The 144,179-nt window shown below is 43.8% G+C and overlaps 1 long non-coding RNA gene across 1 annotated transcript; it reads right to left on the bottom strand.

The window, feature by feature from the left end:
* Positions 1–63,239: 63,239 nt before the first annotated feature.
* Positions 63,240–121,970, bottom strand: LOC134911174 (uncharacterized). The gene is made up of 3 exons (XR_010176383.1): positions 121,613–121,970; positions 117,939–118,017; positions 63,240–63,591 (listed from the first exon to the last, which is right to left on the bottom strand). It is a non-coding gene; the product is annotated as an uncharacterized LOC134911174 (long non-coding RNA).
* Between the last annotated feature and the right edge of the window lie 22,209 nt (positions 121,971–144,179).

The raw sequence follows: 144,179 nt of genomic DNA, 5'->3' as shown, positions 1-144,179 counted from the left end.
GAGACTTATAGTTTATTTAACTGCCACCCTGTCTGCCACTGCTGTGCCACAATGTTGCATAGATGCAGAGCCGCAGCTAAACTGTTTGGTGCTCTGTGCCAGAGAGACAATTGTTGCCCCCCCCCCCCCCCCCCCCTTCATTTTTCTAATAGGGACATAACAACACACATTTATAGAACACTGCAAGAAAATGGATTTGGACACAGATCCTCTTTATACATCATTCATGCACTTAACTCGAGAGCTTGTTCTTATTCAGTTACATTACCCTTTATTAAATACCACATTTCAATATACTGCCATACTCTGGATTCAAACCTATAACCTGTTGCATTCCAGTCAAACATTCATTGAGCAATTTGATCGTGCATAAAAACTATGAGAATTCTATGAAGCTATTTGTTTTTTGTAAAAGAATAAAAATAATCAGCATTGCAATTTAGCATATCTATGTAGTGTGCAGCCCCACATCCAATCCCTTCCCTTGCAGCCACACTCTACATATATCTGCTCAGCTGTAATGCTGATAATGTTTTCACAAAGTACAAGGTAAGCTTCAAATATTTAGAATTCTCTAGCTTTCTATGCAAGGCAGATAGCTCAGTGAATAGAGTGTCTGACTGCAATGCCATAAGCAATGAGTTTAAATCTTTGCTAGGTCAGCACCTTGAAATGTAATAAAGGACAGTGTGACTAAATAACAAATAGCTATCAAGTTAAGTTCATGAATGTTGTATTAGTGACAGAAACGGTGGGGGTAGGAGACAGAGGCAGTCAAGAGATTCTGGGCTTTAAAAAGGGGGGAAGCTGCAAGTGAACATAATTAAAACATATAATTGACAAGTGCTGCCAACAGCGCCCCCTACCCTGCAGCGCTATATGCGGTGTCACACTCCGCACACACCTAGTTACTGCCCTGCATAGATGTGCTTTATTCTTTCAAACTGCTGTGTATTTGTGCTGCTGCTCTGTAGCTTAGGTTAGCCAGCCAGCCTTCGGCCAGTTATGGTGACCAATATTGTGAGATGTGAGGTGAATAAAAAAAAACTGGAAATGATTGGATAGGAATTTTATTGGTGTTAATAATACTGTATAAACAAACATAGGGAAACATAAGATGATTTTAGCTGTTTTTGTAAATGTTCTTGAAATCCAAAACAAATCCAAATCTGTATCCAAAACCAAAAATACTTGAGGGAGGTTTTGGTAAGACCAAAACATGATGGTCCACGCACATCTGTAGAAATAATACTGATCCTATCCAGGATATTCTGTAGAACACTATTTAAATGCACTATTCAGCCTACTAGAAAATTACACATATGATAGTGATTAAGTGTCTTTAGTTCTCTGTAGTATATCTAATCCCAAGAGGATATGTTCTGCCTATTCCAATAGTTTTGACATATCAGGCTTGTTATACTGTATGTAAGTGCTTTAAACCCTTTTACATACTGGGTAAGAGTCATCTTCATCCAACACTAGAGATTTTACAAATGTGACTATTTTCAAAAGAGCTGGTATGTCTGAGAGTATTAGAGGTCTGGTTTGTGCTCCTAAACCTTTGTTCAGTCTCCGTCAACCAACCAGCCCTGCCAATAATAATACTGTCTTGCATTGCAGCTACTGTGTTCTCTGTCCCAATTACAGTGCTGATTCAGTGAATGATGATCCCCTATGACATGATTCCGCTGAGCAATTATTTTTTGAGAGCTTTGAGTTGATTTGATACCAAAACCAGAGCTAGTTTTAAGACTCCGCTCTGTCTAAAAACCCCCACACACCAGAGAGACCATCAGGCCGATGCGCACGATATACTGTAGATATATCGGACTGATATATTGTTAGTGAAAGTGCAAATCGTTTGCATTTCACTAACGAAGACTATCCAATGTGTGGTCCCGCTGGTCATATGCTGGATCCTCTGATCTTATGTGCTGCACATTAGATTAGGCGATCTGGGTAGCAGGGATTCGCAGGTTGTACGATAGATAATTGGATACTGATGAAGAAAAAATCAAATACTGTATACATCTGTATTGCCTCAGAAATTGTGCTTTTAAACTCATAGTTAAATATCTGTAACTAGTATTTTAATTCTCATAATAGTCAGTTCTCCTACAGTGAGGTTTTCTGTCAACCTTTGTCCTAGCTTATGACTAAGAGCATATGTGTCTAAATAGAGACCCTTGTATTTAGATAACCAGGACTTAATGATATTTTATGAGGTTTTTATGTCAGGAGAAAAGGACATGATAATGAATATCTGATGGACCTTTGTTTTGGAAAGAACAACATGACCTGATAAACAAGAATGACCTCTTTGCTGACAAAGCCTATTGAGAAGCCCTATTGATGTGAATGAGAGATCCAAGACTCATGGAGCCAGTCTGCCATCTTCAGGAGAAGATTAGCCATTACATCTAGTCCAGCTGACCATATTTGGGACTTCCGGTTATTGCCCATCAACCAATCCATGTCCCCCATGATATCTAGATGTACACCCCATTGATCAATCAGTTATGAATTATTGTATAATTATGTACTATATATGTAAGCCTGACATGCCCTGAAGGCACAGGTATCATTGATGAAGTCTGTCTTGGGTCACGCTCCTCTGCACAGAAAAATGGGCGTGGACTCTTATTTGATAATAAATTCTATATGCTGAATATCATCGCTACTCTCAGAGGTAACTATACCTTTTTTATATATATAAATACCGGGACAGCTGCGGGGAAATCAAGGCGGCAGAGTCTAGACACACTAAGAGTGTCTTCCACTGTTAAACGGTGACCGTGTCAGTGACTGGGCAAGTGATGTATACAGAAGAGCAAGCACCGGGGGTGAGGTGGGTTGGGCGGAATCGGCATAATGTGTAAGGGGCACTACTACAGTGGGCATAATGTGTAAGGGCACTACTACTGTGTGGGTATAAAGTGTAAAGGACACACTACTACTGTGGGCATAATGTGTAAATAACATTATTATTGTGTGGGTATAATGTGTAAGGGGTAATACTGTGTGGCAGAATGTGTATAAAGGGTGCTGCTGTCTGGCATAATGTGAATAAGGGTTACTACTGTGTGGTGCAACCTAAATTAAGGACACTACTATGTGGGGTAATGTAAATAAGGGGCACTACTGTGTGGCCTACTGTGTATAAAGGGTGCTGCTTTCTGGCATAATGTGAATAAGGGGCTCTACTGTGTGGCAAAACCTGAATAAAGGACACTACTGTGTGTTGTAAAGTAAATAAGGAGCACTCCTGTGTGGTGTAATGTGAATAAGTTACACTACTATGGTGCACGCTGTCCCTCCTTACAGTAAAATATTAGGGGGATGGGGGCAACATTTCTCTTTCTGGCACAAGGCACACCCTGCACCCATTACAGAAACACCCATGGACATGGGCCTTTTGATGAGAAATGCATTTCTACCATATCATTTTACTTTCCTGGCAGAGGCAGGACCCTGGAAAAGTGGATGGCTCTTCCACATCCCACCCACTTCATAGTGAAGTGGGCAGGATGGGGAGATAATACCAGAAATTGGGGTCTGTAGGGAAGGGGTGGGGCTAAAATGATACAAATCTCATTGCTTTAGCCCTGCCCTTTCACAACTGAACCATGATTAAGGGCATTTTGTTGTGACAGGTTGGGGCCTAATGATGTGAGGTCCTGGTCCTGCCCCCAAAGTGGATAGCTGCATTTCCTCTCCAGGCTTCTCCTGGAGGGTAGGAATATGTGTCCCTAAGTATGATTTCTAGGTGTTCCCCAAGCAATGTGATGTAAAGCTTCACATGTGTTGTGCAAGAATGTACTGTAAGACAGTCCTGATGTCCCCGCATTCTCATGATTTATTAAACTAAAGACTAAAGCAAAAAATATTTTATAAGAAAGAAAACTTTTCTTTTCAGTTCTAGGTGTGGTACTAGTTATTTCTAGGCCAGACTATAGTCTGTTCTCACTGTGTATTAGTGGGGGTATAGTGATTTGTTCACACCTTGAAGCAGCCTTTTGTTGTGGGTGGAGTTTTCAGAGGGTGGGGGCTGCTATCAATTAACCCTGTACCCATGTCTGCATGGTTATTTAACTAGTATAGATCAATGCTGCAAGCATCTTAGGCTGCAAGCATTTTAGTTGCTAAGTATGTTAGTGTAAAGTATGATATAATATTTGGAGATATACGGAGATAAACAGGAGAGAAACAGAGGGACAGCAGACTATCTCCTCCACCTCCACAAAAGAACTGCAACCAACAGACTACAGTGAGTTACCTATGCCACTACCAACAACGACCGCAGCCTGCACAGCCTGGATACTGAACAACCTGTCTGATTAAGTAGCTGCCCTACTGCTTTCACACATTGGCCTTCATTCCGAGTCGTTCGCTCGGTAATTTTCTTCGCATCGCAGTGAAATTCCGCTTAGTACGCATGCGCAATATTCGCACTGCGACTGCGCCAAGTAATTTTACAATGAAGATAGTATTTTTACTCACGGCTTTTTCTTCGCTCTGGCGAACGTAGTGTGATTGACAGGAAATGGGTGTTACTGGGCGGAAACAGGCCGTTTTATGGGCGTGTGGATAAAAACGCTACCGTTTCCGGAAAAAACGCAGGAGTGGCCGGAGAAACGGAGGAGTGTCTGGGCGAACGCTGGGTGTGTTTATGACGTCAAACCAGGAACGACAAGCACTGAACTGAACGCAGATGCCGAGTAAGTCTGAAGCTACTCTGAAACTGCTAAGTAGTTTGTAATCGCAATATTGCGAATACATCGGTCGCAATTTTAAGAAGCTAAGATACACTCCCAGTAGGCGTAGGCTTAGCGTGAGCAACTCTGCTAAATTCGCCTTGCGAGCGATCAACTCGGAATGAGGGCCATTGCTCACACTCTCATTTACACAATCTACAACCACTGTATATCCATCTCAGCCTTTCCATTCCAAACATTATTTCTTAAAATACAGTTTGCACTGTCTTTTGCTTACATTACACCCCACATTCTCCTTGTTCATTCTATATTACACCTACACCATTCTATTCCCCTGAACACTACTGTGCCAAATTATGGCTCCTCGATCCTGTCACATACCAATCCTCACTGCCAGGTCTCATCCCCCAAATTCAAAATCACCCACAAACACTCAGAACCCAGCCAACCTTATCCCTATCTCCCCTGTCCCCTCCCTTCCTTTCTCCTGTGCACTCTGGAATGCTAGATCAATCTGCAACAAGCTGCCAACTATCCACAACCTCTTCATCTCCCACTCTTTTCACCTTCTCGCCATCACTGAAACCTGGCTCTCCTCCTCTGACACCACCTCCCCTGCTGCCCTCTCTTACGGAGGCCTCTCCTTCACCCACACAGTCAGAACTGATGGTCGCCAGGGTGGAGGCGTGGGCGTCCTTCTCTCCCCTAACTGCACCTTTCGTGTCATCCCACCTGAGCCCTCTCTCACCTTCTCCACCTTCGAGGTCCACACTATCCGCCTCTTCTACCCCATTCACCTTCTTGTGGCAGTGATCTACCGCCCCCCTGGCCACTGTTCACCTTTCCTTGACAACTTTGCTGCCTGGCTTCCCCACTTTCTCTCCTCCGACCTCCCCTCTGTCATCCTAGGAGACTTTAACATCCCTATTGACATCACTAATGCCGCTTCCACTTATCTTCTCGCCCTTTCCACCTCCTTTGGACTTTCTCAATGGACCTCCACCGCTACTCACAATCTCGGCCACTCCCTCGACCTTGTCTTCACCCACCGATGTGATCTCTCTGATTTCTCAAACTCTCCCTTCCCTCTCTCTGACCACCATCTGCTTTCTTTCACCCTCTCATCCTCCCTCCTCCTCTCCACACCCAGACCCACCACCACCAGACGCAATCTCGGGTCTCTCAACCCCACTTTCATGTCCTCCCTCGAGACTTTCCTCTCTCCTCTTTCCACTATGACTTGTCCCAACCAGGCAGCCACCTTCTATAACTCTTCCCTAACCGCTGCTCTCGACTCTGTGGCCCCCCTCTCCTCTGTCCCCCTCCGCCGCTCCAAACCCCAACCCTGGCACACCAAACTAACACGTTTCTTACAAAAATGCTCACGATCTGCTGAACGCTACTGGAGGAAATCTCACTCTCTGGCGGACTTCCTCCATTTCAAGTTTATTCTCTCCTCCTACAGCTCTGCTCTTTCCCTCGCCAAGCAATCCTTTTTCCAAGCACTCATCTCTTCTCAGTCCTCCTGTCCACGCCGTCTCTTTGAAACTTTCAACACTCTCCTTCGCCCCCCTCCTCCTCCCCTCCCATCCTCCCTCACTGCCACTGACTTTGCCTCCTTCTTCATCTCCAAAATTGAGGATATCCGACACGACATCTCCCGCCGTCACCCCTCTGCTACCCCCCTGCCCCCTTTATCCCTCCCCTCCATCTATCCCACCCTGTCCTCCTTCCATCCCACTTCAGAAAAGGAAGTCCACTCCCTCATCTTATTCTCCCCCCCACCACCTGCCCTTTGGACCCCCTTCCCTCCCGTCTTCTCCGCTCCATCTCCCCCACTGCCTGCTCCCACCTTGCTCACCTCTTTAACCTGTCCCTCTCCACCGGCATCTTCCCCTCACCATTCAAACATGCTCTGGTCTCACCTATTCTCAAAAAACCCAACCTCGACCCCTCATCACCCACTAACTACCGCCCCATCTCTCTTCTCCCTTTCACCTCCAAATTACTTGAACGACTAGTCTACAGCCGTCTCACAAGCTACCTCTCTGACAACTCCATCCTCGATCCACTACAATCTGGCTTTCGCCCACTCCACTCAACTGAGACTGCCCTGGTGAAAGTCACCAATGACCTGCTTTCGGCCAAATCCAGGGGCCACTTCTCTTTGCTCATCCTTCTGGACCTCTCTGCTGCCTTTGACACCTTAGATCATCCTCTCCTCCTCGGCACACTCCAAAACGCTGGCCTCTCTAGCACTGTCCTTGACTGGTTTTCTTCTTACCTCACTAACCGCTCCTTCTCTGTGTCTGCCTCAAGCACCACCTCACACCCTTCCATCCTTCCTGTTGGTGTCCCTCAGGGTTCTGTCCTTGGACCCCTTCTGTTCTCCCTGTATACCTCTTCCCTGGGTGCGCTCATTAACTTATTTGGCCTTCAATACCACCTCTATGCTGATGACACACAACTCTACCTCTCATCTCCTGATCTGTCCCCCTCTGTCCTCTCTCAGGTTTCCAGCTGCCTCTCTGCAATCTCCTCCTGGATGTCTGAACGCTCTCTAAAGCTCAACATAGACAAAACGGAACTCATCATCTTCCCCCCATCCAGAGCAACACCCCCGACCAATATCTCCATCATTGTTGACAACACCACCATCTCCCCCGTTCCCCAACTCCACTGCCTGGGCGTCACTCTTGACTCCTCCCTCTCCTTTGCACCCCACATCCAAGCTCTGGCACAATCCTGTCGTTTCCAGCTACGCAACATTGCTCGTATCAGGCCATATCTCTCCCAGAGTGCAACTAAACTCATCATCCACTCACTGGTCATCTCACGACTTGACTACTGCAATGTCCTCCTCACTGGCCTTGCTTGCTCCCATCTTGCTCCCCTCCAATCTGTCCTGAACTCCGCAGCTAGGCTTATCTTCCTCTCCCGCCGCACCACATCTGCCACTCCCCTTCAACAAAATCTACACTGGCTCCCATTCCCCTACAGAATCCTCTTCAAACTCCTCACCCTCACATACAAGGCCATCTCTAATTCCACTGCTCCCTACATCTCCAACCTCCTTTCCCTTCATACTCCCTCCCGCCCCCTGCGGTCGACTAATGACCGTCGCCTCTCCACCGCCCTGGTCACTGCTTCCCATGCACGAGTTCAGGATTTTGCCCGTGCTGCACCCCTTCAGTGGAACGCACTCCCCCGCTCCATTAGACTATCCCCAACCTTGCAAAGCTTCAAACGGGCACTAAAAACCCACCTATTCATCAAAGCATACCCTCCCGATGCATAACCCAGTGCTTTAGCCGTGCCTCCACCCCCCTGCCTCATGCCATGAACATCTCAGCTTTGCTTGCATACTGCCATCAGGCTACCTCCCACTTGCCTGCACCTCTTGTCATCTGTCTGTCGCCCCTCCCCAATAGATTGTTAGCTCTTCAGAGCAGGGCCCTCTTTCCTCTTGTTATCTAAGCCCTCGTCTCAACACATTTCACTCACAGCTCTCCCCTACTCAATGACCATCTTTATCCTGCTAGTAAAGGCTCATCTCCATCTATGGCCACCAGCCTCTAGTAGTACGATGATCACTCCCTCAATACTAACATCTTAGCTGTATTATGTCTTGAGAATGTGTGGTGCTCTGTTACCTGTACTCTATTTGTTATTTATTTACTGTAATGCAATGTTTTGTCCCCTGTACTGTCCTTTGTACGGCGCTGCGAAACACATGTGGCGCCTTATAAATAAAATGTAATAATAAATAATAATAATACTAAAAGAATAGGAGGTTAGACTTTCACAGTGCACCAATATATTTTCCCATTGCTTTGGACATCATAGCTCAGAAAATGCTGCCGAGAGGATACCATCAGTGCTCTCAGCATACCATCAGTGTGTACTAAAGCAAGGAAATATTGCACTTCATATACTGATTGAGGACCAGAGGGAGGAAGGTGCTACTACAAATCAGTGAACCAGAATGTACGAGCACAATATATTGTTGTAAGATTCCTGTAGCACGTTATGTTACACTATCACCAGCTACAGTATGTTTAGTTGATTTCTGTTTTATAGAAAAATCGTTATACTTTTATGTTGTCCGCAAAATGGGAAATCTTATACACTCTTTAATTCCCTTCATGCTGGTACTTGTGGTTCACCAAGTACCAGCATGTGGGGGGAGGCTTGCTGGGACATGTAGTACCACAACAAAAGACAATATTTATTTTTACACATTTATGGCTATCAGCCCGCCATTCACAGCCCACGGATGGCGGGGACAGCCTCGGGCTTCATCCCTGGCTCTTGGGTGCCTGGAGGGGAGGGCCCCCTACTCAATTTTTTTTCTGTATTTTTGCAACCAGGAACCAGGGCTGGTTATGCTTTTAGGGGGGACCTGCACATCGATTTTTTAAAACTCTCTCTTTACTGTTACAGACAGAAGCTTGCACTGATCTCATTGATCTGTGCATGCTTCTGTCAATATCGCCAGCCAGAAGTTTGTCTATTTATTGACGATATTTTGGTAATGTTCAAGGTACAAGTTGGAAACTCGCATCCTATTACATTGCCCGAGTTGTATGTTTGCAATGGCAAAATATCTGGATGCGAGTTTTGCTATTGCAATTTTTTATACTGCAGGAAACATGCGATTTTGCATTGGTCGACTTTGCAAAATGTGCTAGTTTAGCCCTAAACTCGCACATTCATGCAAAATCGCACCACATTACATTTTACCCTAGGTCTAACTATCAGTATGCTTATGCAGATAAATAACAGTAAATAATTTTACTGACTAATGTCACTCAAATTAAGGGACTAATTAGATCAGCAGGACCCTAGGCCCCTTTATTGTCCAGTAGTTAATAAGTGTTGTCTTGAAAACTATAACTTTTGATCTTTATGTGTAGTTGTAGTTTACAGTTGTGTACGCAGCCTCTCCAAAGTTTTCGCATAGTGCAACCCACACAAGTAAAAAATATGAAAACAATTCTTACATTTATTCTGTACCTTCCATTATTATTTCTTCACCTTAATACTCATAATTCACATCCCTACAATTAGTCGATTTGTGTTCCAATCCAAATTTGATATATTGTCATGATACCCATAATGCATATGGGGGTTGTACTTTTAGCCCAACACCGTGCAGGAAGTTTCGCATTTGCCAGAGAACTCCAAGATTGGCAAATTCGCCACTGGTGCCCTGTGCTCTTCACAAATGAAAGCAGGTTCTCACTGAGCACATGTGACAGGCATGACCGGTTTGGCAGTGGGTCAGTAATGGTGTGGGGTGGCATTTCTTTGGGGGACCGCACAGCCCTCCATGTGCTCGCCAGAGGTAGCCTGACTGCCATTAGGTACCGAGATGAGATCCTCAGACCCCTTGTGAGACCATATGCTGGTGCGGTTGGCCCTGGGTTCCTCCTAATGCAAGACAATGCTAGACCTCATGTGGCTGGAATGTGTCAGCAGTTCCTGCATGACGAAGGCATTGATGCTATGGACTGGCCCGCCCATTCCCCAGACCTGAATCCAATTGAGCACATCTTGGACATCAAGTCTCGCTCCATCCACCAATGCCACGTTGCACCACAGACTGTCCAGGAATTGGCGGATGCTTTAGTCCAGGTCTGGGAGGAGATCCCTCAGGAGACCATTGGCCACCTCATCAGGAGCATGCCCAGGCATTGTAGGGAGGTCATACAGGCACGTGGGGGCCACACACACTACTGAGCCTCAATTTGACTTGTTTTAAGGACATTACATCAACGTTGGACCAGCCTGTAGTGTGTTTTTCCACTTTAATTTTGAGGGTGACTCCAAATCCAGACCTCCATGGGTTAATAAATTTGATTTCCATTGACAATTTTTGTGTGATTTTGTTGTCAGCACATTCAACTATGTAAAGAACAAAGTATTTAATAAGAATATTTCATTCATTCAGATCTAGGATGTGTTATTTTAGAGTTTCCTTTATTTTTTTGAGCAGTATATATATATATATATATATATATATATATAGTAAAGTATAGCAGATCCAAACTGGAGATGTTACCCATAGCTACCAAAGAGATTTTATGTGTCATTTTCAAAGTACCTGGTATAAAATTTTTGAAACAATCTTAGATATCAAAGGAAACTTTTTATAAAAATATACCCTACATTTAACTTATAATTCTTTATAAAAGGTTCAAGATGTGCTTTTGTACATTTACTGTACATATTGTAAAAATGAAATGTTATGTTTTACAGTAATACTGTATGTAAATATTGTATCCTCTATCTACAAGCAGTTATTTTTTTTTGTCATTTGTACTTTGTATTGTAGACATGCCCATATAATGTGTTTTTTTTGGGGGGGGACAACTGGTATGGCACACTTTTTAGTTTTATATTAATTGCAACGATAATTGTATGGTAGTAACAATTCCAAATTTACATTACACCATCCATAATACTTATCCACTTTTCTAACATAGATGATAAGTTGCTGGCCCATATGCTCAATTTTCCATGTCAGCAGAACAACCTATTGGGGGATAATTAATTTTCCCTGACACCAACTATGACCAACCCCACCACCTCCCAATCCAGAAGCTGACCCAACTCCTCCCACTCATACTGCACCAATCACTGTGATTATGGACCCTATGTCCTCCTTAAAAACGTAACAGGTGGCTCTACTAGTGTGACACTCAGGTAAGATGACTGAGATCACGTGTTAAGTATGGTGAATGTACAAGGTAGAGATATCTTATTTACATTTCTAATAACTTACACAATGTTAAATTAGGGGTTTATTTGCAATGTCAATTAATAACAAAAGAAACAATTGTAGCTGATACACAGTGGAAGCAAGTTCAAATGATATTCTATAACTACTTATTATAGGCTACAATACAATTTTACATAATAAAATTACACTTGGAGCTACAAACAGTGTTGGACTGGGGCATGTAGGGCCCACCCGGGGGAATACAGTGGTAGGGGCCCATATTTAGGGGTGTGGCCAGTCTCTAGAGGGGGTGTGCCCAGACACCACATTGGTTTGCCTAACCCTTTTGCAAGTGTTGGTCCCCTATATAAATATATACAGTAAATACTGTAGTGCATGCATGATGATGTACTAGATTAGTAACAGCACAGTCTGGAACCTGATCCCTAGAGGAGGGTGTGGGCCCCCAGGCAGTAGGTTCACTAGTGTTGGGGCACTCTCTAAAGCTGATGAAATTCCTTAGTTTAATGTCTGAATTCTCAGTCCAAAGTCATATATTAAACATTAAAGGCTTGTAACTTAATGTAAGAACAGATTTTCCCTGTTTGAAGAAAAATTTCTGTCATTAAATGGTAACAATTAGCAGCTCCAGGTGATTAGTGTTACAAAAGTGTCTTTTACTGAGCTGCAAAAGGTGTCTATCCTCATCTGTACACTTTACCCTTTATCTTACTGGACATTGAAAGTTGATGCTGCAGTTCTCTGTAGTGCTGAGTCCTGAATCATTATTGCTTACTACTGGAGCTGTATTATCCCTTACTGTGCTATGGATCTGCTGCTGGCCTGGGCTGCTGTCACTTACAGGAGCAATCCCCGGTTGGTAGTGCTGCTGCTGCTGCTGCTGTCGTCAACTCTCTGAGGACTATGAGGCAGATTTATTAAGCCTGGTAAAGTGTTAAAGTGGAAGGTGATAAGGCACCAGCCAGTCAGCTCCTAACGGTAGTTTTTCAAACCCAGCCTGTGACATGGCAGTTAGGAGCTGATTGGCTGGTGCATTATCACCTTCCACTTAATCACTTCACCAATGCTTAATAAATCTGCCCCTCTGGGGCCGGCTCAAGAGCTGAACTGCAGTGCTCCTCTCCACCTCCACACTGCTCCAGGTCACAGTAGTCACGGTTCTCACAGCCATTGGAACCAGCTGCTTTTACAAGAGACTCCAGCAGCGCAGCTCTGCATGCCACCACTGCCCAGCACCAACTGCCGCTCACCCCCAACTGTCATTGGCCTTAGCACCTGACTGCTCATGTGACCTGCTCCTAAGCAATTGAGCAGTTGCTGAGGCTGCTGGGAAATATTTGCCTGCGCGATTACATACATGCACTGTAGCGCTCTGCACAGCATCAGGTGTAATACCTAGCATAGCAGGTTATCACATTAGCAACCAATTCTGACTGCTGGGTAATATTTAAAAAAATGTATACCGCCGCAATCGCAACTTGGCCCTCATTCCGAGTTGATCGCTCACTGCTGTTTTTCGCAACGATCAGATGAAAAAATGGCATTTATGTGCATGCGCATGGTATGCAGTGCGCATGCGCTAAGTACTTACACATAAAAGTTTGCAGTTTTACAGAAGCTCGAGCGACGTTTTTCAGTCACTCGAGTGTTCGTAGTAGAGATAAGCGGGTTCGGTTCTCCAAGATCCAAACCCCCCGAACTTCACCTATTTTACACGGGTCCGAGGCAGCCTCGGATCTTCCCGCCTTGCTCAGTTAACCCGAACGAGGCCGAACGTCATCATCCCGCTGTCGGATTCTCCGGAGATTCATATTCTATATAAAAAGCCGCGCGTCGCCGCCATTTTCACTAGTGCATTGGAGATTGAATGGAGAGGACGTGGCTGCGTTCGCTCCCTGAAAAGCTCCGTAATCTGTGCTCAGTGTGCTGCAAATATCTGTGCTCAGTGTGCTGAAAATATCTGTGCTCAGTGTGCTGAAAATATCTACGTTCTCAGCCTGAAAATGCTCCATATCTGTGCTCAGTGTGCTGCAAATATCTGTGCTCAGTGTGCTTTATTGTGGGGACTAGGGACCACCAGTATATAATTATATTAGTACAGTAAAGTAGGCCATTGCTGTATCTTGCAGCTCTGTGTCACTGCAAGTATCCATTCCATATCTGTGCTGCATTTTTGTGAGCAGTATATATAGTATTACAGTGCAGCATTTTGGTGACCAACAGTATATAGTTGTACAGTAAGCCATTGCTGTATCTTGCAGCTCTGTGTCACTGCAAGTATCCATTCCATATCTGTGCTGCTTTTTTGTGAGCAGTATATATAGTATTACAGTGCAGCATTTTGGTGACAACAGTATATAGTTGTACAGTAGGCCATTGCTGTATCTTGCAGCTCTGTGTCACTGCAAGTATCCATTCCATATCTGTGCTGCTTTTTTGTGAGCAGTATATATAGTATTACAGTGCAGCATTTTGGTGACCAACAGTATATAGTTGTACAGTAGGCCATTGCTGTATCTTGCAGCTCTGTGTCACTGCAAGTATCCATTCCATATCTGTGCTGCATTTTTGTGAGCAGTATATAAAGTATTACAGTGCAGCATTTTGGTGACCAACAGTATACATATATAGTACAGTACAGTAGGCCATTGCTATTGATATATTACTGGCATATAATTCCACACATTAAAAAATGGAGAACAAAAATTTGGAGGGTAAAATAGGGAAAGATCAAGATCCACTTCCACCTCATGCTGAAGCTGCTGCCACTAGTCATGGCCGAGACAATGAAATGCCATCAACGTAGTCTGCCAATGCCGATGCCCAATGTCATAGTAGAGAGCATGTAAAATCCAAAAAACTAAGGTCCAGTAAAATTACCCAAAAATCTAAATTAAAAGCATCTGAGGAGAAGCGCAAACTTGCCAATATGCCATTTACGACACGGAGTGGCAAGGAACGGCTGAGGCCCTGACCTATGTTCATGGCTAGTGGTTCAGCTTCACATGAGGATGGAAACACTCATCCTCCCGCTAGAAAACTGAAAAGAGTTAAGATGGCAAATGCACAGCAAAGAACTGTGCGTTCTTCTAAATCACAAATTGCCAAGGAGAGTCCAATTGTGTCGGTTGCGATGCGTGACCTTCCCAACACTGGACAGGAAGAGGTGGCGCCTTCCACCATTTGCACGCCCCCTGCAAGTGTTGGAAGGAGCACCCACAGTCCAGTTCCTGATAGTCAAATTGATGATGTCACTGTTGAAGTACACCAGGATGAGGATACGGGTGTTGCTTGCGCTGAGGAGGAAATTGACAAGGAGGATTCTGATAGTGAGGTGATTCGTTTAAGTCAGGCACCTGGGGAGACACCTGTTGTCCGTGTGATGAATATGGCCTTTGACATGCCTGGTCAAATTACAAAAAAAAATCACCTCTTCGGTGTCTAATTATTTTAACAGAAAATGTGGGCAACAGGTGTCAAGCCGTGTGTTGCCTTTGTCAAGCTGTAATAAGTAGGGGTAAGGACGTTAACCACCTAGGAACATCCTCCCTTTTACGTCACCTGGAGCGCATTCATTAGAAGTCCTTGACAAGTTCAAAAACTTTGGGTGACAGCGGAAGCAGTCCACTGACAACTAAATCCCTTCCTCTTGTACCCAAGCTCCTGCAAACCACACCACCAACTCCCTCGGTTTCAATTTCCTCCTTAGACAGGAACGCCAATAGTCCTGCAGGCCATGTCACTGGAAAGTCTGACAAGTCCTCTCCTAACTGGGATTCCTACGATGGATCCTTGAGTGTAACGCCTACTGCTGCTGGCGCTGCTGTTGTTGCTGCTGGGAGTCGATCGTCATCCCAGAGGGGAAGTCAGGAGACTGCTTGTACTACTTCCAGTAAGCAATTGACTGTCCAACAGTCCTTTGCGAGGAAGATGAAATATCACAGCAGTCATCCTGCTGCAAAGCGGATAACTCAGGCCTTGGCAGCTGTGTTGGTGTTAAACGTGTGTCCGGTATCCACCGTGAATACACAGGGAATTAAAGAATTGCCTGAGGTACTGTGTCCCCGGTACCAAATACCATCTAGGTTCCATTTCTCTAGGCAGGCGATACCGAGAATGTACACAGACGTCAGAAAAAGAGTCATCAGTGTCCTAAAAAATGCAGTTGTACCCAATGTCCACTTAACCGCGGACATGTGGACAAGTGGAGCAGGGCAGACTCAGGACTATATGACTGTAACAGCCCACTGGGTAGATGTATTGCTTCCCGCAGCAAGAACAGCAGCGGCGGCACCAGTAGCAGCATCTTGCAAACGCCAACTCGTTCCTAGGCAGGCTACACTTTGTGTCACCGCTTTCCATAAGAGGCACACAGCTCACAACCTCTTACGGAAACTGAGGAACATCATCGCAGAATGGCTTACCCCAATTGGACTCTCCTGGGGATTTGTGACATCGGACAACGCCACCAATATTGTGCGTGCATTACATGTGGGCAAATTCCAGCACGTCCCATGTTTTGCACATACATTGAATTTGGTGATGCAGAATTTTTTTTAAAAACGACAGGGGCATGCAAGAGATGCTGTCGGTGGCCCGAAGAATTGCGGGCCACTTTCGGCATTCAGCCACCGCGTGCCGAAGACTGGAGCACCAGCAAACACTCCTGAACCTGCCCCGCCATCATCTGAAGCAAGAGGTGGTAATGAGGTGGAATTCAACCCTCTATATGCTTCAGAGGATGGAGGAGCAGCAAAAGGCCATTCAAGCCTATACATCTGCCTACAATATAGGCAAAGGAGGGGGAATGCACCTGACTCAAGTGCAGTGGAGAATGATTTCAACGTTGTGCAAGGTTCTGCAACCCTTTGAACTTGCCACACGTGAAGTCAGTTCAGACACTGCCAGCCTGAGTCAGCTCATTCCCCTCATCAGGCTTTTGCAGAAGCAGGTGGAGAGATTGAAGGAGGAGCTAAAAGGGAGCGATTCCGCTAGGCATGTGGGACTTGTGGATGGAGCCCTTAATTCACTTAACCAGGATTCACGGGTGGTCAATCTGTTGAAATCAGAGCACTACATTTTTGCCACCATGCTCGATCCTAGGTTTAAAGACTACGTTGTATCTCTCTTTCCAGCATACACAAGTCTGCACATGTACAAAGACCTGCTGGTGAGACACTTGTCAAGTCAAGAGGAACGTGACCTGTCAACAGCTCCTCCTTCACATTCTCCTGCAACTGGAGCTGCGAGAAAAAGGCTAAGAATTCCGAGACCACCCGCTGGCGGTGATGCAGGGCAGTCTGGAGCGAGTGCTGACATCTGGTCCGGACTGAAGGACCTGCCAATAACTACTGACATGTCATCTACTGTCACTGCATATGATTCTGTCACCATTGAAAGAATGGTGGAGGATTATATGAGTGACAGCATCCAAGTAGGCACGTCAGACAGTCCGTACGTATACTGGCAGGAAAAAGAGGCAATTTGGAGGCCCTTGCACAAACTGGCTTTATTTTACCTAAGTTGCCCCCCCTCCAGTGTGTACTCCGAAAGAGTGTTTAGTGCAGCCGGTCACCTTGTCAGCAATCGGCATACGAGGTTAGTTCCAGAAAATGTGGAGAAGATGATGTTCATCAAAATTAATTATAATCAATTCCTCCGTGGAGACATTCACCAGCAATTGCCTCCAGAAAGTACACAGGGACCTGAGATGGTGGATTCCAGTAGGGACGAATTAATAATCTGTGAGGAGGGGGATGTACACAGTGAAAGGGGTGATGAATCAGACGATGAGGAGGAGGTGGACATCTTGCCTCTGTAGAGCCAGTTTGTGCAAGAAGAGATTGATTGCTTCTTTTTTGGTGGGGGCCAACACCAACCAGTCATTTCAGCAACAGTCATGTGGCAGACCCTGTGGCTGAAATGATGGGTTTGCTAAAGTGTGCATGTCCTGTTTATACAACATAAGGGTGGGTGGGAGGGCCCAAGGACAATTCCATCTTGCACCTCCTGCCATCCTGTCTGACACTGCAGTGCCACTCCTAGATGGGCCAGGTGTTTGTGCCGCCCACTTGGGTCGCTTAGCTTAGTCAGCCAGCGACCTCGGTGCAAATTTTAGGACTAAAAATAATATTGTGAGGTGGGGTGTAGTACGGTATGCCAGCGCTCGGGCTCCCGGCGACCAGCATACCGGCGCCAGGAGCCCGACCGCCGGCATACCGACAGCGGGGCGAGTGCAAAGGAGCCCCTTGCGGGCTCGCTGCGCTTGCCATGCAGTGGGCCTGGTGGCGCGCGTAGCGCACCACACTATTTTATTCTCCCTCCAGGGGGGTCGTGGACCCCCACGAGGGAGAATAGCTGTCGGTATACCGGGTGTCGGGATTCCGGCGTCGGTATACTGTGCGCCGGGATCCCGACATTCGGCATACTGAAGACCACCCGTGAGGTGTGAGGTGTTCAGAATAGACTGGAATGAGTGTAAAGTATGGTTATTGAGCTTAATAATACTATGGGATCAAAATGACCCCCAAATTCTATGATTTAAGCTGTTTTTGAGGGTTTTTTTAAAAAAAACACCCGAATCCAAAACACACCCGAATCCGACAAAAAAATTTCTGGGAGGTTTTGCCAAAATGCGTCCGCGTAACCGAATCCAAAACCAAAACACAAAACCCGAAAAATTTCCGGTGCACATTTCTAGTTCGTAGTATGATTGACAGGAAGTGGGTGTTTCTGGGCGGCAACTCAGCATTTTCAGGGAGTGTGCTAAAAAACGCAGGCGTGCCAGGCAAAAACGCAGGAGTGGCTGGAGAAACGGGGAAGTGGCTGGGCGAACGCAGGGCGTGTTTGTGACGTCAAACCAGGAACTAAATAGACTGCAGTGATCGCAAGATAGGAGTAGGTCTGGAGCTACTCAGAAACGGCATGAAATTTTTCCTGTGCAGTTCTGCTAATCTTTCGTTCGCACTTCTGCTAAGCTAAGATACACTCCCAGAGGGCAGCGGCTTAACGTTTGCATTGCTGCTAAAAGCAGCTAGTGAGCGATCAACTCGGAATGAGGGCCCTTATCTGCAATACAAAACTCAATAAACCGAGTAGCAAACACTATTGAAAATGGTAATTTGATAATCAATCGATTTCAGGAAACATTCTTATGACAGTGGTGGATTGAGGCACTTGCCTAGGGGCGGCACTTTCTAAGAGGCTGCACACAAGGCTGATGAGGCCAGGTGATTCTTTATTTTCTCATGACAACTTATTTATTTATATTTTATTTTGCAACTGATGGAAGTGGAACAATAGGCAGCAAACTGTTATCTGGGAGCTAGTATTGGGATGAGGTTAGGGCAGGCTTTGTTGGCCTCCAGGCATCCGTACTAGCCCTGAAAAGATGGAGGCAGTGACGTAATTTGGGGGGAGGTGGCTAGTTATGTGCCTAGATGCAGCCTGACCCCTAAATCTGCCCTTGTCTTAATAATAATAGAATTGTAGACCAATGCTGTGAGTAAACTAAACAGCTGCATATTAAGTCTGGGCAACCAACAACTGAGAAGGTGTCTATCCTCATCTGTACACTTTACCCTGTGCCTAATTATCATCCTGGCTTCGATATGGTGACCGGTGGGATCTCAAGCGCCGGTCACTCATATCCAACCCATTTATAACTAGGTGTACCCACTTCATTTAGGTCACACTGCCACCTCTTACCATGCCATGCTACCTTTGCAACACACTAGAATGGGCAGCACCATCAAGAACATTCTACTACTGTACTTCAAGATATATTATGTTGAACCACTGTACCAATATCTAATAGCAGAGCCCCTCTTCAGTGCATTCAGCGTGTGTACGAGTAATAAAATACTAAAATAATTAGATTGTTTGATTAAAATTCATAAAACTGTGTATGTGAAGCTTAAATGTTATCTTTTAAAGATTAATTGGATAACCTTGAAGAAGATTGTTTTCAAGGATACTCTGAGAAAACACAATTCAGCCTGAATATTACTTGTTGTAATGTTATACAGAGGTGTAAACAGTCTCGTAGCTTGTCAACGTCAGACATTCCTCTGCTTGCTTAAGTTACTGCTTCACTCATTATTTTCTGTTGTGCTGGAAAATAACCTTTTTTTCAATTGCATTTCTATGAAAGACAAAACAAATTTCAGTAAAACATTGGGGGTAATTCGAGCGAGTTGATCGCAGCAGGAACTTTGTTAGCAGTTGGGCAAAACCATGTGCACTACAGGGGAGGCAGATATAACATGTGCAGAGATAGATAGATTTGGGTGTGTTGTGTTCAATCTGCAATCTAAATTGCAGTGTAAAAATAAAGCAGCCAGCATTTACCCTGCACAGAAACAATATAACCCACCCAAATCTAACTCTCTGCAAATGTTATATCTGCCTCCCCTGCAGTGCACATGGTTTTGCCCAACTGCTAAAAAATTTCCTGCTGCGATCAACTTGGAATTACCGCCATTGTTCCCAAAAGAACCGATGCTGAAGTAATCGCCATTTTCTTTGCTAGCATAGTCCAGAAAGCTTCTTACATTTCAAATAGTGATGAGTGGGTTCGGTTCCTCGAAATCCAAACCCCCCCAAACTTCACCCATTTTACACGGGTCCGAGGCAGACTCGGATCTTCCCGCCTTGCTCGGTTAACCCAAGCGTGCCCGAACGTCATCATCCCGCTGTCGGATTCTCGCGAGATTCGTATTTGTTTGGGGGGGTTCGCATTTCGAGGAACCGAACCCGCTCATCACTACTCCTTATAGAGTGCAGAATTTTGCTGTCCACCAGTATATATATTGTCATATCTGGCAGGGTTTGAGGATCCGGCAGCTGAGATTTGCCCGAGGAGGTAGCAGGCTGTGAATGAACAAGATGAGGGGGCTGGATATAGTTCCTTCGCATGGGACACGGAGCAATGAAGAACGTAGGCGAGGTTTGAGAGTCAATGTAAAGTATTTATTATGTACAGGGCTGAGGTAGAGAACCGAGGCTGAAGCACAATGGTTAAAGACGTGGCTGGAGGTGAAGAACTGCGGACTGTGATTCGAAAGACGAGACTGTAGATGATGAACTGTGGAACTGTGGATGGTAGTTGAAAACGTGGCTGGAGACAAGGACTGTGGACTGTGGTTTGGAAAACGAGGCTTGAAGATAATAATCTGCAGGCTGTGGTCAGTGGTACAAAGGCGTGGCTGGTGAAGGAGATCTGTGGAGTGTGGCTTGAAAGACGAGGCAGAAGACCCGGGGCCGACTGTGCCCAAAGAGTCTTACTGGACCGGGTTTTCCAGGAGCGCTTCCACAGGCAGTAGCAGGCAAGAAACGGCAGGGCTGCAGCAGCAACAGAGAACCGACCAAGCAGGATCAGGAGGAACCAAGATACAGCAGGAATCCTGGGAGCACAGGCTAAAGCACCTACAACAGGGTTGTAACTTGAAGCACTGGCATCCCTGTCCTAAACCAGCCCTCTTTTATAGGGAGAGCTTCCCCTGGATTGGCTGGAAGAAACAGGAAACAGGAACTATGCTTAAAACTTGGTCTCCAACATGGCGGCGCCCAGTCATGCAGACCTTTTTGCAAAGCCACATTGCTCACTGCCCCTGGTCTCCAAGCAACGGTTCAGCAAGAGCGACCCATTGTACCGGCATCCCGCCGCCACGAGCGGACCCCCTCACCGCCGCTACTGCTGCCCACGGATCCGGCGCAGCAGCCCACCTCCGCCGCTGCCCGCACAATGCCAAGGAAGCCAGCCCCACGGCCCCAGCGTACCGGTAAGACTCCGGACGCTGACAGTACCCCCCCCTTTGAGGGTGGACTCCGGACACCTATGTGGTTTAGTTGGAAACTTGGCATGAAATGTCCGAAGAAGTCTTGGAGCATGGACATCCTCTGCATCTACCCATGATCTCTCCTCTGGTCCATACCCCTTCCAAATTAACAAGGTACTGGATGCGACCATAACGTCTGCGAGAATCAAGGATCTTGTGAATCTCAAATTCATCTCCATGTGCTGATTGGATCTTGGGTGATTTAGGCAGAGCGGCTCTGAACCGATTAAGTACCAGTGGTTTTAAGAGAGAAATATGAAATGCATTAGGAATTCTTAACTGCGGAGGTAATTTCACTTTGTAAGCCACAGGATTCAACACCCTTTCGATTGGGTAAGGCCCAATAAATCTGGGAGCAAACTTTTTTGTAGGAACCTTTAATCTTAGGTTACGTGTGGAAACCCAAACCCGATCTCCTACCTTAAGGCTTGGTACAGCTTTTCGTTTCAGATCTGCATAGGTCTTATATCTCTTGGATGTCTTGAGCAAAGTCTTGTGAACTTGTTTCCAGGCTTCAGTAAATTGACGAAGTGTTGTCTCTGCGGCCGGAACCTCGAGCGTAGGCAGAAGTTGGAAGTCAGGAACTCTTGGATGGTAACCATAATTTATGAAGAATGGAGAAGATTTTGTGGCAGAGTGATAAAGATTGTTATGGGCAAATTCTGCGAAAGGAAGGAAGTCCAGCCAGTCGTCCTGTGAGGAGGACATGAATGAACGCAGAAAAGTCTCCAGATCCTGGTTCATTCTCTCTGTTTGACCATCCGTTGAGGATGATATCCTGAGGAGAAGTTTAATTTCACGCCAAGAGCAGAACATAGGGATCTCCAAAACCTGGCCACAAATTGAGGACCTCTATCAGACATGATTTCCTGGGGTAGACCATGGAGTCGAAAGATCTCTGCTACAAACAATTTTTCCAACTGGGATGCAGATGGAAGATTAGCCAGAGGAACAAAGTGTGCCATTTTAGAGAATCGGTCAAGTATGACCCATACGGTGTTCCACCCACCAGACATAGGTAAATCTGTAATGAAGTCCATAGAAATATGCGTCCATGGTCTTAGTGGTACCGGCAAAAGATGGAGTAACCCGGCTGGTGGACCTTTGGGACTTTTATGCTGGGCACATTTTGGACAGGCAGCTACGAATTCCTGAACGTCAGTCCTGAGATTAGGCCACCAGTAGGAGCGCTGAATGAATTTAAGTGTCTTATGACCGCCCGCATGGCCCATAAAGGAGGAGGAGTGAGCCCATGTAAGAAGTTTTTTGCAAAGATTTGGTGCCACGAAGATCTTCCCTGGAGGAGGAAGTGGAGAGGTATTAGTTGCAGAAAAAGAGGTGGATTCCAGGATAAATTGCTCTTTTGAACGGTCAGAGGGTTCTTCTGAACTTAGGGAGCGAGATAATGCATCTGCCTTTTTGTTGAGGGAACCTGGTCAGTAACTGAGTTTAAAATTAAAACGGGTAAAGAAGAGTGCCCATCTTGCTTGGCATGGGTTCAGACATCGGGCTGACTGTAGATACAGGAGGTTCTTGTGATCCGTGGTCACCGAGATTGGATGCTGAGCTCCCTCCAACAAATACCTCCACTCCTCAAAGGCCAACTTAATTGCCAGTAATTCCTGTTCCCCAATAGCGTAATTCTGTTCAGCGGGGGAGAATCTTCGCGAGAAGAACGCACAAGGATGGACCTTCTTGTCCTCGAAAAGCTGGGATAATACTGCTCCTACTCCTACAGTAGAGGTATCAACCTCCACCAAGAACGGACAGCTGAGATCGGGTTGTCGAAGAACTGGAGCAGTCATGAAGGCCTCCATTATAGATGAAAAAGCCTCCAAAGCCTCCGGAGACCACTTGGAAGGATCAGCTCCCTTCCTAGTTAATGCGGTTATAGGAGCTATGACAGAAGAATAATTTTGAATGAATCTTCGGTAGAAGTTAGCAAACCCCAGGAAACGTTGAATTCCTTTAAGGGTAGCTTGAAGTGCCTAATCCTGAATCGCCTGGACTTTAGCGGGGTCCATCTGTAACCTCTGCCCTGAAAGAATGTAACCGAGGAATGGAATCGTGGGTACTTCAAAGGTGCACGTCTCTAAGTTACAGAATAACTGATTCCTTCGTAAATGAGTTAACACTTCTTTGACTTGTTCCCGGTGGGTCTTCAGATCCCTAGAAAAAATGAGGATGTCATCCAGATACACTACCAAGCAGTCATAGAGAAGATCTCTGAAGATTTCGTTAACGAACTCTTGAAAGACGGCTGTGGCGTTACATAGGCCAAAAGGCATTACCAGGTATTCGTAATGGCCGTCGCGGGTATTAAATGCCATCTTCCATTCATCCCCTGGGCGAATACGTATAAGATTGTAGGCCCCCCGTAAGTCCAACTTAGTAAAAACAGTAGCTCCTTTAACACGGTCGAACAGTTCTGGAATCAGAGGTAACGAATATCTGTTCTTAATTGTTATGTCATTGAGACCTCTATAGTCAATACAGGGCCGCAACCCCCCATCCTTCTTTTTGACGAAGAAAAACCCTGCTCCGGCCGGAGATGTAGAAGACCTGATGAATCCTTTCTCCAAGTTCTCCCGTATATACTCCGACATGGCCTGTGTCTCGGGAAGTGAGAGAGGGTAAATTCGACCTCGGGGAGGAGTCTTACCGGGTACTAGCTCAATGGGACAATCCCAAGTACGATGCGGAGGCAAGGTGTCCGCCCCATGCTTACTGAAAACATCTTGAAAAGATTGGTACTCCACAGGAAGGCTGGAAGGGTTGGAAGAACAGAGAGGTCTAACTGAAGGTAAACAGTTCTGAAAGCAGTCTTGTCCCCAAGAGAGAACATCCATAGTTTGCCAATCAATGTGGGGATTGTGTCTGATTAACCATGGAAACCCTAGGATTAGTTCATGAGAGGCTTTAGGAATTACAAGGAAAGAGATTTCTTCTGAATGGAGAACTCCGACCTTCATCTTGAGAGGAATAGTACGAAAGGATATAATACCCTCTGGGATATAACTTCCATCCACTGCGGTAAAAGAAATGGTACGATCCAAAGGAACCGTTTGTATTCCAGATCGTTTGACCAGAGCTGACGTAATGAAGCTTTTGGCGGCTCCGGAGTCGAGTAGTGCAGGGATGAGAAGAGAAGAAGAAGGGAGCTCCAATTGCGTTAACAGGACAGACTCTTTCTTGGTATGTAATTCTGAGAATTCTCCTAGCTTGACCTCTCCAGCACAAACTAGGAGCGGGCGTTTCCCGGAAGTAGACTGCAAGTTTTTACAAAGTGATCAGATGCACCACAATACAGGCAGAGGTTCCCTTGTCGCCGTCTCTGACGTTCTTCATTGGAGAGGTGGGAGCGATTAATCTGCATGGGTTCTTCCACAGTTGGTGATGATGGTATTGGTGGAAGAACAACTCTAGGCTTAGGGCGATCTGACTGCAACCTCTCCATACAGCGTTCTCTGTACCTCAGATCTAACTTATTGCATAAAGAAATTCGTTTATCCAACTTATCAGGTACGTCCTGAGTTGCGAGGTCATCTTTGATCTTTTCGTAGAGACCGCTCCAGAAAGCTGCAATGAGAGCCTCCTCGTTCCAGTTCAGTTCTGAGGAAAGGGTGCGAAACTAGATCACGTACTGACTGACCGTAAGTACGTACGTACGTACGTACGTACGTACGTACGTGTGCCCTGACGCAGGCGCAGGATCTCCAATGAGGCGGCAGAAGTCCTGCCCGGTTCGTTGAAGATTCTTCGAAAGGTGGCCATGAATTCTGGATAGTTAGATAAGATGGGATCCATCCTCTCCCACAAAGGTGAAGCCCATTCCAATGCTTGCCCGGTAAGTAAAGAAATTATATAGGCTACTTTGGTTCGTGCTGATGGGAAGTTGGCCGACTGTAGTTCGAACTAGATTTCACACTGGTTAAGAAACCCGCGGCATTGGTTTTGGATTCCCATCAAATTTACTGGGAGGTGGCAAATGCAAACGTGGAAGTGGTACTGGTACAGGAGGAAGCGGGACCGGAAGTGCCAATGTGGGAGCAGCTGTAGATACTTGAGGGGCCGTCATGGCAACACAGAGAGAATCGAGACGTTCGGACATACTCCTCATGAACTGCACGATTTGAGATTGTGTGGCCTCCTGCTTACTTACGCGAGACCAGATATCTGCAGTTGAATCCCCTCCTGAGGCCTGATCACCCGTAGAATCCATTGGGCCAGTGCTTACTGTCACGTCTGGCAGGGTTTGAGGATCCGGCAGCTGAGATTTGCCCGAGGAGGTAGCAGGCTGTGAATGAACCAGATGAGGGGGCTGGATATAGGGGGTCATTCCGAGTTGTTCGCTCGTTATTTTTTTCTCGCAACGGAGCGATTAGTCGCTAATGCGCATGCGCAATGTCCGCAGTGCGACTGCGCCAAGTAAATTTGCTATGCAGTTAGGTATTTTACTCACGGCATTACAAGGTTTTTTCTTCGTTCTGGTGATCGTAATGTGATTGACAGGAAGTGGGTGTTTCTGGGTGGAAACTGGCCGTTTTATGGGTGTGTGCGAAAAAACGCTACAGTTTATGGGAAAAACGCGGGAGTGGCTGGAGAAACGGAGGAGTGTCTGGAGTATGTGGAGTTTCTGGGCGAACGCTGGGTGTGTTTGTGACGTCAAACCAGGAACGAAACTGACTGAACTGATCGCAGATGCCGAGTAAGTCTGGAGCTACTCAGAAACTGCTAAGAAGTGTCTATTCGCAATTCTGCTAATCTTTCGTTCGCAATTTTGATAAGCTAAGATTCACTCCCAGTAGGTGGCGGCTTAGCGTGTGCAAAGCTGCTAAAAGCAGCTTGCGAGCGAACAACTCGGAATGACCCCCATAGTTCCTTCGCATGGGACACGGAGCAATGAAGAACGTAGGCGAGGTTTGAGAGTCAATGGAAAGTATTTATTATGTACAGGGCTTAGGTATAGAACCGAGGCTGAAGCACAATGGTTAAAGACGTGGCTGGAGGTGAAGAACTGCGGACTGTGATTCGAAAGACGAGACTGTAGATGATGAACTGTGGAACTGTGGATGGTAGTTGAAAACGTGGCTGGAGACAAGGACTGTGGACTGTGGTTTGGAAAACGAGGCTTGAAGATAATAATCTGCAGGTTGTGGTCAGTGGTACAAAGGCGTGGCTAGTGAAGGAGATCTGTGGAGTGTGGCTTGAAAGACGAGGCAGAAGACCCGGGGCCGACTGTGCCCAAAGAGTCTTACTGGACCGGGTTTTCCAGGAGCGCTTCCACAGGCAGTAGCAGGCAAGAAACGGCAGGGCTGCAGCAGCAACAGAGAACCGACCAAGCAGGATCAGGAGGAACCAAGATACAGCAGGAATCCTGGGAGCACAGGCTAAAGCACCTACAACAGGGTTGTAACTTGAAGCACTGGCATCCCTGTCCTAAACCAGCCCCCTTTTATAGGGAGAGCTTCCCCTGGCTTGGCAGGAAGAAACAGGAACTATGCTTAAAACTTGGTCTCCAACATGGCGGCGCCCGGTAATGCAGACCTTTTTGCAAAGCCACATTACTCACTGCCCCTGGTCTCCAAGCAACGGTTCAGCAAGAGCGACCCGCTGTAGCGGCGTCCCGCCGCCACGAGCGGACCCCCTCACCGCCGCTACTGCTGCCCACAGATCCGGCACAGCAGCCCACCTCCGCCGCTGCCCGCACAGCGCCAAGGAAGCCAGCCCCGCGGACCCAGTGTACCGGTAAGACTCCGGACGCTGACATATATAGCAGTACGGTACAGTAGTCCATTGCTCTACCTCTGTGTCGTCAAGTATAAAATGACCCAAAAATCAAAATTAAAAGCATCTGATGAGAAGCGTAAACTTGCCAATATGCCATTTACGACACGGAGTGGCAAGGAACGGCTGAGGCCCTGGCCTATGTTCATGGCTAGTGGTTCCGATTGACATGAGGATGGAAGCACTCATCCTCTCGCTAGAAAACTGCAGTGCCACTCCTAGGTGGGCCAGGTGTTTGTGTCGGCCACTTGGGTCACTTAGCTTAGCCATCCAGCGACCTTGGTGCACCTCTTTTTTTCTTTGCATCATGTGCTGTTTGGGGACTATTTTTTAAATCGGCCATCCTGTCTGACACTGCAGTGCCACTCCTAGATGGGCCAGGTGTTTGTGTCGGCCACTTGGGTCGCTTAGCTTAGTCATCCAGCGACCTCGGTGCAGATTTTAGGACTAAAAATAATATTGTGAGGTGTTCAGAATAGACTGGAAATGAGTGGAAATTATGGTTATTGAGGTTAATAATACTATGGGATCAAAATGACCCCCAAATTCTATGATTTAAGCTGTTTTTGAGGGTTTTTTGTAAAAAAAAACTGAATCCAAAACACACCCAAATCCGACAAATAATTTCAGGGAGGTTTTGCCAAAACGCGTCCGAATCCAAAACACGGCTGCGGAACCGAATCCAAAACCAAAACACAAAACCCGAAAAATTTCCGGTGCACATCACTAATTTCAAGTATCGTTAATTTAGCTTCTAATTATTGTGATTTTTAGCTACATAATGGTTAATTTCTAAGCAATATTAAGTGGAGATATTGCAATATTGCACTCTTCATTATAATTCAAATTAGGCTACTTCTGATTTAATTTAAAAACACAATACCAAAGCTCAAGCCCTTATATGATGCTGTTATGTCGGAAATCACAGGTAATCATTCTGACAAATAGTTAATCATTTCTGACGTTAATTAAGTTTCAGATTTTAAAGATTTAGCTTTTCTGTATCCCACAAATCATATGACAAGACTACAATGGCTTACAGAAAGCTTATAGGATTCTACGAGAACAGTAACGAGGACTCATTTTCTGCTTCATATAAATCCTTCTTGCATATGATGAACATGCAATGAGGGCTGGTTTTGTTTGTGACTTATTACACATATATGATTTGTGGGAAGTTAATGACATATATGCAGAGCAGCCGGCCTAACAAGGCAGTTCATGTAAATGTTTGTATTTACACGTCACTGTGGCAAAGGTGGTGTATGGCCAATAGAAAAAAATATAATAATGTATTGTTTTCTGAGGATAAGTCCGCTTATTTCCATGTTACAAGCCAAGAAAGTTCTAAACTTATATGGGGGAGATGTATAAAAGCTTGGAGAGAGATACAATGGAGACAAGTAAAGTACCAACCAATCAGCCTCTAACTGTCATTTTACAGTGTTTAAAAAATTGAGTTACAAGCTGATTGGTTGGTACTTTATCTCTCACTACTTTATCTCTCAAAAGGTTGTGATAAATCTCTTATGTTTGGAAACAACTAAAGTAGGTAGTTTTATACATGAACACATTAAAATAAACATTAATTACTTACATTTTGCAGGGGCATCTTCATTTAAGCACAGGTCCTTTTTGGAGAAAATACTAGAGATGAGCGCCTGAAATTTTTCGGGTTTTGTGTTTTGGTTTTGGGTTCGGTTCCGCGGCCGTGTTTTGGGTTCGAACGCGTTTTGGCAAAACCTCACCGAATTTTTTTTGTCGGATTCGGGTGTGTTTTGGATTCGGGTGTTTTTTTCAAAAAACACTAAAAAACAGCTTAAATCATAGAATTTGGGGGTCATTTTGATCCCAAAGTATTATTAACCTCAAAAACCATAATTTACACTCATTTTCAGTCTATTCTGAATACCTCACACCTCACAATATTATTTTTAGTCCTAAAATTTGCACCGAGGTCGCTGTGTGAGTAAGATAAGCGACCCTAGTGGCCGACACAAACACCGGGCCCATCTAGGAGTGGCACTGCAGTGTCACGCAGGATGTCCCTTCCAAAAAACCCTCCCCAAACAGCACATGACGCAAAGAAAAAAAGAGGCGCAATGAGGTAGCTGTGTGAGTAAGATTAGCGACCCTAGTGGCCGACACAAACACCGGGCCCATCTAGGAGTGGCACTGCAGTGTCACGCAGGATGTCCCTTCCAAAAAACCCTCCCCAAACAGCACATGACGCAAAGAAAAAAAGAGGCGCAATGAGGTAGCTGACTGTGTGAGTAAGATTAGCGACCCTAGTGGCCGACACAAACACCGGGCCCATCTAGGAGTGGCACTGCAGTGTCACGCAGGATGTCCCTTCCAAAAAACCCTCCCCAATCAGCACATGATGCAAAGAAAAAGAAAAGAAAAAAGAGGTGCAAGATGGAATTGTCCTTGGGCCCTCCCACCCACCCTTATGTTGTATAAACAAAACAGGACATGCACACTTTAACCAACCCATCATTTCAGTGACAGGGTCTGCCACACGACTGTGACTGATATGACGGGTTGGTTTGGACCCCCCCCAAAAAAGAAGCAATTAATCTCTCCTTGCACAAACTGGCTCTACAGAGGCAAGATGTCCACCTCATCTTCACCCTCCGATATATCACCGTGTACATCCCCCTCCTCACAGATTATCAATTCGTCCCCACTGGAATCCACCATCTCAGCTCCCTGTGTACTTTGTGGAGGCAATTGCTGCTGGTCAATGTCTCCGCGGAGGAATTGATTATAATTCATTTTAATGAACATCATCTTCTCCACATTTTCTGGAAGTAACCTCGTACGCCGATTGCTGACAAGGTGAGCGGCGGCACTAAACACTCTTTCGGAGTACACACTTGTGGGAGGGCAACTTAGGTAGAATAAAGCCAGTTTGTGCAAGGGCCTCCAAATTGCCTCTTTTTCCTGCCAGTATAAGTACGGACTGTGTGACGTGCCTACTTGGATGCGGTCACTCATATAATCCTCCACCATTCTATCAATGTTGAGAGAATCATATGCAGTGACAGTAGACGACATGTCCGTAATCGTTGTCAGGTCCTTCAGTCCGGACCAGATGTCAGTATCAGCAGTCGCTCCAGACTGCCCTGCATCACCGCCAGCGGGTGGGCTCGGAATTCTGAGCCTTTTCCTCGCACCCCCAGTTGCGGGAGAATGTGAAGGAGGAGATGTTGACAGGTCGCGTTCCGCTTGACTTGACAATTTTGTCACCAGCAGGTCTTTCAACCCCAGCAGACTTGTGTCTGCCGGAAAGAGAGATCCAAGGTAGGCTTTAAATCTAGGATCGAGCACGGTGGCCAAAATGTAGTGCTCTGATTTCAACAGATTGACCACCCGTGAATCCTTGTTAAGCGAATTAAGGGCTGCATCCACAAGTCCCACATGCCTAGCGGAATCGCTCCCTTTTAGCTCCTTCTTCAATGCCTCCAGCTTCTTCTGCAAAAGCCTGATGAGGGGAATGACCTGACTCAGGCTGGCAGTGTCTGAACTGACTTCACGTGTGGCAAGTTCAAAGGGCATCAGAACCTTGCACAACGTTGAAATCATTCTCCACTGCACTTGAGACAGGTGCATTCCACCTCCTATATCGTGCTCAATTGTATAGGCTTGAATGGCCTTTTGCTGCTCCTCCAACCTCTGAAGCATATAGAGGGTTGAATTCCACCTCGTTACCACTTCTTGCTTCAGATGATGGCAGGGCAGGTTCAGTAGTTTTTGGTGGTGCTCCAGTCTTCTGTACGTGGTGCCTATATGCCGAAAGTGTCCCGCAATTCTTCTGGCCACCGACAGCATCTCTTGCACGCCCCTGTCGTTTTTTAAAAAATTCTGCACCACCAAATTCAAGGTATGTGCAAAACATGGGACGTGCTGGAATTTGCCCATATTTAATGCACACACAATATTGCTGGCGTTGTCCGATGCCACAAATCCACAGGAGAGTCCAATTGGGGTAAGCCATTCCGCGATGATCTTCCTCAGTTGCCGTAAGAGGTTTTCAGCTGTGTGCGTATTCTGGAAAGCGGTGATACAAAGCGTAGCCTGCCTAGGAAAGAGTTGGCGTTTGCGAGATGCTGCTACTGGTGCCGCCGCCCCTGTTCTTGCGGCGGGAGTCCATACATCTACCCAGTGGGCTGTCACAGTCATATAGTCCTGACCCTGCCCTGCTCCACTTGTCCACATGTCCGTGGTTAAGTGGACATTGGGTACAACTGCATTTTTTAGGACACTGGTGAGTCTTTTTCTGACGTCCGTGTACATTCTCGGTATCGCCTGCCTAGAGAAGTGGAACCTAGATGGTATTTGGTAACGGGGGCACACTGCCTCAATAAATTGTCTAGTTCCCTGTGAACTAACGGCGGATACCGGACGCACGTCTAACACCAACATAGTTGTCAAGGCCTCAGTTATCCGCTTTGCAGTAGGATGACTGCTGTGATATTTCATCTTCCTCGCAAAGGACTGTTGAACAGTCAATTGCTTACTGGAAGTAGTACAAGTGGGCTTACGACTTCCCCTCTGGGATGACCATCGACTCCCAGCGGCAACAACAGCAGCGCCAGCAGCAGTAGGCGTTACACGCAAGGATGCATCGGAGGAATCCCAGGCAGGAGAGGACTCGTCAGAATTGCCAGTGACATGGCCTGCAGGACTATTGGCATTCCTGGGGAAGGAGGAAATTGACACTGAGGGAGTTGGTGGGGTGGTTTGCGTGAGCTTGGTTACAAGAGGAAGGGATTTACTGGTCAGTGGACTGCTTCCGCTGTCACCCAAAGTTTTTGAACTTGTCACTGACTTATTATGAATGCGCTGCAGGTGACGTATAAGGGAGGATGTTCCGAGGTGGTTAACGTCCTTACCCCTACTTATTACAGCTTGACAAAGGGAACACACGGCTTGACACCTGTTGTCCGCATTTCTGGTGAAATACCTCCACACCGAAGAGCTGATTTTTTTGGTATTTTCACCTGGCATGTCAACGGCCATATTCCTCCCACGGACAACAGGTGTCTCCCCGGGTGCCTGACTTAAACAAACCACCTCACCATCAGAATCCTCCTGGTCAATTTCCTCCCCAGCGCCAGCAACACCCATATCCTCCTCATCCTGGTGTACTTCAACACTGACATCTTCAATCTGACTATCAGGAACTGGACTGCGGGTGCTCCTTCCAGCACTTGCAGGGGGCGTGCAAATGGTGGAAGGCGCATGCTCTTCACGTCCAGTGTTGGGAAGGTCAGGCATCGCAACCGACACAATTGGACTCTCCTTGTGGATTTGGGATTTCGAAGAATGCACAGTTCTTTGCTGTGCTGCTTTTGCCAGCTTGAGTCTTTTCATTTTTCTAGCGAGAGGCTGAGTGCTTCCATCCTCATGTGAAGCTGAACCACTAGCCATGAACATAGGCCAGGGCCTCAGCCGTTCCTTGCCACTCCGTGTGGTAAATGGCATATTGGCAAGTTTACGCTTCTCCTCCGACAATTTTATTTTAGGTTTTGGAGTCCTTTTTTTTCTGATATTTGGTGTTTTGGATTTGACATGCTCTGTACTATGACATTGGGCATCGGCCTTGGCAGACGACGTTGCTGGCATTTCATCGTCTCGGCCATGACTAGTGGCAGCAGCTTCAGCACGAGGTGGAAGTGGATCTTGATCTTTCCCTAATTTTGGAACCTCAACATTTTTGTTCTCCATATTTTAATAGGCACAACTAAAAGGCACCTCAGGTAAACAATGGAGATGGATACTAGTATACAATTATGGACTGCCTGCCGACTGCAGACACAGAGGTAGCCACAGCCGTGAACTACCGTACTGTACTGTGTCTGCAGCTAATATAGACTGGTTGATAAAGAGAAGATGTCTATGTAACTATGTATGTATAAAGAAGACTGAAAAAAATCCACGGTTAGGTGGTATACAATTATGGACGGACTGCCTGCCGAGTGCAGACACAGAGGTAGCCACAGCCGTGAACTACCGTACTGTACTGTGTCTGCAGCTAATATAGACTGGTTGATAAAGAGAAGATGTCTATGTAACTATGTATGTATAAAGAAGACTGAAAAAAATCCACGGTTAGGTGGTATACAATTATGGACGGACTGCCTGCCGAGTGCAGACACAGAGGTAGCCACAGCCGTGAACTACCGTACTGTACTGTGTCTGCAGCTAATATAGACTGGTTGATAAAGAGAAGATGTCTATGTAACTATGTATGTATAAAGAAGAATGAAAAAAAACCACGGTTAGGTGGTATACAATTATGGACGGACTGCCTGCCGAGTGCAGACACAGAGGTAGCCACAGCCGTGAACTACCGTACTGTACTGTGTCTGCAGCTAATATAGACTGGTTGATAAAGAGAAGATGTCTATGTAACTATGTATGTATAAAGAAGAATGAAAAAAAACCACGGTTAGGTGGTATACAATTATGGACGGACTGCCTGCCGAGTGCAGACACAGAGGTAGCCACAGCCGTGAACTACCGTACTGTACTGTGTCTGCAGCTAATATAGACTGGTTGATAAAGAGAAGATGTCTATGTAACTATGTATGTATAAAGAAGAATGAAAAAAATCCACGGTTAGGTGGTATTACAATTATGGACGGACTGCCTGCCGAGTGCAGAGACACAGAGGTAGCCACAGCCGTGAACTACCGTACTGTGTCTGCTGCGACTGGATGATAAATGATATAAAAAAAATATATATATCACTACTGCAGCCGGACAGGTATATATTATATATTATATAATGACGGACCTGCTGGACACTGTCTGTCAGCAGAATGAGTTTTATTTTTATAGAATAAAAAAAAAAAAACACACAAGTGAAGTCACACGACGAGTGTTTAACTTTTTCAGGCAATCACAATATAAGTATACTACTAACTATACTGGTGGTCAGTGTGGTCAGGTCACTGGTCAGTCACACTGGCAGTGGCACTCCTGCAGCAAAAGTGTGCACTGTTTAATTTTAATATAATATGTACTCCTGGCTCCTGCTATAACCTATAACTGGCACTGCAGTAGTGCTCCCCAGTCTCCCCCACAATTATAAGCTGTGTGAGCTGAGCAGTCAGACAGATATATAATATATATAGATGATGCAGCACACTGGCCTGAGCCTGAGCAGTGCACACAGATATGGTATGTGACTGACTGAGTCACTGTGTGTATCGCTTTTTTCAGGCAGAGAACGGATATATTAAATAAACTGCACTGTGTGTCTGGTGGTCACTCACTATATAATATATTATGTACTCCTGGCTCCTGCTATAACCTATAACTGGCACTGCAGTAGTGCTCCCCAGTCTCCCCCACAATTATAAGCTGTGTGAGCTGAGCAGTCAGACAGATATATATAATATTATATATAGATAATAGATGATGCAGCACACTGGCCTGAGCCTGAGCAGTGCACACAGATATGGTATGTGACTGACTGAGTCACTGTGTGTATCGCTTTTTTCAGGCAGAGAACGGATATATTAAATAAACTGCACTGTGTGTCTGGTGGTCACTCACTATATAATATATTATGTACTCCTGGCTCCTGCTATAACCTATAACTGGCACTGCAGTAGTGCTCCCCAGTCTCCCCCACAATTATAAGCTGTGTGAGCTGAGCAGTCAGACAGATATATATAATATTATATATAGATAATAGATGATGCAGCACACTGGCCTGAGCCTGAGCAGTGCACACAGATATGGTATGTGACTGAGTCACTGTGTGCTGTGTATCGCTTTTTTCAGGCAGAGAACGGATTATAAAGTAAACTGCACTGTCCTCACTAGTAAACTCTCTCCACTCAGTCTCTACACTTCTACAGTAACAGTACTCCTCCTAGTCAGCTCCAGTAAGTCTCTCTCAGTCTCTTATAATCTAAATGGAGAGGACGCCAGCCACGTCCTCTCCCTATCAATCTCAATGCACGTGTGAAAATGGCGGCGACGCGCGGCTCCTTATATAGAATCCGAGTCTCGCGATAGAATCCGAGCCTCGCGAGAATCCGACAGCGTCATGATGACGTTCGGGCGCGCTCGGGTTAACCGAGCAAGGCGGGAAGATCCGAGTCGCTCGGACCCGTGAAAAAAAACATGAAGTTCTGGCGGGTTCGGATTCAGAGAAACCGAACCCGCTCATCTCTAGAAAATACCCCGCTTGTTTGTGCATATACTTCTGTATGGTACAAGCTCACGTTAGACTAGCATGAGAGGTTCCGGCAGAACCTTTCTGTGACCTGAATCTGCCCCTAAATACTGATAGTTTGCATCTTAAATAAGTCAGGGGCGATAAGGAATATTGTGTCTCCTTTTATTAGAAATGTCACATATTTCACATCTATGCGTGTATACTGATGCACTTACACCAGGACATTCTCTTGCAACTTTTGCAGATGGCAGTTAAGGTGTCTTATCGAAAGTGAGGATCAAGTCACTCCCGCCTACAAGGCAAAGTAAAAGTACAGCAATTTAAATGGGTGCTGCGCACGGTATCCAGATGATACATTGACAAGCAATAGGTTGACACCAAATTGTTGACATGGTCAAAAAGTTGACATGCTCAATTTGTCGACATGACAATGGTCAACACAGCATATGGTCGACGTCAGTTTTTGGGAATTTTTTGGACTTTTTTATAATTTACCATCCACGTAGACTACAGTTGAGAATGATCACCTGTACTGAGTGAAGTGAGGCAACTTGCCCAAAGCGTGGCAACCGAAGCGAGCCACGTGAGGGGATGCGGTTCACTAAATAGGGGTCCAGGTGCTAGAAGGGAAATTTTGACCCCAAACAAACATATAAAAACTCATGTCAACCTTTTTATGTGTTGACGATTTCTGTGTCGGCCTGTCGACCTTTTGCCAATGTCTACCTAGGTATCGCCAACCTTCTTACTGTTGACCCTTTCATCTATAACTGCTGTGCACACTAAGATGTGAATGAGAATATACTATACTGTGGGTAAAAGCAAACACACTACTGAATTCTCCTGCATTCTACTTGGAAAGTATGTGACGCCAACACAATCCTACCTACAGTAGGTGTGATTCATTACACTATTTGTTCTATGGGGCAAATACTATATTTTTGTTGTGCCGGTTGTTCTAGGGTGTTTGTACTGGTTAGAACCAAAAGTATAATTTAAATGGAGATTCAGAGCGGAAAAGAAAAAGAAAACATTTTAATATGTTGTAAATATGTTTAAATTGTACTTTTTTTAAATTATTTGTATAAGTAGCTTCTATTACAATATAAGTTTGAGAAAACTTAATTCACCTTTTATGCAGATTGTATAGTTAAATGACCACATATAGTGTATTTCCTTTAATGCAGGGCATGGTATTAGTGTATCTCGGAATTCTGCAAGATGGTAAACAAAATGCACTGAAATGGCCGCCTGGTCACTGAAATGTAAACTGCATTTGTAAATGGCCAGAAAATTACTCTGAAGCGCATACTGCTATTACCCAGTCAAACTCTTCCATTCCCATATCTCCATGTGTCATGTCAACTCTGCATTTGATTTCTTGAATATTCAGGTAGAGAAGAGTAAATGTTTCATAGAAATGATGTTCTTGTCAGTAGTGCACATATCATCTGGCTTCTGAGCTGTCAGTGAACAGATTGTAGCATTAGCATTAGGATACAGAAGTCCGTGCCTGCAGGCTGCAAATGGAGAGCTGGTGAGCATATGTCATCAGCGTGATATTTTAGATACATATAAATTTGTAATGTGGAAGCAGGCCAACAGTTTTCCAACAACAGTTCCCTGCTCTGTCTTCCAGTGCCGAGTTACAGTTAATTGGCAATAAAGCAAATTCAATGAAAAATCAGGGTAAATAATCTTCATTTAGATTCGTACTATTTAGCTTTGCCATTATTTTATAAGATGAAGCAAAGTACAAGCTAATACCTTGGGCCAGTGAGGCTCCATAAAGACCTCACACCATTGTATTGTCCATAAGGATGTTACTGGTTATGCATTTGTTCAGAAATTCCAGTTCTCATACATTTACCTCCATTCTTGTGTGACAGGGATATTTGTGTTTTGCATTTTATCTCTTCTTGAGCACTTTTAGGCTGTTTTCAGTATGTTCTATTATTTACATGAAGAAGCAGACCCACACCCATATTTATATATCTGCCACTCCCCTGGTCACATCTTCTTCAATTTTAACCCCAACAAGTATCTCCAAGGAAGCTACGGTCGATTTTGATTGATTTGTGGTTGATGTTTGGTTGATTTTTGAACGATTTTGTGCTTTAAAGTCTAAATCACGTTTACTAACAGATCATTTTTTACATCCTTTTTTAAAAATTAGAAAAAAATAATCTGTTAGTAAATGTGGAATTTAGGGGCATATTTACCAAAAGTCGATCTGGGTCAATGTTTGGTCTATTTTGTATTTCAGGGTCTAAATTCCACTTCTTTGACATTTTTTTTAAACAATGTCAAAAATCATCTGTTAGTAAATGTGTTATTTAGACCCTGAAACATAAAATTGATTAAATAATTGTCCAAACATTGGCCAAAAATCTATCAAAATTGACTTTTAGTAAATATACCCCTTAATGCCTGATCCATATAAATAAAATACATAGGGAAGACTGCCATAAAAGAACCATAGATTAAAGGGAAAAAAATTATGTACGAGGTAATCAGCAAATAATTTCTGCAACTTGCTGCCCTTGTGGCCTTTCCACCAACCGGGCTTGAAAAAAAGCCCTTGTCGAATGTGCTGAATATAAACTTTACAGAACAAATCACTGAATTTACAGTATAATTTTAAATGAATTCCCACCAAATTCAAAACTTCTATAGTAAATACCTACTGTACCTGATACCTATTGCAAAAATGTTGTACAGAAATCAGAGAACAGCTTTTCTGTCCTTGCCCCTCACTCACATGGCTTTTCCCATGATCAGGGCATGAGAAATACCCTTGTCCAACATCTTGAACATAGACTTTACATGAGACAATCACTGCACTGACTGCACAATTATCAAATTAGAAACTAGAGATGAGCGCCTGAAATTTTTCGGGTTTTGTGTTTTGGTTTTGGGTTCGGTTCCGCGGCCGTGTTTTGGGTTCGAACGCGTTTTGGCAAAACCTCACCGAATTTTTTTTGTCGGATTCGGGAGTGTTTTGGATTCGGGTGTTTTTTTCAAAAAACACTAAAAAACAGCTTAAATCATAGAATTTGGGGGTCATTTTGATCCCAAAGTATTATTAACCTCAAAAACCATAATTTACACTCATTTTCAGTCTATTCTGAATACCTCACACCTCACAATATTATTTTTAGTCCTAAAATTTGCACCGAGGTCGCTGTGTGAGTAAGATAAGCGACCCTAGTGGCCGACACAAACACCGGGCCCATCTAGGAGTGGCACTGCAGTGTCACGCAGGATGTCCCTTCCAAAAAACCCTCCCCAAACAGCACATGACGCAAAGAAAAAAAGAGGCGCAATGAGGTAGCTGTGTGAGTAAGATTAGCGACCCTAGTGGCCGACACAAACACCGGGTCCATCTAGGAGTGGCACTGCAGTGTCACGCAGGATGGCCCTTCCAAAAAACCCTCCCCAAACAGCACATGACGCAAAGAAAAAAAGAGGCGCAATGAGGTAGCTGTGTGAGTAAGATTAGCGACCCTAGTGGCCGACACAAACACCGGGCCCATCTAGGAGTGGCACTGCAGTGTCACGCAGGATGTCCCTTCCAAAAAACCCTCCCCAAACAGCACATGACGCAAAGAAAAAAAGAGGCGCAATGAGGTAGCTGTGTGAGTAAGATTAGCGACCCTAGTGGCCGACACAAACACCGGGCCCATCTAGGAGTGGCACTGCAGTGTCACGCAGGATGTCCCTTCCAAAAAACCCTCCCCAAACAGCACATGACGCAAAGAAAAAAAGAGGCGCAATGAGGTAGCTGACTGTGTGAGTAAGATTAGCGACCCTAGTGGCCGACACAAACACTGGGCCCATCTAGGAGTGGCACTGCAGTGTCACGCAGGATGTCCCTTCCAAAAAACCCTCCCCAATCAGCACATGATGCAAAGAAAAAGAAAAGAAAAAAGAGGTGCAAGATGGAATTGTCCTTGGGCCCTCCCACCCACCCTTATGTTGTATAAACAAAACAGGACATGCACACTTTAACCAACCCATCATTTCAGTGACAGGGTCTGCCACACGACTGTGACTGATATGACGGGTTGGTTTGGACCCCCCCAAAAAAGAAGCAATTAATCTCTCCTTGCACAAACTGGCTCTACAGAGGCAAGATGTCCACCTCATCTTCACCCTCCGATATATCACCGTGTACATCCCCCTCCTCACAGATTATCAATTCGTCCCCACTGGAATCCACCATCTCAGCTCCCTGTGTACTTTGTGGAGGCAATTGCTGCTGGTCAATGTCTCCGCGGAGGAATTGATTATAATTCATTTTAATGAACATCATCTTCTCCACATTTTCTGGATGTAACCTCGTACGCCGATTGCTGACAAGGTGAGCGGCGGCACTAAACACTCTTTCGGAGTACACACTTGTGGGAGGGCAACTTAGGTAGAATAAAGCCAGTTTGTGCAAGGGCCTCCAAATTGCCTCTTTTTCCTGCCAGTATAAGTACGGACTGTGTGACGTGCCTACTTGGATGCGGTCACTCATATAATCCTCCACCATTCTATCAATGTTGAGAGAATCATATGCAGTGACAGTAGACGACATGTCCGTAATCGTTGTCAGGTCCTTCAGTCCGGACCAGATGTCAGCATCAGCAGTCGCTCCAGACTGCCCTGCATCACCGCCAGCGGGTGGGCTCGGAATTCTGAGCCTTTTCCTCGCACCCCCAGTTGCGGGAGAATGTGAAGGAGGAGATGTTGACAGGTCGCGTTCCGCTTGACTTGACAATTTTGTCACCAGCAGGTCTTTCAACCCCAGCAGACCTGTGTCTGCCGGAAAGAGAGATCCAAGGTAGGCTTTAAATCTAGGATCGAGCACGGTGGCCAAAATGTAGTGCTCTGATTTCAACAGATTGACCACCCGTGAATCCTTGTTAAGCGAATTAAGGGCTGCATCCACAAGTCCCACATGCCTAGCGGAATCGCTCCCTTTTAGCTCCTTCTTCAATGCCTCCAGCTTCTTCTGCAAAAGCCTGATGAGGGGAATGACCTGACTCAGGCTGGCAGTGTCTGAACTGACTTCACGTGTGGCAAGTTCAAAGGGCATCAGAACCTTGCACAACGTTGAAATCATTCTCCACTGCACTTGAGACAGGTGCATTCCACCTACTATATCGTGCTCAATTGTATAGGCTTGAATGGCCTTTTGCTGCTCCTCCAACCTCTGAAGCATATAGAGGGTTGAATTCCACCTCGTTACCACTTCTTGCTTCAGATGATGGCAGGGCAGGTTCAGTAGTTTTTGGTGGTGCTCCAGTCTTCTGTACGTGGTGCCTGTACGCCGAAAGTGTCCCGCAATTTTTCTGGCCACCGACAGCATCTCTTGCACGCCCCTGTCGTTTTTTAAAAAATTCTGCACCACCAAATTCAAGGTATGTGCAAAACATGGGACGTGCTGGAATTTGCCCATATTTAATGCACACACAATATTGCTGGCGTTGTCCGATACCACAAATCCACAGGAGAGTCCAATTGGGGTAAGCCATTCCGCGATGATCTTCCTCAGTTGCCGTAAGAGGTTTTCAGCTGTGTGCGTATTCTGGAAAGCGGTGATACAAAGCGTAGCCTGCCTAGGAAAGAGTTGGCGTTTGCGAGATGCTGCTACTGGTGCCGCCGCTGCTGTTCTTGCGGCGGGAGTCCATACATCTACCCAGTGGGCTGTCACAGTCATATAGTCCTGACCCTGCCCTGCTCCACTTGTCCACATGTCCGTGGTTAAGTGGACATTGGGTACAACTGCATTTTTTAGGACACTGGTGAGTCTTTTTCTGACGTCCGTGTACATTCTCGGTATCGCCTGCCTAGAGAAGTGGAACCTAGATGGTATTTGGTAACGGGGGCACACTGCCTCAATAAATTGTCTAGTTCCCTGTGAACTAACGGCGGATACCGGACGCACGTCTAACACCAACATAGTTGTCAAGGACTCAGTTATCCGCTTTGCAGTAGGATGACTGCTGTGATATTTCATCTTCCTCGCAAAGGACTGTTGAACAGTCAATTGCTTACTGGAAGTAGTACAAGTGGGCTTACGACTTCCCCTCTGGGATGACCATCGACTCCCAGCGGCAACAACAGCAGCGCCAGCAGCAGTAGGCGTTACACGCAAGGATGCATCGGAGGAATCCCAGGCAGGAGAGGACTCGTCAGAATTGCCAGTGACATGGCCTGCAGGACTATTGGCATTCCTGGGGAAGGAGGAAATTGACACTGAGGGAGTTGGTGGGGTGGTTTGCGTGAGCTTGGTTACAAGAGGAAGGGATTTACTGGTCAGTGGACTGCTTCCGCTGTCACCCAAAGTTTTTGAACTTGTCACTGACTTATTATGAATGCGCTGCAGGTGACGTATAAGGGAGGATGTTCCGAGGTGGTTAACGTCCTTACCCCTACTTATTACAGCTTGACAAAGGGAACACACGGCTTGACACCTGTTGTCCGCATTTCTGGTGAAATACCTCCACACCGAAGAGCTGATTTTTTTGGTATTTTCACCTGGCATGTCAACGGCCATATTCCTCCCACGGACAACAGGTGTCTCCCCGGGTGCCTGACTTAAACAAACCACCTCACCATCAGAATCCTCCTGGTCAATTTCCTCCCCAGCGCCAGCAACACCCATATCCTCCTCATCCTGGTGTACTTCAACACTGACATCTTCAATCTGACTATCAGGAACTGGACTGCGGGTGCTCCTTCCAGCACTTGCAGGGGGCGTGCAAATGGTGGAAGGCGCATGCTCTTCACGTCCAGTGTTGGGAAGGTCAGGCATCGCAACCGACACAATTGGACTCTCCTTGTGGATTTGGGATTTCGAAGAATGCACAGTTCTTTGCTGTGCTGCTTTTGCCAGCTTGAGTCTTTTCATTTTTCTAGCGAGAGGCTGAGTGCTTCCATCCTCATGTGAAGCTGAACCACTAGCCATGAACATAGGCCAGGGCCTCAGCCGTTCCTTGCCACTCCGTGTGGTAAATGGCATATTGGCAAGTTTACGCTTCTCCTCCGACAATTTTATTTTAGGTTTTGGAGTCCTTTTTTTTCTGATATTTGGTGTTTTGGATTTGACATGCTCTGTACTATGACATTGGGCATCGGCCTTGGCAGACGACGTTGCTGGCATTTCATTGTCTCGGCCATGACTAGTGGCAGCAGCTTCAGCACGAGGTGGAAGTGGATCTTGATCTTTCCCTAATTTTGGAACCTCAACATTTTTGTTCTCCATATTTTAATAGGCACAACTAAAAGGCACCTCAGGTAAACAATGGAGATGGATGGATTGGATACTAGTATACAATTATGGACGGGCTGCCGAGTGCCGACACAGAGGTAGCCACAGCCGTGAACTACCGCACTGTACTGTGTCTGCTGCTAATATATAGACTGGTTGATAAAGAGATAGTATACTCGTAACTAGTATGTATGTATAAAGAAAGAAAAAAAAACCACGGTTAGGTGGTATATACAATTATGGACGGGCTGCCGAGTGCCGACACAGAGGTAGCCACAGCCGTGAACTACCGCACTGTACTGTGTCTGCTGCTAATATATAGACTGGTTGATAAAGAGATAGTATACTCGTAACTAGTATGTATGTATAAAGAAAGAAAAAAAAACCACGGTTAGGTGGTATATACAATTATGGACGGGCTGCCGAGTGCCGACACAGAGGTAGCCACAGCCGTGAACTACCGCACTGTACTGTGTCTGCTGCTAATATATAGACTGGTTGATAAAGAGATAGTATACTCGTAACTAGTATGTATGTATAAAGAAAGAAAAAAAAACCACGGTTAGGTGGTATATACAATTATGGACGGGCTGCCGAGTGCCGACACAGAGGTAGCCACAGCCGTGAACTACCGCACTGTACTGTGTCTGCTGCTAATATATAGACTGGTTGATAAAGAGATAGTATACTCGTAACTAGTATGTATGTATAAAGAAAGAAAAAAAAAACCACGGTTAGGTGGTATATACAATTATGGACGGGCTGCCGAGTGCCGACACAGAGGTAGCCACAGCCGTGAACTACCGCACTGTACTGTGTCTGCTGCTAATATATAGACTGGTTGATAAAGAGATAGTATACTCGTAACTAGTATGTATGTATAAAGAAAGAAAAAAAAACCACGGTTAGGTGGTATATACAATTATGGACGGGCTGCCGAGTGCCGACACAGAGGTAGCCCCAGCCGTGAACTACCGCACTGTACTGTGTCTGCTGCTAATATATAGACTGGTTGATAAAGAGATAGTATACTCGTAACTAGTATGTATGTATAAAGAAAGAAAAAAAAACCACGGTTAGGTGGTATATACAATTATGGACGGGCTGCCGAGTGCCGACACAGAGGTAGCCACAGCCGTGAACTACCGCACTGTACTGTGTCTGCTGCTAATATAGACTGGTTGATAAAGAGATAGTATACTCGTAACTAGTATGTATGTATAAAGAAAGAAAAAAAAACCACGGTTAGGTGGTATATACAATTATGGACGGGCTGCCGAGTGCCGACACAGAGGTAGCCACAGCCGTGAACTACCGCACTGTACTGTGTCTGCTGCTAATATATAGACTGGTTGATAAAGAGATAGTATACTCGTAACTAGTATGTATGTATAAAGAAAGAAAAAAAAACCACGGTTAGGTGGTATATACAATTATGGACGGGCTGCCGAGTGCCGACACAGAGGTAGCCACAGCCGTGAACTACCGCACTGTACTGTGTCTGCTGCTAATATATAGACTGGTTGATAAAGAGATAGTATACTCGTAACTAATATGTATGTATAAAGAAAGAAAAAAAAACCACGGTTAGGTGGTATATACAATTATGGACGGGCTGCCGAGTGCCGACACAGAGGTAGCCACAGCCGTGAACTACCGCACTGTACTGTGTCTGCTGCTAATATATAGACTGGTTGATAAAGAGATAGTATACTCGTAACTAGTATGTATGTATAAAGAAAGAAAAAAAAACCACGGTTAGGTGGTATATACAATTATGGACGGGCTGCCGAGTGCCGACACAGAGGTAGCCACAGCCGTGAACTACCGCACTGTACTGTGTCTGCTGCTAATATATAGACTGGTTGATAAAGAGATAGTATACTCGTAACTAGTATGTATGTATAAAGAAAGAAAAAAAAACCACGGTTAGGTGGTATATACAATTATGGACGGGCTGCCGAGTGCCGACACAGAGGTAGCCACAGCCGTGAACTACCGCACTGTACTGTGTCTGCTGCTAATATAGACTGGTTGATAAAGAGATAGTTTACTACTAATATTATATATACTGGTGGTCAGGTCACTGGTCACTAGTCACACTGGCAGTGGCACTCCTGCAGCAAAAGTGTGCACTGTTTAATTTTAATATAATATTATGTACTCCTGGCTCCTGCTATAACCTATAACTGGCACTGCAGTAGTGCTCCCCAGTCTCCCCCACAATTATAAGCTGTGTGAGCTGAGCAGTCAGACAGATATATAATATATATAGATGATGCAGCACACTGGCCTGAGCCTGAGCAGTGCACACAGATATGGTATGTGACTGACTGAGTCACTGTGTGTATCGCTTTTTTCAGGCAGAGAACGGATATATTAAATAAACTGCACTGTGTGTCTGGTGGTCACTCACTATATAATATATTATGTACTCCTGGCTCCTGCTATAACCTATAACTGGCACTGCAGTAGTGCTCCCCAGTCTCCCCCACAATTATAAGCTGTGTGAGCTGAGCAGTCAGACAGATATATATAATATTATATATAGATAATAGATGATGCAGCACACTGGCCTGAGCCTGAGCAGTGCACACAGATATGGTATGTGACTGAGTCACTGTGTGCTGTGTATCGCTTTTTTCAGGCAGAGAACGGATTATAAATAAAACTGGTGGTCACTGGTCACTATCAGCAAAACTCTGCACTGTACTGAGTACTCCTAATGCTCCCCAAAATTAGTAAATCAAGTGTCTCTCTAATCTATTCTAAACGGAGAGGACGCCAGCCACGTCCTCTCCCTATCAATCTCAATGCACGTGTGAAAATGGCGGCGCCGCGCGGCTCCTTATATAGAATCCGAGTCTCGCGATAGAATCCGAGCCTCGCGAGAATCCGACAGCGTCATGATGACGTTCGGGCGCGCTCGGGTTAACCGAGCAAGGCGGGAAGATCCGAGTCGCTCGGACCCGTGAAAAAAAACATGAAGTTCTGGCGGGTTCGGATTCAGAGAAACCGAACCCGCTCATCTCTATTAGAAACCAACTAAATGTAAAAACATTGTTAAATAGCGTCCTGCTACTTATTCTCATACAAATCCAAGCATCTTTGGAAAATCTCAACATTGGAAAGTTAAGCAGCTGTGGCCACAGAGTACAGACTTCCCTGGCCAGCCTGCAGAGCTCAGCTCCCCAACATCCTGGGTCCACATTAGCTGCTGTAGCCTACGGACTACATAACACAGGAATAACAGAGAGACTTGGCTTCTTTCATAGCCCCTCTCCTTGCATTTGTTTTTCCATATATTTTAGTGGTACATATATTTATATTGAAGCAAACAGCAATGATAAGAAATCTCCTATATAATAGCCCAGATCTGTCACTCTGTGACTGTGTGGATAACGTCGGGCGTGACTAGGAGCTCTCATTGGTTTAGCAGCAGGTCTATCACACCCAGTCCACAGCTGATTGGGCGAGAAATGCCATCCCTCACAGGTTATATCCAATGGGAAGCTCTGATCTTTGGCTGCTGTGTGTTCCCAGAGCAGGATTAACAATGGGGCTGATGGAGCTGCAGCTCGAGGTACACATCCCAAAATAGGCCCACTGCATCTGCAGCAACATACCCTCCAACAATTTACACATAAAAATCGGTACAAATTCAAAAAGGGGCGTGGTCACAGATAAAGTGGCATGGCCACACCCCTTTTCCTATACTTTCAATGGAAGTTTGGAGAGCCAAAAATCGGTACAGACCATAAAAAAAGGTACTGTACCTGCCAAAAAGGTACAGTAGGAGGATATGCCACTGCATCTGCAGCAAGTCTCTGCTCTGTAGATATAGAAAAAAAATAATCCTTTTACTACAGTGTCCTATGTCTTGCTGCCAGTCCACCTGCCCCCTCCAGCATCAACAATCCCCACTCCCTAGCCATGGCACAGGTGGAACAAAAGCTGCTGTGGCCACCGGCATAGATGTGTATGAAAGTGGCACAGCGGAAGGCTTTCATAGCCCTCCATGTGCTGCATACTCTCTGAGCCCCGGAGCCACCTCTGCCCGTGATGTCACAGAAGTGCCTCCCCACCACAGCCACACCCAGATCCCCAGAGGTTCAGACTCTGCAACACAGCACCTGGGCTGCCAGCCTGGAAGCCCCGAGATGGCTAATGTAACGAATAGAGTGGGTAATATCATGGAGGGTAATGTCTGGACGCTGAATCAATGTAAAAGGTGACAGTGCTGTGCAGTACAGTGGGTGTGCAGTGTCACTGACACTGCACAGCACTCTCACCTTTTACATTGATTCAGCGAGTCAGTCAGTTCAGCCAGCCAGTCACTGTTGTTAGCACCGGTGTCCCAACGTGCCGCATTACAGGGAAGTAGATGCACTAAATAAACTACAGCTCCCAGCAGCCCTAAGCGCTGAAGCATTCTGGCGCTAAGGCCTGCTGGGAGTTGTAGTTTATTAAGTGCATCTTCTTCCCAGTAATGCGATGCATTGGGACACCGGTGCTAACAATAGTAACTGGCTGCTTGGCTGCTGTGCGAGTCTCTGGGAGAGCCACTGCCAAAGGGAGGACAGCAGCGTAGCTGCTTCCAGGAGGAGAAGCAGGAGAAGCATTACCTGCCCCTCTCCCACTCGTAGTACCTCCGGGCCCCATCTGTGGCACCCCCCCTCCACCACCCACGGTGGCTCTGTACCCCCTCCCCCACCCGCAGCACCTGAGCACCCACACCTCCCCCACTTGCAGCACCGCTGCACCTGCCCCTCCCCCACCCGCGGCACACCTGCACTTGTGGTGGCTCTAGACCCCCACCCGTGGCACCCACGCACCTACCCCTCCCCAACCCATGGCACCACCACACCAGCCCCTCCTACACCTGATACACCCCCTCCCCGCCCCTCCCCCACCCAAGGCAGCCCTGGACCCCCTCCTCCATCCGCATCTCCCCCGCACCCACCACTCCCCCAACCACAGCACCTACTAGGTGATTCATCAGTTCCTGCGTGCACTGTTCATGCCATTACAAGGGTCTACAACCTCTTAACCATTGCACACCCTTTGTCTGTGCAATATTTAACCACTCACACAATTATGATTGGAGGTAATACTCCATATAATACAAATATTGCACGCCACAAGGTTGTGAAAGGGTTAAGAGGATGTAGCCCCATATGACTGTGTGAAGAGCGCCCATAGGGTGCAATGAATCACCTGGTTATAATTATAGGGTCTGAAACCCAGAAATTGCTAAATACTGTATGCCTCTAAACAATTACACACCTAGAAACACCAGTAACAGTCCTTGATTCATCCACTAAAAGTCTAATGGGTCTATTCATGATGCAGTGAAAAGAGTGGAGAAGTTGCCCATGGCAACCAATCAGCTGCTATGTATAATTTTATAGAATACACTTGTTCAATGTTACATTAATGCTGATTGGTTGCCATGAGCAACTTCTCCACTGGCTCACTTTTCCACTCTTTTCACTGCTTCATGAATAGACCCCTAAACACTCTGCTTCAAAACATACCATACAAGCAAAGAGAATTATAAGAATGGCCAATGAGAGACCAGCAATGACCGTTGTTCTGTAGCATATGTGATCACCTTTTAGAAATACTAATAGAGCTGTATGTCATTCAGCTGCCCATTTACTGATCATCCGGATCCGGACCATATTTGATATCCATAAATCACGATAGCACCTGGAACACAGATAATCCCCACTTGTCAACGAACACCTCATTGATGAAGCTGTCTCATTTCATGTAATCAATTTGTTTATCTAAGTTTAGGAAATATTGAATAACATTAATTATCCAGTAGCATATTTAGTAATTTACAATATGGAAAATATTGGTATTAAACTTTTCTACTCAGTCTTAAAGCACTAGAGTTCTAGAAAAATAATTAGAATTATTTTCTTTGAAAGTAGATTTCCTCTTTTAGATACATTCTTTACTATTGCTTCTACCGCCTCTGACAATTATAAATTGTGTTTCATTGACAACAGTGCAGTGCTGTCATCTTGATAATGATGAATTCAGATCATACATCATGAAAGTAATGCATATTGCTGATGTAGCCCTCTATAGATTTACAATTTGCTATTCTAGAAGGGATGATCTCAGAGTAGATTTACTTTAATTAATGGAAAAGAGTCAAAGAATAATGGGTCTCCAGGAGATCTTTGGAAAATTCAAAGTCTAGATAAATCATTTTATTACCTGAATATCTCTGACACAAACGTCCAAATCTACAAGCGTGTACATTTTATTTTATTGACTTTCACAGAAATAAATAACTTATTTTTACATACAGTAGTGACTGGCATCAGCGAATGTTTGTTTAAACAGTCCAAACTTATGTTTCCATTGCATCGAGTTACTTGAAGTTTTCTAATTACTCAAAAATACATTGCTATGATTCATTCTCACTTGAGTATATTTACAGAAGGGATGTATCCATGTAATGTTAAACTTATTCAAAGTTTGGGTTGTTATCCAAGAAATAGAAATCAAAATAAATGTATTATTTTAATAAATTCTGTTTGATTATTTTATTTATTAACAGTTTCTTATATAGCGCAGAAAATTCTGTTATGCTTTACAACTGGAAACAACAACGATAACACAAAACTGGGTAATAACAAACAGTTATAGAGGTAGGAAGGCCCTGCTCGCAAGCTTACAATCTATAGGGAAACAGGCATTGATACACAAGGATAGGTGCTATCTATTGCACAATTGTCCACCAGATTGCAAAGGTTGTTGGTGGGCTGCATAATATGGTCACACAGTGATGTTGGCTGATTGCCTGGAGGATGGGAAAGTGAAGAAAGACAAAATATGTGAGGCTATGTGTGGACTTCAGAGTGGGGATGTAACTGGAAAGCTTATGAAGATTGTGTGAGCGGTTCTAGAATTTGATACGCTAGCCTGAAGAAGTGAGTCTTCAGGAAACGTTTGAAGGTTTGGAGACTAGGAAAGAGTATTATTGTGCATAGTAGGGCATTCCACAGAGTGAGTGCAGCCCAAAGAAAGTCCTGCAATCATGAATGTGACCAAACAATGAGTGTGAATGAGATACGTAGATCTTCTGAAGAGCAGAGAGGTTGGGTCGGGAGACATTGTGAGATAAGCGAAGAGAAATACATTGGTGTAGTCAGGTTAATGGCCTTGTGTGTGAGTAAAAGTATTTTATATTGAATACGGTAAAATACAGGTAACCAATGGAGGTACTGCCAGAGTGGATCTGCAGTTGATGAATGTCTAGCAACGAAGATTCACCTCGCAGCTGCCTTCATAATGGATTGTAGGGGTGAGAGTTTGTTTTTGTTAAGATCAGTAAGAAGACTATTGCAATAGTCAATGCGGGAGATAATGAGAGCATGGATTCAAGTTATTGCAGTGTCTTGTGTAAGGTATGGTCGTATTTTGGATATGTTTTTTAGAAGCTTGAAACATTATTTTGAGACAGACTGAATGTCGGGAACAAAGGACAGTTCAGAGTCAAGATGACACTAAGGCAGCGAGCTTGTGGGGTAGGATAGATTGTTGAGTCCATAACAGTCAAAGAGATATCAGGTTGGTAACTACTATTGGCCGGTGGAAATATAATTACCTTTGTTTCGGAAATATTAAGTTTGAGGTGGCAAGATAACATCCAAGATGAAATGGAAGAAAGGCATTCAGTTTCACGGATCAATATAGATGGGGCCAAATCTGGGGAGGATAGTTAGATTTGAGTATCATCTATGAACAGGTGATACTTAAATCAAAAAAGCTGAGTAGATTGCAAGAGATGAGGTATAGATAGAGAAAAGCAGAGGACCTAAGACTGAGCCGTGCAGTACTCCAATTGATAGAGGAAGCAAAGAGGTGTTGGATTCAGAGAAGCAAACACTGAAAGAGCGATTAGATAAGTAGTATGAGAACCAAGAAAGGGCTGTGTCCTGAAAACATAGGGATTATAATGTTTGCATGAGAAGAGAGTGGTCAACAGAGTCAAGAGCAGCAGAGAAATCTAGAAGAATAAGTAGTGAGTAGTTGCCTTTGGACTTCGCAGTGACTAGATTATTCACTGCTTTAGTCAGTGCTGTCTCTGTGAAGAGATTGGAACAAAAGCCTGATTGAAGTGGGTCCAATGAGTTGTGTGAGTTAAGAACGTGTGTGAGACAAGTGTAGGCAAGTCATTAAAGTAGCTTGGAGGGGCATGGGAGCTGAGAGATGAGATGGTAGTTTGAGAGGGAGATAGGGTCAGATTTTGATTTTTCAGGATGGGAGTAATCACTGCATGCTTGAACAATGAAGGGGAGATACCAGTAGAGAGAGAGAGATTACAGATGTCAGTCAAGGTTGCAATGAGCACGGAAGACAGAGATTGATTTATTTGTGAGGGTATAGGATCTAGAGGAGAAATAGTAGAGTAGCAGGATGAGAAAAGTGTTGATACTTTATCTTCATTTGTGGGATCAAATGAAGAGCGGGTGCCAGAGGGTTCAGGTAGATAATTGATTATATGGACTTTAATATGTATTTTTGTTAACTGCAAACATATTTACTTATATAGAATTATTTCACAACAGAATATTATTTCTCCAGTGTGTGCTGTCAAGGAGCAGAATATGGGATCACCGGGCTCATAGCAAAATATGGGAAATGCACAGTAATCCCACTCCACCACCACCAGTCATCCCCACGCTATTCTGAGAATGTTTCGGGACCAATACAAGCACAATAATTCTTAGTATACGGTTTCAATGATCAGTATCTGTTCCATGTGCTCTCATCTCTAGATCCAACAGCAAATGCACCCGAATACAGTGATCCCACCATTGTGTATAGTGCAATAAAGTTTATACACAAAACTTTTATTGAGAATGTTGGTATATTTATAGAATAAGACAACAAAAATGTTAGTTGGTCCATTTGCTTGAAAAAAACTGTACATCTTTGTTGGTGCTATGCACCTTGATTTAAGTAGATGTTTCTACATTTCTAACAAGCCACAGAGATTTACTGCATGGGGCAAGAAAGCAGTGCTAGCATAAGATACTCTAGGACATCCCTACCAGCTTATGTTAGGAGTTGAGTAGAGTGGGGCATTCTGGTGCATTCTTTATTGATTATGCAGACCTGTGTATCTAACGTTGCAGGGCAGTCCAAAAACATGTTGTTCTACAGAACTTAATTATATACATGGGATAGGAGGCTGTGGAAAGTGAATTTTTAGATTATTATAGAGTATTCCTTGTTGGTTGGAAGGGCCATAGCCACTCTGCAATATGATTTCAACTTTTCACCAACTGTGTGTTAGTGTAGTGCATGTGCATACTTTTGATTTGGCACATTTTGCTCTGTCTCCAAGGTAGTTTAATTACAACTTTGCAATCTTTGTTGATATTGCTGTTTTGTGAGCCTTATCTATAACATAAAAGTCATTATAATAAAGAGATATTGAGGCTTCTAACTGAAAAACTTTAGCAATCCACAACTCACCACACCCAGGGTTTCTGTCCTGTGTAGGGACAGCACAGTGGTAGGGCTGCAGGTGGCTGCTGCAGTCTTTAAATGCTCCCTCTCTATCTGAGTCTGTCATATATTACTTTTGCCCAGTGGTGCAGGCGGGAGGCTGTGCACATGAACACCTGGTGTGCTGTCTGAAGAAGGCTCCTTGGTTGTGGTAGGAAGAGACAAAGGAGGGCTGGGGAGGCGTCATGACATTGACCGGGACCAGACAGACCAAGTGACAGTTTAAATGGTATTAATAGGTGCTGTGGTCCTGTATTTTCTGTATCTGACTTCCGAGGCCCCTCTGATGCTTGGGGCCCCACATGGGTGTCCCCTATTGCTGGGCCTGAGTACATGATAACAGAAGAGAGCAATGGTATAACATAATTCCTATTTAAGTCAATAATTTAAACATCTACGTGAAAAATATTATGCCTACAGTAGGGGTGATTACCACCCCACGTGTTCATATCCTCCAATTGCTTTACCCACTCCTAGTTATAATAGATCACCCAGCGGCATCTTCCCCACCTCCTAGGGTCTATCGGAATCCTGGGAATTCAGAAACAAGTGAATAGTGCTCAGAGGGGAACTTAATTTCCCTTCTTTGCACTTGTGCAGTATTCATTTCCTATTTAAAATGCTGTGTCACGCAGTGGGAAGGGCATGGTCGCATGGGATGAGACTGTCTGGCAGAAAAGCCATCTGGCAGCAGTTGCATCTCATGCGACTGTACCAGTCATTTGATTAATAATACTTAATTGTACTAATAATTAATGTACTTTGCCAGCCCCAGAACTACTAGGCAGCCTGCAATTTTTTACTAACAAAATTGTTAGTCCATGAACATTAGTTCATGCATCCTCAAATCGGAAGGGGCTTCCTGACACTGCATATAGATAAATGACTGTAAGTGTATAGCATATATGGCAGAATCTGGTTGGGAAAAAAGACTATTGTAACAGGTTTTCTTCTGTTTCCAAGCTGAAATAAGTCATCATTAGTGAAGCAAATCGAAATTTTGCATTAAACAATCTCATCTTCACAGGTATTCTTCTACTACTCTTAGCAGTTCAAATTTTATACTTCTAATAATTAATTTCTCATGTGATCCTAGAAAACCCAGCGCTCTTTCTGGCATGGTGTTCCATGCTGAAACAGTACCTACTACAGCAAATAGCAATTTATGTATTACACATTTTATGCTTCTACTTTCAGGAGCCATCAATTTCAGCAGCAGCTCCAGCCTCCGAGCTCAGCATGAAAACCTCATTGTGGTATATTAAATAAATCTGACGTAATGTCTAACACAAAAAATAAATAAATAAAAACACCTGACAATTGGGCGTTTTAAATATTTCTAGCTTCTGTGGCTGTGCTATGGACTATGATAATGAGAACCAAACACAGAATGCAAAATAAAGGAATATATTCATATATCAATAATTATAAACTGCAACTGTAGCCAAACTGGGAGAAATTATACTTTATAAACTCAAGACAAAGACTAACATTTTCTTTTATTTACATAGACAGTATATTAAAACAGCATGTGTTCAGAATGCTTGTTCATTTCTGTATTCCTAGTGGTAACACATGCTTTCCAATGCATTAAATCATGAGTGTTTATTAATATGCTAAGTAGGTTACAGTAAATTGGCTCAAGTAGTTACATCTCCCAAAGCCTCATGAATAATCAGTTGAGCATACAGTAACACAAAATTGTCATACAAAATTATCCTTGTGGTTAATTTTTTTTAGTATTTCATAAAGTTGTTTTAAGGAAAATGAGTCCATTCTGTTTGTTCTTTTCTTTTTTACATAAATAAACGTTAAAGCCGAATATATTAAATTCAGAAAATTACTTTATTTATTCATTATTATTGTAGTATATTCTAGTAATTTAAAAAGTACAATTTTAACTTAGTTATGCTTTTAAAGTTGTATTTACAAGTGGAAGCTTTGTACTCTGAGAATTTAGCAAGTATACTGCCAATGGGGGTAATTCAGAGTTGATCGCAGCAGCAAATTTGTTAGCAGTTGGGCAAAACCATGTGCACTGCAGGTGGGGCAGATGTAACATGTGCAGAGAGAGTTAGATTTGGGTGAGTTATTTTGTTTCTGTGCAGGGTAAATATTGGCTGCTTTATTTTTACACTGCAATTTAGATTTCAGTTTGAACACACCCCACCCAAATCTGCAGGACTGCATTAAGGGCCACATGGGCCTGGAGCTGAAAATATTCAAGGGCCTATTGTTAGAAATGGAAGAGGTGTGATCAGTGCCATGTGGGCGTGGCCAGAGACATGTGGGCGTGTACAACCCAACATTATCAGCTCCAATGTCTCTCTAAATATGTAAAAATATAAAATATTGTATAATTTTGTGAGAAAATAGAAAATGCAATCTTAATAGTTATGATTTACTGCTGACCTTGTGGCCAGCTGGTGGTTAGTGATCATCATGCTGCCATGACGGTGGGCCTATTTTTATGTGGAGGCCTGGAGCTGGATCTCCATCCACCCCATTGTTAATATGGCCCTGCAAATCTGACTCTCTCTGCACATGTTATATCTGCCCCCCCCCCCTGCAGTGCACATGGTTTTGCCCAACTGCTACCAAACTTGCTGCGGCAATCAACTCCGAATTAGGCCCAATGTCAAGTGCAGACATTTTTGAGAAGTGTCTGTCGTTCCATATTTATTACCATCTTTAATACTTTTTGTGATTATGGCTATACCTCCACTGTGTGAGGTTCACTTTTGAAAGCACATCCCCAATATTGATAAATTATAATGTGCCAATCACCAAACAGCCTCAGATATGGAATGGAGGAAGTGGGCTGTGATTGGTCAGTAAATGAGCAAATCACATATAATTTCCAATTATCAATGTATGAGAAGTACAATGGAGAGTGTGGGGAACTTCCTGGAGGGTCAGGAGAACTTGCTAAGTGGGATAGACATTAATGATTGGTGTCCTTATTTAAAGGAAACTCTCCTTCATATCTCCTTCATATAAATAATTTACAACTGAGAGCTGAGATATTAGCTCTTCAATCTCTTGTACCTCTTGAGATACCCAGTGCTCCAGTTCTTTTCTTTTTTGGACAGTACAACAATTATGTCCTGCATAAACAGAATGGGGAAAAACGTTCAATGTTCCTTTGCATGGAAGTTTTCCAGATTTGCAATTGGACCATATAAAGAAACATAAATCTAAAAGCAATATACCTGTCGGAAAATATTATTATTATTATTATTATTACATTTGATTTATAAGGCTCCACAAGTGTTTTGCAGCGCTGTACATACGGCAAACATTATAACAAATTCAATACAGGATAAACAGAACTTAACATTACAGTAACTGAAAAACTAAAATAGAGCACAGGTAATAATTCGCACCACAATTCTCAGTACACAATACAGCCGAGATGTAAAGAAGCAAAGGAGTAATCTACATACTGGGGGTCATTCCGAGTTGTTCGCTCGTTATTTTTTTTTTATAACGGAGCGATTAGTCGCTAATGCGCATGCGCAATGCCCGCAGTGCGACTGCGCTAAGTAAATTTGCTATGCAGTTTGGAATTTTACTCACAGCATTACGAGGTTTTTTCTTCGTTCTGGTGATCGTAATGTGATTGACAGGAAGTGGGTGTTTCTGGGCGGAAACAGGCCGTTTTATGGGTGTGTGTGAAAAAACGCTACCGTTTCTGGGAAAAACGCGGGAGTGGCTGGAGAAACGGAGGAGTGTCTGGGCGAACGCTGGGTGTGTTTGTGACGTCAAACCAGGAACGACAAGCACTGAACTGATCGCACTGGAAGAGTAAGCCTCGAGGTACTCAGAAACTGCACAGAGAAGTCTTTTCGCAATATTGCGAATCTTTCGTTCGCAATTTTGATAAGCTAAGATTCACTCCCAGTAGGCGGTGGCTTAGCGTGTGCAAAGCTGCTAAAAGCAGCTTGCGAGCGAACAACTCGGAATGAGGGCCACTATTAGGTGCAGGCAGCTGTCGGAAGACATAAATTAAAGAGTAACGAGCGAGAGGAGGTGTGGGCATAAACAGTCACTGAGTAGAAGAGAGCTGCAATAAGTGTGAGAGAGGAGGGTTGTGAGAACAGGAGGGATGATGGCCCTGCACCAAGGATCTCACAATCTAGTGAGAGGGGGGAGACAGGTGACATGAGGTGCGAACAAGCAGAAGGTGGGCTGGTGGCAGCTAATAACTGACAGATTGCCATTCTTTTTGACTACCTTAAATTCCTTATCATATATTGGGTGGAATGTAATGGAGTTTGATTTCACCAGACGTGCGGGATGCCGGCTAAACTAGTTTTTTTTTTTAAAGGGGCAGTCATTTACAAGGCATAACCATGCCTTGTAAATGATTGCCCTTTTAAAAAAGTCTGAGTTTTGCCAGCATCCCGAACTCCAATACATCCCGCCCAATATCTAATATTAAGAAAATGGCTGTCCTCTTACATTACAATATCTCAGATCCATGGTCATCTCAAACCCCAGAAGGGGACCTCACGGGTCATGCAAAAAGTCTCTCATCCATATTTCCGTAGTAAAATTCTGCACTTACTGTACCCCACTTGTTAGAATAAATAGCAAGTATTTAGTACCTGTAGAAAAGCTTACTGTCCAGACAGGCACTTTCTCCTTAGATAATGTATTGTTTATTGCATGATAGAGGCTGGTATAAATATTGATCAATTTAAGAATCCCCTTGCTGTGTGCCATTGTATCCAGAGCTGGATTAAGGCTTCACGTCCTGCTGCCGACATCAATGCATTTCAGCTTTATCCGTTTGTCAGACTTCCCACTGACGAAGGCTAAGGCTGAAACGCATCTGGAGAAGAGACACGGGAAAAGTGACCTCTATATTATAGCGCTGTGGGAGCTGGGGTACGAGCTGTGCATGTTAGGTTAAAAAGCATGTGTCACAGCCATAATTCATCAGGGTTAAATGTTATAATAACAATAATAATATAAAATATATTTGTATGTATATATATATATATATATATATATACACACACACTATGCACACACTATGCACACACATACCCAAACATAAAATAGAAATATAAAATTATTATCAGTGGAAATTGTGCTTACAGTACCTGCCATCCTTAAGATAATTTATGTGGTGCTGTACATGGTCTTATTCTGTTGGTCTTCGACACTTCTGATGTCAGCCGCCAGCCATAGGGAGGTGGGTGTGGCAGTTACACACATGAGGGGGTAGCAGAGCTACAAATGGGAAAAGGGGCAGAGGCACACGTGGAGGAGGGTAGGGGCAAATGGAGATGGTAGTAGAGGTACAGATGGCAAGGGAGGCATAGGCACAGAGGGGGGTCGTATCAGAAACACATGTAGAGGGGACAAACGCCCTAGTGAAAAATGTGTCAATGGTGTTGATGGGAGAGTGGGCAAAGCACTGATGGGAAAGGAGAATGAAGCATAGAAGGGGAAGAGTAAATGCTCACAATAGGGGCAGACTTAGATGTTATAGGTGTCAGAGGCACGCATGGGGTGAGAAGGGGGGGCAGAGCCACGCATGGGGTGGAAAGGGGGTAGGGACACACATGGGGTGAGAGGGGAGGGGCAGAGACACACATGGGGTGAAAGGGGGGGCAGGGACATGCATGGGGTGAGAGGGGAGGGGCAGAGACATGCATGGGGTGAGAGGGTGGGCAGGGACATGCATGGGGTGGGAGGGGGTGCAGCACTGCAGGGACATGCATGGGGTGGGAGGGGGTGCAGCACTGCAGGGACATGCATGGGGTGGGAGGGGGTGCAGGGGCACGCATGGGGTGGGAGGGGGGCAAGGATATGCATGGGGTGGAAGGGGGGCAGATACATGCATGTGATTGGAGGGGGGCAGAGAAACACATGGGGAGGCTTGGAGCAGAGGCACAGCTGAGGATCTTTTTTCATCAGAGTCCCTGTGTCTAGAACAGGCAGGGCAGCAGGGAAAGAAGGGAGGAGCAATAGACCTGGTGGAGGGACAACACGTGGAGGAGTCAGGACTCTGTACTGAAGTTCCCCTGTGTCCTTAAAGCATGAGAGGTGGCACACAACCCCTATATTAAACCTATATCTAATGAACAAAGACAGAGGGACCATCTGGTGCTGATGATCTCAGCTCCGATGTGCACAGGCAGCCATCTGCAACTGCCAGGGAGTGAGAAGCAGGAGGCAGCCTCGATTACCAGCACCAGCGGGCCCCTCTGTCAGTGGTAAGTCCCTGCATACTTCCCTCTTTCGGTACTTCATTCTGCCCCAGGAGTTCAGCATTGCAGATCAGATAGGTAAAAGAGATCCGATCTGCTGCGGGTGGAGGGGGGCCTTTTTAGAACATGGGGCCCAGGGTACTTTCGCCCAGCCCCCCCAGCCCCCCCTTAATCCAACTCTGATTGCATCTAAAGCAGATTTAAAGTATTATATCTTCAAACCATCATGCAACCAGCAACCAGCAATCTGGTTGTCTATGTGCACATTTACATATACTATTGGAAACTAGTAGTCTGGAGGCTTGCTGACTATTCCCTCAAATCAGATGGAAGGGAATATTTCAGACATTGCAATTTCCTCAAATTTAAGAGGATGGATTGCTGCAGGCAAAGTCCACTACCACTGCACTCTGCACATTCCCAATTGTAATATATGTGGACGGTAAAGTATTAAAAAGTTGAAAACAAAAAAAAAATTGTAAAAGACTAATGTTGACCTTTTCCTGTGTCTAACATTGTCATGTTGATCTTTTGTCCATGTCAACATAATACATGTCGACCAATAGCGGATGACCTATCGACTGTCGACCTATTGAATGTCGACCTTAGTACTGTTGACACCCTCCAGTATGTCTACATGTACCCCACCCAGTAAGGGTAATTTACTAAGCTTCCGATTTGTTAGAGTTTGCATTTTCATACGAAAATACAGCTTGGTAATTTACTAAACAGCAATCACAGCAGAGTTCTACCAATTCGTTCTGAGATACACTGCCATCCACGCAAATAAGAATCAATAGTCCTTCAGCCAAACAGGGTTGGATTTTCACATACACCTCATACAACACCGGAATTTACTAAGGATTCGTATTCTCAATCACTGCCGACAATGGCCCTCATTCCGAGTTGTTCGCTCTGTCATTTTCTTCGCATCGCAGCGATTTTCCGCTAATTGCGCATGCGCAATGTTCGCACTGCGACTGCGCCAAGTAAATTTGCTAAGAAGTTTGGTATTTTACTCACGCCATTACGAGGTTTTTTCTTCGTTCTGGTGATCGTAATGTGATTGACAGGAAGTGGGTGTTTCTGGGCGGAAACTGGCCGTTTTATGGGAGTGTGTGAAAAAACGCTGCCGTTTCTGGGAAAAACGCGGGAGTGGCTGGAGAAACGGGGGAGTGCCTGGGCGAACGCTGGGTGTGTTTGTGACGTCAAACCAGGAACTAAACTGACTGAACTGATCGCAGTGGCAGAGTAAGTCTCGAGCTACTCAGAAACTGCTAAGAAATTTCTAATCGCAATTTAGAGAATCTTTCGTTCGCAATTTTGCTAAGCTAAGATTCACTCCCAGTAGGCGGCGGCTTAGCGTGTGCAATGCTGCTAAAAGCAGCTTGCGAGCGAACAACTCGGAATGAGGGCCAATAGCCATACACTGCCGGAAATACACAAATAGAACATTTAAATAGATCTGCTTCTGGCTGGCGTGTTTGGAGAGTCATGTACGGATCCGGGATATCCATACATGATACAGTATATCCTGTGTCTGCAAGCGCAGCGGGGCGAGTGGAGCAAGGGGACTCGAAGCGCTCGCCCTGCTGCCAGCACTCTGGCAGGCAGGGATGCTGCTGTCGGGATACTGACAGCTGGCATCCCACCAACTGGGATTACATATGTATTCCGCTTAGAGGCAGCATGGGAAATGTTTACTTTGGATAATACTTCCCATAAGTATTCTGATCCTTTGGAGTTTTTTGTTAACTGCGAAGTCTGTCCTTGGAGGGGACATAATATCATATGTAGTAAATAATAACAAAACACAACAAAAAATATGCAGCTCGCTACTTGGAGTTTCAGTGTTCCAAGACGACAGCCTTTCAGCAGTTTAAATCTAACCCTGGTGCACATACTAAACATGCCTATCTATTAAAGAGAACACACTTCAATCAATTTATGCAAGAAGTGGGTGACAGGTACTAAATTTCTGTTAACTATCGCTACTACAAATTTGGTTAAAAAAAACGGGCACATTTTTAACAAATCTTCTTAATGGTTCTCGCCCTCCGATGACTACGCATCTCTTGCTAACCTCTTCAGGTTCCCTTATCACAGCTAATGCAGAAATCTCGAAATAATGATGTCCTTTAATTTGGACCTTTACTCACAGCCTCCTCTGGCTTCCACAACTCCTGACTTGTCCCCAACAACCCCCACTCAAACTTTGTGAGACACCCTACCAAACCCTACACTTCCCCTGGAACTTCTTCAACCTCTTACTGCCCAGATTATGTTAGAAGAAGTTCACAGAGTGATTCAGATTCACAATTCTGCGAGAACCACCAATCAGTGCCTTGCCAGAATAATAATTCCTGTATTATTCCAAGGCGGGAGAAGGGGAGGAAGAGGAGGAAAAGTGAATGGTGTGAAAGTTTTGTAATATATAATCACCCTTTACACCAGTCTACTGTTCAAGACTGCAGTAACAGTGCTAATGTAATTTGATACATAATTGTGTCCACCATTCTGCAACAATATATGGCTGACAAGGGTGATTATATGTTACAAAACGTTCACACCATTCACTTTGCCTCCTCTTCCTCCCCTTCTCACTCCTTGGAATAATACAGGAATTATTATTCTGGAAAGGCACTGATTGGTGGTTCTTGCAGAATTGTGAATCCCTCTATTGAGGGTTATTAAAGTCACAAGATTATAGAGATAACTAATATATTTAGTCTCCAAATGGAGCATACCAGTAGCTAAATAGCACTGATAAATCCCAGTAATATATCACTGAGCTTGTTAAATTGTATAAACCCCTTTTTTGCCCTTAAATTTATGGACTCTGATATCATTTAAATGTTCTAGTCCCATTGGCAATCTTTTTATTATTAATTTTGCACTTTCAGGCTATCAGATGAAATACTATGCCTGATCATAGTGACTCATTTTAAGTTTGGAAATAAAAGTTAAATTTTAATATTGTATAATCATTTCAAAAGAGTGTGCCACACACTAAGCCCCTTTTTTAGGTATAGGCCCACTAGTGGCTTACACTAATAACCTCTAGAACAATACACTGTAACTCAGCTTAGTGGCGCACCTCCAACCCTAATTCAATTTTACTAAGGGCCCTCCATGGTCCTGGGTATTGTTTTCCTGATTGGTTGGTTTCACAAGAATACCCTCCTAATAATTTCTCTATACCTGTGCATTGTCCTTTGGACCTTGTGTCCTCTCCCCAAAATATTAATACAGATGTTGCCTATAGGCCTAACTAAAAAGGACCTACATTATGGAGGTAATTCAGACCTGATTGTAGCAGCAAATTTGTTAGCAGTTGGGCAAAACCATGGCACTGCAGTTGTGGCAGATATAACATTTGCAGAGAGAGTTAGAGTTGGGTGGGTTATTTTGTTTCTGTGAAGAGTAAATACTGGCTGCTTTATTTTTACACTACAATTTAGATTTCAGTTTGAACATACTCCACCCAAATCTGACTCTCTCTGCACATGTTACATCTGCCCCCTCCTGCAGTGCACATGGTTTTGCCCAACTGCTAACAAATTTGTTGCTATGACCAGGTCTGAATTACCCCTTATATCCACAATATCCTTATCTAAATTCCTCTGGAGGTAGAAAATAACCTCTAATTGTTTTTGTCAAACTTGCAGCACCACGTTGTGCGGGTGGTGTAGGCTTGCCAGACTTTTCCTCTTACTCTCAAGTGGTTTTGTTTAGATGTGCTGCTGACTGGCTGTCAAAGGGGAACAGGTTCACTGATTCCAAGTTAGATACTGCTTTATTTCACCCCGTTTCTCCTAGTGCCCTTCTCTATTCTTGCTCGAAGGACATCCCTTTGAATATTTTACACAATCCATTATTTCATGATATTTACTATGCATGGATTGCCCTCAGCATAGATTGCCCTATGCATGGATTGTTCGCAGAAACCATATGAAATCCTCATGTATTCCGCTCTGGGGAAATCCCGCATTTCCTCCTTCCCTTTCTAATTGTAAATTTCAATCGTAGAGTGATAAAGGTTTATCCAATTCATCCAAAGTTTTTGTCTGATATTAGAGACATATATGGCTCCCGCAATCCCGTTTCTGTATGTATATACAAATGTGACATTACCATAGCTCAATAATTGTCCCCTCATCCATGCCCTCAACCATCAGCTTTACCTCTGACCCATTACAGGCAGAGTGATTACACTCTGTGAGTGGACTACATATCGGACCAAATTTATTTATTCTTTAATTACTCGACTCTCCTCGGAACTTAGATGGAATAAATTGCTTCTACAATGGCAAAAAGATATCCTCACCCTTATGGATTTTACACAACATAGTAAACACTGTGATTCTGCTATGAGAATTCTTAATTCTGCATATTTACAAGAAGTACATTTAAGCACTTTGTCTCTCAAGTCCAACATGCTCACTATAATACCTCAGCAACGGGGGACTGCCCTAAATGCCATTATCATTCTGCCTCATTCTATCATAATTTCTGGGAGTGCGGACACATAAAACGTTTTTGGAACAAAGTGGTTTCCTTTATAAACACACTCCTTCATGTTCATGTTCTACCTGACCCCCTAGTGTGTCCATGTGCAAACTTCCCGGGCAGGGATTTGGGAAAACACAGATGCAATATCTTACCATTCCTGACAATAATTGTTACCATATACAAGAAGATAATTCTCCCACTCTGGATATCCAAATCCAAGCCCTCATTGTTGGAAGTTCATAGAAAATTGAAGCAAATTCTATATTTTGATTGAAAATCAGCACTAACCAACATAGAGGTTGGTGCTATTAGTTTCTTTACACATCGGGCTTATACATTGACTCCCTTGCTCAAGACACCCAAACCCAAATATTTAAAGTTTTTGAAAAAACAATGGTATTTATTTACTCAGACAGGTACTGCTAGATTCTTAATGGCCTGAGGTGTTTGGTCTACCTACTGTGCAGCTTATCTGTCCCTCATTCCTCTTGTACCTTCCCTACCTTGTTATGTCATTGACTTTGTATTTTGCTCAGTTGTTTATTTTTCTCAGGGATTGTGATATCTGATGTTTGACATAATGTTCCTTGTCATCCTGGAAATATCCTCGATTCTTTAATTATAAGCTTGTTTTACTACTGATGAATCAACCTATACTTGTATTCTGTATCATCACCTGGGATGTACCATATCTTGCTTTTGTTGCTTCGTCCTCTTGTTGACTGTTGTTGTTGTTGTTGTTGTTGTTGTTGTTGTTGTTGTTCTCTGTTTTGATAAAAAAAAAACTCCAATAAAAACAGAATTTAAAAAAATATATAAACACCCCTACATCTTTTGTTTACTGTACCCCTTTAAAATGAAAACTGTAATTTGAAATCCTGAAGGAGTTCAAATGGATATGTCAGGCAAGTTATGTAAATAGGCTGCCATGAATAAATAATAATGATGATTATGACATTATATATATGCAAGACATTTAAGTACCATCATCTGGAAAAGTTAATACACAGCCAGTTAAACAGAAGCAGAAAGATAGTGCTGTTGATAGTTACTGTATCATCATTACATGTTGTTGCACCTGTCCTCCAGTACCATCAAGAGATATCTACTTATATCATCACATCTATTTATGTAGCAGTTATGTGAACAAACCATTGCTATACTCAGCATATGCCTTCTTACATAGGTTTTGTTAGCATAAAACAAACATTTCTAAAAATCAAGATATGCTATATATGCAGTTTTGGCACTATGTGTTGTATTTAAATGTGTATCCTATGCAAACAAATAGTGTAAGTGTGTTTTGAAGAATTTAGACAGAGTGCTAGCAATCAAGAAGCATAGAAAACCATCACGAGATATAGCATTCACATCCAATTCTGGGAAACCTTGTTTATCCATTAAAAATTTTGCTGCAGTCAAGAAATCCATGCATTTCTGATATACTGTATACTGTAAGGTAGCCAGGCTCTTCCATCCCAACACACTGGCTGGTCTTGCTCATTATCTTGAATGCTGAGAGACAGCATCACTTAACAATTTAGACACATATGTGGGCACTTTACATTTTGTGTCACATAAGATTTGTTGGTGCATTATATCCCTAACACAGTTTGAGAGCAGTTATCTACAGACCGCATTTAGAAAAATAACTAATAATGATGCAGTAAAACTGCCATTATGCAAAGTCACAATGATTTGTCATGAGTGTTTTGAAAATTGGTCACCACCAAAATAATATTTTACTTTACAAAGACTGGTCCAATGGCCAGAAAAAGACCATATTGTAAAATAAAGTGTTGCACCTGACAGTGACAGACCTTCTTCAATGTTCCAAAAACAGACGTCACTTATGTTTAAACACCAAAACCAAACTCCACTTGTATTAGATACCCAACCAAGCTCCATATGTGTTAGTGACCCAAAACCAAATTCCACTTGTGTTAGGGACACAAAACCAAGCTCCACATGTGTTAGTGGCCCAGCCAAGCTCCTCTTGTATAAGTGACCTAAAATAAACTTAACTTGTGTAAGTGACCCAAAACAAAACTCCACGTGTTAGTTAACTAATCAATCTCTACTTGTGTTAGTTATCCAACCAAGCTCCATTTATGTTAGTGATCACTAGAAGCTCCACTTGTTTTAGCAAAAAGCAACATGATGCAATTGCATTGGTTTAATAAATTCCACATTCTTCCTACTACTGTGATTTTACTTTTCATATTGTCTGTTACTTTTACTCTACTCTGCTAGAAGGTCTTGTGAGATAATGTAACATTAAAGACCATTAATAAAATAAACACTGAGAGGGTCTGTAATGTCGATATACACAATTAACCTTTCCAGTATGAGATGCTGACTGCAGAACAGAGTTACGAGAAAAAGCAAAATATAACATTAAATAAAAAAGGTTAGTGTACTAGATACGTTTTTAGTATACAATTAGTCCTATAATGGTCATTTGTGGTGACAGGTACACTTTACGTAATATATTAATCAGATGTATTCCAATATTCATCTACATTCTATGGGCATATAATTTAAACTATACATTATATTAATTCCCTAATTTCTATTAAGCAAATGTACAGCATCGTTCAGTTGAACTAAATAAATTTGGATTCCGTAGCAGCCATCAAAGATTACTTTTGGGAATCACTCATTTATAAACTCACTTATAAATAAATATATATATATATATATATATATATAGAGAGAGAGAGAGAGAGAGAGAGAGAGAGAGAGGGAGAGGCAGGGAAATGTATATTGTGATAAAAACAGTGGAATTGTGATAGACAGAGGATGAGCTCAATCCATTATACCCAGACCAGGTCTTGAAGACCTGAAGTGTCAGAGAAGGATAATCAGTGTTGACATCGGCATGGGTGTGATAAAAGTCTGACAACCTGGATAGGAAGTCTCTTATTTGCCTTGGGAGCCAGCTGCATGATTGCAGGGAGACACCAGTACTGTATGAAGTGAGTGTTGTGTTGAACTGCTGATTTAGTAAGCTGGACAGTAGGTTTTTATCACACATAGACAGGAATTCTTTGTGTATAGTTTCAGATTTATGTTTATGTTTTGTTTAACTTTTGCTGCAAATGAAAATAGCTGAGGCTATTTGCACCAAATACCCTTGACTGGCGTATCGTTATTTGGGCTGCTGTAAGAAAGTGCATCCATCTACCTCAGGAGACAGCATCCTTACCCTGATCTGCTCACACATAGTGGTGAAGAATGCAAACATGTACTAAAAGTATGTTTAAAATTTGAAGTGACAGACAACCATTTTTTGCTGTTGTTGGTCATAAGACTGTGGTCCTGTGATCTTTTTGGTGGTGTTATTGTCTTATGATTAGGAAAGCCAGATTCTGCTTCACTCCTGCACCCCTAGATAACATGTAGGACATTGTTAAGGCCTTGCGGCCGACTATGTTGGTGCAGCAGGAAACCATCAGAGTGCAACTATTGACCTTTGAGGTGGCCCAGAAACAACAGCAGGAAATCAACAAGACTTAGCAATTGGCCATTGAGGAGACTGCAAGGCATTAAGAGAGGTAGTGCAGCAGCTAGCATCCCAGTCTGGAGAATTTTCCTCCGACATTAATACCTGCTCCATATGGGCTACTCACTTCCTACAGAAGATGACCCAGAATGATGATGTGGAATCCCATCTGACAATGTTTGAAAGAACTGCCAAAATAGAATGTTGGCCTAAAGCACAATGGGTTGGAATTTTGGCATCCTTTCCATCAGAAGGGCCACAAAACGTGCAAATTAATCATGAAAAAATTGTGAAATTAGAATTTTTAGTTTTCAGTTCTCTTTCTTCTCTTTCATAATTTTGTCATTATTCATCGAGCATGCAACATAAATTTATCACTTCTGAAAAACTACTTGTTATGCGGAGACAGATTTTCGGAAAGTGAAAAATTTCACATGTGCTGCACAGTCTTTTTAAGTGCTTTCCTTGTCTATGCATGCTCAGTCCAGTCCCCGAACAAGGAAGTGAGCCCCAAGCTCACTTCTATATACATATTTTTATATATACAGTTGCAAGAAAAAGTATGTGAACCCTTTGGAATTTCCTGGATTTGTGCATAAATTGGTCATAAAATGTGTTCTAAACTTCATCTAAGTCACAACAATAGACAAACACAGTCTGCTGAAACTAATACCACACAATTATATGTTCTCATGTTTTTATTGAGCACACCATGTAAACATTCACAGTGCAGGGTAGACAAAGTATGTGAACCCCTAGGCTAAAGACTTCTCCAAGAGATAATTTGAGTCAGGAGTCAGCCAACCTGGAGTCCAATCAATGAGACGAGATTGGAGGTGTTGGTTATAGCTGCCCTGCCCTATAAAAAACACACACCAATTTTGAGTTTGCAATTCTCAAGAAGCATTGCCTGATGTGAACCATGCCTCACAGAAAAGAGCTCTCAGAAGACCTACGATTAAGAATTGTTGACTTGTATAGCGCTGGAAAGGGTTACAAAAGTATATCTAAAAGCCTTGATGTTCATCAGCCCACGGTAAGACAAATTGTCTATAAATGGAGAAAGTTCAGCACTGTTGCTACTCTCCCTAGGAGTGGGCATCCTGTAAAGATGACTGCAAGAGCACAGTGCAGAATGCTCAATGAGATGAAGAAGAATCCTAGAGTGTCAGCAAAAGACTTCCAGAAATCTCTAGCACTTGAAAACATGACATAATTACTGAACTCTCAAGACATATAGAATACAAGAATCTGAACAGGAGATGGTATCTAAATAAATTAAGAAATGTTGGAGTTAGATATAATTGAAGAGTTGCTTAGTGCACAGGTTTTAGAATAAGTCCCATTGTGCTTATTCTAAAACCTGATGAGAGCTTGCACTTTTGCAATGATATCCGTAAATTGAATAGCGTGTCTAAGTTTGATGCCTAACCAATGCCTTTGGTGGATGAGCTTATTGAAAGCCTGGGAACAGAACAATGCCACTTTAGACTTATCCAAGGGGTACTTGCAAGTGCCGTTGATCAATAACCACTTTAGACTTATCACCAATAGTAGAAAAGAAAAGGCAGCTTTTTCTGTGCCAGAGGGACTGCTCCAATACAAGATGTTTTTCTTGGGAAAAATTGGGTATTACAGAAGGTTTATACCCAATTTTGTCACCATTGCTGTCCTTTTAATTTACTTTACTAAGGGTAAACAGTTACGGTTATGGGGAATATGGACACAGAAAAGCTTGTCAGGCTTTGATGGTAGCATTGTGCACCCAATCAGTGTTGATGATACCTGACTCTAATAGCGAGTTTGTGGTACAAACTGATGCATATGATGTAGGGATTGGCATGAGAAAACTGATTGTACATGAGAGAAACTATGACACTATTGAAAAAGAAACATTGGCATTTAAGTGGGCATTAGAAACTCTCAGGTACTATCTCTTGGGTATAAAGTTCAGATTACTTACTGACCATGCTCCATTAAAATAAATGTCTGAAAATAAATATAGTAAGGGAAGAATAACAAGATGGTTTTAATAATAATTATAATCTATATATATATATATATATATATATATATATATATATATATATATATATATATAAGGCAAATACCACTGGCTCATCACAAAATCTCCTGAACTGTAAAGACTAGGAACTTGAAATTTGGAGATTAGCTTGCTTTTGTGATGGAGGCACCGATTAACAAGGGATTTTTCAAAATTCCACCCACAAAGGGGTTAAAAAGGGTGAGATAATTCCCCACTCACAGAGGAGAGCTAATACAGCCCACCCAGTCAGGGCTATAAAAAATCCTTGGTGCCAGCAATACCAAGTTATGGAGGGGGGAAGACACAGTACTCCGTTCCTGGACTTCCTTGCAGTGGCAGTTGCAAAGAACTCCATTATTCAAATAATCGACTGCCACCCCTAAGCTCTGTCAAATTTAGCTGAGTGTGGCTCCCCTATTTAAATAATGGACTGCTCTAAAACTGCCACTGGCAAGAAAGTGCAGCCTTACGGTTCAGGAGATTTTGTGATGATCCAGTGGTATTTGTCTTTTATATATATATATATATATATTTCAGATATAAGTACTTAACCAACCTATTTCCAGTCAGGAGAGGATAGTACCTCAATTATCAGAGGTTAACCTGTCTCTTGAACTAAACATTGCTGAACCTCTCAGAGAGCAATAGAAGGAAAGGAAGCAGAGATATTGTGACTTTTAAATACATTAAAGGAAAGTTTGATAGTCAGCAACTGCTTATCTCATAACTTCCAACATTGTCATGGTCCAATTCAAGACCCTGTCACTCTCTTAAAAAGTGGGCATGGTCTCAGGTAAAGGGGGTGTGGGTTCACAGGAATACTCATGATCGGGAGCCATGCCCCAATTTTCCTCACTATAGGGGCTTGGCCAGCACTTTGTGAGCTGCTAGCCATGCCCCAGAATCTCTGATTCCCTTGAATAGATGCAGTGTGCAGTGGCTTGCCGAACGCAGGAGGTGTTTGTGACGTCAAAACAGGAACTAAATAGTCTGCAGTGATCGCAAGGTAGGAGTAAGTTTCGAGCTGCTCAGAGACTGCACAATCTTTTTTTGTAGCAGAACAGCAAACCTTTCGTTCGCACTTCTGCTAAGCTAAGATACACTCCCAGAGGGCGGCGGCTTAGCGTTTGCACTGCTGCTAAAAGCAGCTAGCGAGTGATCAACTCGGAATGAGGGCCATAGTCTTCAGGTTTTTACTTCCGTGTGATGTTTTCCTACTTATTTTTAGAGATGTGCAGCGGGTACTTTTTGTGTTTTGGTTCTAATTCCCCGCTCGTGTTTTGGTTTTGCCAAAACCACCCTTTCATGTTTTGGTTTTGGTTTTGGATCTGGATGATTTTTGAAAAAAACATAAAAACACCTAAAATCACAGAATTTGGGGGTAATTTTGATCCTACGGTATTATTAACCTCAATAACATTAATTTCCACTCATTTCCAGTCTATTCTGAACACCTCACAACTCACAATATTGTTATTAGGCCTAAAAATTGCACCAAGGTCGCTGTATGACTAAGCTAAGTGACGCAAGTGTGCGGCACAAACACCTGGCCCATCTAGGAGTGGCACTGCAGTGGCAGACAGGAGAGCAGATTTAAAAAAAAGGCCCCAAACAGCACATCATGCAAAGATGAATAAAAGGTGCAATGAGGTAGCTGTATGACTAAGCTAAGCGACACAAATGTGATGGAATTTGCCCAGATGTAATACACGCACAATATTGGTGGCACAGGATAGCGTACCCCTAAACCAAACACACACACACGGCAAAGACTGTAAAATTCATTTGAATAATATTAACCCTTTTATTTGAAGCTATTATAATAATATGCAACACAGGAGTGCATACCCCTACACCACACAGGGCAAACCCTGTAAAAAATTATTTGGATAATAATAAAAGTAATGTATATAACCCTTTTATTTGGAGTAAATAATATGTAGCACATGACACTACCACTGGACTTATGGCAGCACAAGACAACACCACTGGACTAATGTAGCACAAGACAGCACAACTGGACTGGACTTACACGGCAGTGCTCCTGGACTTATACGGTAGTACCCCTGGACTTGTACGGCAGTGTCAGACAGAATGGCACTTTAAAAAACTAGTCCCCAAACAGTACATGATGCAAAGAAGAAAAAGAGGTGCGAGATGGAACTGTCCTTGGGCCCTCCTACCCACCCTCATGTTGTATAAACAGGACATGCACACTTTAACAAACCAATCATTTCAGCAACAGGGTCTGCCACACGACTGTGGCTGAAATTACTGGTTTGTTTGGGCCCCCACCAAAAAAGAAGCAATCAATCTCTCCTTGCACAAACTGGCTCTACAGAGGCAAGATGTCAAACTCATCCTCATTCTCTGATTCCCCACCCCTTTCACTGTGTACAGTACATCCTCCTCCTCACAGAGTATTAATTCGTCCCCACTGGAATCCACCATCACAGGTCCCTGTGTACTTTCTGTAGGCAATTGCTGGTAAAGGTCTTCCTGGAGAAATTTATAATTAATTTTGATGAACATCATCTTCTCCACATTTTGTGGAAGTAACTGCCTATGTCAATCGCTGACAAGGTGACCGGCTGCACTAAACACTCTTTTGGAGTACAAACTGGAGGGGGGGCAACTTAGGTAAAATAAAGCCAGTTTGTGCAAGGGCCTCCAAATTGCCTCTTTTTTCCTGCCAGTATACGTACAGACTGTCTGACATGCCTACTTGGATGTAGTCACTCATATAATCCTCCACCATTCTTTCAATGGTGACAGAATCATATGCAGGGACAGTAGACATGTCAGTAATTGTTGGCAGCTCCTTCAGTCGAACCAGATGTTAGCACTCGCTCCTGACTGCCCTGCATCACCACCAGCGGGTGGTCTCGGAAATCTTATCCTTTGCCTTGCTGCCCCAGTTGCAAGAGAAAGTAAAGGAGAAGCTGTTGACGGGTCACGTTCCGCTTCAGTTGACAATTTTCTCACCAGCAGGTCTTTGAACCTCTGCAGACTTGTGTCTGCAGAAAGAGAGATACAACGTTGGCTTTAAACCTAGGATCGAGCACGGTGGCCAAAATGAAGTGCTCTGATTTCAACAGATTGACAACCCTTGAATCCTGGCAAAGCAAATGAAAGGCTCCATCCACAAGTACCACATACTTTGCAGAATCGCTCCGTTTTATCTCCTTCAATTTCTGCAGCTGCTTCTGCAAAAGTCTGATGACGGGAATGACCTGACTGAAGCTGGCAGTATCTGAACTAACTTCACGTGTGGCAAGTTCGAAGGGTTGGAGAACCTTGCACAAGACGAAATCATTCTCCACTGTGCTTGAGTCAGGTGCATTCCCCCTCCTTTGCCTATATTGTAGGTGGATATAGGCTTGAATGGCCTTTTGCTGCTCCTCCATCCTCTGAAGCATATAGTGTTGAATTTCACCTCGTTACCACCTATTGCTTCAGGTGATGACAGGGAAGGTTCAGGCATGTTTGATGGCGCTCCAGTCTTCGGCACACGGTGGCTGAATGCCGAAAGTGGCCCACAATTTTTCGGGCCACTGACAGCATCTCCTGCACGCCCCTGTCATTTTTCAAAAAATTCTGTACCACCAAATGAATTGTATGTGCAAAACATGGGACGTGCTGGAATTTGCCCAGATGTAATGCATGCACAATAGTGGCATTGTCCGATGTCACAAGTCCCCAGGAGAATCTAATTGGGGTAAGCCATTCTGCGATGATGTCCCTCAGTTTCCGTAAGAGGTTGTCAGCTGTGTGCCTCTTACGGAAAGCGGTGATACATAGCATAGCCTGCCTAGAAATGAGTTGGTATTTGCGAGATGCTGCTACTGGTGCCGCTACTGTTGTTGCTGCGGGAGGCCATACATCTACCCAGTGGGCTGTCACAGTCATATAGTCCTTAGTCTGCCCTGTTCCACTTGTGCACATGTCCGTGGTTAAGTGAACAGTGGGTACAACTGCATTTTGTAGGACAGTGAGGACACTTTTTCAGACGTCTCTGTACATTCTCGGTATCGCCTGCCTAGAGAAGTGGGCCATAGATGGGATTTGATACCGGGGACACAGTACCTCAAACACAGATTGACAGAGGCAACACACAGCTTAACACCTGTTGTCTGGATTTGTGGAGAAATAATTCCACACCGAAGAGGTGGCTTTTTTGGTATTTTGCCCAGGAAGCACAATGGGCTTCTTCATCCCACAGACAATAGATGTCTCCCCCGGTGCCTCATTTAAACAAACCACATCACCATCAGAATCATCATTGTCAACTTCTTTCTCAGCGCCAGCAACACCCATATCCTTATCCTGGTGTACTTCAACAGTGCTATCTTCAATTTGAATATCAGAAACTGGACTGTGGGTGCTCCTTCCAGCAAATGCAGGGTGCATGCAAATGGTGGAAGGAGCCACCTCTTCCCGTCCAGTGTTGGGAAAATCAGGCATCGCAACCGCCGACACACTTGGACTCTCCTTGGGGATTTGTGATACCATTTTAGAACGCACAGTTCCTTTCTGTGCTTTTTCCAGCTTAACTCTTTTCATTTTTCTAGCGGGAGGATGAGGGCTTCCATCATCGTCTGAAGCTGAACCACTAGTCATGAACATAGGCCAGGGCCTTAGCCGTTCCTTGCCACTCCGTGTCTTAAATGGCATATTGGCAAGTTTACGTTTCTCCTCAGACCATTTAAATTTCTTTTTTTGGGTCTTTTTACTGAACTTTGGCTTTTTGGATTTTACATGCCCTCTACTATCACATTGGGCATCGGCCTTGGCATATGACGTTGATGGCAGCAGCTTCAGCACTAGGAGGAAGTGGTTCTTGATCTTTCACTATTTTATCCTCCAAATTTTTGTTCTCCATTATTTTTCTGGAGTTAAATAACAATATGCTGTACAGAAGAGGGTACCCCTACACCACACAGGGCAAACCCTGTGAAAATTATTGGATTAACTATTAATAACCACTTTATTTGGAGTAAATAATATACTGCACAGGACAGCACCACTGAACTTATAAGGCAGCACCACTGGACTGGACTTATACGGAATTATATGGACTTTTATGGAATTATACGGCAGGATCACTGGACTTATACGCCAGTAACACTGTCATTATACGGCAGAATCACTGGACTTATATGCCAGTACCACTGTAATTATACGGCAGGATCACTGGACTTATATGGCAGTACCACTGGAATTATACGGCAGGATCACTGGATTTATGTGGCAGTACCACTGGACATATATGGCAGTACCGCTGGACAAATACGGCAGTATCAATGGACATATATACGGCAGTATCCTATACGGCAGGATCAATGGACATATACGGCAGGATCACTGGCTATGTACGGCAGGATCACTGGACATATACGGCAGGATCACTGGACATATACGGCAGGATCACTGGACATATTATACACGATCAATGGACATATACAGCAGGATCACTGGAATTATACGGCAGGATCACTGGAATTATATGGCAGGATCACTGGAATTATATGGCAGGATCACTGGACTTATACGGCAGTACCGCTGGACATATACTGCAGTACTGCTGGACATACATGGCAGGATCACTGGACATATATGGCAGTACCACTGGACATATACAGCTATACCACTGGACATATACGGCAGCACAGGGACAACACAGCACCACTGCAATTTACTGGCCTTATACAGGAGCGCTGGACATATGGCAGCAGAGAACACCACTGTGACTGGTCACTGGACTGACTGATGCACAGGACACTACCACTGGTCTGATGCAGGACAACACAGCAACACTGTAAGGGCCTTGCTATTATACAGCAGCACTGGTCATATGGCATCAGAGTATACCACTGTTACTGCCTAGTCACTGGAATGACTGATGGCTGATGCACAGGACACTACCACTGGTCTGATGCAGGACAACACAGCAACACTGTAAGGGCCTTGTTATTATACAGCAGCACTGGACATATGGCAGCAGAGTACACCACTGTGACTGGTCACTGGACTGACTGATGCACAGCACACTACCACTGGTCTGATGCAGGACAACACAGCGACACTGTAAGGGACTTATTATACAGCAGCACTGGACATATGGCAGCAGAGGACACCACTGTGACTGGTCACTGGACTGACTGATGCACAGGACACTACCACTGGTCTGATGCAGGACAACACTGCAACACTGTAAGGAACTTATTATACAGCAGCACTGGACATGTGGCAGCAGAGGACACCACCCCTGAGACTGGACTGATGCAGCACAATACACCACCACTGAACTGATGCAGCACAACACAGCACCCTATACAGCAGCACTGGACATATGGCAGCAGAAGACACAACCACTTTGACTGGAAAGACACAGACACTGAGGCCACTGAGAGAATGGAGACACATTCTCTCTCTACACTCTCCAATGCTGGAGTGAAAATGGCGGCGACGCGCGGCTCCTCATATGGAATCCAAACCCTGCGAGAATCCGACAGCGGGGTGATGACGTTTTGCCTCATTCTGGTTTCCGAGTCAGGCAGGAAAACCCGAGCCTGACTCGGATCCAGGCTCGGAGCGTGAAGTCCGGTGGGGTTCGGCTCTCTGAGAACCGAACCCGCCCATCTCTACTTATTTTATTTTTATTTTCATGCAAATGTTGACTGGATATTTTGGATACTCCCTAATTGGGCCTCAACCAGAAAAAAATTCAATATACAGTATGCTGTAACCATGGCAAATTTATTCACTCATTTTACTTGCAGATCATGACTAATGGCGCCAAACAGCAACGGTCTAATTATGGATCTGATTGCCCAGATGCACCTTACTATATATGAAGCCTTAGTCACTGTAATATATTATATTTTTAAGATCATGTTAATGCTGTACATTAAGTTTGAGTTAATATTTTTCATGTCTTGCTAAGAGCAAAGCTACAAAACCATTTAGTGACTTTTTTTGTAGACTACTGTAGATAAGGTTCAGGAAAGCTTCAATTACATCTACATTTAAGTTTAACAGTATTACTAGTATTAATCAATTTTCTCCAATAATCCTTGATTTTTAGTAAAAGGACTGGAGCTGTTGTCACAAGCTGTTGCTCCTGACCTTTTTGACTGACACAGAAGAGCAAATGTCAATGAAAAGAGAAAAGCTGTAGAATTAGAAGCAGTACACTCTTTAAAAAAAATATATATATTTTTTTTGGGGGGGGCGGTTATACATTTTGTTTTAAATAAAATTATTTTGTTTTAAATAAAATTATTTTGTTTTAAATAAAATTATTTTGTTTACAAAAAATTATTTTGATTATTATTAATAAGACATGGTAGGTTAACATTACACTTTGCTTTGCATTAGCTGCTTCGTTATGGAAGCTTAATTTCAACCAGTAGGTATCCTCAGAATTTAGATTCTGTATGTTGGCTGGGTGTATTGTTTTTAAAAATAAACATGAATTGTAGAACTGTCTTAGATGCGATTTTGAGTTCCTCCATCTGTTTAGAAACCTAGACCTTCACGTTTAACAAAATTGTACGTGTTATTTTTTGGCAATTAATAAACTGTTTTCAGATGCTGTTTATCATCTTCTTTCATCTGTGAGGTGAGTCGGAGGCATAATTAATTATTTAAAAACTTGAATTTTCTATTTGCAAAAATGAAATGAGTGGTATTAAATAGTCACTTCCTGTCTTCCATCACTCAGCTCTGAGGATACTTGATTTAGTTTTAGTTCTAATTCATCATTGTGCTTTCATTTTTTATTGATTTATTTTAACCAAACTAAAAGTGTTTTGATTAGGATTCAGTTTTTTGTTTGGTTAAAAAAAATCAATACAAAATTATAGATAAAAAAAACAGCTAAAATTTGGATTTAAATTCTGTATTCTGAACCACAGGAAGATTCGAACCAGGATTCACAGAGCCGGCCCTAACCAAAATGATGCCCTAGGCAAGATTTTGGCTTGTGCCCCCTAGCACCACCGCTAGTTCTGCCTCTGACCCTGCACCCCTTTCCCAGCACCACCACCCATAGCAGTCCTTGTTTTGGTGCTCCTACCCTCTATATTTTAAATAGAAACAGTGCGCACAATCGGCGTACAGTTTAAAAAGTGGAGTGTTCTTGCTGGGAAGGGGTATGGCCAGACAATAGTACCCCCAATTCAAATGACGTCACATAGTAGTGCAACTTTATTCACATTTTATCATGCAATAGTGCCCCTTATTCACATTACATCACACAGTAGTACCACTTTACCTTATATACGTTACTCACAGTAGTGATTCATATTGCATCACACTGAATTCCTCCTTATTCACATTACACCACACCATGTTGCTCTTTATTCACATTAGACAACACAGTAGTTCCCTTTCTATACATTGCAACATAGAGTAGACCACCTTATACACATAATGCCACACATTAGTAATGCATTTATACATATAATACCACACAGTAATGTCCCTTACACATATGGGACACATTATTAATGTCCTTAGAAACATAATGCGCCTTACACATTAAGCCAATCTTAATAAATGCCCTTATACACATAATGACACACATAATTTCACTTACACATATGCTGCATATTATTAATGCATTTATACACATGACACACATAATGCCCCTTACACATATGCCGAACACTACTGCACAACCAACCCACCGGCACACAGCACTCACATGGTCACTAACACTGTGACCTCTGCCTCTGCTTGGATACATATGTGTCCTCATATTATCTTGTCTCAATATGCCATGCAGCAGGAGATGCCTGGCGTGAGTCAGCTGGCAGCCCTGATAACGTTGGGCACCTTTTTTGATGAAAATACATCTTATTTGCATTACTTTATGGCTATGATGCACAAACAGTTTCTGCTGATTAAAATGATATGTGGAATGCCTATATTCTGTGTGCGACTGTGTTACATTACAGTGATTTCCAGGAATAAACTGTAACGTAGCATTTTGTATGCAGATATAGCAGCAGCCACACAGAATATAGGCATGCCACATATCATTTTAATCAGCAGAAGCTCTATGCATTTGCCTAGTTTGCCTATGCCTAGGGCTGGCTCTGAGGATTCAATTCAGATCGGATCTCCTTGGGAGATCCCAGCCTGATTTTGGTTCAGTTCCACATCGCACATCTCTAATTGCAATATGCAACCTCTGCTATGCACCCTAAAGAGAGATAGCTGTCTGTATCGCTGCTGCCGGCTCCTACTTCTTTATGACAATTTGACAATGTGCCCTGTATGCAAAAGATCTGTGTATCTGTATATGGAAGCCTATCCTGTCCACAATTATTGCACTGGCAGCTGTTGTCACTAGTATGCGGACTTGCACTGATCCCATGCTGGGTGCAAAAGTTCCTTCGGAAACAGGAGTCCAAGTTCTATTCACATGCTACGATCCTTTTGATGTTTTGATTAATAAATTAACCAAAACCCCATGCTTTTATTTGTTAGAAACACAGAGTTGCAGTATATTATTATTATTATTATTATTATTATTAGTAGTAGTAGTAGTAGTAGTAGTAGTAGTAGTAGTAGTAGTAGTAATATTATCACTGATAGCAAAAGTCCTTCTGTTTTGTGTACAATACATATAGGGCATTAATACTGCCACACAGCTGGTATCATGTACAATATGGGTAAAACCGCCCGTGAGCATATTTCTTTTCAGTTTTGTTTCAAACTATTTTGCCTAATGCAGCTTCCAATTAAGGCTAAAAAAGGCCTAGTTTGATGTGGCTCACAAGCCCTGTATAGATGTCACTCTCTGTATCTGTGAGATGAGCACATTTTACTGCAATGTAATGGTGTACTGGCCATATAGTGTAGGGACTTGCAGAGAACAAGGGTCCCTTGACATCATGCACTCTACAATTGAGCAAGGAAGTCAACTTACATGCTCATGACACTCCCTTTACACTCCAACGAGATGGGACAGTTCCATTCAAACACATAGTTGCCGGCCAGAAACTCCCATTTAGCAAGGAGTGTGGTCCCTTGATGGATAGATTAATCGTTGTACACTAGGCATCTCCATCAGTGTGTATATGGCTGATCTGGTGCATGTACAGTTGCCCAATTCTTTCTTTGCTGCTAAAATCTTACAGGATCTATCCTCATTTCCACTTGTGTCCAACTCACAATCACCCCCTAAGTGTGTAATGTCCTACCGGACAATACTATACAAAGGAATATCTGAATAATTTCAAAGAGAAGTCATTGCTCTATTTTAGATCCACTCCCAAATACACATTAGTTGTGAGGTTTAAAACATATTTTTGTATAGAATGAATGTAGACCCCCCCCCCCCCATCTTTATCTTTACAATCTTTCACTTATAGGAAAGATGGGCAAATAAGAGGAGAATGCAAGTAAGTCTGTGCTGCCCTTACAACTATACACCTTTTGGGCTCAAATACTGTCTCCTCTTATTACCACTACTTAACTGGCTGCTGGCTGCGGAAAGCTTTTGCTTCCCAAATGTTTTGTAAATATATGCCAACTGGATGTAATTGGTAGTTCTAGAGCTCACTTTCCATGGCTTGATAAATCTGGGCCTAAGGATCTTTATATTGATCTATCATTAAATATTACTGGATCATTGCTGGTTTCTCAGTTGATGATAACTTTAGATATAGGAAGGTGCTCTGCCAGTATTGAGATATACAAATGTTCTTTGTTATTTAGACAGCTTGTTGTAGAGGAGATCATGACATTCCATCACTGTTGTGAACTGCTGTACCCTTTAAATCAATCTCATAAGTGTGAGCTCCCAAGAATAAGAACCTTCTTTGTGATATTACATATGTTATTCCAGGAATTCCTTTCATAGCATTTAAAATAGACCTTTGGTCCTTAAAGATATTGGTGGAATCTGTACTCAGTGATATTTGGACAAGAATTCCCATAGTCTATAAGGTGAGGCATCACATGTCTACTTGGTACAGTAGGAAGAGTTGATTCAAAGTGTGGGATGTCTTTATAATATGTGATCAACTTTTGTTTCTTGAAAGTCTTTCACAATTTAAACAGTGTTCCCTTTTGTAAGAGGGCATTCAATTGGTGTCCTCAGATAGATCTTAACTGAGCCACAGATTGCGGGCATGTTGCTAACAGTAATTCCTCAATTTTGTCCCCAGACTTGTGCAGACATTGTATGTTACTGTAAGTACATCTCCACATTAAGAAATGTCTTCTTTAAAGAACTCATATTTGTCTCAATGGGCTCTCAGCACATATTCACATATTCATCAATGGGCTAATTTAGAGTTGTACACAAATTGGCCATAATTAGATTAGCTCTACATTCTTATAAGAAAATGCAAATTTGCAGTGACTGTGGCCAGGGAGTGACTGGGACTGCTTTTCGGACCTGGCATCTGTGTGAATGTGAAAGGGCTGCTCGGACATTGATCACGGGCATGATTGGGCAAGTGGTGAGTCGGGGAACGTGGACTCATGGCGTGCCCCAATATTTCTTAGAAATGGGCACAACAGGCACTTTTGGTGGTGGGAGACAAACCAGAGAGCCAGACGCTGCTCTGCCCGTGACCTTCCCAGCTCTCTGTGTGACCATTAGAATTTGTCGGCAGATAAGAACCACTTGGCCCATCTAGTCTGCCCCTTTTTTTTTTTACATTATTTTTTATCTCTAACCTTATTTGATCCTTATTTCTTTGTAAGGATATCCTTATGTCTATCCCATGCATGTTTAAATTGCTCTACTGTTTAAACCTCTATCACCTCTGATGGGAGGCTATTCCACTTGTCCATTACCCTTTCGGCAAAATAATTTTTCCGCAAATTTCCCCTGAACCTCCCCCCTCCAGTCTCAGTGCATGTCCTCGTGTCCTATTGCTTCTCTTCATTTGGAGAATGTTTCCCTCCTGGACTTTGTTAAAACCCTTGATATATTTGAAAGTTTCTATCATGCCCCCCCTTTCCCTTCTCTGCTCCACACTATACATATTGAGATTTCTTAGTCTTTCTGGGTAGGTTTTGTGATGTAGGCCATGCACCATTTTAGTTGCCCTCCTTTGTACAGTTTCTAATGTATTAATATCCTTTTGAAGATATGGCCTCCAGAACTGAATACAGTATTCTAGATGAGGCCGTACCAATGACCTATACAGTGGCATTATTACTTCTTTCTTTCTGCTGCTGATTCCTCTCCCAATGCAGCCAAGCATCTGACTAGCCTTCCTCATTGCCTTGTTACATTGCTTACCTGCCTTTAAGTCATCTGAAATAGTGACTCCTAGATCCCTTTCCTCCTCAGTAGTTTCCAGTATAGTGCCATTAATACTATATTTAGCTTTTGGATTTTTGAGACCCAAGTGCATTATTTTGCATTTTTTGGCATTAAACTGTAATTGCCACACTCTTGACCATTCCTCTAGTTTACCTAGATCCTCAATCATTTGTTTTACCCCACCTGGTGTGTCTACCCTGTTGCATACCTTTGTGTCATCTGAAAAAAGGCATACTTTCCCTTTAATGCCATTTGCAATGTCACCAATAAAGATATTAAAAAGCACTGGTCCAAGTACAGATCCCTGGGGTACTCCACTGGTAACATTTCCCTCCTGTGAATGCACTCCATTTACCACAACTCTCTGTTTTCTATCCTTCAGCCAAGATCTTATCCATTCAATAATCCTAATATCCAACCCATTCCGACCCACCAGCCCATCAGCCCCTCTGGCATTTGCCAGAAGGGCCAGATAGGCAGTCCGGCTATGACTGAGGCCAAAGGAGAGAAGGAAAGCTGCAGCTTCCCTTAATTCTCCTGATCTCAGGCTGTAGGAAGTCGTTCTGACGTGATCGTTTCCGGGATTGCCCAGCTAGATTTGGTCACATATGGTGCAACCATGCTAGGAAAATTGGTTAGTATATGATTGTCCAGAACAGGTTACTGTGATGAGGTAAAGCCATTAGGTTTTACTGGCATTCTTTGATGGGGTCTTTTTATAGTATTGTACACATTTCTAGAATTATTAGGAACCTTGGACTGACTTGGCATCAAGACTTTTGGCCTTGCTTAGAATTGTGGTTTTGGACTTGATGAGTGAGGAAACACTTGGACTTGATGAACGTGAAGATACCTGATAGGTTTGCAGATGCTTGGACTTGCAAGATAAGGTGGAGAACTCCAGAACTATTGGGGTGTGGCTCCTAGAGACCTCAAAAGGATCTTCCACCAGTAACAACCCCATGCTGTTCCCTTAGTATTGGATACATACACAGGTATCTTAGGTGACCACCTGGACTTAATACCTCCAGCATTAGGAGCTCACCCAATAGTCTGAAGACCTTGAGTTGTACTGAATTACTGCTGAGAATGAGGTACATGACTGCTGTGGTATTATGCACAAGGTGAATAAGCCTCCATCTAGGCAGGTGTTTAACAGTGCAGAGGTCCCAGGGAGATATGGTATGCAAGTTCCCAGTTGGGGAGCTATGGTCGGCAGATCAAGGTTAAGCAGGCAGAACAGGATACTGGACACTGACAAACAGGGATTCTTGAAGAGTATCCACAGGACAGAGATCAAGATAGAAAACAAGGACCTGCGGTTTGCACAGCAAAGGCAAACTATAACCAGCACTGAGGGAGAGGCATGGAGGGAAAATATAGGGTAGCTGCTCCAATCAGCTCCCAGGAATGCAGAGAGGGCAATCATTATTGCTGCATGCCCTCAATGAATACTTCCTGGATTATATAGCAACCGGGAACACCACCTACGTCCAGCGTCCTGGTTGCTAGGCGCTCGGCATCTCCCAGAAGGTCTAGCAGCTTCTAGATCAGTTGCTGGGTGGGGGCTGAGGACTCAGTCGCCTGTTAACAACCAGGACCTGCATCCGAGACAGCCCACCTGGGGGGGGGGCATAACAAGAATTTTCTGCATTTTCACAGACTTGGGCATACACTTACAATGCAGAGGCATTGCCTGAGAACAAAGGATAGGTACATCCAGGATCTGAGGTGAATGATATCCACAGTTGGAACACAAGAAGTTATTTTATTAGACTTATTATGTACTGATTATAGATCAATGGATTTGGGAAACTTTTTAATGGCTGAATTGATAAAGGTAAGAAGTTCTGGCAATACAAGTACAAAGTGCCCCTTTTGTTTCCCTATTCCATTGCTTTGATAGGCATATTTTTAGAGGAAGGAAGGCAGGGGGAATGTAACTTTCCTTTAGTCTGGTTTCTAAATGTCTAGCACCACTCACAATCAGTGTACAGTACTGTGCATGACACTGCCATGCTGCCTAGCTGTGCCTGGTATAAACAAGCTTAATTCATTTTGTTTTGTGGTCTAGGCTACAACTTCTACACTTAAGGAAACTTCAACCAGCAACATGTGCAATCTTGCCTTGTGAAATATGTACACATAAGGTAAATGGGGGGTAAGGATGTCCTCTGCACTAGAAATGTATTGACATTTTTAGTTTAAGTGAAAATGTCCCCAAATGTTATGATTACAAGGAAGTTTTATTACCATTCATCATAGGGGGTGCTGCCATAGACAATAAATTACAGAACAACACAGAACAGAGAAAGTTTGTCTCTTTGTTGGCGCACTAAGAAGAGGAAGAAAATGTATTTACATTTGCTATGAATAAATAGTTTTTTTTTTAAATAACTTTTATTAATACCATCTTAAAATATTGCAATTGAGAAACATAAATGTGAAAAAAATGTGTACAAATTCGTGTAAATTCCGTGAATAAATTCACAGGTGCAAATAAATAAAAACTGATTCACAATGCCTAGTTTTTCTGCTCAGTTAATCACATCAGAGTTTTGTGGATCATGGATATTGCACGGTAACTGTATATAGGGTTAAATATTATAAGCTTCCATCAATGTGGTTATCTGGACCTCTTACTGCTGACAGTTACACCTTCAAATTATTGTTCATATATAATAAGAACACAAATGATTATCATAATCAACATTGGTATTGGTCCATGAATATTATGACTCCAACTGTTGTGTGTAAGCTAGGTCCCATCAATTATGCAGGATGGTCCATTTACCCCCCTTCCCATATCAAGTGGATAATTGTGAATGTAGATATTTAATTATAGGCAATTGCCACAATTCTCCGCATGCAGATTCCCCGTAAATACTGTAGGGGTTATTATATTCAAAGTATAATCCAAGATCACAAAGGCTATATTGCCGGCCACTAGATATGGTGGGAAACTATATCCCAATTTTTTTTAATGTTTGGGGTTTAGAGAAGATATCCCCAATTATGATCCTAAGTACAGTAATTTCTAACCGTGTATAGATGGAAGAAAATTCAAATCATAAGCAATAAACCTATCCTATCGTCTAATGTGTATGCTTCAGATTTATTAGTAGCCACTGCGCTTATATCAATTGGTTGATAGGACCCTAATGTATAGGTTCAAAATGCGGACTCCACATCTAACGGTGATGCTGGCCTAGAACTTAGTAGCTAGGTCTACAGCAGGTATAATAGGATTTCACTAAGGACCCATTCGATTTATACTGGAGGTGCACCCTATGTAATTGTTTTAATCAGATAAACATATCTTTATTATAGCGGGTTGCACACTCCTAACAGATTCATGTAATATTACTGCTGGTCTGTGCATGCCATTAATTAGGAATCAGCGTGTCCCACACCGTATGTGTGCTAGTAGATAGTTTGAGTACAATATTATCCGTATCAATAAAGCCGTACCCCAATGATATTAATGGGTAAAAGCTATGTTGAAAGGATTTCTATCTGGCACGTATCGCGGAGATCTCAATATAAAGGCAGAGCGGCATGGCTATGCAGGGTATTTTAACCTGCAATATCAGTATTTAAATCTTAGCAGTCCCTTTGGTATTGTTCAATAGGCAAAACAAGATTGATTCGTGCCTCACACCTGTGTTCTATTACAAATCCTAAATGTTACTTATTGTCCGCTATTGCCTGGTCAAGTCTGATCCCTAAAACTACTGGTCCTCGTATCTGACTTTATTGCCGTTAATATGGTGGTTAATTGCCTTGTTAAAGCAATTGCGAAACATGCACGTCGGCGTTTCCGAGCGGTGCTGACAAGCCCGCTCGTACTGACCACAATTGCAAAAATATGCTCAAATAAATTTACAAGATAGTGTGGATAGATGAGAAATGGAAGATATAGCAATGTTATGTAGGCAATGTTAAGTAGGGAGTATGCAGATGCCAGATTAGCGCAGCCACTACATTAACGGCATAGAGAGTACAGAGAGTCTGATACGGGGACCAGATAATTAACCACCATATTAACGGCAATAAAGTCAGATACGAGGACCAGTAATTTTAGGGATCAGACTTGACCAGGCAATAGCGGACCATAAGTAACATTTAGGATTTGTAATAGAACACAGGTGTGAGGCACGAATCAATCTTGTTTTGCCTATTGAACAATACCAAAGGGACTGCTAAGATTTAAATACTGATATTGCAGGTTAAAATACCCTGCATAGCCATGCCGCTCTGCCTTTATATTGAGATCTCCGCGATACGTGCCAGATAGAAATCCTTTCAACATAGCTTTTACCCATTAATATCATTGGGGTACGGCTTTATTGATACGGATAATATTGTACTCAAACTATCTACTAGCACACATATGGTGTGGGACACGCTGATTCCTAATTAACGGCATGCACAGACCAGCAGTAATATTACATGAATCTGTTAGGAGTGTGCAAACCGCTATAATAAAGATATGTTTATCTGATTAAAACAATTACATAGGGTGCACCTCCAGTATAAATCGAATGGGTCCTTAGTGAAATCCTATTATACCTGCTGTAGACCTAGCTACTAAGTTCTAGGCCGGCAGCACCGTTAGATGTGGAGTCCGCATTTTGAACCTATACATTAGGGTCCTATCAATCAATTGATATGAGCGCAGTGGCTACTAATAAATCTGAAGCATACACATTAGACGATAGGATAGGTTTATTGCTTATGATTTGAATTTTCTTCCATCTATACACGGTTAGAAATTACTGTACTTAGGATCATAATTGGGGATATCTTCTCTAAACCCCAAACATTAAAAAAAATTTGGGATATAGTTTCCCACCATATCTAGTGGCAGGCAATATAGCCTTTGTGATCTTGGATTATACTTTGAAAATTATAACCCCTACAGTATTTACGGGGAATCTGCATGCGGAGAATTGTGGCAATTGCCTATAATTAAATATCTACATTCACAATTATCCACTTGATATGGGAAGGGGGGTAAATGGACCATCCTGCATAATTGATGGGACCTAGCTTACACACAACAGTTTGAGTCATAATATTCAGGGACCAATACCAATGTTGATTATGATAATCATTTGTGTTCTTATTATATATGAACAATAATATGAAGGTGTAACAGGGTCAGCTGTCAGCAGTAAGAGGTCCAGATAACCACATTGATGGAAGCTTATAATATTTAACCCTATATACAGTTACCGTGCAATATCCATGATCCACAAAACTCTGATGTGATTAACTGAGCAGAAAAACTAGGCATTGTGAATCAGTTTTTATTTATTTGCACCTGTGAATTTATTCACGGAATTTACACGAATTTGTACACATTTTTTCACATTTATGTTTCTCAATTGCAATATTTTAAGATGGTATTAATAAAAGTTATTTTTAAAAAAACGATTTATTCATAGCAAATGTAAATACATTTTCTTCCTCTTCTTAGTGCGCCAACAAAGAGACAATCTTTCTCTGTTCTGTGTTCTTGTGAAATATGCAATGAGACAAATATTTAATAGAATAGTTAACTACTTTGGACGTCTGCTTGATGATCCATGTACCCAGGGCCGGACTGGCCATCTGGCACTTCTGGCACATGCCAGAAGGGCCGATGGCCAGGTGGGCCGGTCTGGCAGCTGCAACCCCTCCCTCTTGACACTCCTACCTCCTCGCTGCGGCCGCTGTGCACCGCGGAGAAGTCCTCTCCGCTTTCGTCCCACCTTCCCAGAATGCCGATGGGGGTGCGACGTCATCGCGCACAGCATACTGGGAGCAGCCGCGGTGATGGGAAAAGGCCGGGGAGCAGCAGCCGCCCCAGCATGGCGTGTACTACACGCGAAGGACCATGTCTGCTGCCTGCCTGAGCCCCTGAGGAGGAGTCCCGCCACCATGCAGATCCCGGCCCCAGCAGCAGCACACACATGGCCAGCTGCAGCATCAGCACTGCAGGGAGAGTTCTGTCCCCTGGCCAAGGTGAGTGCGAGTGTATACATGCACTGGCTGATTCCTCCCTCTCTCTATCTCTCTGTCCTCACCCCCCCCAACCCTCTCTCTCTCTCTCTTTCTTTTGTCCTCACCTCTTTTGTTCTCACCCCCCCTCTCTCTTGTTCTCACCCCCCCTCTCTCTTGTCCTCACCTCTCTCTTTTGTTCTCACCCCCCCCCCTCTTGTCCTCACCTCTCTCTTTTGTTCTCACCCCCCCCCTCTTGTCCTCACCTCTCTCTTTTGTTCTCACCCCCCCCTCTTGTCCTCACCTCTCTCTTTTGATCTCACCTCCCCCTCTTGTTCTCACTTCTATCTCTTTTGTCCTAACCCTTTCTCTGTCTCTTCACCTCTCTTTTCCTCACCCCTCTCTCCCATCCACATCCCTCTCTCCCATCCACATCCCTCTCTCCCTTCCACATCCCTCTCTCTTTTTTGTCCCCACCCCCTCTCTTTCTTTTGTCCCTACCCCCTCTATTTTTTGTCCACATCCCCTCTCTCTTTCTTTTGTCCTCACCCCCTTTTTTGTCCCCACCCCCTCTCTTTTTGTACACCCCCCCACTCTCTTTGTTTTGTCCTCACCCCCTCTTTTTTGTCCACACCCCCTCTCTCTTTCTTTTGTCCTCACCCCCTCTCCTTCTTTTGTCCTCACTCCCCCTCTCTCTAGTCCTCACTTCTCTCTCTTTTATCCTCACCTCTCTCTCAGCTTTACCACCTCTTTTGCCCTCACTTCTCTATCTCTTAGTTTCTCCCCCCTTTTGCCTCACCCCTCTCTCTTTCTATCGTCATAACACAGAGCATTCTGGGAGCGGCTATGGGGGAAAGAAGTCCCAGGAGCAGCAGCACGGTGTCCGCCCACAATCACCCAGTTTACAGCCTGCCTGAGCCCCTGGCCCTGAGGAGGAGACACGCCACCCATGCAGTCCTGGAACCCGGCCACAGCAGCACCACAGCACATGGTCAGCTGCAGCATCAGCACTGCAGGGAGAGCGCTGCCTCCCACCAAGGTGAGTATGGGTATACCCATGCCATGGCTGTCTGTCTCTCATTCTCTCTCTATTGTTCTCACCCTCTCTCTCTCTGTCCTCACCTCTCTCTCACTCTCTTGTCCCCACCCTTTCACCCCATCCCTCTCTCTTGTCCTCACCTCTCTCTCCCGTCCTTTGTCTCCTGCCCTCACCTCTCATTTTCATCCTCACCTGTCTTTCTCATGCCCTCACCCCTCACTCTCTCTCAAGTCCCGACCTCTCTCTCTGTCTGCACCTTTCTCACACTGTCTTTTGTCATCACCTTTCTCTATCTCGTCCTCACCTCTCTTGTCCTCACCTCCCTCCCTCTCTTTCTTGTCCTTGCCTCTCTCTTTCTTGTCCACACCTCTCTCACGCACTCTCTCTCGTTCTCACCTCTGTCTCTCCTGTCCTCACCTCTTTTACTCTCTTCTGTCCTCACCTCTCTCACTCTCTCTCTCTCGTCCCCACCTCTCTTTTGCACTCCCCTCTCCCTCTCTCTCATGCCCTCACCTCTCTCTCAGGCCTTGACCTCTATCCTACTTGTCCTCACCTCTCTCTCTCTCTCTCTCTCTCTCTCGTCCTCACCTCTCGCGCGCTCTCTCTCTCTTGTCCCCACCTTTCTCTCTCTTGTCCCCACCTTTCTCTCTCTTGTCCCCACCTATCTCTCTCTTGTCCTCACCTCTCTCTCTCTCTTGTCCTCACCTCTCTCTCTCTCTCTCTCGTTCTCTGTTTGGCTTTAAAATATAGATTGCCTTGCTCTAGATGGGCGTACAGTGAGGAGCTAAACTGGACAGACCTGTGCGCTCAGTCCTTCTCTGCACCTCCGCCAGCTCCCACAGCCTTCTCCTCCACACCATCTTCGAGGCCCACAGCCTCCTCCGCCCCGCGCCGATCACAGCCTCCTCATCCACCGCAGCATCCTCTGCTAAATAGGTAATCTTACCCTGCTGCCTTTCACTCTCTCTAGTCTCTACTGTATGCCCTTGCTGTCCCTCTCTCTATCACTCTCCCTGTCCCTATGTCCTTACTGTCACTTTCCCTGTCCCTCCGTCACTCTCCCTGTCCCTCCGTCACTCTCCCTGTCCCTATGTCCTTGCTGTCACTTTCCCTGTCACTCTCCCTGTCCCTCTGTCACTCTCCCTGTCCCTATGTCCCTGCTGTCACTTTCCCTGTCCCTCTGTCACTCTCCCTGTCCCTATGTCCCTGCTGTCACTTTCCATGTCCCTCTGTCACTCTCCCTGTCCCTATGTCCCTGCTGTCACTTTCCCTGTCCCTCTGTCACTCTCCCTGTCCCTATGTCCCTGCTGTCACTTTCCCTGTCCCTGCTGTCACTCTCCCTGTCCCTATGTCCCTGCTGTCACTTTCCCTGTCCCTGCTGTCACTCTCCCTGAATTTTGTCTCATTCCATGTGGCATAATGTGAATTTCGGCTCGTTCAGTGTGCTACAATGTGAATTTCAGCTCATTCTGTATGCTATAATGCAAATTTCGGCTCATTCCGTGTGCTGTAATGTGAATTTTGGCTCATACCAGGTGCTGTAATGTGAATTTCGGTTCATACCGGGTGCTATAATGTGAATTTCGGCTCATTCTGTGTGCTACAATGTGAATTTCGTCTCATTCTGTGTGCTATAATGTGAATTTCGGCTCATTTTGGGTGCTGTAATGTGAATTTCGGTTCATACCGGGTGCTATAATGTGAATTTCGGCTCATACCTTGAGGTATAATGTGAATATTGACTCATACTGTGAAAGAGGCGCCAGTACTAGATAGTATAAGGGGTCCTACTAATGTGGTGCATAATTTGAATATGGGGTATATGGTGTGGTAAACTACACTGAAGGACACGCCCCCGTTTGAGTGACCACGCCCCCTTTTCCGGAGCGCTCGCGCCTTCGGCGTGCGCTTAATTACAACCTTCACTTTTCCATACCCCCTGATAAAGCTAAAAATGTATCTTATTTAAAACCCTTTAAGAGGCCTAAGAACACTGTACGCTATTGACGTATGGAGTACCGTAAGGGTACGCACGTTGCGTAGCAATCGCTTAGCCGAGGTCGAGACGCTCAAGCGTCACGTTCGCTCACGGCCAAGAGATCACAGGCAGGCACACTATTGGCTGCTGACTAACGTAATGGTTCGCTATAGCGTGGCGGACGCTCGGGACCACGAGGAGATCACCAGCGGCGCAGACGCTCACAATGTTAAACCTTTATATCTAAACCATAAACAATGTAATATGCTGTAAAACCTTAGTGTAGAGATAGGGTGAAGATGCAACACAGTGTAACCTTATTAACTTAAAAGCTGTTTGAGCGTCACCGACGCTCTGTGAATACTTAACACTATAAGAAATACACAGATACCGTGCTTAGGGTCTAACGCCTTATATGATTGTTATACTTGCAAAAAGAATAATACAATACAAGTCACACACTACAATATAACATAGACTAACTAACCAGGTAACTACACATGAAATACAATACAATACTATTACGTTTAAGAGAATACGAGAGAAAGAGAAGAGAGAGAGAGATATGGCCCATAATAACAAGAAAGACAATATGATTGCGGAGAAAACTTACGCACAAGGGGAACGATCGCATGCGCCTCTGGACATCCAGCTCCCGATTTTCAGCAATGAGAACCGTTGAAGAGTGAGCTGGATGTGATCGGCTTGTCTATTTATGCCCCACACACAATACAATTCAATGGTCCCTACAATCTCATTGTTCATTGGACACAGGAATTCCTCCTCGCATTGTAACAAAAGGTCATAGGTTGATTCATACAGGTGGGCTGTGACGATTTCCAACTGCTCGGGTGGGTGGGAAACTGGGTTTCCCGCCGCATGGATAAGTAAGTGCAAATAATAGTAAATGGACATAAACTTCTTATGTCCATAACTATTCGCACGAGCGATTAATCCGCTTCAAACCAACACCGGAATACTGCTAATTAAATATTCTTCCGATGGATACTAAACACCACTGTATTACTCCTGTCTGACCCTTCGTATCAAACAAAGAGGGATTTCTCTGTCCATGAACTTGCTACATTAACTAAACTTTCAGATTCTATCAAAGGGACCATAATCTACAAAATACATTATATAGTGAAAATATGTAACGATTGAGTCGCACGCTACGAACACATGAACTCTACCGTAAATGCACATACTGCGCGCCCGCGGGTGCCCGCAACAGCGAGTATGCACACGCACGGGAGAGCGCACGCATGCGCAGCGCAGACCTGTATGAGGTGCAAATATGGCAGTGTGCATCGTGCTATTTTTCTGACTTTGACAGTCCACCCTTTGGCAGTCAACAATAACTGCCACTTCCTAAAACATTTCAAAAAGAGAAAAATATATGTCAGGGGTTAATACATTTACATGGTTGGGTAGGGGAGGAGAGGAGAAGGTAGGAAAAGGGTATGACCTAGTGAGATAGCAGAAGCATGTGTGTATGAATCCGTGTTTGGGGGTCATGTATCATCGTGCCGTACGTGTTTTAAATCAAGCTTCGAGGCATTGCGAAGTATACATTTGAATTCCTTCTTATCCCGTGGTACGGGTCTGTGGATGGGCTGTCAAACTTTACCGAGCTCTTTTCGGCTGTGGTTGTAACAAAATGGGGAGCACATTTTAGTTGATGATACATGAATGGGGGAATATGTGATTGCTGATATCTGTGCCTGTATTCCCTATCGACTATGTGTGTAATTACCTGAAGGTTGTAGAGATGAAGAAAAGACATAATTACGGTAAATGCAGTGGTATTCTATGTCAGGTAAATGAACATTTGTCGGTTGAAGTCTTGTTTGGTGTCTGTTGAATGCTGTCTTCTTTGTGCTTTTGCCAAAAGGCGTGTGGGCAAAAAGCTTTGTCAATGTCCATAGACTTACAAAAGTGTTGGGCTAGCGTAATTTTAAAATTTCTAGGGAAACTGGGGGTCTATGGCAAAGTTCATCAAATATCTGTGTATAAGGTTGTCAAAACTTCTTCTTTAATCCATCAGTTGTCTGTATACAGGATCATCAAATTCCTCGTCCAAGTGGGTCTTTTTACCTTGGAGAAAACGGAAAAACAGGTGAAAGAAACGGACCGTAGAAATCGCATTTTCATCACATCATTGTTTCTACATTTGGGTCATAAATCAAATCCATTGGAATTACAATTTCCTCACTCCTTAAACTCATCACCCTGGTACTTCGTTTACACTTCGTTAAAGCCTGACCGCATCTAAATATCAAGCCAATCGTTATGATAACACCTAAGATACATAGGAGAAACTTCCCAACATCCATTATGACTCCTTGAGCCCATTCTCCTAAACCAGAGAACCAATTTCGCGGGTTCAACCATGACACCCAACCAGTCAGCTCATTACCTACAGCAGCAAGAGTGAGATTGTGTCTCCTGCGAAATTCCCACTTCAGTTGGAGAATATCGTCCATCTTTTGGTCTATGACCTCGACCGGGTCCTCGGTACTATTTGTAATATATGTGCAACATTTCACGCCGTACTGCGCTGCCAGTGTGACACAATATCCACCTGTCACTGCCGTGAGATAATTGAGAATCATTCTATGCTGAACCAGTTCTGTTTTATAAGCTTGAAGTTCTCTTCCAGTATACCTAAACGTGTCATCATACATTTCTGTGATATTATCTAACAAATTTGCGAGCGCAGATATGTATTTATAATTCAACACTCCTCTGGCGGTGCGAGTGATGTCTAACGCGATTAGAAACTGAATCCCGGTGGATTCATGGATCATGTCAGAGGCCGGATGCTCTGTTCTTTCTATCAGGTGCCGTTTAACTACGTGCTCGTAATGGGTGTGAGTATAAGGAGCTTGGGCAACACGGTGTATATCTTTCATTTTGGCATGTGATACAGTCATTACTTCAGGCAATACTTTTCCAATATAACACAATCCTTCAGAGTTTGGGGCAAGCCACTTATACGCCTTCCTCCCGCATATGAAATATGCATCATCGGGGAGAACATATGGGACGGAGTAGGACATAACCATATTACACATCTTCCATGTGAAATCTCCTAACCCTAATTCTCCCTTCTGTCTAGTACACGTATCAGCTTGTACGATATGTGCACAGTATCCTGGTGATACCTCTCCAACTCTCGTAATCCTATTTCCTAGGGTATACCTATATCGGAAAGATTTTCCTCTACTGGCTATGTGGCGTATAAGCTCTGTATCTGTCGGCATTCTATCTGCTCTATATGAAAAGGTCATGGTTTGGTTACTCCATGACACTTCCCAATTTCCCGGCTTTCGGGGATTGGAAATGTTAAAACATATGAGGGATCTATCCACATGATATTGGTGGAGCTTCAAACTAGGAGGACTGGAGATATTAAACCTCCTGTCCACCGGCCTCCCACCACTTAGCTCAAGTACCTCCCCTATCGTTAAAGGAAATGGTACTAGTCCTGATTTACTATGACCTTGAGGTACTTGAGAGCATACCCAACAATCTGTTTGATTTAGCACACTACCCACTAAGGAGTGATAGTCACTCAAGGGATGCCGGTCCATGTGGATATTAAAACTGTTATCTTCAGCTAACAATCCTTCACAATTCCTTCTATGGTCAATGCTATCGGATCGTTTTCTGATACTCGCCTTTGCTTGTTGATTATGTTGTTCTCGGAAAACTACGCCTCCATCTCTGTCATCAGAACCCATTCCAGAACCTCTCTCGACCTCCATGGTACTCTCGCCGGAACAGACTGCTCTGGTCAACATCATGGTCAACAGGAAAATCCGGATCACAGTCTCTTGGGGCAAGTTCATCTTATAGGAGGAAACGAAGAAGAATGAGAAGGGGGAAAAATAATTTGAGGGAGGGGGGATGGGAAGTGAGAAAAACAATAAAAGGGAACAGGGAATCGACAACTGCTTTTGATCTTGTGATTCTCAATGCTCAGGTGCCGCCTCAGTCCTCCTGGAACAGACACTCCAGTGATACAACTTCCTCTACCGTCTGTTCCTTATCACGGGACCTCTCTGGATCAGCAACCTTCTTACAATGGGACGAATGAACCCAAGTCTCTCTCTCGGCAACTTTCAATGCTGTAGTGCTAGTCAATAAGACTTGGTATGGTCCTTCCCATCTGTCAATAAGGCAACCTGAGCGTAAAAAATTCCGTATCATTACATAATCCCCAGGTTCAATGTCATGACAATTACTATCTGGTAAATCAGGAATCACCAACTTCAAATTATCATTTTGATTCCTTAGCTGTTTACTCATGTTAATCAAGTACTTTACAGTCACTTCATTGTTACACTTCAAATCATCCTGAGGGTTAATCATAACATGCGGTTGTCGACCAAACAAGATTTCAAAGGGAGACAGATTAAGAGGGGACCTGGGAGTGGTTCTGATGCTGTACAGTACAATGGGTAGAGCTTCTGGCCATGTCAATCCTGTTTCTGCCATAACTTTGCTCAGTTTATTTTTAATAGTGCTGTTCACTCTTTTCACCTTCGCACTCGCCTGTGGACGGTATGGAGTGTGCAGCTTGCTATCAATTCCCATCAACTTACACATTCCTTGAAAGACATCACCTGTAAAATGGGTACCCCTATCACTTTCAATTATTCTAGGGATACCATTTCTACATACAAATTCCTGCACAATTTTCTTAGCAGTAAACATGGCGGTATTTGTGGCTGCAGGAAATGCTTCGACCCAATTTGAGAATACATCTATACAAACAAGTACATATTTCAAATTTCGACAAGGGGGTAATTGAATAAAGTCAATCTGTATTACCTGAAAAGGACCGCCTGTAGGTGGGATATGAGATGGTTCTGTTGGTATTGCCTTTCCGATATTCTTTCTCAAGCATGTAAGGCATGACATTGCTCTCTTACTTGCATGAGATGAAAATCCTGGGGCGCACCAATATGCTCTTACCAACTTGCACATTCCTTCCTTGCCCAGATGAGTCAGCCCGTGAGCTGCCTCAGCTAAACATGGGAGATATGCTCTGGGGGCCACCGGTTTACCTTGTCCATCCGTCCAGAGTCCTGAGGACTCCTGGCCAAATCCCTTTGCCTTCCAGACTGCCTTTTCCTGTGTGGAACACAAATTTTGCATCTCACACAACTTCTGTGTGTTGATGGTATTAAATACCATCAGTTGTGTGGTGTCTGTCTGTCTGGGGGTCCCAGCTGCTAACTTAGCTGCTTCGTCTGCTCGGCTGTTACCAAGTGATACTGGGTCTTGGCTATATGTGTGTGCTTTACACTTGATAACAGCCACTCTGTCGGGTTCCTGTATCGCTGTTAGAAGCCTTTTGATGTGAGCTGCATGCGCTACCGGTGTACCAGCTGCCGTCATGAAATTTCTGAGGCGCCATAGGGCTCCGAAATCATGGACTACCCCGAATGCGTATCTAGAATCGGTGTAGATATTGGCTGATTTGCCCTTAGCCAATTCACATGCTCTGGTTAGGGCGACCAGTTCAGCAACCTGGGCTGAGTGAGGTGGGCCTAGCGGTTCCGCTTCTATGGTGCCTTGGTCATCTACGACTGCGTATCCAGTACACAAGTCTCCCGAGTCTGACTGTCTGTGACAACTACCATCCGTGTAGAAAGTTAGATCTACATCTTCCTTGCGGTAAAATTTTGGGTCAAATATTCCATACAATCATGTGTGTCCTCCTTTGTATTAAATTCTCCTTCCCCACCACTCTCATCCTCCACCCTTTGTGCCTGTCCAGGCACACCTGGGAGATATGTTGCAGGATTTAATGCACTGCATCTCCTTATGGTGATGTTTACGGGGGCCATTAGTGCCAATTCCCATCTTGTAAACCGCGCTGATGAGACGTGCCTGGTTTGGGCAGAATTTAGCAAGGCTGACACTGCATGTGGTGTATGAATTGTGAGGTTGTGACCTAGCACTACATCTTCGCTTTTCGTTACTAGCAATGCTATCGCAGCAACGCTTCGCAAGCATGTGGGGAGGGATCGCGCTACCGTTTCTAGCTGAGCGCTGTAGTATGCTACTGGCCTGCTGGCATCACCGTGCTTTTGGGTTAAGACGCCTGCCGCGCAACCAGCACTTTCTGTTCCGTACAGCTCAAAGGGTTTCCCATAGTCTGGCATACCTAATGCTGGTGCCTGCGTTAGGCACTGTTTAAGTCTCTCAAATGCCATCTCGGACTCGTCTGTATGCGAAATCCGATCAGGTTTGTTTGAGGAGACCATCTCCTGCAAAGGTAACGCTAGAATGGAAAACCCTGGGATCCAGTTACGGCAATACCCACACATTCCTAAAAATGTTCTGATCTGTTGCTGGGTTTGTGGCAGAGTCATGTCTCTAATTGCTTGAATTCTATCAGCGGTCAGGTGTCTCAGTCCTTGTGTTAGACAGTGTCCCAAATATTTTACCCTAGTTTGGCATAATTGCAACTTGTCTTTGGAAACCTTGTGTCCTGTGTCTGAAAGATGAAACAGGAGCTGTTTTGTATCCTTCAGGGATGCTTCCAATGAATCAGAACACAGTAGTAGATCATCCACGTACTGTATTAATACTGATCCACTCTCTGGTTGGAAAGACTGTAAACAGTCATGCAAAGCCTGGGAAAATATACTTGGACTGTCTATGAAACCTTGTGGTAATCGAGTCCATGTGTATTGGACTCCTCTGTATGTGAATGCAAACAAATATTGGCTGTCAGGGTGCAGGGGTACCGAAAAGAAAGCGGAGCAGAGGTCAATAACAGTGAAAAATTTCGCAGTGGGAGGGATTTGCATAAGGATGACAGCTGGATTTGGCCCTACGGGGAACTGACTCTCAACCATTTTGTTAATCCCCCTTAGATCCTGCACTAGCCGGTAACCCCTCCCCCCACTCTTTTTCACAGGGAAGATGGGACTATTGGCAGTGCTGGACGTTCTTACCAGAATGCCCTGTTGTAGCAAGCGCTCTATTACTGGGTAAACTCCTAACTCCACCTCTGGCTTCAGAGGGTACTGTGGGATTTTTGGAGCTATCCTACCATCTTTTACTTGTACAACTACTGGAGCTACGTTTGCCATCAATCCAGTGTCTTGTCCGTCTTTAGTCCAAAGTGACTCTGGTATCTGGGATGTCATTTCTTCTACTTGGGATGAAGTCCTATTTGTCATAATGGTATGTGACATTAATTTTGATGGGGAGTCTAACATGTCTTGCACTTCCTGAGCGTGATTCTCAGGTATGTCCAAGAATACACCTTCAGGAGTACAATAGATGACGCACCCCATTTTACACAATAAGTCTCTTCCCAGGAGATTAGTCGGTGCCGATGCAGCCAGCAAAAAGGAATGCTTGGTATGTAAAGGCCCTACTGTAATCTCGGCTGGTTTGCTAACAGGGTAGTGCTGGACTACTCCCGTTACTCCCATGGCTGGAATTGTCTTACCAGTGGTTCTCATGCCCACTGTTGAATTTATCACTGATTTGGCCGCCCCTGTATCTACAAGAAAGTTTAATGATTTACCAGCTACATTGATTGCAATTTCGGGTTCACTTCCAAGATTTGCAATCAATTTTACTGGCTGCAGATTCCAGGTATGGCCACACCCCTATTGGGTATGGTGACCTCCCTGAATCCCGCTGGCAGCAACTACTTGTGAAGGGGTCAAATGGGAACTGCCAGAGGCTTGCCAGTCTCTGTTCGGGGGGTATCTTTTTGTTTCCCCTGCATGTGGCTCATAACTCTGTTTCTGCGGACCCTGCTCCCAATGTCGTGTGTCGTGTCGTTGTCTAGGGGGTTGATATGAGTTTTGTGAATTTTTCACTCTACAGTCTCGTGCCATGTGTCCCTGTCTATGACATGAAAAACAAGTTACCACATTTGACTTACCCACAGGGTTTGGTGATTTATACAAAGGCTGCCTTGTGGTCAGGGCCTGTATTCTTACGGCCATTAACTTATCACCTTGTGACTCCCTGTGTCGGGTGATATTCCGGTCGTGATCAATAGCAGCCTCTCTCAAAGTAGCCACCGACAGACCTCGCCAACATGGTTGTGTGGTCTGTACCCTTGTCTTTAATGTCTCTTTTAAACCATCCATTAGTACAGATACTGCTACTTCTCGATGGTTTATGTTTGTTTTAATGTCCTCTATACCTGTGTATTTTGCCATTTCTAGTAATGCCCTGTGAAAATATTCTGCAGCAGTTTCTGACTCTTTCTGTCTAATGGAGAAAATCTTGTTCCACTTAACTACCGCTGGAAAATACTCCTTTAACTGTAAACTTATTCTTTTTACGTTATCTTTGTTGTACACATCTGTAAGAGGTACATCCTGATCTAATCCACAGTCAGCTAAAAATTGAGCTGCGTCGACATTGGAGGGTAAACATGCCCTCAGCAATACCTGCCAGTCTTTGTTATTGGGCTCTAAAGTGTTTCCTAGGTCTCTGATGTATTTCTGGCTAGCAACTAAATCTTTTCTAGGATCAGGGAATTCAGACACTATGGTTCTTAATTCCATTCGGGAAAATGGGCTGTACATGGCAATGTTCCTAACAGGTGTGATTCCTGTCGTGTCAGTTTTCCCATTTGGCACTGCTATTACCCTAACAGGATTAAGTCTACTAACATCACTCTGTGTAGGTTCTACAGCCTGTGGTGAAATGGTTTCAGCGTAGTGTATGGTGCCGTACTTACCTGTAGATACGACCTCACCTATCCCTCCGCTAGGGGCTTTTGTTACTAATCTCGTGGGTGGAGCCGTGCCTACTGTTGTCTCTGCTATGGTGGCTGCTAGAGAGAGCGCCGATATTGTTGCCGATTCGTCCTCTTGATCACACTCCTGGAGAAAGTTCAAAACAGGGTACAACTTGCACGGGTTAATACTTGCATTTGTTAACTTATTAACATTTACACAGTTGCTAAGTGTTTGTTTGTTACACCCTAATGCGTCATTCTCCGCAACCAATTTCTCTCCTGATATGCATGGTGGCGTCGGGGCCGTCGCTATCAATTTCTTGATAGGATTAGATCCCGCCGCCAGAGCCAATCCTCTCTGTATTTCACCCTCCTGTTGCCATAACTGCAAATAATCATAATGTTGGATTCGTCTCTTTGTTGATTTAATGAGACATATCCTCCTCCTTAAATTTTGCAACACTTCTGGGCTAAAGCTACCTACTCTTGGGAATTTCTCCCCGTCATGCACTGTCATTCTCTCCCATTCATCACATAAAACCTCTGTATGTGAACCATATTTTTCACACATTACGTACCTTGCCGACCCGACTGGTCGGTTTACTGAATCAACCCGAACCGAGGTTGATCGCCCCCTTCCTAAACAATTGGCCCCCATAACTTGCAGGCGTTGCTTTCACCACCTCTGACCTTCAATCAGGGTCTTCAGCGAACCCTTACAAAAACCAAAATGTTCACGATAGGCTGACGGTGGCGGTTTACCGAGTACCCCACTCACTCGCCCACGCCGACCAATACGACCCACACACTGCCTTAGCGCTGGCGTACTCGACCCAGGGCCCCTATGAACCTCTATTTACTGGAACATGCGAGGGATATCCGCAGAACACTTACTCTTTCCAGTAACTATTGGTTGTTGGACAATTCCTGAGTGACCAGCGAACTTCCCTTCAGAAAATAAAAAATTACACAAATCACATCAGAGTGTACAAATAGTTTTATGACCGGGTTCGTACACAAATGGTACTGGTCAGATTAACTAATGTACACAATTACGTGCGGTACAATCGTTCAGCACATAAGCAACTAATCTTATGTGCTGAGCGACCAGTGGAATCGAAAATTTCAGCTGCGAATTCCTTCAGCCAGAGCTTTATTGGCCTATATGGGTTTTGCACCAACCCCCTGGGTTGTGCCCTTTTCTCTTATTTATGGCAGACTTCTTAGTCTGCTGTACCTGGACCTCCTGGTCTGTAGTATGACCTCCTGGTCTACTATACTCTACTGCTCAAATTTTATGTTTAACCAGAGATGCCTCCCTAGCCACCATGCACGTCACTTACATGTATGTACTCCTGCGAGAACTCGACTTCTTGTGGTTCAACCTCAAAAATTGTATAAACTTAAAAACACTCACTCATCACATGTACACTTTTTGTTTCTATTTCTATTTCTGCGCAGAAATTTTCTTTAGACCAGATGTGTTGTGAATTTGGAGAAGGATCTGTTAATCTAAATTTCGGACACTAAAATAGACTTGCGCTACTTACCACGTTGCCACCTTTCCACCTGTTGCAATAACACTATCGTGTGATTTTGAGTTACGTGGGCGTACCCGGACGCTCCGTTGCGTAATTTACGCTGCGTGCGTCGGCCTTTGAGTTGCGTATGCGAGTCTCACCCTTTGTTAGAGACACGTGTACGCAAAGCAAATATCCACCGTAACACAACTAACACATTTTATCAATGTAGATGATCCTCGATCGTCTACCGCGCAACACACCAATCTCTCCTTATACCTTAGGTAGAGTTGCGTGTGGGCTTTACACTTTATCCCTTTAAATATTACATTTACACTTTAACTATGAAATAGCGACAAATCTCTCTTAGCACGTTTTATCAATTATAAAATGGCAAACAGGAGAGTGATATGAAAATACATGAATGAAAAAGAAATGCAGATATGTGCGTGTGTACGCAAGACAGAAATAAACAGTTTTAAAAGACACTAGCGTGTTGTTCTTACCTCCGGTTCCGGATTCCTTCAGCACCCTTTACTAAGTGAAGCAGACGCTTATCCAAACAGCACTACGAGGAATATGACCTCCTACCCTTTGCTGCTGGATAATGTCTGCTGAAATTACCTAGCAGAGATATGTGAAGGACAGGACGAGCCGCCAATTGATAAAGCTAAAAATTTATCTTATTTAAAACCCTTTAAGAGGCCAAAGAACACTGTACGCTATTGACGTATGGAGTACCGTAAGGGTACGCACGTTGCGTAGCAATCGCTTAGCCAAGGTCGAGACGCTCAAGCGTCACGTTCGCTCACGGCCAAGAGATCACAGGCAGGCACACTATTGGCTGCTGACTAACGTAATGGTTCGCTATAGCGTGGCGGACGCTCGGGACCACGAGGAGATCACCAGCGGCGCAGACGCTCACAATGTTAAACCTTTATATCTAAACCATAAACAATGTAATATGCTGTAAAACCTTAGTGTAGAGATAGGGTGAAGATGCAACACAGTGTAACCTTATTAACTTAAAAGCTGTTTGAGCGTCACCGACGCTCTGTGAATACTTAACACTATAAGAAATACACAGATACCGTGCTTAGGGTCTAACGCCTTATATGAATGTTATACTTGCAAAAAGAATAATACAATACAAGTCACACACTACAATATAACATAGACTAACTAACCAGGTAACTACACATGAAATACAATACAATACTATTACGTTTAAGAGAATACGAGAGAAAGAGAAGAGAGAGAGAGAGAGATATGGCCCATAATAACAAGAAAGACAATATGATTGCGGAGAAAACTTACGCACAAGGGGAACGATCGCATGCGCCTCTGGACATCCAGCTCCCGATTTTCAGCAATGAGAACCGTTGAAGAGTGAGCTGGATGTGATCGGCTTGTCTATTTATGCCCCACACACAATACAATTCAATGGTCCCTACAATCTCATTGTTCATTGGACACAGGAATTCCTCCTCGCATTATAACAAAAGGTCATAGGTTGATTCATACAGGTGGGCTGTGACGATTTCCAACTGCTCGGGTGGGTGGGAAACTGGGTTTCCCGCCGCATGGATAAGTAAGTGCAAATAATAGTAAATGGACATAAACTTCTTATGTCCATAACTATTCGCACGAGCGATTAATCCGCTTCAAACCAACACCGGAATACTGCTAATTAAATATTCTTCCGATGGATACTAAACACCACTGTATTACTCCTGTCTGACCCTTCGTATCAAACAAAGAGGGATTTCTCTGTCCATGAACTTGCTACATTAACTAAACTTTCAGATTCTATCAAAGGGACCATAATCTGCAAAATACATTATATAGTGAAAATATGTAACGATTGAGTCGCACGCTACGAACACATGAACTCTACCGTAAATGCACATACTGCGCGCCCGCGGGTGCCCGCAACAGCGAGTATGCGCACGCACGGGAGAGCGCACGCATGCGCAGCGCGGACCTGTATGAGGTGCAAATATGGCAGTGTGCATCGTGCTATTTTTCTGACTTTGACACCCCACTTAAAAATTTCTACTTCAACCACTGCTTGTGTGTATTTTAATACAGAATGATGTACCCTTGTATGTTGTTATAATATTAATTATATTTGTAAGAGCATAGACTAAGAAGTAGGAGGAGTCAGGAATACTAAGGGGAGGAGTCACCGAGGTGGGCCTGTGTGCTTCAAAAATGCCAGGGCCTATTTTTAGTCCCAGTCCGGCCCTGCTGATGTACCCAATATCTGGCATTGGATTCTGATTTTTATTCTGTCTTGCTCATAGCTTTCAGCAATTAGGATACAAATCCTCAAATATCGGCCCTCATTCCGAGTTGATCGGTCGCAAGGCGATTTTAGCAGAGTTACACACGCTAAGCCGCCGCCTACTGGGAGTGAATCTTAGCTTCTTAAAATTGCGACCGATGTATTCGCAATAATGCGATTACTAACTACTTAGCAGTTTCAGAGTAGCTCCAGACTTACTCTGCCTGTGCGATCATTTCAGTGCTTGTCGTTCCTGGTTGACGTCACAAACACACCAAGCGTTCGCCCAGGCACTCCCACCGTTTCTCCGGCCACTCCTGCGTTTTTTCCGGAAACGGTAGCGTTTTCAGCCACACGCCCCTGAAACGCCGTGTTTCCGCCCAGTAACACCCATTTCCTGTCAATCACATTACGATCGCCGGAGCGAAGAAAAAGCCGTGAGTAAAAATACTTTCTTCATAGTAAAGTTACTTGGCGCAGTCGCAGTGCGAACATTGCGCATGCGTACTAAGCGGATTTTCACTGCGATGCGATGAAAAATACCGAGCGAACAACTCGGAATGAGGGCCATCATTGCTACACCATGCTGGCTATAGCATCACGTGACACTATAGAACCCTTGTGGTGCCATATAAATAATAGATTGTTGTAATAATATGTACATTTTATTTGGACATATTTTCAGACATTGTATAACAGTTCCGCATACAGAGAGCCAGGTCAGGACAAAGTAACTTTGGGATATGAACTAAAATCTTCAATCTCCAACTCTGCACTTTTCTATGAGCATTGTCTATGCCACTAGCAATAATTAAAGTTTGCATTGCTGTAATATTTATTGATAGTTTCTTTTAGGATAACAGGTATCCAATTTCATGTTGTTTTATGGATTTTTTTAACATATCAGGGGATATTTAAAGCATCTAATTATATAATACCAATAACTTAAAGAAAATAGAAACTGACAGGTAGGGAATTAAAATCCACAGGATACTGAAGGGCATTACTTTAGAATCTTTGTCTGGAACATATATTATTATTATTTAATGCATAATCTTTGAAACGAAAAACAAGGCTGAACTTTCAGACTTAATTTCTTTAAAAAATACAGCAGCAAAATGAATATAGTATAATAATGAGGATTTTCATTTTGCATTATATTTTTACCACTTAATAATTTAATTGTCACAAAATGTGCAGAACTTGGCCTGTACTTACTGTACCAGGTTCAGCTTCACTGGTGTCTGTGCTGTCAGACAGCTGACCGCACTATTCATGCCTTCTCCAAACCCTTGTTATACCATTGATGCACCTTGCAGTACGCAGGAGGTTTTGCACTTTTCTTGGTCATGGTATTCCAAAACTACAATATGCATCGCACATCATGTGCACTGCATACAGAGTCCTGTCCTCTTCTATAAGGATAGATGCTTACCACTCTCTGGGCATGATTCAGAGGCACACTCAGACTACACACTATTCAGATGCACAGGGCTCATGAGGGGGTTGCGGGCAGCTGGCAGTTATCACCGTTCCAGGACATGGAACCAAATTGCTGTCTCAGATACCAGGAGTGAAAAGAGCCAGGAGCTGCAACAATAGACTCCTGTCACTGAGAAGGAACTGAGGTGGCATTGCAGTCACAAGTCTCTAGGGGCAGCCCAGCATCTTCCCGCTAGGTGACGCCTCCTCCATGACGGCAGTCTGGGACTCGTGCAGAGTCATGCCCCTTTATCTGAGGCCATGGCCCTTTTTTTGGCCTTCAGCATGTGAGGGGGTACTATTGGCCGCAACAGGTGTCACCAACCCCAGTGCCGCCGCTGTTCTTAAGTTCATGTAGCTAATCGGTTATTTGCTACTGCACATGCGCCCAAAAAAAAATCGGAAAACCCTATGGCACCTGTGTTACCCTGAGTGTATGCACAATGGTGCTATTGCATATGGGAGAGCTAGTACAACAACTTGAGAGGAAAAGCTTTGGGTGTTCTTGAGAAGTGCTTGGGAAGTGGCCTGAAGTGAATGCAAAATAATCTGACATGTGAGCGTGTCATGGGAGTGTAGTGGGCATGTCAGTAAAAGCATCTGCTTTCTCAGATTCATAGCCACTTCCATCCACAGAGGCAATGTCCAGATGGAGGCACTGCAACTGCCACAGGGCAGTTGCAAGTATCGCTGGTGCATGCAATAAAGAGCCAATGGTGGAGAGTCTAAAACTACTGGAGGTGATACAGCATGCACGGGGCAAAAAGTGGGCATTTTAGGTCTTGCACATTCAGGCACTAATACACACGGGGAAGGTTTATACCAGCTTTTTCACATTATCACACCTGTGACTACAGCAACAGCTGGATGCAGCAATTTCTATTACTGAATCAGGCCTCGTCTTTTATCCTTGTGATTAGTAACGATAGAGCTTTGAATGAGGCAATATATTTAAGTCTCCCTCTGTTTACTGGTAGCTTCCAGAGTATTCTGTCCTCATCCCTAGTCTCCAGTACAATAGTTCTACTCTCCTGTCTATTACTACTGCGTTTGACCCAGCATTAACTGACTTTGTGTATGCTTATTCCTATGGCTTATCCTTACTAACCCATGTACTGAACTTTGGTTTGCTGACTATTTCTTAACAATTCTGCTTCCATCTTATCACACTAGAAACTGGGGAAGGGGGCTGCGACCTGTTTATTGGGTACCAAAGAAAACAAGTGGTGCTTAAGACAAAATGGCAAGTTAATGCAATAATCACATAAAACACCTGCAGCTGTCAAACGGGGTGTTCTACCCTTGATAATATAGTAACATAGTAACACAGTTTCTAAGGTTGAAAAAATACAATTTGTCCATCCAGTTCAACCTGTTAGTGATCTCCTACACTGTAATACGTTTAAGACTAATTTAGCTGTTGAGAATGTTTAGCCTTTATGTCTATTTCTTTTTTATATTTTTTTCATTTTATTTTAATACTATAATGCATGATTTACCCAACATAACCCTATATATTCTTATCCATTATGAATTTGTCTAGCCCATCCTAAAAAGTAATTACTGAGTCCGCCATTACTACTCTCTCAGGCAGGGAATTCCAAATATGTATTGTCCTTACTGTGTAGAAACCTTTCCGTCTTTGTATGCGAAATCTCCTCTCCTCCAACTTAGAGTGGGTGACCACGTGTCCTTTGTGATGATCTTGCCAAAAACAATTCCCCCGCTAGCTCTGTATATTAAACCCTTATATATTTGTAAATGTTAATCATGTCCCCTCTTAATCTTTTTTTCCCAGTGTAAACATGCCTAGCCTAGCAAGCCTTTCCTCATATTCTAGCGTCTCCATCCCCTTAATCAATTTGGTCTCCCGTCTCTGAATCTTTTCTAGTTCCAGGATATCCTTTTTGTAATATGGGGCCCATAATTGTGCACAGTATTCAAGATGTGGCCTCACTAGTGATTTATAAAATCGGAGTATAACACTCTCATCCCTTGAGTCAATTCCCCACTTTATGCATGCTTATACCTTGTTGGCTTTTTTTGATGCATTCCTACTTTGGGCACGTATAACAAATATACAAAACACATAAAACAGCGCTGATGTAGAAGGTGTTTTATTACACTTATAAAAATAGTATACCATATGTCACATAAACCTGCCGGTAAAAATCACCAAAGTATAGTATGTGTGTATGTATATATATATATATATATATATATATATATATATATATACTGTAGATAAAACAGACAGGAATGAAAGTCACTGTTTGTTAATGATATAACTTCCAGGTTGAAATATTGTTAGTCAGAGCCATATTAGCAGTTGGTTAGTAATACCCCTTTTACACTCGCACTCCCGGGTCACTCCCGGGATGCTTCCTGGGATGCGTCCCAGGATGCCTTCCCGGGACTGACCCCTTTCACACTGCACTAAGACCTGGGATCTACCCGGGACAGCCCCATTTACACTGATCCCGGGATATCCCTGCAAATGCATATGCATGTCATTAGAAATGGCCTTTTCTGGCTCACATAGATGAGGTCACACTAGTCAACAAAGGGAGGGGTGATGCCTGCTCACACCATTGCTGCAGTCATGGCCGACGGAGTACCAGTGTGTATGCCTGAGCTCATGATTCTTTCTGCTTTGCAGATGTTTCATACAGCCACTGACAGCATGATGCAGCTTGTCACACTGTGCAGTATACTGCACATATATTTTATGAGGAGGAGGGCGCAATTTATGCTGGATAGGGCTGCTAGTCGCTGCCAATATTTGCACAGGAGGAGAGCCCTCATATCATCCAGGATGAGTACCATCCTGAGCGTGAGTATGGGCCCTAACCGCTCATTTTGGTCCAGAGATCGCCGGCACGGAGAAGCCTTTATGAGGACCGTGGAAGCTTACCAGGATGAGGAGTGGATGGCTAACTTCCGTGTGTCTCGTGCAACCTTTAACTACATCCTGGAATTACTTACCCCAGCACTTGACATGCAGACCACCAGGCTTAGGAGACCCATCGAGGCACGCAGGAGATTAGCTATTGCATTGTGGTGGTATGCTACCCCAGGAGAGTACCGCTCAGTCTCATGCTTGTTCGGTGTTGCGATCTCCACCTGCTGTGTCATAGTCCACCAGGTGACTAAAGCAATTGTATCTACCTTATACAAGCGCTTCATATCTCTACCACAAGGACAGCGCTTACAGGATACCATCAAAGGATTTGTGAAGCGAGGCTATCCGCAGTGTTGAGGAGCGATTGATGGGACACACATCCCCATTATTGCCCCACGTGACAACCATGCTGATTATTTTAATAGGAAGGGCTGGCACTCCATCATATTACAGGCTGTTGTGGACCACAAATATTGGTAAGTGTTTATTTTTGGGGTGGTGGGATGAGTTGCATGTGTGAGTTTTACATTCTAACTTTTTTAAATTTTACTGTTCTTTAGTTTCCTAGATGTGTTTATTGGCTGGCCAGGCCGATCTCATGACTCCCGAGTTCTTGCCAATTCTGACCTGTACAACATCGTAGAGGAGAACCAGGGAGGCTGGCTGTACCCCAAAGAGTGTGTAAAGATTGTGAATGGGGTGGAGATCCATGTCCACATCATCGGGGATTCTGCATACCCTTTACGCCCCTGGATTATGAAAGGCTACACCCAACAGGTCCAGTTAACCCCAGAGCAACAAACCTATACTCACACCCTGAGTTCAGCAAGGATGGTGGTTGAGAACGCCTTTGGCAGGTTAAAAGGAAGATGGCGTTGTTTGATGAAGCGCAATGATGTGGACCTAAAGAATATGCCTAATGTAGTAGCTGTGTGCTGTATACTGCACAACATCTGTGAACTGAAAAATTAGCTATTCCTTCCTGAGTGGACTGTGCAGGACCCTGAGGTTATAAACCCACATGTGGAACGTGCTTTGTTTGGGACTGCCTCAAACTCCGCTGCAGAACAAATACGCCACACTATTATGTCCAACCTTGCAGCACTGGTACAATAGTGTTTAAGAATCAGCACAACATGTTTGGTGAATTACGTTTTTTTATTTTGTATTCCACCTTTGATCTTTGGTTTCAATATTTATGATTTTCCAAAAAAAAACACATTGCCACAAACTTTGTATATATGCAGAAACAATGTAGAAAACACTGAAAACATGGTCTACTGTTACGCACAAATGGGAATGTTATGCATAGATTTGCAAACAAGTTTTGATTGGCATAAAAAAAAAAACACTGGTAGGCTTGTAGATACAACACCATAAACCACAGTGTCCCTGCAGTATATTATTACTGTGTAAAAAAATAAATAAAAAGTGCTTTAATGTAGACACTATACAAAACAGAACATAGAAAAAAAAATAAAGAAGGCACAAACAGTTGTGCATAAACAATGACCACACTGTGGTTGTTTAACAACAAATAACAACAATAAGAAATTCACTGTGTTTCACGGCAAATTGCGCAATACAGTAAACTCTGTGCTTTGCGCACTAGATGGTGCAGTATTTGGGGCATAGTATGGGCCAGGATTAAATGATGAAAAACCCTGCTCAGGGTATTGTGAGTTGTGGTGTTGGATTGGTGCTCTTGAGGTATTGGTCATACGCTCATAGAACGCCATGTTCATTTGGTGCAATTCCCTGTGGCGGTCATACTGCTCTCTACTCATGCGTTCCTGCATTGTCATGACTTGGGAAAGAAATGCATCATGCATTTGGCGTTCTGCCTCTAGAAAGCTGTCGAGCCTTGCATCCTCCTGTGCGGACATTGTAGCGTCCATCTCTCGGAGTTGGTCGACAAGGACATTTGACATGGCTTTAGCCACTTGCTCTGCTCTGTTCAGTTTCTTCCTTCTAGGCGGTACGGTGTAAACTGTGAAGAGAAGAAATACAAAATGAACGTATATAAAAATAGCAGCGTTAGCAAACATGTGTTTGTGGCATTAATCCACCTACACACTAGCTACTCTGCAACATTGAACTATTTATAAAAATGCAAAGCCCCCCTGGGTGGGGGCAGAAATTGCAAAGCGTGCCACCGTGCCAGCAGCGTGCTGAGCGCAGTGATCCTGCAAGGGGCTCATTTGCGCTCGCCACGCTGCTGCCACACTGGCCACTCATACTACACACATAACCGGATGATTAACAATTGTGGATTTGTGCTATGAGTGTTATTTTCTAAACATGTACTTACTGTTTTTCTGTAAAGTTGGGGTGACGGTACTTTGTACAGTCCCACTGTCACTGGTCTGAGCTTCCACGACGTCTTCGATGGTTGCAGTTATGCTGTCGTCGTTTCTGGATGTGTTTATGGACGGCTGGGAGGATGTGTCGCTGTCCTCAGGTGTGTCGTCAATTAACAACGGGGATGACGGACAGACGTCACTGCTTGTCTGTGTCTCTTCTGGAGTGCCTTCTGTAGCAGTGTACTGTGAACTGGACAGACTCACCGGACTGCATATAGCTGTGTTTCCAAAGATATTGGCACAGATGTCATAGTACTGCCAGTCGATACGGCCAACACCGCTCTTTTTCCTGTTGTTGTCATGCACCTTCAGAAACTGCTTTTTAAGAGTTTTCATTTTGTTTAACACTTGCTGCTGTGTGCGGATGATTCCTCTGGCTTCCAGCATCTTGGAGATGTTTTTATAAATGACTGCATCTTTAACTGTGCCTGTGATCTGCCTCATTATTTCGTCCTCTCCCCTAATGCTCAGCAACTCTCTAACCTCCTGGTCTGTCCAGGTCGCCATGCTGCCTTCCTCACACGCATCAAGGACGCTCCCCAGGGCTCTGAAAGATGACATCATCTTTTCTGAGCCCATGAAAGCTCCAATCGGAGGCCTTTTAACAGTCCCGGGTAGTGAATCCCGGGACGGGCCCTTTCACACTACCCAGCTTCCCGGGACGGTCCCGGGACCAACCCTGGTCGAGACCAGGGTTGAAATCCCGGGATGCTCGACCCGGAAAATTGTCCCTGTACCCTTTCACACTGACAAAAATCCCGGGATGATGCGCGTTCACGTGCAATATCCCGGGATTTTCATGCGAGTGTAAAAGGGGTATAAGTAGCTCAGTATTAGTGGCAACTAGAGACATGCACCAGGCCATTTTTGCTGGATTTGGTTCCAATTCATCTGGTTTTGGTTTTGGATTCGGTTTTGGATTTTGGTCATGACCAGTTTGGTTTTGGATTTTTCTCTTACGTCCTAGAGGATGCTGGGGACTCCAAAAGGACCATGGGGTATAGACGGGATCCGCAGGAGCTTGGGCACACTAAAAAGACTTAATCTGGGTGTGAACTGGCTCCTCCCGCTATGCCCCTCCTCCAGACCCCAGTTAGACTTTGTGCCCAGGAGTGACTGTATGTACACTAGGGGAGCTCTACTGAGTTTCTCTAGAAAAGACTTTTGCTAGGTTTTTTATTTTCAGGGAGACCTGCTGGCTACAGGCTCCCTGCATCGTGGGAGTGAGGGGAGAGAAGCAGACCTACTTCTGTGAGTTTCAAGGCTCTGCTTCTCGGCTACTGGACATCATTAGCTCCAGAGGGTTCGATCACTTGGTGCGCCTAGCTGCTTGTTCCCGGAGCCACACCATCACCCCCTCACAGAAGCCAGAAGTCAGAAGTCGGGTGAGTATGAGAAGATCAGAAGACTTCAGGACGGCAGAAGACTTCAGTAACGGAAGGTAAAGCACAGCGGTAATGCTGTGCTCCATGCTCCCACACACATCACCAACGGTAGTCACTGGGTGCAGGGTGCTGGGGGGGGGGGGGGCGCGCCCAGGGAGGCATGTTACTGGAGTTCAGGGCGGCATATTATGGTAGTGGGTACCTAGGCAACCTTTACAGACCCCCGCCGGCATTTTTAGTTAGTTTGAATTTGGCGGGCCGTGGCCGCCGGGAAGGGGGCGGAGCTTCGGTCCGCTGCTCACACGCGCCATTTTCTCCCTACACGCGGCTGAGGGAGAGACGCTGCTGGGACCTCCACGATTCACAACAAGTAACGGGGGCATCTCCAGAGGGGAGCCGCAGTGGGGTGCTGGGTTTTTTTTTTTATCAAACAGGCAGCGCTGGGTACATATATCGTTATACCGATATATGGGCGCTGGGGTGTGAGCTGGCATATTCCCTCTGTCTCCTATTTCTGGGCTGCAGTGTGGGCCTGTCACCTTGCTGGGACGTTCTGTGTGTTGTGTGTGTCGGTACTAAGTGTCGACATGTTTGAGGCTGAATGATATTCACCAGAGGAGGTTATGGGAGGTGTGGTTGCGGGGCTGGTATTGGCACTGTTGACGCAGCCGACACCTGACTTACTAGCACTTCTTAATACGATCAATTCCAATGTAGCTTCTTTATCGAAGAGGTTAGATAAGTCTGAGTCACAGACGCAGGTGTGGAAAAAGTCCATGGAGGAGGCTTTGTCTCAGGTACAGACCCCATCCGGGTCCCATAAGAGGCCATTTACTCAGGTGGGGGATACTGATACGGACACGGACTCTGATTCCGAGGTCGATTTCACTGAGGCTGCGTTAAATCCACGTTTAGTTAAGAGTATTCAGTACATGATTGTGGCTATAAAAGATGTTTTACACATTTCTGATGAACCTGCGGTACAGGAAACAAGGATTTGCTTGTTCAAGGAAAAAAAAAAACCTGAGGTAAAGTTTCCCCCCTCTCATGAAATGAATACTCTTTGTGAAAAGGCTTGGGAGTCGCCAGATAAGAAATGGCAGATTCCCAAGAGGATTTATATGGCGTATCCTTTCCCCTCTGATGACAGGGAAAAATGGGAGACATCTCCAACCGTTGATAAAGCTCTATCCCGTTTGTCTAAGAAGGTGGCGCTTCCGTCTCCTGGCATGACAGCTCTCAAGGATCCGGCGTATCGCAAGTTGGAGACGTGTCTGAAGTCCATTTTCGCTAATTCGGGGGCTCTGCTCAGACCCGCTGTGGCGTCGGTATGGGTGAGTAGTGCTATTGCTAAATGGGCTGAGAATTTAGCTAGTGACATGGATACTCTTGATAAAGATAATATCCTTTTAACTCTCGGTTATATTAAGGACGCTGCAGATTACCTAAAGGACGCGGTGAGGGACGTCTGTCTCTTGGGTTCAAGGACCAATGCCATGTCGATATCTGCTAGGAGGGCCCTGTGGATCCATCAATGGAATGCTGATGCCGACTCCAAGAGGTCTATGGAAGCACTACCCTTCAAAGGTACGGTCTTGTTTGGGGACGGCTTGGCGGACCTAGTCTCGACCGCGACTGCGGGTAAGGCCTCTTTTCTTCCTTATGTTCCCACACAACAGAAAAAGGCACCACATCAACAAATGCAGTCCTTTCGTCACAACAAATACAGGTGTGGGAAAGGTTCATCTTTTCTCGCCTCAAAGGGTAGAGGACGGGGAAAGAAACTTCCTGCAGCCTCAGGCGCACAGGACCAAAAGTCCTCCCCTGCTGCTACCAAGTCCACTGCATGACGCTGGGGCTTCCCTGGGGGTGTCCGGACCTGTGGGGGGCCGTCTTCGGATATTCAGTCAGGTCTGGATTCAATCAGACCTGGATCCTTGGGTGTTAGAGATCATGTCTCAAGGATACAAGCTGGAGTTTCGCGAGATGCCCCCTCACCGGTTCTTCATTTCGGCATTACCTGTAGTTCTTCCGACATGGAGGTGGTCCGGGCAGCGATTCAAAAATTGTGTCTGCAGAGGGTCATTGATCCCATCCCCCCGTCCCAGCGGGGGGAAGGGGTTCTACTCGAGCCTCTTTGTGGTGCCGAAACCGGACGGTTCGTTCAGACCAATTCTAAATCTAAAATCCCTCAATCCATACTTGAAAGTGTTCAAGTTCAAGATGGAATCCCTTTGAGCGGTGATTGCCAGCCTGGAGGGGGGGGATTTTATGGCATCAGTCGACATAAAAGATGCCTACTTACATGTGCCGATATATCCTCCGCATCAGGCTTTCCTCAGGTTTGCGATACAGGATTCTCATTACCAATTTCAGACATTGCCGTTTGGGCTTTCCACGGCTCCAAGGATTTTCACCAAAGTCATGGCGGAAATGATAGTTCTTCTTCACAAACAAGGGGTTTCAATTATCCCATACTTGGACGATCTCCTGATAAAGGCGAGGTCCAAGGAACGGTTGCTGAGAAGTGTAGTGTTGTCACTCTCGGTTCTGCGACAGCACGGTTGGGTGCTCAATTTGCCGAAATCCCAGTTGATTACGACCACTCGGCTTCCTTTTCTGGGCATGATTCTGGACACGGATTTACAAAAGGTATTTCTTCCAGAAGAAAAGGCTCAGGAACTGCAGACGATGGTCAGGGAACTTCTGAAGCCGATGAGTGTGTCGATCCATCATTGTACTCGGGTTCTGGGGAAGATGGTTGCAGTGTACGAAGCCATACCATTTAGCAGATTTCACGCCCGGGCGTTTCAGTGGGACTTGCTGAGCAAATGGTCCGGGTCTCACCTACACATTCACCGGAAGATAAGTCTATCTCCCAGAGCCAGAATTTCTCTCCTGTGGTGGCTACAGGGTCATCACCTCCTAGGGGGATGTCAATTCGGTATCCAGGATTGGGTACTTCTGACAACTGATGCAAGTCTCTGGGGCTGGGGCGCAGTCACCCAAGGAAGAAACTTCCAGGGAAAATGGTCGCTCCAGGAAGCCTGTCTCCACATAAATATTCTTGAGTTAAGAGCCATTTACAACGGCCTGCTACAAGCAAGAAGCCTTCTTCAGGGTCGACCAGTTCTGGTACAGTCAGACAACATCACAGCGGTGGCGCATATAAACCGGCAAGGCGGAACGAGGAGCAGAGCGGCAATGGCGGAGGCCACAAAGATCCTTCGCTGGGCGGAATAACACGTGAGCGCACTGTCAGCAGTTTTCCTGCCGAGGGGTGGACAACTGGGAAGCAGATTTCCTCAGCAGACACGATCTCCATCCGGAAGAGGTTTTTGCAGAGGTGACAAGACGCTGGGGAATTCCGTTGATAGACATGATGGCGTCTCAGCTCAACAAGAAGATCCCGAGGTATTGTTCCAGGTCAAGGGACCCACAAGCCACTACAGTGGACGCCCTGGTGTCTCCGTGGGTGTTCCAGTCTGTGTATGTGTTCCCTCCACTTACTCTCATTCCAAAGGTGCTGGGGATCATTCGACAAGCAAGGGTTCAGGCGATTCTCGTCGTTCCAGACTGGTCAAGAAGGGCCTGGTACCCGGATCTTCAGGACTTACTGGTGGACGATCCGTGGCCGCTTCCTCTAAGAGAGGATCTGTTGTTGCAGTGTCCATTCGTGTTTCCAGACTTACCGCGGCTAAGTTTGACGGCATGGATGTTGAGCGCCAGATCTTAGCTCATAAGGGTATTCCCAGGGAGGTCATTCCAACTCTCATTAAGGCTAGGAAGGAGGTTACGGCGAAACACTATCACCGTATTTGGAGGAAGTATGTTTCCTGGTGTGAGGCTCAAAGGGCTCCTGTGGAGGTTTTTCACTTGGGTCGTTTTCTCCACTTTTAACAGGCGGGCGTAGATGCAGGCCTAAAATTGGGTTCCATCAAAGTGCAGATTTCGGCTTTATCTATTTTCTTTCAAAAAGAATTAGCTGCCCTCCCGGAGGTTCAGACCTTTGTGAAAGGAGTAATGCATATCAATCCTCCGTTTGTACCTCCTGTAGCTCCATGGGACCTTGATGTCGTCTTACGGTTTCTCATGTCTTCCTGGTTTGAACCTTTGCGTAAGGTTGAGTTGAAGTTTCTCACCTGGAAGGTGGTTATGCTTTTGGCGCTGGCGTCTGCCAGGCGGGTGTCGGAGTTGGCGGCTTTATCTCATAAGAGCCCGTACTTGATTTTTAATTCGGATAGGGCGGAATTGAGGACTCGTCAACAATTTCTACCGAAGGTGGTTTCTTCATTTCACATTAACCAACCTATTGTGGTTCCGGTGGCTACGGAAACGGTGGCGATTCCGAAAGCTCTAGATGTAAGAGCGTTGAAAATCTACGTCTCTAGGACAGCTGTTACTAGGAAGACTGAGTCGTTGTTTGTTTTGTATGCTGCCAACAGGATTGGTCATCCCGCTTCAAAACAGACTATTGCACGCTGGATTTGTAGTACGATCCAGCAGGCTCATTCTTCGGTCGGTCTACCGTAAAAGTCGGTAAAAGCCCATTCTACCAGGAAAGTGGGCTCATCTTGGGCGGCTGCCCGGGGCGTTTCGGCGTTACAACTTTGCCGAGCGGCTACTTAGTTGGGTTCTAACACGTTCGCTAAGTTCTATAAGTTTGATACCCTGGTCGATGAGGACCTGGCGTTTGCTCAGTCGGTGCTGCAGAGTCGTCCGCACTCTCCCGCCCGTTCTGGTGCTTTGGTATAATCCCCATGGTCCTTTTGGAGTCCCCAGCATCCTCTGGGACGTAAGAGAAAATAGGATTTTGGTACTTACCGATAAATCCTTTTCTCCTAGTCCGTAGAGGATGCTGGGCGCCCGTCCCTGTGTGGACTATTACTTGCAGTGTTTTTTCTTGATGGTTAATTTAGTTTATACACAGGTTGTGTATTGGTTTGTTGCAGCTTGTTGCTGGTATTAATGCATACTGTTATCTGGTTTGAGGTTATTCCGGTTGTACGGTATGTTTATAGTGTGGGCTGGTAGTTTGGTAGCTCTTAGTTAAAACAAAAATCTTTCCTTGAAATGTCCGTCTCTCCTGGGCACAGTTCCTATAACTGGGGTCTGGAGGAGGGGCATAGAGGGAGGAGCCAGTTCACACCCAGATTAAGTCTTTTTAGTGTGCCCAAGCTCCTGCGGATCCCATCTATACCCCATGGTCCTTTTGGAGTCCCCAGCATCCTCTACGGACTAGGAGAAAAGGATTTATCGGTAAGTACCAAAATCCTATTTTTCCAAATATTGACATGAAAAAGCTAAAATCACATCATTTGAGCCTTTTTTGTTCCTAAAGTATTATTAACCTCAATAACATTAATTTCCACTAATTTCTAGTGACTGACTCACAGCTCACTATATTGAGTATTTTTTTCATTCGCTTTAGGCCAAAGGCTGCACTGAGCTGGCTGGTTACTAAGCGACAGAGCAGTGACACAAACACATGGCAGTTTTTAGCATCTCTAAGCAGTGGCAGAAAAGAAAAATTGGTGCATGACTGGTGGCAGCAGTTGCAGTGCTAGTATTTAGTTGCTCTTCTCTAAACTGATCTTTATCCAATTTAAAGTTCACTGCATGGAGTCACAAGGCTTATAGATGCATGTTAACGAAGAGCATTAGGATAAAGTGCACCAAACAGTACAAACAATAGACCTGTATTTTTTCGATTTTACTTTTGTAACTTGCAGCTCAGTTCAAACTGTGTGGAGTCACAGGGCTTATATATGCACATGCGCATTAGTGTAAAGTGCACCACACATTACAAAATAAAATAAATATATATATATATATATATATATATATATATACTGAACAAATTCGATCTGGCACTTGGAGCTGGATGCTGCTAATGGTGGGTGCCTTCAGTGTGAAGATAGGTACTTGTGAAGAGAAGACTGCAGCACTCCTGATGTAGTTTTTATAAATGCTTTAGTAAGGCAAAATCATCATGCGTAAAATATATATATACTGTATATATATTTTAACTTGTAGCTCAGTTCCAAGTGCATGGAGTCACAGGTCGTATATATGCATGTGAGTGAACCAAGGTTAAAGTACACCAAACAGTACAAACAATAGAAGAATATCTGACAGTGAGTCACACAATACACAATGTACTGCTGCTTGCGAACAGCAACTTTAGATGGAAACAGTACAATTTACAGCAGAGTACAGCGCAGCATACAACAACTATAGAGTATATACAAAGTACAGCCACTTGTAAGTCTGGAGTCTGACAAGGCACAGCCAATACACTAGAGTACAGAACAGCATACAGCAGCATGCCCCCTGTGCCCTGACTATATACAGAGCACAGCCACTGATAAGTCTGGAGTCTGGACAGTGGACACAGCACAGCCAATACATCAGAGTACAGCACAGCATGCAGCAGCATGCCTTATATAGAATCCAAAACCCACAAGAATCTAAGACTGAGAGAATGACATTTTTCCTTGAAAAGGATTCCGAGTCTGGCCACAGATCGAGAAGACTCGGTTACCTGAAGTTCAGAGATGCTCAGATTCCAAGGTTACTCATCTCTAGTGGTAACATTAACAGTCATTTATCTATGATCTTAGTAGTCACTAGGTTAGTAGATGATCCGGTATATAATCATTGCCTATATTCCTTGTTATTCTTGGCCAGGAGGACATAAGTTCAGTATTAAAATAGGTTGTCTCAGCAACACTATTTCCCCCTATGGTTCTCAGTCATTCTATTTCCCCCCGCATCTCTCAGCCACACCATCTCCCCCCTGCATCTCTCAGCCACATTATCTCCCCCCTGTGTCTCTCAGCCACACAATCTCCCCCTGCATCTCTCATCCACACCATCTCACCCCTGTGAATCTCAGCCACACAATCTCCCCCTGCATCTCTCAGTCATACCATCTCACCCCTGTGTATCTCAGCCACACAACCTCCCCCTGCATCTCTCAGCCACACCAACTCCCCCTTGCAGTTCTGTCATCTCACTCTTACATCTCTCAGCCACACATGCCCTGCTCGCCCCGCCCTGGTTATACCACTTCGCTGTACACTCTTTTTGCAGAGACTCCATCAGAAAATGTTGACACTCCTCTAGACTGTTAAAGCTCCTGATCTGCCATTAATAGACTGCAACTCTACACCCAAAAGGGGCCTTCCATGGACAAGTGTATCCTGCATAAATTCAATACTGTTTGTATACCTTCTCCCACAGTAAATACCATTGTATGAATATCACTACTTTGTGACTTCTTGGTGCAACAGCACCCAGGGGATAAAGAACAATTGTGTTATTTCTTTTTACTATAGTATTATATTACATAGAAATTACATTGTCTAGCCACTTCTGCAAATAGTCACATTGGTGAAACTAGTCACTGCCACAATGTGCATGCATGTGCATATGCATCGCTGCAACGATGAATGCTGCTATATCTGTATGAAGACAATAACAGCATAATTATATAGATAAAACAAACACTTTTACCATTTTGTAAGCTGTGACCGCATTTGTAATTTCAACAGAGATTATTCCACAACTCAAGGCACTGTCTCATACCTGGAGTTGCCTTTTTTCACTCAGCATACTTATCCGTCCACTGGGGACCTCCATAACAACCTTCTATGGACCTCGGTTCCTGTAAAACCCCAATATAGTATGACAACTTTCTACAAGTAATACTCCACAGCAATGGACAGTTCTTGCACAGTATGTAATGACTCAGGATTCAATAAACTGCCCAATTCAGAGAGAAACTCACCAAATGGCTGTAGTAAGCCGACCAATAGCAGGTCTTGAAACTTCCTATTAGTGAAAAAGAAACAGACTTCACACTTCTTCCTCTAACTCTTCCTGGCCCAGAAAAGTTAGCAAGAAGCCACCACCATGGACTCAAGCTCCCCCTTGCCAGCCTGGGTAATAGGGCTGGTTGCAAAATATTTTTACTACTTTTCAGAAATTCTAGATAATTATTTATAACTAAAGGTCCATACACATTAGCCGATGTCGCTCTATGAGTGACGTTGTCTAATGTTTCCCCTCCCGGGCCAGCCGGTCGGTGACCAACTGTACACACTGAGCGATATGACCGCTCATATCGCTCAGTGACGTCACGCCTCCGCCAGCCGTGCATGCAGGTCCTGGACGACAGTCCAGATCCTGCATGCATGCCCTACAGACAGCGAGGATTGTTGCCAACCCGTGGGGACGTGCATCGGTCGTCGCTGGCGGCATACACACTTGCTGATAAAATGAGCGACGTCGCTCAGGGAGGGGGAAAATAAGCGGCGTCGCTCATTTTATCGGCAAGTGTTTATGGGCCTTAAGTTTTGTACAATCTAGCCATTACATTGCTGTTAAACATATCATTATGTGGAAAATGTTATCTGCCCAACTTCTAAATGCAGTTCATTTACAGAGTATATAATTATACAGGTTGAGTATCCCATATCCAAATATTCCGAAATACGAAATATTCCGAAATACAGACTTTTTTGAGTGAGAGTGAGATAGTGAAACCTTTGTTTTTTGATGTCTCAATGTACACAAACTTTGTTTAATACACAAAGTTATTAATAATATTGTATTAAATGACCTTCAGGCTGTGTATATAAGGTGTTTATGAAACATAAATGAAATGTGTGAATGTAGACACACTTTGTTTAATGCACAAAGTTATAAAAAATATTGGCTACAATTACCTTCAGGCTGTGTGTATAAGGTGTATATGAAACATAAATGCATTCTGTGCTTAGATTTAGGTCCCATCATCATAAGATCTCATTATGGTATGCAATTATTCCAAAATACGGAAAAATCCGATATCCAAAATACCTCCGGTCCCAAGCATTTTGGATAAGGGATACTCAACCTGTATTCACATGTACTGTAAATACACTTAAAGTAAATGGGAAAACCATTTAGCAGACAGGACAAAACATGGTAAAACTGTAATTCTTAAAAACAAATTCATCCTAAAGGCTAATTATAAATCTCAAATATAAGACATATATCTATTAAGTGACTTAGCTAATTACTTTGCTAATTAGGGCTGGCAACCTTTGTAACATGCTTATCATAAGACACCTTATATCTCTAGGGACTCGGCACTAATGTGCTATACTCTTTCTTTGTCCAGGAATGTTAATCAATTTACTGCTGTGCTAAGCTTAATGTTCTCACTATTTACCAATGTCTTTTCCATCTTACCAGCCTCCAGTTCATGCTTTAATGTCACTGTGCAATTTCAGATGTGAAGCCTCATTTTATACAGATGACACCTGCCCCAACTACAATATTTAGGAATCACTCATCTAATGGATTGATAAATATATGAAAGTAGTTAAAAGCCAGTCAAAATGATGGACACCAGGGCCGGATAATAAGGGAGGAGGTTGCTACTCACACAGGAGCTGATGGGTTTCTGGAACTCCTGCTGCTGGGAGTCGGGGCTCTGTCATGCTGAGCAGGTGTGAGTGAGTGTGTGTGTGTGTGTGTGTGTGTGTGTGTGTGTGTGTGTAGGTGTGTGTGTGTGTGTGTGTGTGTGTGTGTGTGTGTGTGTGTATGTAGGTGTGTGCTGCCAGTGCACTATAGAGTTGAGGAGCAGTGTTGGATAAATAGATAGATAGATACTGTAGATGCTATATATCTGTAATGGGCAGGCTGTAATGGTGCTGCACAATATACACCAGTACTTGTACGTGTAAGCTCAACAGCGCCAGGCCAGTGGGAGTAGAGAAGGCCAGCGTGTGATACCCAGGTAGTTATGGATGGTTTAGTGTGATGTACTGTTTGAAGACTTTAACTGATTTTAGTTGCTTGCTCATTAAACACAGGTTTTTCTAACTCCCATAGAGATGTAAGGACTATGGTCCAAACACAGAGATTGTGGGCAATATTTTAACAGCAAAACATACAAGTAAAATATATTAAATTGCAAATACACAATATAAGTACAAGTATATCTATACCAGAACGGAAACAGTGCAATAGTAGGCGCAAATAGCAATACAACTGTTATCTATGTAACTTTCTGTTATGGATCCAATAAATAATCATCTATTCAGTTCAATTGATTCTTTACAGGTGGTGCATTAATATTGAGGTAAGCTGATGTCCAACCTAGCGAGTAATAAGAATAAGCTGCTGTTTAACTATTAATAGGGCTCAGAATAAGAATTGCTTTTACTCTGTAACTGAGCCCTTAATTGCAATCCATCTCTCAGGCTAAGGTGCCTGCAGTAACTGCTTTAAACTTGGAGTAACAGTAAGCTACAGGATCTAATCGTCTAACAGATCCTCTATAGTTGTGGCACCTACTTAGCAGATGTGCTTGATATTATAGTCTCTTCCTAGGTAGCTATCACTGTATGAATAACATGAAAGAAAGAGATCTCTCATGTAAAATGTATTTTCCGCTAATGTGCTCTGGTTACAGTAATGGTTACAGTTAGTCTCTACTAAACTATAAGGGGTCTATTCATGAAGCAGTGAAAAGCGTGGAGAAGTGAGCCTGTGGTGAAGTTGCCTATGGCAACCAATCAGCTGCTCTGTACAATTGTATAGTATGCAAATTATGGCCCTCATTCCGAGTTGTTCGCTCGGTAAAAATCTTCGCATCGCAGCGATTTTCCGCTTAATGCGCATGCGCAATGTCCGCACTGCGACTGCGCCAAGTAAATTTGCTATGCACTTAGGAATTTTACTCACGGCTTTTTCATCGTTCTGGCGATCGTAATGTGATTGACAGGAAATGGGTGTTACTGGGCGGAAACAGGCCGTTTTATGGGCGTGTGGGAAAAAACGCTACCGTTTCCGGAAAATACGCAGGAGTGGCCGGAGGAACGGAGGAGTGTCTGGGCGAACGCTGGGTGTGTTTGTGACGTCAAACCAGGAACGACAAGCACTGAATTGATCGCATATGCCGAGTAAGTCTGGAGCTACTCAGAAACTGCTACGAGGTGTGTAATCGCAATATTGCGAATACATCGGTCGCAATTTTAAGATGCTAAGATTCACTCCCAGTAGGCGGCGGCTTAGCATGAGCAAATCTGCTAAAATCCGCTTGCGAGCGAACAACTCGGAATGAGGGCCAATAATTGTTACTTCAATGCTGATTGTTTGCCATGGGCAACTTCTCCACTGGCTCATTTCTCCACACTTTTCACTGCTTCATGAATAGACCCCTAAGGTTTGTCAGCAGAGTGGGGTGTATGGGTGTAGAGAAGCAATACCTCCCCAGATATCGACAATGTCCTCAGCGTCTGTTATGGATATTGCTCCTTCTTACTATAAGTGCTCCTCTCGGTGGGTCTTTCCTCCAAGCTGCTGCCCACCGTCTGACTTATAGGATGCAGTTCCACCTCAAAGTCCACCCAGCCTGCGCTGCAAGAAAACACAGGGTTTTGCCTTACTCAGTGCAGCCCATCTCTTCAAAAGGCTGCCTCTGATCTGTCCTCTATGACAGGAGACCCATCCAGCACAGCCTGATCTCCTGCGATCCCCTCAGGACTCTTACAACAGTCTGGAAACTTGGCTTTTATCTCCTCTGCTCTAGTACCGCTCTCAAAATGGCCGTTTAACTGCCACATTTGTCCTACAGGCTGCAGCTCACTCTGCCCCTTACTTCAACTGTCACTCTCCTTTTATATGTGGCCGCTCACACTGCTGCTTGTCTGTCACTGGCCAGAAATGCATTCAATTAAATTAATTGCTTAATTAATTGAAATAAAAAAAATAATTGTTCAAGGAAATTAATTATCTTACCCCTTTTCTACCCTCTAGAAACAGGTTTGGTTATATACTATTATTAGCATAAATAATATTTATGTTAGACTAAAACAAAATGCCTGGGAGAGTTCTTTTAGTCCTGCATAGTGTAATGTGTGACCAGAGCAGTTGCTTAGCCTCCACTACAGGTACATATGCCACTATCAACCTCCACTATTCAATAACACAGTAGCCTCCGGTCTAATGTAGGGAGCATCAAGCAAGCTCTACCTGGTGTGTTGGCTAGGCTGGTGTGAAGCATAGTCATCCTCTGTGCCACTGTGAGAAGCATAATATATGCCACTAGATGAGATCAGGGACAAGAAAGACTCTTTAGTAGTTATTGTATTGCCTAGTTTGTACAGATACAGTATACTTGATTGCAGTGGTTGGTGGCTAATTATTACTTTAACTTAGAAATACAGTAGCTCAGGATATTCAAATAATGCTTTGTCCCAGGATGTACTGTTTACTAGAACCCACTATACTGTACTTTGTTCTATTTACAATAATGTCTTCCTCAGAATTATGCAGGAAGTGCAAAGATTTTTTTTAGTGGTTGGCTGCAATCTTATCCCCTTATGGTGCGTATTAGCCATTCCATTGAACGGTCAATATATCATAAAAACATAGAAACATAGAATTTGACGGCAGATAAGAACCACTTGGCCCATCTAGTCTGCCTTTTTTTTATCCTTTAGGCAATCTCAACCCTTTTTGAACCTTAACTCTTTGTAAGGATATTCATATGCCTATCCCAAGCATGTTTAAATTGCTCTACAGTCTAAGCCTCTACCACCTCTGATGGGATATCGCTTGTCCGTCGGCCAGTGTGCACCAGTGATATGTCTGTGGATGTTTCTAAAGACATATTGGGGGTCATTCCGAGTTGTTCGCTAGCTGTTTTCGGTCGCTCCGCAGCGATCAGGCAAAAAAATGGCACTTCTACGCATGCGTATGTGGCGCAATGCGCACGCACGTCGTACTATTACAACGAACGATGTAGTTTCACACAAGGTCTAGTGAAGCATTTCAGTCGCACTGCTGGCTGCAGAGTGATTGACAGGAAGAGGACGTTTCTGGGTGTCAACTGACCATTTTCAGGCATGCCAGGAAAAACGCAGGCGTGGCTGGGAGAACGCAGGGCGTGTTCTTGACGTCAAAACAGGAACTGAATAGTCTGAAGTCATCGCAAGCGCTGAGTAGGTCTGAAGCTACTCTGTAACTGCTCAAATTTTTTTTGTAGCCGCTCTGCGATCCTTTCATCCGCACTTCTGCTAAGCTAAAATACACTCCCAGAGGGCGGCGGCATAGCGTTTGCACGGCTGCTAAAAACTGCTAGCGAGCGATCAACTCAGAATGACCCCCTTTGGCACTTCATGCTGTGTGTACGGGTGGTCAGCCGACTGCCCGTACACTCGCTGCACAAGCTGGAGGTGATTGACAGCGCAACTGGGTGGGCGCATGTAAATCTAAGGAAACTTTGTTATCAACTGTGATCCACACAGGAAATATGCAGGCTGATATAAATATGAAAATCACTGATCACATCATATAGTACAAGGAAAATATATATCTATCAAGTGCTTTTTCTCTATGGTAAAAGATTAAATTTTCTCCACAAATTGGGAGCATATAGATGTCAAAATTAGTGTAAACCACTCGATTTATAAGTCAACAGAAATAACTCAGTCTACAAAAAATGATTTTTGTCTATTGTCATGAATCAAAATATGCAAAAATATAAAATATGAAAAAACAGCATATACTGTAGTCACTTCTAGAAAAAATACATTCAATATGTTCCTCTAAAAGTCAGTTTGTGAATCCACCTCTCATCTGGTTCCTCGGTTCTATGGTTGTAGCACTTTAGACCCCTCAGTGTTTTTTATACCTCAAGATAAGTCAAATGAAGGGATATCATAGTGTAAAAACGTTACATTTATTGGTAAAACCATAAAAGAATAAACATAAAAAAGGTACAGTGTAATTGATGCAGAAATTCCAATAAAGATGGATACAGTAACAAGTTGGCCACATACTGTACCTCAAAAGACCTTTTAAGGAACATATGCAGCACATAGGGGTATTTTAGCAATGGCTCACCCTATTGAGCAACATCACCTTACACTTGGAGTGGTGCTATCCTCTCCTAAATCCAGATAGGTAGTCAGCCACAATCTAGCACACCAATGTTTTTCAACCATTTGGGTCTTTATCAAGGTGTAAATGCACACCCAGTTTGTTAGTAGCAATGGACAGGGCAATGTGTATGAATAACACACTGCCCTATCCATCTGTAGATAATTATATCTGCAGATCAATTGATCTGCAGATAATACTATAAGTGTGTACCCAGCCTAAAGGTGGGTACACAATACCCAATGTTTAAATGCCAGCAGTGAATGACTGTATCATTGAATGATATAGTGTTCAACGATATAGTGTGTACACACTGAACGTTATCGTTCAACGGTAACATTCAGTGACATCTCTGCCAGCATTCCCGAACATGCAGCTCAGCCCGACATTGACGGGTTAAGTTGCATGTCAGCAAGAGCGTGCATCGTTCATCTTCACCAATATCACCCCCATACACACTAGACAATTTCAGGATAAAAATAGACGATAACGGCATAAATGTCGTTATCATTTATTTTTTAGCCAGAAATCGCCTAGCGTTATCAATCTTCCATTGCTGTCCACAGTTTTAATCTGAGCAAAGCACAGAACAACCTATAGCCAATCAGAAGATAGTATTATTCACAGAATATTTTGTGATATGAAATGATCACATTTTAGATGCAGTCAGCTGTCCACAGGTATGATTCTGCAAGTACATGGATCCACATGAAAAGGACAGCGCCATCACCAGGGCAGCTGATGAGAAGGGGACGTAGCCTAGCATGGGGCATGGCCATGCCTTCTTTTTAAAACTCAGCTCAGCGTGGAGGGCAGTGCTGGATTACTAAATAGACAGAGTAGGCACTCGCCTCTGGGCCCGCACTTTTTAGGGCCCTGTGACAAAATAATATTGATTTGATTTTGAAAGAAATCTTGAAAGAAAATTACAATCGTGCTTTATTTGTTTCAAAAAAGATAGAAAACAATTAATCGACTCAAAGAAACGAAAACATTACATTAAAGTCTCAAGAAAAAATCCTTTATTAATGCAATGCACCCATTAACAACTTAAAGTACCTAAACCACAGATATCAGATTCACATTACAGTTTCCAGATCATGTTGGTTGATAAAATTAAAAATGTATTAGGAGATCATTTGCAAGTGGGGCCCCAAAATTTCGACTGCCTATGGGAGGGATGGGGAACCTTTGGCACTCCAGCTGTTGAACTACACATACTAGCATGCCTTGCTACAGTTTTGCTATTTGGCCATGTTAAAACTGTTGCAGGGCATGCTGGGATGTGTAGTTTAACAACAGCTGGAGGGCCGAAGGTTCCCCATTCCTGGCCTATGTGCTGACACAGGGTTTAATTTGGCACTGGTAGAGGGTTGAAACCCAGGGCATTCCACCTCATCCGTGGTTGGCCTTAGCCACTAGAAAGCCCAAGTAATTAGTATCCACCCAATCTCCTTCCTGGTACGCCTAGCCCCAATATGAGGAGGAAAATAGAGGCAAGCAGAAAGCCACATGCAAGGAGTTAGATAGTGGAAGAAGCAGGCTGCGCTAGCAGCCAGTGGTGCCGAGAGAGGGAACAAATTACCCATTCCCAGGTCTGATTAAGGGGTCCAGTGAGGGCCCTAGGCCCCCTCAACCTTACCAGGCCGCAGTTCTTCTCCTCAGCCCAGCACATGCTGCTGTGTACTGGGCTGCAGTGTGGCCATGGAGGCGCTTAAAATACAATTTATTTCTAGGAGTGCATGACCATGCCTCCTGTGATTATGCCACGCCCCCTGAAAAGTATCTGGGCCCAGCCAGGCTCTTTACTGCCCTGCCAACAGCACAGAGTAGTTATGTGAGATTCATGTAAAACCGATACTGAAAGATTGTGCCATCCAACAGATTTCTCTATAAGATTAAGTTCAAGTATCTAACTTTTTTCTTTGCTACTAATCACTTGGCATCTGTTGTTAACTAAATTACACTTTGGTGCTATGAGCAATGAGTGGTTATCAGCAGCTAGGCGCAATGAATGTTATTACCTATTTTTACTAGGTGGTCACTATAGTTTACAGTATAAATTATCACCCAGCTACAGTGGAGAAATTTCTCTCCAATTTAAAAGAGAGATAATTAAAAAGGTTTATTTATAGATAAAGATGGCAGATTCACATTGTCATCACCACTCACAGTATGAAAATTGGAGGCTGATGTATAAGAATGAGGAAAACTTTTAATAATTTGGTTATTTTGCAATACTGCAAAACTTCTTAATTCAAATTCCTGAAATTAATTTGCCTTCACACCAGGAACAGAATTTTAATGAGCATTTCAAAACCAACTGAAAAAATGTATGCAAAACGAATCTGAAATTTTATTTCAGCTGCAGATGGATAAAAATTTAAATGTGTCATAAAAGCATCAATGGTGAGATTTATATATTGAAAATGCTGACAAATTACTGTTTATAGGGCACAACAATGATTAGCAATACACCAGTAAAATATAATTGGCATTTTCGCTAGATAAATGACTAATTTTCAGAAACATATATGTCATGGGCCATTAAGTTTATACATAACCATGAAGATCCTGGTTGGCAAGTGTTCTCTCAAAGGGATGGAACTGAATACCAAATCATCATTTGCTGGTATTTCATATCCGCATATTATATGATTTGTGATCTGAGCAAACTAATGACTGGCATCTTCATATACAAAGCGGGATCCTTTCTCAGAGCAGATTAACTTTCTTATTTTATAATTTGCTTTAAATAAACAATAACAGACACATACACATCTATCTATCTATCTATCTATCTATCTATCTATCTATCTATCTATCTATCTATCTATCTATCTATCTATCTATCCTCATGTGCTTTGGGTTCCTTACTTATACTATCATCTAATCTATACTCCCTTCAATGGCAATTAAGCATTGATTTCCACCACCCTGCTGATTATTTGAGTACTATGACCACTGATGCAGCAATGTTTATAAACCATTTACTTGCCTTGCATTATAAGCAATGGGTTTCTTGTCTGCTCATTTGATTATGTAATTTGCTAGGCTCTGCAGAACTCTTGTGGCACCATATAAATAAAGGATAATAATAATAATAATTATTATTATTATTATTGTTATTATTATTATTATTATTATTATATATATATATATATATATATATACATGCAAATATGTTCTCCTATATTGCGCAAAATTGTATAAGGCAAATTAAAATCCATGTATTGTTTGTTTTTGTGGTGCATATTCTCCCAAAAGACCTCATTCCAAAGGTCAGTATTTCTGTGCATTTAAACAGAATAGCAGATGCACTATGGTGAAGTACTGTTCATTTGATACTCAATTAGTTACTGAAAACAATTAAGAACCACTCACATATGAAGTTGTAATATATAAAGCTATCACAAACAGCACACTGAGAAATAGGTCCGGTCATCCCACATAAATCGGTAACTCCGGCGTCTTAATAACCAAATTTAGTAAGTATACTATTTAAGATTCACTTCCAAAATCTGCTGATATGTGGAAAAATATGGTGCTGTACAAGGAGAAAGGCATGAAAAAGTAGCAACAAATGAATTACTAAGAGATGATACATACATTCATATTAAATGTGACATTTTTATTTTTAGTATAAATTTCCAAAAACTAAAATTTTAATTCCAAAATAAAAAAGTGTGCACTGCACTTAAGAGAGTAGAAAAATTGTATAAATCTATAATTTTTTTTTTCCCCCATCAGCAAAGAGATGTAAAGGTGCGCATTGCGTTTTGTATGGCGTTTTGTATGGGTTTGTGAGGCTATTTATTTTGCAATAGTAAAGAAAAACATTTAAGGTCTTCCATGAGATTCGGTTGATTTTGAAAATCTTATTGCCACCAGAATGCCACCACAGAAACATAAACCATGATCCAACAATATTTCAAGGTAGTGGTCTTTATAAAAAAAAATATACTGTATAAAATAAAAAGCACTTCTATTATGCATTCATTAAATTAAATTGTGGTCGCAGCCATTGGGCAGGCCATTTTGCATGCTGGGCAGCCTTGCCCTGCTCTGGGCGGCCCCCAGCATCCGAAAGAAAGGATTGCAGATTTAGCAAAATCTGGAGTCTGTACTGAATAACCCCCAATATGCTGTTGCAGGTTTTATTTTCTAAAGATCTTAGCTAATTATTATAGGCTTGATTTGCATATAAAGTTGAAATTGACGTTCCTATACTTCAATGCCGGATATGCAAAGAAAATATGTTGATGACTCTGGGCCATGTGGTGTTACAAAGCCAACAGTGAAGATTTCATATCACATATTACAATTATAGTAATTGTATTTTTTCCAATTAAATGTATATCTTAAACCGCTACTCAAATCCCCAGAAATGTTGAATCCTGATATCAATTAAAAAGAATACGTTGATAATGAGATAATTGTCATTCTCATCACAAGGAAAATCCCAACTTGACCACGGAGATCAAAGACCGTTTTAATAGTAGTGAGGTCTCATATACTCATGAAATCTTAATACTTTCCATCTCTAATTGATGCCCTTTTGAGAAAATGTCAACCCGACTTTAGGGATTTAGGCTCCTGAATGACAATGAGGGATGTAATCTATGTAAGGCTGTTTGAGGTTATGAAATAAAAACATGCTAAAGAAACACCATATGACTGAATTTGAATGTACATAGAAACAATATAGATTTTATAAATTTAAATCCACATAACAGTGTGTCAAAAATGATTCATGTAGAATTTTTCTTTTTTTCTGTTTTTCAACAGCAATTTAGGTTTTCATCAACTATATACAATTTTGTTATTTTTGCACAATTTAAATTGAGTTAAATCAACAGAGAACAATTATACCAGCATAATCAATGGCTTCTTTTGATAATTATCTCATCATGTCTTTAAAGAGTAGCCCAGGGTACATAATGAAACAGCCTGTTCTGGGCATTAGGCAGTGTACACCACAACTGCAGACAGCCTGTAGCAGTAAAATTATATTTTGTTGTTTATGGTAAATTACAACTATTGTTACTAACAACCTTAAATGGAAATTCACCTAAATAAAATGGTATGAAATCAGATATGATCCACCGAAAAAATAAAGCAGCTCCTACAGTGAGTGAATTTATTTTGTGAAACTATCATATTTTTTATTTTGTCAAAGTGATTCATATAAATATTTGCCATTATCCCCAAATTGATAATTACGAGTAGTTGATGACACCAAGCATTTTCCTGAAATAATGTTACATTTATAATACACAGTAGAGGGTAGAGTAACTAAATCTTCTAGGCAAGTGGTGGTGTTTGCCATAACAACCAACAACCAATCAGATTCTGTCTAATATTTTGCAGAAACAGGATTGGCCGGCCAATTAGGCAAGCTACATAGCCGCGTACAGTGTCAATCTGTAAGAGTGCCATCTCCCGCAGCTCTGACAATGCCCGTAGCCCACTTCACTAACCTGTCAGTCTCCCCTGCTGCTACCCACCTGCCAGCACCTTCCGGTCCTGACAGGTGCTGCTGACTGATCCACTTACTGCCTGTGCCTGAATCTCTCTATGTTTGACAGTCTGCTGCTGCCAGCAGAGTCGGCCCTAGGCATAGGCAAACTAGGCAAATGCCTAGTCCATTTAAAATGCCATGGGGCATTTCAAGCCTAGGGCCAGCACAGCAAGGAACACTAGCGGTGGGACTGAGATGGTGTCCGGAAGCCGGCACCTGTCCGCTGCTGCTGCCTCCCTGCCTCTCCCATACTCATCCCATGTGTGTGGAGTATCTGCAAGGAAGCTGGACTCAAGCATCCAAGCAGAGATCACAGCATTATCATCAGGGTGAGTGCTGTGTGCAGGGAAGGGGAAGAAGTTGGTTGTGTAATAGTGTGGGGCATGTGTGTGAGGGGGCTATGTGTGTCAGCATGTGTTTAAGAGCATTAATAGTGTGGGGCATATGTGTAAGGGGTGCTATGTGTGTCAGCATGTGTTTAATGGCATTAGTAGTGTGGTACATATGTGTAAGGGGTGCTATGTGTGTCAGCAGCATGTGTCTAAGTCGAATAAATAGTCTGGGGCATATGTGTAAGGGGTGCTATGTGTGTCAGCATGTGTATAAGGGCATTAATAGTGTGGGGCATATGTGTAAGGGGCACTATGTGTGTCAGCAGCATGAGTATAAGGGCATTAATAGTGTTCACATAATTTGGTAAAACTGCCAGTATCTCAATATATGTATAATAAAACAGATTTTTAACAGAATGACCACCTGTCTTTCTTCCTTTTGTTATTATGGTTGTGTCCGTAAATGAAAAAAAAAGTAATTTTTTTTTAAAAATATAGTCTTATTCGCCTTTAGTACATCCAGGTACAACATTGATTATCCTGCACCTGATGGTCTGGTGCCTCTTTTAATCCAGACACATCAGGCACTGGGGCGGCATTAGGCTGCTGGGGGGAGTTACACTGAGGGAGGGTTCAGTTAGACTGTGGGGAAGGGGCGAGTCAGGCTTTGGGAGGAAGTCATGCTGCGGGAGGTTTAGGGTTAAGTGTTGAGTGGTGGGAGGTTTAGCCGTCGGGATGCTACTGTACCACCGATAATCTGGCAAAATGGATAATCCAGCACAGTGCTGGAACCAAGGATGTCTGATTGTTGGTGGTGTAGCTTTATATGAAATTAAAGGTACTGTATCTACTGGTTTCTGCAGAAGCCTGCTTATAGATGGAAAATATATAAGGCCTCCATTCATTATTGCAATTAACCATAAATAATTAACCTTATAACTGTAAAAGACATAACGACTCAGACAACAACAGCTTGGATTAAAAGTCACAACTTTTATTAATCATGACCAAATAAGAATCTCTCAAAGGTGGCCCAGAAGGCACCACAAGATCAGCTCTAGCCCAACTGAACAAATATGAGAATAAGGGACAACTAAAATGCCCATCCCAAAGACGCTGTGAAGGACTCACCACCTCTTACTCAAGCTCGGTCTGAGCGCCTCGCAAAAGATGCCCAGGTCCCCTCGCAGAAGTAGGACACCTGGCCTAAATTCGAAGGGGTAAGTGCCCCACAGCGACCTCTTGTGTCACATGTGGCCACTGATCTGCAGCGCCTTCTTGCCCAGCTGCGCCTTACTTGAATAATTTTATTAAAACATGAACAAATATATACTATTAACTAAATGGCTTTGGGTGGGAGGATGAGCCTTCCAAACAGCAAAATATATCAATTAAAATGGATGCCAGTATATATACTGTACTAAGCCACTCCTACTAAAGTGCAAATTGCCATGCTGTCAGACCAATAGGAAAAAAGTTACTCCTAACAACATCTACCTAGTAATAGCATCCTAAATTTAACCAATCACAAAAATATCAGTACTCTTATAAAGTCTCAGGACTATACAGCCCTTGTCTGCTTTAAGACATCCATTCATTATTGCAATTAACCATAAATAATTAACCTTATAAATGTAGAAGGAATAATGACTCAGATAACTCCTTGGATTGAAGGTCACAGCTTTTATTAATCATGATCAAATAAGAAGCTCTCAAAGGTGGCCCAGAAGCACCACAAGATGAGCTCTCGCCCAACTGAACAAATATGAAGAATGAGGGACGACTAAAATGCCCCTCCCAAAGATGCAACTGTGCTGTGAAGGACTCACCACCCCTTACGCGAGCACGGTCTAAGTGCCTTGCAAAAGGCGCCCAGGTTCCCTTGCAGAAGTAGGACACCCGGTCAAAATTCGAAGGAGTAAGTGCCCCACTGTGACCTCTTGCATCACATGTGGCTGCTGATCTGCAGTGCCTTCCTGCCACAGCAAGGTTTCCTCCATAAACCACAGCATAGCCACCTAGAATAACAACCCTTAGAACTATTCTAGAATACAAAAAATTTCCTTCAGAAAAATACCAATGCCTAAACTAGAAGGATGGATTCCGTCTGGCCTATACAAGTGCTGTGACTCTAAACCAATCATAGGATGCCTTGCCACTAAATCTCCAAAACTCTTGAAGAAGTAGGATACGGCTATATTAACTTTCTTCCTAGTCCTCTCCAAAGCCATATGTTTCCTAGCTCCTCTCCACACCCAACGGGGTACAATCTCAGACCAAACCAGCCGCACCGTCAGCCATCTTTTTCTCAAAAATGCAATATCCGCCTTTATTTTCAGTATCAAATCGATACCTTTCACCTGTCCTATATCATTACCTCCTAAGTGAATAACAACAATGCCTGGTTGATCACCTTCATGCTCGGCAGAAAACAGCAAATCTAAAAAGGCTACCCATCTAAGCCCCTTAACCCCGATCCACTTAATCCTACAATCTCCCAGCAGCAAAGAGGCCTTCTTGGCTAAATGGTGCTTCTCAACCCAATACGCAAATGAGTGGCCCACAAACCACACCATTCCAGATGAAAAATCTTGAGCTGAAACAAAACAAACAGCAGATCCACACCCAAAACCAAAAATATTGTAAATAAATGGGGAAAAAGACCTAACAAAACTAAAGGGTAGAAAAGAAACCAAAAACCCAAGTGAAGAAGAAAACTTAAAAAACCTCCCGTGGACCTTAACCTATCAGCCAATTGTAATTAAAGGCCCTCTCGAAGGAAAATTTTTAAATTGTCTTCACACCCTCGATTCCTGAGTACAATATTCAAGACCCGAGCAGTAAACAATGTTTTTGGGTTATTAGTAATAAACAAAACTATAACTTATCACAGCGAACATATGACTTATAAGCACCTGACTTCCACCTGCCAACCTGTTGAGTGGCTTGCTGCCGCACACGTTGCCGCACCAATTCTAAAGGAACGGGTGCCATAATCTTCTGCTTTCAAACCTAAATGAACTACACATTGCTTGAAAACTGCTGAAAATGTTAATTTTGTGAGCGGGGAAGCATCCTTATGCACTAGCCATTGAACTCCATTCGCAGGGCGCAATTTAGCACAGTCTGCCATCTATGGGCCTACAGAAGAAATAGCATGGGGTTTTAACTTACACCAATGCCCCTTGCCCATCTGGTACATTTTGGAATTTTGTATTTTACATAATACAGCTATATCTCTGACCAAAACATTCTTTGCTAATAATCCAGATGTAATTGATTTTTTGCTAGAAGCCACCAGCTCACTAATTGGGAATGCTTCAAAATAGGCAAAGGAAAATGACACTCTTAACAACTGAACCTCATAGCAAGACAAGGCTATGGCAACAATAACTGCAGAAAGATTTTGCAACATGACTAGATCCACGGGCTTTCTGGAATCTACACCACTATAAGACCCTTCAGCGTGACCTTTCAGAGATTTGGACAATATAAAGAATTTTGTAGGATCGTAATGACTGCGCAATCTTGAAAAGAATGAGATACCTGCTAGAGCTGCCGACATGGCAGCCTTGGACCTACCCCACAGGTAATGCGCCCAAACAAACTCCAGGAGGCATTGATGTAGAGACTTACCCTCCTGCTTAAACTGTGACAAAAATGACTCCCAATCACGCCAAGCTGCAGAATAAAACCTCAAAGTTTGCCGGTGCCAATGAGTTTTGTGCCAGCCCTTCTATGCCTGCCCAATAATCTGCCAGACGTAAGAAGGGCAGATTAAACTCTCTGCACTAGCACTTGGAGCCAGGAGACAAAACTTTGAAAAATTGAATTGCAATAAAGCATCCGCTATTGAATTTTTCATGCCTGGAACATGCCTTGCTCTAAAACCTATATTAGCCTGCAAACATCTTAACACCAAATGCCTCAAAAGAAGCAAAGCCTGAGGACAGGATGACCTATAGTTATTAATTGCTTGTACTACTCCCGAGTTATTTCACCAAAAAAACAATATTTTGGTTAACTAACCTGCTGATCCATAATTCAACTACTACTACTATTATTGGAAACAGTTCAAGCAACAAAAGATTAGTGGTGAATCCGGCCTGGCACTACTCTATAGGCCATGCTGCAACACACCATTCACCACATAGATAAGCCCCAAAAGCCGATGAACCTCCTGCATCAGTGAAAAGCTGAAGCTCCACATTATTCACTGCTTCGCTAGGCCAAATCCTCTCTAATTTAAATTCAGCTGAGAACGATGCCCAGGTTTGAAGATCGTCTTTGATTTGCTTGGACAATCGAACATGGTAATGGGACTTTGTGACACCTGCAGTTGCAAGTACTAGCTTTCTACAGAAAACCCGACCCATCGGGATAATCCTACAAGTGTAATTGAGTGAGCCCAAGAATGATTGCACCATTCGTAACTTAACTTTCTTAGCAACTGAACAACCCTTGATCAAATCCAAATGCTTTTGGACTTTATCCTGGGGAAGTCTGCAACAGCCCTCTTCAGCATCTATCTCTATGCCTAAATAAGACAAATGTGAACAGGGGCCCTCTGTTTTATCCTGAGCAATTGGGACACCTAAGACCTGGAACAAGGCTTGAGCTGAAAAAAGGATATAACCACACTTGAACCTATAAACAAGAAATCGACCAAATAATGCGCTATGCCAACATGGCCCGTGCCTACCTGGATACACCATTGTAAAAATGAACTAAATTTCTCGAAATAGGAACAAGAAACTAAACACCTCATCGGCAAGCATTTATCTACATAAAATTGCCCATTCAATTTAAAACCCATAAATCGCATTGCTTCTGGATGTAATGGCAGGAGCCGAAAGGTTGATTCTATATCCAGCTTTGCCATTAAAGCACCTTTACCAACACTCCGCACCAGGGCTAGTGCTTCATCAAAAGACTGACAACAAAATTGCTCAGGAATTGGGTTATTCACTGATGCTCCGTGAGGGTAAGAGAGGTGCTGTATCAATATGTATTTCCCAGGAACTTTCTTGGGAACTATTCCAATGGGGGAAACACATAAATCCTCTAGCGGAGGTGAAGAAAAAGGGCCACACATACGACCTAAACTAATCTCTGCTTCGACTGTTTGCATAACCACCTCTGGAAATTCCCGGGCTGAATGGAGACTCCTAGTTATTATAACTTTCAAAGGAACAGTAATCAGTTATCTAAAACCATGCATGCTTAAAACCATCTAACAAAAATTAGGTGTCTTCCTGCAAAAGATACCAGCCCAAACACTCCTCCAGCACAATTACCGTAATCGGAGAATCTGCTTTAAGAAGCATCACTTTTGAGGTCACGCTCACTTCCTGAATCCCCTTCCATAGTTTTATACTCCTAGGCTGGGTGCCCGCCCCCCCCGCAGATATAACAGAAGTGTCAAAATCGACACCCCGCTTCCATAAAGCACAGGAAGTCATTAAAAGCAAAGCATTTCCCTCTTACTGACCCCACTGCAACTTTACCTGATGTGCTGCGTTTACGGCGAAAACTCTCCCGTACTGATTTGTCTTGGTTAGTTACTTCTAAAAACACCTCAACATCCTTGAAACCCAACGCCAAAACAAGTCTCCCATCATGCCTACGATGAAACTTTTCACCGTATTCTCTACATGCAGTACCCTTTTTCTTAGCATACATATCATGCGCCAAATATATATACTTGACAACATAAATATGCTCTTCAGTTCTTGACTTTAAGTAGCAAGCCGAAAAAAATAACACCCCCTTTAACCAATTATCATAGCTCCTGTAAGCCTCTTCCCCTGTACCCCCTGATTTCTGTGCGTTCTCAAATTCCTTCTTTGTATCCTCCATCATAACAAAAAAATCCTCAAATTTACTTTTGCAAACTTTTTCTTTAATCTTCTTCCTCAATGCCCTGGTGATTGCAGTGTTTGTGCAATGAACAACATCATCTCGCAAATCGGCTTTATCTGAATCAGACTCCTTAGCCTAACTGCTTTTCTTGGGCTGCCTCTTGGCTATTCTACGCTCAAAAAGCTTTGCTATCTTTTTAGGCTTTTGCGACGCGCCAGAGGAAGAATCACTGCTACCAGAAGAAGACACAGAGGAAGAATAACAATCTGTGAGGGGTATATTCTCACCAACCCCTGAAGTGCTCAGAACTTTGGAATACCCCATTGATATCGGAACTGCTGAAGCACATTGCTGACTCTCCAAACTCCAAACTTGGTTCCTGAATAGTAACTGAAATCGACCAGCTTGGCTGTAAACCTGTATCTGAGGAATTAATAGTGTTACTAACAGTTTGATAAGATAATATCGAAACAGGTGGAGAAGAGCTGGGAGGAGGAAGAGGAGTGGGGGTCGACACCTCAGGGGGAATGGGAGGGGGTACTGACACCAGTGAAGGTGCCTGTGGTAACCGGTTACCTGAAAAACGTGGATGAACTAGATTTGGCACAGGTGAAGAATAATACTGCCACCACGCAGGGGGTGTCTGGTATAAATTTGGAAATTGAAACAGTAACTGAGGAAGGGCAGGGAATGAGTGGGCTGGAAAACCCACAGGTGTCCAATAAGGGAAACTAATCTGCCCTACTGGGGATGATTAACCCGGATTTGTCGTGGTGTTTTGGGGCTGACTTACTGTTGTAAAAATCCCATATGGCCAAGCAGTTTGTGTAGTTACAAATTGTGGTGGCATGTTAAATGGAGTAAAATACCCTACACTATATTGAGAACTCCCAGGGAAGGCCACAGGAGACTGCATGGTCGACACACTGCTGACAAAAGCTGTCCTTGTGATAGCCTGAGTACCCCATGCTGCTGAAGTAGGCGCTGGGAAACTAAATGCTTCTGAATAATTTACCCTTACTGAGGGTGTCTGCAAAGGCTGTTCCTCAACTATATAATTTTCTGAAAAACCTGTACCTTGCCGGTCACCAGATACCCCAGCCTGTAATAAAGGTTGCTCCCTGCTAACTTCAGAGGCAAATCTCACAGGGGGAGCCAGCGCAAGCTGCACTCCCTGTCTAGGCTCATTTGAATACCCCTTCCCAATTTCTTCAACTAAAATGTCCGTCGGCCCTGCCAATGCAGGTGCCACTTCCCCCCTGTCCTCTTGAGCCCAAGAGGACTGCTGACTGCCCCCTAACTCACCAGGCATCCCAGGGGATGCCAAGTCCCCACTGGGAGCACCTGGTGTTATGCTGTTACACTGTGTGTGGGCAGACTGCGGGCAGATGCGGGTCACGGAAGTGGATCTCTGGCCAGGGCACTGTAGTCTGAGCAGACACAGGTGGCCTGGCCGTCACAGGAGCTGACAGACGGGGGTGACGGAGAGCCGGCGGCAACGCCGCTAGCAGCGGCGGGTCACGCGGGGGGACACTGGTCGGGGCACTGCACACTGTGCAGAAGCAGATTGCCTGGCCTGAATAGTAAAGCCAGCTGAGGGGGAGTTGGGGGAGCAGAGAAGGATGCCTCCATGGGTGCAAGAAGACATGGGTCACGGGGGATAGGCGCCGACTAGGTCACTGCGCGCTGAACAGGAGCAAGCGGACTGGCCGGGACAGGAGCCAGCTGAGGGGGAGAGGAGAAGGATGCCTCCGTGGCCGCGATAAGACGTGGGTCACGGGGAGTAGGCACTGGCCAGGTCACTGCATGCTGCACAGGAGCAGGCGGCCCAGCCGGGATAGAAACCAGAGCTGGCTGAGGGGGAGCGGAGGTGGCCGGAGCAGACACCGCAGGGAGGGATGCAGAGTCAATCTGCAAGGAGGAGCTGAAGCCAAAGCTACATTGACTCCCTGCCGCTGCCTACCCAAGGTAGGGGAGGTGAGGGGGTGAGCAGCATCAGCTAAACGGTGGGCGGGGGGTGCTTTAACCTCCTAGGACAGGGCAAGTTACAACAAGGGAGGAAAAAGGGGACAATAATCTGAGAGAAGAAATTAAAATGTGTAAGATAGAGATGTTAGAAGTTGAAAAGGAAGTAATAAGAAGAAAGGAAAATGCAGATACAGTGTAGGATAGCTAAAGAAATAGGATCATTTAACACAATTGTTTCTGAGGGGAGCTCAGAACAGCACAGACTACTCAGCCTTCCAAACAGCAAAAGATATCAATTAAAATGGATGCCAGTATATATACACTGTACTAAGCCAGTCCTACTAAAATGCAACTTGCCATGCTGTCAAACCAATAGGAAAAACCTTTACTACTACCAACATCTACCTAGTAACAGATTCCTAAAATTAACCAATCACAAAAATATCAGGACTCTTATTTAGTCTCAGACCTATGCAGCCCTCGCCTGCTTTTAGCGCTTAGCCTCACTTGTTTAAACAGTTATATCACAGCCTCCATTAGCCACTATGGGATTCAAGCTGAGAGACATTATTATTTGGTTGTAATCACATCAATACTCTTAGAAAAAGCCCATGGTGGGGAAAAGTACGTTAGAGAGAGTTGCTGGGGCAGAGGTGGGAAATTGGGGGGTGCGATGGGGGCGTGGCGGGGGCGTGATCACGGCTGCTTTGTGATGTCACATGCAGCAGCCACGATAGGGAACATGGCAGCGGGCCTTCTGCGATGAAGCAGAAATTGTGATCGCATTGCAATTTCTGCTTCATCAATGGGGGGAGGTGGCAGTAAGCATGCTGGGCGGCCTTGCCCTGCGATGGGCGGACTCCAGCTTGCGATCCAAAGGATTGCAAATTCTGCTAATTAGCAGAATTTGCGCTCCTTACTGAATTAGGCCCATAGTGTGAAATTGGTTTCCCTTAATCGGTTAGCATTATTTTAACTTAATAGGTGTGTGCTCACAGACACACCAGGGTACTTGAGGCTTTTGAATTCCCTCTTTTTATACAGATTATATTATATATATTTTATGTGCAGTATTATAAGCACCTATATAAATAGGATATTTCCATTAATAATGTGCTGCATATGTGTATAGGGTATTATGTGTATAAGGACACTAATAAAAGTTGGCATAATGTGTAAGCAGTGGCATAACTACCGTTGGTGCAGGGGGTGCAGCAGCTATGGGGCCCCCTGGCTGCTTCCAGGGCCCGCTGATCCCCCTGCACCCAGTCATGGGCTGCTTATAAGGCCCGCCACTCCCCATTCAACTACCACTGTTGAGCACCCCCCTGCAGCTGCATGAAGGATGTGGCAGGGGGTGGGGGGGTCCTATTGGCAGGCTAAAAATGGCAGGTTCCGAGCACTGGTAGATCAGCACAGTACAGCGATTCGGGTAAGTAAGGGGAGGGGCCTAATGTCGTGAAGCCCCACCTCCATCAGAGACCTCTGCAAGTCTGCTGTAGCAGCCGGTAATGTATATCTCCTGAATGCTCCCCCCTTTATCTCTACCCCTGCTCTCTACCTGACACTCTCTCTCTCTCTCTCTCTCTCTCTACCTGACACTCTCTCTCTCTCTCTCTCTCTCTCTGACACTGTCTCTCTCTCTCTCTGACACTGTCTCTCTCTACCTCTCTCTCTCTCTTTCTCTCTGGCACTGTCTCTCCCTCTCTTATGCCCTTACACTGTCTCTCTCCCTGGCACTGTCTCTCCCTCCCTTTCTTTCTCCTTGACACTCTCTCTCCCTTTCTCCCCCTGACACTCTCTCTCCGTGATACTGTCTCTCTCTATGATACTGTCTCTCTCTCCCTCTTTCTCTTACATTATCTCTCTCCCTGACACACTCTCTCTCCTGCTGACACTGTCCGTCTACCCTCTCTCTCTCTCTCCCTGACACTGTCACTCTCTCTCCCTGCCTGACACTGTCACTCACTCTCCCTGGCACTTTCTCTCTCTCTCTCTCTCTCTCTCTCTCTCTCGCTCCCTCTCTCTCACTGATACTGTCTCTCTCCCTGGTACTGTCTCTCCCTCCCTCCCCCTCTCTCTCTCTCTCCCTGGCACTGTCTCTCTTCCTCCCTGATAGTGTGTGTCTTTCTCTCTCCCTCACTCTCTCTCCCTGACATTCTCTCTCTTATCATTCACTCTCTCTCCCTGTCTGTCTCCTCCTGACACTCTCACTCTCTCATGATCCCCTTCTCTTTTGCTCTCACTCTCTCTCTGACAATCTCTCTTCATCTGACACCCTCTCTCTGACACCCTCTCTCTCCCTGATGCCCTCTCTCTCTCTCTCTTTCCCTCTCAACCCTTTTCTCTCTCTCCTTGACCCCCCTCTCTCTCTCCCTTTCTTGATCCTCTCTCTCTTTCTCTCCCTATCACCCTCTGATACCCTCTCTCTCTCTGATGCTGTCACACTCCGGACTATTAAAAGTACTTTTTTATCTAAGCAATGTCTATTCTGGCTGGTGCAAAGGTCTGTGTGCGCTGTATCCAAACATCGCTTCCAGAGGTCCACCAGCACTGATTCAGCATGAAGTCTCCTGCAGCGGCTGCTGCTTCTGTGCATAGTACTTAACAGTGCTATCTTCCATTGTTTCAGTGTTTATTTCACTTTGTGCTCACTTCTTGGTGTTTGGGCCTAGTCAGAGTTTCCCTCCAAGTCCGGACATGGGCGCTGTCATCTTGAGGGTGTCAGAGGATGTCAGCTGATCCTCCACTGTCCAATCCTGGAGCTCCTATTGTCAGATGACTGCAACATCCAATGAATCCACACTGCATGGTACAGTATAAAGGTAACTTCCTGGGATTACCAATTCATCAGTACAACAGTCTCTATCCAGGAAGTAACAGCTCTGTGCTGAGCTCCTTCATTCCAGTGACTTTGTATGATCCAGTCCATCCCGATTCCACCATGGCTACCATTGTTATATGGACTCTGTCTTTCTTCAAAGCTATCAGTGTCAATATTCTGGATCAAGCCCAGTGAGCACTCCAGTCTGTTCCGGTTCCATTTTGGATGCTATTATAGTTAAACTGTGTCTTTCTTCAATGCTATCAGTGTTAAGATTCCAGATCAAGCCTGGTCAGCACTCCAATCCATTCAGGTTCCATTCTGGATGCTTTTATATTTGAACTGTGTCTTTCTTCAATGCTATCAGTGTTAACACTCTGGATCAAGCCCGATGAGCACTCCAGTTCATTCCGGTTCCATTCCGGATGTTATTATATTTGAACTGTGTCTTTCTTCAAAACTATCAGTGTCAAGATTCTGGATCAAGCCCATTGAGCACTCCAGTCCATTCTGTTTCCTTTCCGGATGCCATTTTATTTGAAAATGACTGTGTCATTCTTCAATGCTATCAGTGTTAAGATTCCGGATCAAGGCCAGACAGCACTCCAGTCCGTTCCGGTTCCATTCTGGATATTATTGTTTTTAAAACTGTGTCTTTCTACAATGCTATCAGTGTTAAGATTCTGGATCAAGCCCGGTCAGCACTCCAGCCATTTCCGGTTCCATTCTGGATATTATTGTTATTTGAACTTTGTCTTTTTCAGTCAAATCAGGTTCCATTCTGGACATCATTTCTGTGGCTAACCTGGTATCTGTTGTCAGCATACAGTATCTGCAGTGAATCATGGTTGTTGTTCTTTAATAAAAATTTCATTTATTACTATATCTACCTCTGGGGTTGTCACTGCTAGAACACCAACGATTCTTTCACGTACATGCACCATACCTGGTTAAAGCCTCTTTAATTAATTTATACTCCCTCTGTGTCAGCTCCATCCACAAATACCTGTCTAAATCAAACCCAACCCTCAGGCATGACAGATGCCCTCTCTCTCTCCTCCTCCTCTCACCTCTTTCTCTCTCTCTGAAGCCTCTCTTTCCCTACCTTTCTTGCTCCTCTCTCTCTCTCTCTCTCTCCCCTCTCACCCTCGTTGTCTCTCTCGCAAGGGGGCCCCTTTTAAGATTTTGCTATGGGGCCCTCAAAGTTCTAGTTACACCCCTGTATGTAAGGAACATTATGTTAAAAAGGACATTACTAATGTGTGTCAATGTGTAAGGGTCATTACTGTGTGGTATTAATTGTATAAAGGCATTACTACAGTGTGGCATTATGTGCATATGGTGCTCTCCTTGTGGCGTAACGTGTAGAAAGGGCACTACTACGTGGGTTAATGTGAATAAAGAGCAATATGGTGTGTTGTAATGTGAATAAGGAGCAATTCAATGGGGTGTAATGTGAAATAGGGGCACTACTGTGAGGAGTAACATATATAAGGTAAAGTGGCACTACTGTGTGATGTAACGTGAATAAAGGGACACTATCATGTGATATAATATGAATAAAGTTGCACTACTGTGTGGTGTAATTCGAATTGGGGGTACTATTGTTTGGCCATGCCTCTTCCCAGCAAGAAATAGGTATGCACTGTTCTTATTTAAAATATAGGGGGTAGGGGCACCAAAATGTTGCTATGGATGAGGTGCGATGATGATGGGAGAGGGGTGCAGGGTCAGGTGCAGAACCTGCGGCAGTGCTAGGGGGCATGAGCCAAAATCTTGCTTAGTGCATCATATTGGTTTGAGACGGCTCTGGCTGCAGCTGTAAAGAGGAGGAGAGAAGAGGACACAGGAGGCAGGTTCAGCCATTTTTGAAGCCTACACACACAGTCTGACTCACACATACACTTGTGCATATTCAATAAGCCAGAGAAGTCTGCCATGCACTAGTCTGCACCCTACTTCCAGCAGCAAGGGTTGCTTTAAGTTGTAGTTTATTTGATGTTTATTCACTGTACTGTAGTGAGGCACAGTGCCAGATACAGGTGCCAATAACACTTCCTGCTGTGTGAGTCTAAGGTCAGGCACTACTCAGAGGGGCATACAAGGTAATATTTGTAGGCATAATGTGTAAGGGACACTAGTACTGTGGGCATAGTGTAAGGGGCACTACAACTGTGAGCATAATGTGTAAGGGGCACTACAACTGTGTGCATAATGTGTAAGGGGCACTACAACTGTGAGCATAATGTGTAAGGGGCACTACAACTGTGTGCATAATGTGTAAGGGGCACTACAACTGTGGGCATAGTATCAGGGGCACTACAACTGTGGGAATAATGTGTAAGGGGCACTACAACTGTGGGCATAATGTGTAAGAGGCACTACAACTGTGGGCATAATGTGTAAGGGGCACTACTACTGTGGGCATAATGTGTAAGGGGCACTACAATTGTGGGCATAATGTGTATGGGGCACTACAATTGTGGGCATAATGTGTAAGGGGAACTACTACTGTGGACATAATGTGTAAGGGGAACTACTACAGTGGCATAATGTGTAAGGGGCACTACTACAAGAAAAGTACTCTGCGGGTGCCAACATGTATGTTTGCTTGCCAAATAATTTGGCCTCGGGCCGGCCCTATCTAAAATGCAACAGATAAATTATATCTAGCATCTGATTATTTGCTATGGGCAACATCACCACTTGTCTGTTTTAGCTTTAGTAAATATACACCTAAGTGTCATCTATTTATATGCAAAAATGAAAGATCACTTTTATGAATTGATTTTGAAATATGTCAGCCCTATAATGTATTGTACCCCAAAGCCTACAAAATGTCACCATCTTTCCAATTGTTCTTTGTCTCCCCCAGACTTATCCACCGTAACTCCACATAGATATACTACAGCGGCACCCTGTCTGCCGGAATACTGGCAGCGAGTCATCTTGCGTGCTCGCTGCACTCGACTCACTGCAAGTTTCATTTGCTACAGGTTCTTTTCCCACTCGGTTGGTGAATGGACCAACCAACCAAGTGGGAATTAGGGGCAGTTGTCAGTGTGCCGAAAGCCTGCAAAATGCTGGCAGTCGGGATTCCAGCCCCGATTTCCTGAACAACGGGATCCCGGCCATTGGTATTTTAAACGCATCCCATATGTATGTATAGTATACAGTATATGGTATAATATCAGATATTGAATAAGGCATGTGCAGTATATGTGTTATTTCTCTCACAAAATCTCTCACTTTCTGATTCTCACATCTTATTACATTTCCACCATTTTCTTCAATTTGTTACCTTTGTGAATCGAATCTTGATTGGTAGCCTGCCATGCTACCAATCACTGCTGAGAGGAGCAGTTATTGGAAAAATGTAATTT

Source organism: Pseudophryne corroboree, chromosome 4, assembly GCF_028390025.1.
Source record: "Pseudophryne corroboree isolate aPseCor3 chromosome 4, aPseCor3.hap2, whole genome shotgun sequence".
NCBI classification, from domain to species: Eukaryota; Metazoa; Chordata; class Amphibia; order Anura; family Myobatrachidae; genus Pseudophryne; species Pseudophryne corroboree.
This window is presented reverse-complemented; position numbering and strand designations above follow the sequence as displayed.